The sequence below is a fragment of the Cryptomeria japonica genome, chromosome 7 (genome assembly GCF_030272615.1).
Source record: "Cryptomeria japonica chromosome 7, Sugi_1.0, whole genome shotgun sequence".
Taxonomy (NCBI): Eukaryota; Viridiplantae; Streptophyta; class Pinopsida; order Cupressales; family Cupressaceae; genus Cryptomeria; species Cryptomeria japonica.
Genome location: NC_081411.1, coordinates 336,883,603 through 337,027,781, shown reverse-complemented (window position 1 = coordinate 337,027,781; position 144,179 = coordinate 336,883,603). Strand labels below are relative to the sequence as shown.

At 37.8% G+C, this 144,179-nt stretch overlaps 1 protein-coding gene across 1 annotated transcript; it reads right to left on the bottom strand.

The window, feature by feature from the left end:
• Positions 1-105,808: 105,808 nt before the first annotated feature.
• On the bottom strand, positions 105,809-106,663 carry LOC131856746 (uncharacterized; the record flags this gene model as incomplete). Its single annotated transcript, XM_059208656.1, has 2 exons — positions 105,809-106,449; positions 106,562-106,663. Coding segments are annotated over 2 exons (408 nt in total), but the record flags the coding sequence as incomplete, so codon positions are not given.
• Positions 106,664-144,179: the final 37,516 nt, after the last annotated feature.

The window sequence follows — 144,179 nt, the reverse complement described above, 5'->3', positions numbered from 1 at the left end:
TTGTTTCAACTATGCTAACTCTTTGAAATGAAACTCCACATCCTTCTTATCAAATCTCTCAATCCGCCTCTTAGTAAATCTACATAGGAAGCAATCCTATCATGTCCACTAGTGATCATCCCATGATGCCACCACTAATGTGCAATGCCATCAAGATGTATCACTTCATACTTAATTTCTTTTTCTACTAGCATAGGGTTAAGCTAAAATTAGGTATTCATCTTTTGAACCTAAGCTCTAGTTGTAGTCTTCCCTGAACCATCGTAATAAGGGTCAATTTTCCCACCTTCTTCTATAGATCATAATTTTGTTTCCTATCAATGATGCGGTGCCTATTCTTCATTTTAACATCAATGTAGCTCCTCAATTGTGTAGCATCTTGGAATTCGGGGCCTCTACTCTCCCAATCATGTCTAAATTGATCCTACAAATCTATTATCTGAGGCTCATTATCAATTGGTGCTCATACTCTAGGTGGAAAGGTAGACATAAGAGGCCTCAAATTGATGGTTCTAGTTGGCTATTTTAGAACTCCACCATGTATTGAGTTATATCCTTGGCCATTATTGCCTCCATTATTATTTGCACCAATATTTATTCCTAGTTGATGAGCCATCATTTCTGTTAATAAATCCAAATGTCAATTTTGTTGTTGGGCCCTTTGTTCTATAGCTTGTCCTCTAACCAACACATCCAACATAATTCCAAAACCCTCTCTTCTCCCTGATCTCTTATATTCCTATCACCCATATTTTCAATAGCTTGTACCTTCTATTTCTCTTTGTTTTTTTGTTGCCCTCTATTTTTCTGCAACCAAATTTGTGTTTCACATGTTTATAAGTGTGTTATAATGGTGTGTAAAATGTGGTTGATCAAATTTTGAGACATCACTATTTTTTCATTTTATACCCTCCAGGATGGCAAGATACACTTCTTTGATACCACTGTAATATGTAGCCCTGCTTTTGTTGGCAACAACAATGAAAGAAAACTGAGAGGGGGGGGTGAATCAGTTTTCACCAGATTATTCAAATTAAGCACAATCTTGGATATGATCAACTACAGCAAAAAGAAAGATAACATCAATAATAGCAACACACATAGCACCAATATTTTTGAAGTGGAAAATTGGATCAATAAAAAACCATGGTGGGAACCTACCAACAATAAGATGATACTCTGCAGTAGTATGTGTAAATATTACAATGGGGAATGCACATGCATTCAGGCACACTACCTAGAGCTCACTGCTCAAAATATGATGATCTAGAAGGCTCCAAACCTCAGGGAAGGTTCACTGCCTTATAATAATATTCAAACTACAATCTAGATTACATGAACTGCAAATAGTGTAAGGAAGTTAAGTAGCGGAAACAACTTCCTACGCTAACCTTGAGAGGAGGGTAATGCAAAACTTTTTCAGATCGTTACAATAGTTACAGAAAACAGAAATAGATATAATAGCATTCATACCACAACACAGTGATTTACGTGGGGAAAACCCTTTCGGGAGAAAAACCCCACCCTCCAAAAGCAGCTCAATATTTTATTCAGCAATCAAAAATAGATTACAAAATACTTGCAGAGCAAGCTCTTCGCAGGAGTACCACTAATCAGAGATTCAGAGGCAACTCAATAGCCATAAGACTCTTACACACAACCTCTATCTCACACACCTCATAAATAGGAGATACAATACAAGAAACCATCAAACGGTATTACAAAACCATGGGCTAAAACCACCCAATAAAGTGTAGCCGACCTTATCTCCCTTCTAGATTCCCTATGACATGTTAAAGCACACATCAACACATGTCGCTCCCTTTTACCGCTCATTTATGTATCCGATACAAATTATTTTTCCTATTTCAGGAGTACAAACTTTCGGAGGCCATAACTTGAGAACCGGGTGTCCGATTGACGAACCGTTTGAAGCGCCGGAAAGCTCGCGAAGTGCTCTATCACCCCGTAACCGGCTTCGCCGGTTACGACAACTTTTCAGGGCGTTTCGGAGCCTCTAAAGTCCCCAAAATTAAGTTTAAACATTTTATTGCACCCCTCCAAGACGAAAACTTTAATATCTTCAAAACTAGCTGTGACCTTGCGACACAACTTTACCGGAATGCTTATCTAGCCAACCAGAAGCTTCAGGGAGAGTTTCGCACCATTTCGTGCTCAAATAAAAACTTACTATAAATAGTAACCTCGCATAAATGCAAGGTTGAGACACCATTTTTCCCAACAAATCTCCCACTTGTCGAACACCTTGCATGAGCGAAAGGGAATGTCAACACAATGAATCAATTGCTAGGGGCCATAAGGCCCATAGACTCTGAACACCATCTGAACTTCTCTGTGCTCACAGCCTTAGTTAAAGCATCTGCAACATTCATCAAAGTGTCCACCTTAACCAGCTTCACCCTACCATCTTCGACCATATCTCTAACAAAATGATACTGAACATCAATATGTTTGGTCCGGGCATGAAATGTCGGGTTCTTAGCTAGGCTAATTGCACTCTGACTGTCACAGTAAATTATCACTGTACCTTGTTTTATTCCAATATCCGAACACAGTCTCTTAAGCCAAATGGCCTCTTTACAAGCATGAGTAGCTGCCATATACTCTGCTTCAGTAGTGGATAGAGCAACCACAGCCTGTCGCTTACTCATCCAACTAATTGCACCACCAAACAAAGTAAACACATAAGCACTGGTGGATCTTCTTCTATCAATATCACCTGCCCAATCTGAATCCACATAACCATGGATATCAAGGGAAGTCATGTCTCCAACTGAATTACCATGATAACACAAAGAATACTCTGAAGTACCCTTCAAATATCTGAATACTCTTTTGACTGCATCCCAATGAACTCTACCAGGATTAGACATATATCTAGAAAGTACTCCCACTGCTTGGGCAATGTCTGGTCTAGTACAGACCATAGCATACATCAAGCTTCCAACCGCACTCTGGTAAGGCACTCTGCTCATGTCTTCCATCTCCAATGGGGATGTAGGACAATCTGAAATGGATAGTTTCATTCCAACTGTAAAAGGAACACTCAATGGTCTACAATTCTGCATGTTGAACCTCTGTAACACTGAATTCACATACTTACTCTGGCCTAGCCATAGCTTTCTGTTCACCCTATCTCTTCTAATTTCCATCCCAAGAATGTGCTTTGCTGCACCAAGATCTTTCATTTCAAATTTAGTAGCGAGCTGAGACTTCAGTTCTGAAATCATACCTTTCCCTTTACCAATGAATAACATATCATCAACATACAATGCAATGAATAAGAAATGATCACCATAAGATTTATAATAAACATAGTGATCTGATTTAGAACGTTCAAATCCCAAACTCAACACATATGTATCAAATTTCTGGTACCACATCCTAGGACTTTGTTTGAGGCCATACAAAGATTTCTTCAATTTACAGACCAAATTACTTTTGCCTTTCACCACATAGTGCTCCGGCTGTGTCATATAAATATCTTCCTCCAAATCACCATGAAGGAAAGCAGTTTTCACATCCATTTGCTCAACCTCTAAATCATAAGTAGTAGCAATAGAAAGCAAAAATCTAATAGACGTCATTTTTGCAACAGGAGAAAATATCTCACCGTAATCAACACCCTCAACCTGAGAGTAGCCTTTTGCAACTAACCTTGCTTTATACTTTTCAATGCTTCCATCTGAACCAATCTTTTTCTTGAACACCCATTTACAACCAACAGGTTTTCGTCCTTCAGGCAATGGTACAAGATCCCATGTATCATTCTTTTTCAAAGCTGCCATTTCTTCCTCCATAGCAATCTTCCAGGATTCTGCATCATTCATACCTAATGCCTCTTCTACAGATTTCGGTTCATCCACACTAGTATTCAGAGCAAAAATACATCTCCAATCATCAGGTGAATACCTTTCAGGTGGTTGTCTATGTCTTGTAGACCTTCGAACAAGCTGAGTTGGAGGTTCTTCCTCTTCTTCTGAAGATTCAGAGCTAGACGAGCTCTCCTCAAATTCTTGCCTATCTAGGGGTCTCGATTCAACTCTTTTAGGTGTAGAAGGAAGTTGAATCACATCTTCCTTTTTAGTCTATTCTGGCTGCAGTGTAATAGAAGGAGACTTAATTTCTCTAAAAATAACACTTCTACTGTGAATTACCTTTTGTGCAACAGGGTCCCAAAGCTTGTATCCTTTCACACCATAACTATACCCGATGAAGATACATTTCACAGCCTTGTTCTCCAACTTTGTTCGCTTCTCCTTTGGCACATGTGCATATGCCTCGCAACCAAAAACTCTAAGATGTCTCAATGAAGGCTTGTGACCTGACCATGCTTCCATAGGCATTTTATCAACAAGAGCTGATGTAGGAGACCTGTTAATCAGGTAGCAAGCAGTGGCAACAGCTTCAGCCCAAAACTTTTGTTCGAGACCAGCACCACTCAACATACTCCTAGCCTTCTCCATCAGTGTCCTGTTCATTCTTTCTGCAACTCCATTCTGCTGTGGAGAATACGGAGTTGTCTTATGCCTGTTAATTCCACAGTCTTTACAGAATCTATCAAAATCATTAGAGCAAAACTCACCGCCATTATCAGTTCTCAAACATTTTATTTTCTTTCCAGTCTGCAACTCAACCATTGCTTTAAATTCTTTAAAATGACTAAAAACTTCAGATTTGCTCTTTAGAAAATATACCCATGTCCTTCTACTAAAATCATCAATAAATGAAACATAATATGTGGATTTTCCAATCGAAGAGACATCTACTGGACCAAACACATCATAATGGATAAGATCCAAAACACCACAAGTTTTATGAGAACTCGAGTAAAACTGAACGCGGTTTTGTTTTCCATAAATGCAATGCTCACAGAAATCAAAGTCAAGATTACAATCATTCAAACCTTCAACAAGATTTTTATTTTTCAAGGTCCTTAGACCCTTTTCTCCAATGTGGCCAAGTCTCTGGTGCCATAACATAGTCTTCTCTGCAGGTAACTTTGCTTCAGACGAAAGAGCACCCTTAGGTACCCAAAAACCATTTCCATCTGCTGAAGGTGAAACCTTCAAATCTTCTAGTGAAGTCTCCGCAAATTTGCTTTTTACAGAAGTGCTATTACATTCAACAGTGTATGCTTCAAGCTTATACAAAGTGTCAAACCTGACACCTCTAGCAACTACCATAGCACCCTTAATCATCTTACATCCTGCTTCAGAAAAGACTACTTGCACACCTGCATCTATCAGTTTGCTCACAGATAACAGGTTTCGTTTTAATCCAGGGATATGCAACACACCATTAATCCTTTTTATTCTACCATCAGAAAACCTGATTCTAACTTTACCTCGACCAACAATGTCTAGTTGTGAATCATCACCCAAGTACACCTTACCTCCATTAAATCCTTCATATTCAGAAAACCAATCTCTATTGGAAGTCATATGAAAAGATGCACCTGAGTCAATTAGCCAGGCATCATTACCTGCATGAGTCGCCAAAGCCGCAATAAATGCATCGCCATCTTCCTTGTCGGACTCAGAATCAGAATCGAACTTTTTCTTTTTCTTCTTCTTTTCTTCTTTGCAGTCCTTACGGATGTGACCCGGTTTACCGCAATTCCAGCAAATGACTTTGGACTTTCCAGGAGATTTTGATCTCCCTTTGGATTTGGACTTTCCGCGCTTCTCATTCTTCTTGCCTTTCTCCTTAGGTCTTCCACGAACGGTTAGGGCTTCCTTTGAACTGATGGATACCTTCCTTCGCATCTCTTCACCGAGTAGGGCACCCACCACGTCTTCAGATTTCAAAACAACAGAAGTACTACCGATAGCCATAACAAGAGAATCCCACGAATCAGGCAAAGAACAAAGCAAGATCTGACATTTCTCCTCCTCATCCATCTTAACACCAACGGATACTAATTGAGCCACAATCATATTGAATGCTTCTAGGTGGTCTGCAATTCGTCCACCCTCTTCCATCTTCAAGGAATACAATTTCTTTCTTAAGAAAATTTGATTTAATAAAGATTTCACTTGATACATCTCACCAAGCTTAGTCCATAGCTTCTTTGCAGAGTTTTCTTCATGGACATTGATTAGATCAGAGTCTGCCAGGCACAGTCTGATTAGACCCTTGGCTTTTCGGTCCATAACATCATACTGAGCTGCCGCAGTAGGATCTGAGGGCCTTTGGACATTCGCATCAACAGCATCCCAAAGATCTCGATCTATTAGCAGATCTTCCATCTTCAGCTTCCACATCTCAAAATTATTTCCATTAAATTTCTCCACCTCTATTCTCCCTAACGAACTCGCCATCTGAATATTCCTGCAACAAGATCAAAAAGTGTCTTCTGCACAAGCTCCCACTCAAATCTGGATTAGTTCAAAAAACCCAACTGCCCACAATTGAAACCAAAGGTGATCAGGCTCTGATACCACTTGTAAGGAAGTTAAGTAGTGGAAACAACTTCCTACGCTAACCTTGAGAGGAGGGTAATGCAAAACTTTTTCAGATCGTTACAATAGTTACAGAAAACAGAAATAGATATAATAGCATTCATACCACAACACAGTGATTTACGTGGGGAAAACCCTTTCGGGAGAAAAACCCCACCCTCCAAAAGCAGCTCAATATTTTATTCAGCAATCAAAAATAGATTACAAAATACTTGCAGAGCAAGCTCTTCGCAGGAGTACCACTAATCAGAGATTCAGAGGCAACTCAATAGCCATAAGACTCTTACACACAACCTCTATCTCACACACCTCATAAATAGGAGATACAATACAAGAAACCATCAAACGGTATTACAAAACCATGGGCTAAAACCACCCAATAAAGTGTAGCCGACCTTATCTCCCTTCTAGATTCCCTATGACATGTTAAAGCACACATCAACACATGTCGCTCCCTTTTACCGCTCATTTATGTATCCGATACAAATTATTTTTCCTATTTCAGGAGTACAAACTTTCGGAGGCCATAACTTGAGAACCGGGTGTCCGATTGACGAACCGTTTGAAGCGCCGGAAAGCTCGCGAAGTGCTCTATCACCCCGTAACCGGCTTTGCCGGTTACGACAACTTTTCAGGGCGTTTCGGAGCCTCTAAAGTCCCCAAAATTAAGTTTAAACATTTTATTGCACCCCTCCAAGACGAAAACTTTAATATCTTCAAAACTAGCTGTGACCTTGCGACACAACTTTACCGGAATGCTTATCTAGCCAACCAGAAGCTTCAGGGAGAGTTTCGCACCATTTCGTGCTCAAATAAAAACTTACTATAAATAGTAACCTCGCATAAATGCAAGGTTGAGACACCATTTTTCCCAACAAATAGAACATCTACTAATGCTTGATGACAGTTCTGGTTAAGCACATTTGTCTACCCTACAACAATCTCTACTCAATACACCATACCGAAAGATGAATTCATTTATTTTCACTTACACTGCTCTTTGATAATGTAGACACACCATTGACACCCAAATTACATGAATATAACACATATTTATACAAATCATCAACCTTGACTACAAGGTCGGCCAAACCCTCAACCCTTAATTAAAAAATTACATCACATGATACATAAATCAACCACTAGACCAATACAATGTTATAGATGACATAGCATGGACCTAAATCAACTCCTCAAACATGCACCACCATCGAAGATCTCGCCAAGATCAACTGCAACACCCTACACCATCGAAAATACTGCATAACATGAAGAATATCAACAGACCCATAAGATCTTCAATAATGCGCACAAAGATCAATGCAGACCATAGAAAAAATAGGACATGATCAAGAAACACCAGCAAGCACCTGAGAATCATCTGTAGTAGCTACACCAACACCACTGTAGTGTCGTAAATTGTACACCCTTGCTAGGGTGGTACAAATTCACACTTAGGTTAGCACCCACCTCAGTGTCTTGCATCTTGCATTTCTTATTTCCCTTTAAGAATTTAATTAATTATTTTTAAATATAAATTTATATTTCATCACTTCACACATTATAAAATTGGGCCCTTTACCCTAAGTGTGCCCCTTTTTATTTTATTCCTCCAATAAATCATTTAATCATAAACCCTAATTATGTCCTATTTCAACCTTTAAGGACTGATTTCATGTATCAAAACACCTTGAAATTAGATATAACTTTGGGATTCACTCTAATATCATCATATCTAACGGCCCTGAAAAATTTGGTGAAAAGTTGGTCAGACCATGTGCGTTCCCGCCATGGTCCTCGACTTTTTTCCCAAAATTTTGAGAGCAGAATTCTATGATATTATAATGCTTAAACCCAAAATATTGGTGGGAAATTCAATTCCTAGGTCATCCTAAAGGAGGAATTAAGTCTAAATTAAGATCTAGGGTTTCATACATAAGAGCTCTCTTTCTTCATTTGAAGGGACTAAGAACTGGATGGAGGGATCTTTCTAAGAATCTAAGAGCAAGTTTGTCGAGCATAATGAGCCTTCTATGTAGTGAAACAGAAGCCTATGTGGAGTCTTCAACAACATTCAACAATATTCATCATCAATTAGGAGCCTTGAATACATTGAAGAATAATAGGAGATCTAGTGGCAATATCTCTCCTTTCGGGATTGGTGTGATTTCATGTTATTTTCATGTCTTTGTATGAGCTTCTTTACATCAATTTTCATATTTACATTGATGCTTTATATCACTTTGCATCATTGATTTAGAGCATTTACTTTGTCAATTATAAGCAATTAGGGTTTACTCTTTAGGGTTGCTCTAAATTGTTTACTTTCATTTTAGGATCTTGCATACACACAAGGTTCTAGCACACACATTTTCAATACATTTTCAGCTATTTGTGGAGGTGGAAATCACCAACACGGGGGTTTGACTAATTCAAAACCCCATATAGCCACCCAAACCTTCCCTTTTTAGTTGCAAGTGTAGAAACAGATACGCAGAGGTACTTTCAGCTCAGCAAAAGGCACATGAACCACCCAGAGTCATCAGATCTGCCCTAATCTACCTAGAATAGGGGCATGGAACCTTGGTCCTACCCAAAAAAGTGGCGTGGCTCCATGGTCCTTCTTATTTTTACTAATTTTTAGTAGGTTGCAGCTTCAGGATCTTAGATTTGCAGTGCCTCAGTTGCAGCCTCTTGTTTGCAAAAATAGGACAGTGGTGGGCACCCTAGTCTAGGTCAATTTTGTTCAATTTGAAACATTGATTACACATCCAAAGTCCTCTCCCTTTCATGCTTTCAATATCTCAGTTTCAGATCTATAGGTTTGTTCAATTCTGAGTTCATTTATGCTTCATTCTTTATCTCCTAGTCTAGTTAATCATTCAAACCCTAGTTTTCCTCATCATTTGCAACAAGAGGAATAGAAACTCTAAGAGGTAATCCTTGGCTCTCTCTTTCTCACAAGAATTAGCCAAATTGATCTATCTCCCTAGGCTCCTTCGTATTCCCAATGTGTTGGCAAAAGTAGGATTAGGTCCTAGTCACCCGATCTCGCTTTTCCCGCCACCACATTTTGGTGAACCCGACGTGAATCCAACCTTATTTAATTCTAATTTATGTTCTCAGATCTAAGTGTTTTTCTTCTATTTCAAATTCAAATTTACATTTACAAGTTTCAATTCCTTGCAATTTTCAAAATTTAGAGGTTAATTTTGTTAAAACCCTAATTTTTCAATTCAAAATTGAACTTGTGGATAGCTTAATTTGGATCATTAATTTCAGATCTGATTTTGTAACACATTTCACTCATAAATTTCATTTTCCAAATCAACATTTAAATTTCTTTCATTGGTTAAAATTGAACATATCCTTCTATTTTGCATATGTTATCATTTGAAAGAGGAAAATGTTTGTTATGATGCATTCATTCCCTAAATGTGATAATGGGCTAGCTGCCCTTCTTTCAATTTTATCATCTATTAAATAACCTCTTCCTATATATGAGAAAATTTTAGTACCTAAAAGAGTCCTTCCAATCCCTTCAAAGCTCTCCTATGCTCTAAGGATGAAGATTTGAAGAGTGATCTTGACAATTCTCCTAAAAAGTGCCCTTCTAATCTAGCTATCTTAGAGGAAGATGATGATATCATAAACACCTTTCTTAATGTTACTTTACCTTCCTTAGATTATGCCTCTCTAAGTGAAAATGTATCGATGGACATTGACTTATCTTCTCCTAAATTTGTTCTTACCAGTGGGGGCATGTTAGTACCATAAGAGGTTATGAGCACTTCTTCCTGTAGCGTCCTAAAATTCTGACACTTGCAATTTCGACTGCATTTTGGTCTTCACGATGGTGATGCAACACGGAACCTGAATGGAGACCCCGAAATTTGTTTATGACATCAAAAACTGCATTTTTCAGCACCCTGGCCTGATCCCTCCTTGCACCCTGCTGTCCCGAGAGGTGGGACCATGGTGCCCAGCGCCCTGGTCCTTAAGGACTAGGGCACCCAGCGCCCTAGTCCCCCAGGACCATGGCACCCAACGCCCTGGTCCCTGGCCCTATTTTGGGCCCGGTCTCTTATGGGGCTTCGAGTCTTTAAGTTTGCAAATTGGAAAATATTGTTTCCTGGTCGGCCCCAAGGTCGGGAAAATTAGTCTATCAGCCTAATTGACAAGTATATAAACTACATTTCCTCTCCCATTTGAGGAGGTGGAAAAAGAGAAAGGACATATGTGTACAAGACGCAGAAGCGATATTCAAACATTCAAACATTCAAGCCTTCCTTCACGTAATTGAGCATTCTAAGTCTCCATTCAAGGCTAGGTGTTGCATTCAAGACAACGATTCAACCATTGAAGAGGAGATCACATACAACATACAACATACTACATACATTACACCTTCGCATGTAAGAATACAAACATTCTTACAAGAAGGTATCAGTACTTTTTTACATTACAAACATTTACATTTACAGCATTCTCATTTCTTGGTTAATTCCAAAACCGGGGTTTGACCTAAAGGCAAACCCCTCATCCCTAACCCCCCAATCGTCCTCTCTTTTCTGTGTGTAGGTTGCAGGTATGCGGCTATAATTGAAGATCTGGAATCCTTGTGCAGAGACAATCAGATCCCCCTTCGTTTCGCAGATTTTTCGGAGGACCGTGTGCACGTCGGGCACCATCGTCCCGTCAACTTTCGCTCAAATTTGCAGAACAACTCTGTCTCGACATTTTACTACTAATTCCAGGTCTGCAGCTTCATCCCATATCCCTATCTCTGTTTATAAGTGAATCTTTCCTACTTTACATGCATTCCTAGTTCAATCTTTCTATCTACATTCTTTACAAAAGAGGGTATCCTTGATGTCTTAACCCTTGAAACTCATATAGTATCCAATCTTGCATTGCGTGGGATTGGATCTTGTGGGTTTCAACCCCTCTTTTGAATGTAAAGTCTCCCCTAAGTGAAAACCATCAACCCTAGTGACTCCCCCTTCTCTCTCCTTGGAGTTGGGGAGGGGAGAACGACTAGGGTTCGATTTTTCCGCTTTACATTTTGGTGAACCCGACGTGAACATCCTTATTCTGATTATTCATGGTTAGATCTGAAAATTTTGTTTCCTTAATTACATTTCCATGTTTGATCTTTTGCAAATTTTAGAGGTTGATTGCATAAAAACCCTAAAATTTTCTTTTAAGTAATTAAACTTGTGAAATGTTTAATTGTTAATGCTTGTTTCAGATCTATCCTTCTATTGCAAATTGTCAATTCATATTTGTGCTTTAATTCTGAAAATTAAGTGGTTAAATGTCAAAAACCTAATTTTTAAGACCTTCTTGATTCAACCTTTGACTGATAATTTCACTAATCAAAACACTTCCAAATCGGCTATAACTTTGGATTCCGCAATAAAATCACAATATCTTTCATCCCTGAAAATTTGGAAAAAAGTTGCAAGGACCGTGTGCACCCCGAGCGCCATCGTCCCCGACATTTTTTTCGAAATTTCAGGAGCTAGATCTTACTGTATTTTTTTGCTAAAATCCAGAATTTTGGCTGATTTTATCAATTGTAACACTTTCAAAATTAAAGTCAAAGTTGGTCTAGCGATTGCTTGGATTGAGGCTTCTAATCATTCAAAAACTGTTGAAATTGAAATTTGTATCAAAATTGTGTTTCTTAAAGTCCTAAATCTGAAAAGTGTGTTGGCATTCATTCGAAATTTCAGTGTTTTATTCAAATCTTTACAATTTGTGACTTTTGAAATTAAGTGTTTAATTGCAACAACCTTGATTTCCACTTTCAAATTTGAATTTTGCATCAAATCAGGTCAACTTTCAAATTTCAAAACTTGCATTGCTTTCTGCATTCCTTCTAAAATCATAAAATTCAAAATTTTAGTTTCCCCCTCTTTTCCAAATTTCAAAATTTGCATTTTTCAACAATCTTGGTAGGGTTCAATTTTGAGATTGCAACTTTAATTTGGCCTATCTACAGATCGTAAAATCACTCAATTTTTTTAGATTAGCTTTAAAATCATCATAACTTTCATCCCTGAAAATTTTGAAAAAAGTTGTGAGGACCATGTGCACTCCGTTCGCCACAGTCCCGGACATTTTTTCCGAAATTTCAGGAGATTGTTCTGATTGTATTTAATAGCTTAAATCTAGGATATTGGTTGGTTTTATTGAAATTTGCTGCCTCTAAAATTCAAAATCTTCTCTCTCTCTTTAGTGCATGAGTTTTACAACAATAAGCCCTACTTACACTATTCCCGTTAGACGAAGCCTTAGAATTAAGTCTTTCCAAGGTTTAATTACTGAGGAGATGGAACTTAATTTGAATGGCCTTTTTAACGAGGACATGGGTAATTCCTCTAATCCTCTTAATGATGAAGAAGCTCTCCATGAGGTTTCTGTAGAACAACTTTCAAAATTGGATAACCAATTTGATGATTTTCAACAATGGATGTCTCAAGAATACCCCGATAGTCAAGCTCTTTCATTAATTGAGGGTCTAAAACGTATGGTTCAAAGTGATAAGAATGGAATTGATATTTTGTGTGGTATTGCACACATTGTGGATTCGAATGTGATGCCTATGAAAAGTTGTGCCGAAACCTTAGGTTATACATGACCTCCTACTCAAGTTAATCATTCTATTCCTTTGACAACTCCTATTGCTAGTATACCTACTTTTACATCAAACATAATGACTACTTCAATACAAGACATTCCACCGATGATCACTAGTCATGGGGGCAATCCCTCTTCTTCAATCAACCCTCTTCCTTCATTCAATCCAACTTCTTCATTCATTCCTTCAATGAGTGTTCCTATTATATCACCACAAATGAACATGACGCAAGGGGGCAATTCATTTAACCCTTCCATTCCTCCTTGTAGTGTTCCTCCTTTCCAATCATCTCCTATGACTAACTATCATAGTGTCCCACCACCTTACTCTCTACCTTCTTTCAATAACATAACACGTCCATCACAATCTAACACGTCTAATATGAACTCTTCGACTGAAGCGACCATTAACAATCTTGCACAAACTGTCTCTTCTTTACAGCAACAAATTGCCTCTATGAATCAATCTAAGTTTAGTGTGCCCACATTTGATGTTGCGAGCCCACTTTCTCTTGACATTGTTCGAGCTATCCCCCCTAAACATGTTGAAATTCTGCATTTGGAGCTTTATAATGGTAAGGGTGATCCTCTAACACATGTTAAGACCTTTCAAACAATATGTACTGATTTTGCTTATGACCAAAGGTTGCTTGCAAAACTGTTTACTAGAACATTAAGAGATAAAGCCCTACAATGGTATTGCTCGTTGCCTTCTTATTCTATTACTTCTTTCGAACAACTTGCAAATGCTTTTATTCAACAATTTCAAAACAATATAAGTCCTAAAGTTACTTTGATTGATTTAATGCATTGTAAACAAGGTGTTAAAGAAAAAGTGACTGATTTCATTGGTAGATATAAGCATTTGTATGCTCAAATTTATTTTCCAGTACCTGACAATGATATTCAAAGAATCTTTATTTCTAATTTACAAAAAGACATTAGAGAAAAACTTATGTTTTCTGAGTTTACTTCTTTCCAACAGTTGTGTGCGACTCTTCACAATTATCAACTGACTGTGAGTCAAATGGAACAAGCAAATCCTATGGCTCCGAGTGATAAGGGTGATAGTAGTCAACAACCATTTGGGAAGTTTAAACCAAACAGAGAGTCCATTAAATTCAATGAAAACATCATCAACAACAATGTGAATGCGGCATCAGGTGTGCCTCCTATTTCTAAGTTTTTCAAGAAAGAAAGAAAGTTTACTCCTTTGAATGAATCATTGCATAGTATTATGAATAAGTTATTGGAACAAAATGTGCATACTCTTCCTCCTATAAGGCAAATCGATCCTACAAAGATTAATTCACCCTATTTTGATAACAAATATTTTCGTCAATTTCATCGTCAACCTAGGCATGATACTGAAAAATGTTTTGCTTTAAACAATAAAATTCAAGATTTGATTGATAATAATACTATTTCTGTTTCTGGAGTGAATGATAAAGGCAACACATCTGTAGCTCCTCCTAACCAAAATCTTCAGATTTTTACTGATCCATTGCCTTCTCATACCTCTAATGCGATTGATACTACTAATTCCTCTGTCTCACCTGATGATCTTGTGTCCATGACTCCGAATGTGATTAACTTTGTAGAGCAGCAGAAAATCCCTAAAGAACCTTCCATCACATTTGATTCCAGTGAAACTATCAGGGCACCTGATGGTCCTTTATATATAGTTGCAAAAGTCAAGAATACACCTTGCTGTGGAGTGCTTATTGATCCTTCTTGTATGGTTAATATCATTACTGAAGAATTTCTTTTTACTTTGCAATTGAATCAAGTGATCTATGATGAAACAAATGTGTTTGTGAAACTATTTGATGCATTTTCTTCTCCTGCAATTGGTTCTATTACATTACCTATTGAGGTCCATAACAAATCCCTTGATGTGGACTTTGCTATGATTCCATCATCTGAACAATTTCGTGTGAAGCTAGGCTATCCTTGGATATCTTCCATGAAAGCTATTGCTTCTCCTATTCACAAGTGTTTGAAATTTCCCCATAACGGTGAAGTTGTTACTATCAATCATAGTCTCTTTAAACCAGCTGAAAGAACTTCTAGCATTCCTATTGATTACTTTTGGCCTAAACAACTCCAATCTCTTCCTCCGCGAAGTGATCATCTTTTCAAATCTTATCAAAAGTGGAAAAAAGATATGGTCCTATCTCTAAGTGAACCTAGAACACCCAAACTTGACATTCCTATCATTCTTGAGAAGCAAGTTCTTCCTTTGAAAGATAAAACTAATGTCTTTCCTCAAGAAGATTCCCAACCCATTCCTATGAATGTGACTATGCCTATATCTAATAAACTTCCTAAAAGTAGACCTATACCTCCTCGTCATGATGGACTTGGTCTCCTTCCTAGACCAAATATTCCTCCCTTATATGGAGCAGTTCCTCCTCCTTCCTCTTATGGAGAGAAGAGACCTTCCTCTTCTCCTATTGTTCAACCTAAGAGACCACAACCTAAACACCCAAGTGATAAGGATGAGAACATTCCTCCTCCTCACTCTTCTCAACTTCCTACTAAGACTAGATGAAATCGTTCTACACGTGAACGCCGATGAAAGCGTTGTCTTAGAGCTCAGGCAGCTGCTTCTCAAACTTTGCAATCCCCAAAAACACCTTCAGCCAATATTATTCCATTTTCTCCTCAGCCGATGATTGAGCCGAAATCTCCTAAACATAAGATGCATGATGGTCTTGATCCTATGTGAGTTAAAGATCCTATTTTTATAAACCTTGATGATGACATAGATGAAAATGTTATTCATGATGAAAATGTTACTCTTGTTCATTCTGATAGTGAATATGAATATGTTGATGTTAATAACCATCTATCTAACAAATTTTCTAAAGCACTTATCCTAGCTCCTAGACAAGAACACCATGGCTTTGGGTATGAACATAGCCCTTGTTTGGATCTTGTGATAGCTCCATTTGCTGTGTTGGATGTTCCTCCTCTAGCGTGTTTCCTACCTTCCCGAAGTATTGATCAGCAAGATCGGGGGGTAGATGACTTGCTAGACTAGTTCATTAGCATAGCAGACTCTCTCCTCCTCTCTTTTGTTACTCCTTCTATGTATTATTCCCATTCTTCTATTTGTTGTCCTTAGTGTTGTCTACTTAAGGACGATGCAAAGCATTGAGATCTCTTTTGGTCTCTCTCATGTTGACTCAAAAGACACATGTGTTCCCTTCTTCTAGGTGACCTTTCTTGATTGGGGAATGAAGAACAATTATGCATACATACATATGATATACATGAATTATCATACAGCATACTGACCCCGAGGAAAGCGAAGTCACCTCGTGCTTTGTGTTTTGTGTCTATTATCCTTGGGCTTATCTCAAACTTGGGGGCTAAATCCTTGTGATAACATGCTCCTTTCCTTTCTCATTTCCTATATGTATCACTACCTTAAAGCAATCACCCCCGATGAGGCATGTGCGGTCGCTTTAACGTAGGGGGGCATACACCCCGTTCATATCTCTCCAAGATACTTGAAAATTTCTTGACAAATTTAGCTTTGCCTTGAAAATTTTTTATATCTTTCTTGCATGACTCATAGTGAGGGAACCTTACTACTGACAGTCATAGTTCTCCCTCGCGATCTTCCCTTTTACTTTGTCAATCGAAGTCGTAAGATCCTTAGTCCAGTGGGGGCTTGGTGTATCTTGCCTACTTGACGTGGTGAAAGTCTTTCAATGTTGTTTCCTTGTACTTTACCAGAAGTATGAGCGTACGCTTATACTCCCGCTAAAGTGGGGGCTAAATGTAGCGTCCTAAAATTGTGACACTTGCAATTTCAACTGCATTTTGGTCTTCACGATGGCAATGCAACACGAAACCTGAATGGAGACCCTGTGAAACTTGTTTATGACATCAAAAACTGCATTTTTCAGCACCCTGGCCTGATCCCTCCTTGCACCCTGCTGTCCCGGGAGGTGGGACCATGGCGCCTAGTGCCCTAGTCCTTCAGGACTAGGGCGCCTAGTGCCCTGGTCCCCCAGGACCATGGCACCTAGCGCCCTGGTCCATGGCCCTATTTTGGGCCTGGTCTCTTATGGGGCTTCGGGTCTTTAAGTTTGCAAATTGAAAAATATTGTTTCCTGGTCGGCCCAAGGTTGGGAAAATCAGTCTATCAGCCCTAATTGACAACTATATAAACTACATTTCCTCTCCCATTTGAGGAGGTGGAAAAAGAGAAAGGACATATGTGTACAAGACGCGGAAGCGATATTCAAACATTCAAACATTCAAGCATTCAAGCATTCCTTCAAGCAATTGAGCATTCTAAGTCTCCATTCAAGGCTAGGTGTTGCATTCAAGACAAGGATTCAACCATTGAAGAGGAGATCACATACAACTGTAAAGCGGAAAAAATCGAACCCTAGTTGTTCTCCCCTCCCCAACTCCAAAGAGAGAGAAGGGGGAGTCACTAGGGTTGATGGTTTTCACTTAGGGGAGACTTTACATTCAAAAGAGGGGTTGAAACCCACAAGATCCAATCCCATGCAATGCAAGATTGGATTCTAAATGAGTTTCAAGGGTTATGACATCAAGGATACCCTCTTTTGTAAAGAATGTAGATAGAATGATTGAACTAGGAATGCATGTAAAGTAGGAAAGATTCACTTATAAACAGAGATAGGGATATGGGATGAAGTTGCGGACCTAGAATTAGTAGTAAAATGTTGAGACGGTGTTATTCTGCAAATTTGAGTGAAATTTGACGGGACGATGGCACCCGACGTGCACACGGTCCTCTGAAAAATCCGCGAAACGAAGGGGGATCTGTTCGTCTCTGCACAAGGATTCCAGATCTTCAATTACAGCCGCGTACCTACAACCTACACATAGAAAAGAGAGGACAATTGGGGGGTTAGGGATGAGGGGTTTGCCTTTAGGTCAAACCCCAGTTTTGGAATTAACCAAGAAATGAGAATGTTGTAAATGTAAATGTTTGTAATGTAAACAAGTACTGATACCTTGTTGTAAGAATGTTTGTATTCTTACATACAAAGGTGTAATGTATGTAGAATGTTGTATGTTGTATGTGATCTCCTCTTCAATGGTTAAATCCTTGTCTTGAATGCAACACTTAGCCTTGAATGGAGACTTAGAATGCTCAATTGCTTGAAGGAATGCTTGAATGATTGAATGCTTGAATGCTTGAATGTTTGAATATCGTTTTCGCCCTCTTTTCCCTCTACCAAAATGGGAGAGGAAATGTAGTTTATATACTTATCAATTAGGGTTGATACACTAATTTTCCCGACCTTAGGCCAACCATGAAACATTATTTTCCAATTTGCAAACTTAAAGACCCGAAGCCCCAAAAGAGACCGGGCCTAAAATAGGGCCAGGGACTAGGGCGTTGGGCGCCATGGTCCTGGGGGACCAGGGCACTGGGTGCCATGGTCCTGGGGGACTAGGGCGCTAGGCGCCCTAGTCCTGAAGGACCAGGGTGCTGGATGCCATGGTCCCACCTCCCGGGACAACAGGGTGCAAGGAGGATCAGGCCAGGGTGCTGAAAAATGCAGTTTTTGATGTCATGAACAAGTTTCGAGGTCTCCATTCAGGTTTCGTGCTGCATCGCCATCGTGAAGACCCAAATGCAGTCGAAATTGCAAGTGTCACAATTTTAGGATGCTACATTTAGCCCCCACTTTAGCGGGAGTATAAGCGTACTCTCATACTTCTAGTAAAGTACAAGGAAACAACATTGAAAGACTTTCACCACGTCAAGGAGGAAAGATACACCAAGCCCCCAGTGGACTAAGGATCTTATGACTTCAATTGACAAAGTAAAAGGGAAGATCATGAGGGAGAACCATGACTGTCAGTAGTAAGGTTCCCTCACTATGAGTCATGCAAGAAAGATATCAAAAATTTTCAAGGCAAAGCTAAATTTGTCAAGAAATTTTCAAGTATCTTGAAAAGATATGGACGGGATGTATGCCCCCCTACGTTAAAGCAATCACACATGCCTCAGTGGGGGTGATTGCTTTAAGGTAGTGATACATATAAGAAATGAGAAAGGAGCACGTTATCACAAGGATTTAGCCCCCAAGTGTGAGATAAGCCCAAGGATAATAGACACAAAACACAAAGCACAAGGTGACTTCGCTTTCCTTGGGGTCAGTATGCTGTATGATAATTCATGTATATCATATGTATGTATGCATAATTGTTCTTCATTCCCCAATCAAGGAAGGTCACCTAGAAGAAGGGAAGACATGTGTCTTTTGAGTCAACATGAGAGAGACCAAAAGAGATCTCAATGTTTTGCATCGTCCTCAAGTAGACAACACTAAGGACAACAAATAGAAGAATGAGAAAAACACATAGAAGAAGTAACAAAAGAGAGGAGGAGAGAGTCTGCTATGCTAATGAAACTAGTCTAGCACGTCATCTACCCCCCGATCTTGCTGATCAATATTTCGGGAAGATAGGAAACACGCTAGAGGAGGAACATCCAACACAGCAGATGGAGCTATCACAAGATCCAAACAAGGGCTATGTTCATATCCCACGCCACGGTGTTCTTGTCTAGGAGCTAGGATAAGTGCTTTAGAAAATTCATTAGATAGATGGTTATTAACATCAACATATTCATATTCACTATCAGAATGAACAGGAGTAACATTTTCATCTATATCATCATCAAGATTTTTAAAAATAGGATCTTTAACTCACACAGGATCAAGACCATCATGCATCTTATGTTAAGGAGATTTCGGCTCAATCGTCAGCTGAGGAGAAAATGGAATAATATTGGCTGAAGGTGTTTTTGGGGATTGCAAAGTTTGAGAAGCAACTGCCTGAGCTCTAAGACGACGCTTTCATCGGCGTTCACATGCAGAATGATTTCATCTAGTCTTAGTAGGGAGTTGAGAAGATTGAGGAGGAGGAATGTTCTCATCCTTATCACTTGGGTGTTTAGGTTGTGGTCTCTTAGCTTGAATAATAGGAGAAGAGGAAGGTCCCTTCTCTCCATAAGAGGAAGGAGGCGGAACTGCTCCATATAAGGGAGGAATATTTGGTTTAGGAAGGAGACCAAGTCCATCATGACGAGGAGGTATAGGTCTACTTTTAGGGAGTTTATTAGATATAGGCATAGTCACATTCATAGGAATGGGTTGGGAATATTCTTGAGGAAAGACATTAGTTTTATCTTTCAAAGGAAGAACTTCCTTCTCAAGAATGATAGGAATGTCAAGTTTGGGTGTTCTAGGTTCACTTAGAGATAGGATCCTATCTTTTTTCCACTTTTGATAAGATTTGAAAAGATGATCACTTCGCGGAGGAAGAGATTGGAATTGTTTAGGCCAAAAGTAATCAATAGGAACGCTAGAAGTTCTTTCAGCTGGTTTAAAGAGACTATGATTGACAGTAACAACTTCACCATTATGGGGAAATTTCAAACACTTGTGAATAGGAGAAGCAATAGCTTTCATGGAAGATAGCCAAGGATAGCCTAGCTTCACACGAAATTGTTCAGATGATGGAATAATAGCAAAGTCCACATCAAGGGATTTGTTATGGACCTCAATAGGTAATGTAATAGAACCAATTGCAGGAGAAGAAAATGCATCAAATAGTTTCACAACCACATTTGTTTCATCATAGATCACTTGATTCAATTGCAAAGTAAAAAGAAATTCTTCAGTAATGACATTAACCATGCAAGAAGGATCAATAAGCACTCCACAACAAGGTGTATTCTTGATTTTTGCAACTATATATAAAGGACCATCAGGTGCCCTGATAATTTCACTGGAATCAAAGGTGATGGAAGGTTCTTTAGGGATTTTCTGCTGCTCTACAAAGTTAATCACATTCGGAGTCATGGACACAAGATCATCAGGTGAGACAGGGGAATCAGTAGTATCAATCACATTAGAGGTATGAGAAGGCAATGGATCAGTAAAAATATGAAGATTTTGGTTAGGAGGAGCTACAGATGTGTTGCCTTTATCATTCACGCCAGAAACAGAAATAGTATTATTATCAATCAAATCTTGAATTTTACCCTTTAAAGCAAAACATTTTTCAGTATCATGCCCAGGATGACAATGAAATTGACAAAAAGATTTGTTATCAAAATAGGGTGAATTAATCTTTGCAGGGTCTATTTGCCTTATAGGAGGAAGAGTAATAACATTTTGTTCCAATAACTTATTCATAATACTATGCAATGATTCATTCAAAGGAGTAAACTTTCTTTCTTTCTTGAAAAACATAGCAATAGGAGGCACACCTAATGCCGCATTCACATTGTTGTTGATGATGTGTTCATTGAATTTAATGGACTCTCTGTTCGGTTTAAACTTCCCAAATGGTTGTTGACTACTATCACCCTTATCACTCGGAGCCATAGGATTTGCTTGTTCCATTTGACTCATAGTCAGTTGATAATTGTGAAGAGTCGCACACAACTGTTGGAAAGAAGTAAACTCAGAAAACAGAAGTTTTTCTCTAATATCTTTTTGTAAATTAGAAATAAAGATTCTTTGAATATCATTGTCAGGTACTGGAAAAGAAATTTGAGCATACAAATGCTTATATCTACCAATGAAATCAGTCACTTTTTCTTTAACACCTTGTTTACAATGCATTAAATCAATCAAAGTAACTTTAGGACTTATATTGTTTTGAAATTGTTGAATGAAAGCATTTGCAAGTTGTTCGAAAGAAGTAATAGAATAAGAAGGCAACGAGCAATACCATTGTAGGGCTTTATCTCTTAATGTTCTAGTAAACAGTTTTGCAAGCAACCTTTGGTCATAAGCAAAATCAGTACATATTGTTTGAAAGGTCTTAACATGTGTTAGAGGATCACCCTTACCATTATAAAGCTCCAAATGCGAAATTTCAAAATGTTTAGGGGGAATAGCTCGAACAATGTCAAGAGAAAGTGGGCTCGCAACATCGAATGTGGGCACACTAAACTTAGATTGATTTATAGAGGCAATTTGTTGCTGTAAAGAAGAGACAGTTTGTGCAAGATTGTTAATGGTCGCTTCAGTTGAAGAGTTCATATTAGACGTGTTAGATTGCGATGGAGGTATTATGTTATTGAAAGAAGGTAGAGAGTAAGGTGGTGGGACACTATGATAGTTAGTCATAAGAGATGATTGGAAAGGAGGAACACTACAAGGAGGAATGGAATGGTTAAATGAATTGCCCCCTTGTGTCATGTTCATTTGTGGAGATATAATAGGAACACTCATAGAAGGAATGAATGAAGAAGTCGGATTGAATGAAGGAAGAGGGTTGATTGAAGAAGAGGGATTGCCCCCATGACTGGTGATCGTGGGTGGAATGTCTTGTATAGAAGTAGTCATTATGATTGATGTAAAAGTAGGTATACTAGCAATAGGAGTCATCAAAGGAATAGAATGATTAACTTGAGTAGGAGGTTGTGTATAACCTATCACATTCAAATCCACAATGTGTGAAATACCATGCAAAATATCAATTCCATTCTTATCACTTTGAACCATACGTTTTAGACCCTAAATTAATGAAAGAGCTTGACTATCGGGGTATTCTTGAGGCATCCATTGTCGAAAATCATCAAATTGGTTATCCAATTTCGAAAGTTATTCTACAGAAACCTCATGGAGAGCTTCTTCATCATTAAGAGGATTAGAGGAATTACCCATATCCTCGTTAAAAAGGCTATTCAAATTAGGTTCCATCTCCTCAGTAATTAAACCTTGGAAAGACTTAATTCTAAGGCTTCGTCTAACGGGAATAGTGTAAGTAGGGCTTATTGTTGTAAAACTCATGCACTAAAGAGAGAGAGAGAAGATTTTGAATATTAGAGGTAGCAAATTTCAATAAAATCAGCCAATCTCCTGGATTTAAGCTGTTAAATGCAATCAGGACAATCTCCTTAAATTTCGGAAAAAATGTCCGGGACCGTGGCGAATGGAGTGCACACGGTCCTCGCAACTTTTTTCGAAATTTTTAGGGATGAAAGTTCTGATGATTTTAAAGCTAATCTGAAAAAATTGAGTGATTTTACGATCTGTAGATAGGCCAAATTAAAGTTGCAATCTCAAAATTGAACCCTACCAAGATTGTTGAAAAATGTAAAATTTGAATTTTGAAAAAGAGAGGGAAACTAAAATTTTGAATTTTATGATTTTAGAGGGAATGCTGAAAGCAATGCAAGTTTTGAAATTTAAAAGTTGACTCAATTTCATGCAAAATTTGATTTTGCAAGTGGAAATCAAGGTTATTGCAATTAAACACTTAATTTCAAAAGTCACAAATTGCAAAAATTTGAATAAAGCGCTGAAATTTCGAATGAATGCTAACACACTTTTCAGATTTAGGACAGTAAGAAACACAATTTTGATATGAATTTCAATTTCAACAATTTTTGAATGATTAGAAGCCTCAATCCGAGCAATAGCTAGACCAACTTTGACTTTAATTTTGAAAGTGTTAAAATTGATAAAATCAGCCAAAATTCTGGATTTTAGCAAAAAAATACAGTAAGATCTAGCTCCCGAAATTTCGGAAAAAATGTCGGGGATGAGGGCGCTCGGGGTGCACACGGTCCTCGCAACTTTTTTCCAAATTTTCAGGGATGAAATATATTGTGATTTTATTGCGGAATCCAAAGTTATAGCCGATTTGGAGGTGTTTTGATCAATGAAATTATCAGTCAAAGGTTGAATCAAGAAGGTCTTAAAAATTAGGGTTTTGACATTTAACCACTTAATTTTCAGAATTAAAGCACAAATATGAATTGACAATTTGTAATAGAAGGGTAGATCTGAAACAAGCATTAACAATTAAACATTTCACAAGTTTAATTACTAAAAAGAAAATTTTAGGGTTTTTATGCAATTAGCCTCTAAAATTTGCAAAAGATCGAACATGGAAATGTAATTAAGGAAACAAAATTTTCAGATCTAACCATGAATAATCAGAATGAGGATGTTCACATCGAGTTCACCAAAATGTAAAGCGGAAAAATCGAACCCTAGTTGTTCTCCCCTCCCCAACTCCAAAGAGAGAGAAGGGGGAGTCACTAGGGTTGATGGTTTTCACTTAGGGGAGACTTTACATTCAAAAGAGGGGTTGAAACCCACAAGATCCAATCCCATGCAATGCAAGATTGGATTCTAAATGAGTTTCAAGGGTTGTGACATCAAGGATACCCTCTTTTGTAAAGAATGTAGATAGAATGATTGAACTAGGAATGCATGTAAAGTAGGAAAGATTCGCTTATAAACAGAGATAGGGATATGGGATGAAGTTGCGGACCTGGAATTAGTAGTAAATGTAGCATCGGAATTAGGAATCATCAAAATAAGTAGATCAATCAAAACACAAGACATGCTAGCTCAATCAAAAGAACATTCATTGAAATGAACCTAATTCCAAAGCACATTCAATAGAGGTATGGAAACAAAGCATTCAAGAGTAAAATTATGCAAACCAGATGTAGAGTTGAATACTTCTTCCATGCGGCTCCATTGTTGTTCTTTCCTCTTCAATAGTTTTGTGGATCTCACCTACAAGTGCTCACACAATTGAAAGCAAAAAGGCTCAAGAGTACTAGAAACGAAGGTTCGGTAAATTGATAGAAAATTCAGACCTGGTTTGATTGAAAATCATCCAATTTATAGAGAAATTGGAGAAATGAGAAAATTAGCATGAAAGAGATTTGAATAGAAACTCAAATCAATAATAGCAAAGTTATGACATGTTGCTATGCAAAGAGGCTTGTGACAATTTTATGACAGATTTTATGACAAATTTCCATGTCAAGACAAGTTCTATGACAAATTGCTATGTCAAGACAAGACTCTATGACAAGTTGCTATGTCAAGACAAGACTCTATGACAAGTTGCTATGTCAAGACAAGACTCTATGACAAATTTCTATGTCAAGAGTATGACACATGAAGCACAAAAATAGGGAGAACTAGAGACAAGTTAATTAGGTGGAATTTGAATTAGAAAATTAGAAAATAGGTGTAAATTAGGAATTAGGAAAATAGGAACTTAGTGAATTAATTAATAATTTCTCATTTATCAATTAATTCACAAAGAGGAATAATTAGCCAATTAAATGAATATTTAATTGTAATGAGAAGACTTAGGATAAATAAGTAAATTATTTAACCTAGAGGAAGAAATGACAAACAAGATTGAATGAATAAATCATAAAACCTTGGAAGAAATGCAAGGATGACAATTAGGTCTTGACAAGAGATAATTAATGTCGATTTGATCATGATTTTGAATTGATAAATGATTTGATTGAGATTGGTTGACAAAAATCAATGACAAATTGACCAAATTGACATGATTGAAAAGGACAAGGATCGATGACAAATCAATCGCAATATGACAAGATTGACAAGGACAAAGATCGACCAAAATCATGACTGAAGATTGTTGTCGACAAGACTAAATTCAAAAGTGAGATAGATGAAGAATGTAGAAGAATGACTCGATGCTCGCAAATGATAAAAACCAAGTGCATGACATAGGAGAAATGTTAATGCGACGCAAAAACCTAAAATGAGGCAATGCGCAAATGTTAAAGTATGACTTCGCAAGCGTTGACCATTTTTGGGTGTCTACAGTAAAATGTCGAGACGGTGCTGCTCTACAAATTTGAGTGAAAGTTGACAGGACGATGGCGCCCGGCGTGCACATGGTCCTCCGAAAAATCCGCGAAATGAAGGGGGATATGTTCGTCTCTACACAAGGATTCCAGATCTTCAATTACAGCCGCATACCTGCAACCTACACATAGAAAAGAGAGGACGATTGGGGGGTTAGGGATGAGGGGTTTGCCTTTAGGTCAAACCCCAGTTTTGGAATTAACCAAGAAATGAGAATGTTGTAAATGTAAATGTTTGTAATGTAAACAAGTACTGATACCTTGTTGTAAGAATGTTTGTATTCTTACATGCGAAGGTGTAATGTATGTAGTATGTTGTATGTTGTATGTGATCTCTTCTTCAATGGTTGAATCCTTGTCTTGAATGCAACACTTAGCCTTGAATGGAGACTTAGAATGCTCAATTGCTTGAAGGAATGATTGAATGCTTGAATGCTTGAATGTTTGAATATCGTTTTTGCCCTCTTTTCCCTCTACCAAAATGGGAGAGGAAATGTAGTTTATATACTTATCAATTAGGGTTGATAGACTGATTTTCCCGACCTTAGGCCGACTAGGAAACATTATTTTCCAATTTGCAAATGTAAAAACCTGAAGCCCCAAAAGAGACCGGGCCCAAAATAGGGCCAGGGACCAGGGCGCTAGGCGCCATGGTCCCACCTCCCAGGACAGTAGGGTGCAAGGAGGATCAAGCCAGGGTGCTGAAAAATGCAGTTTTTGATGTCATGAACCAGTTTCGGGGTCTCCATTCAGGTTCCGTGCTGCATCGCCATCGTGAAGACCCAAATGCAGTCAAAATTGCAAGTGTCGCAATTTTAGGATGCTACAACAACATACAACATACTACATACATTACACCTTCGCATGTAAGAATACAAACATTCTTACAACAAGGTATCAATACTTTTTTACATTACAAACATTTACATTTACAACATTCTCATTTCTTGGTTAATTCCAAAACCGGGGTTTGACCTAAAGGCAAACCCCTCATCCCTAACCCCCCAATCGTCCTCTCTTTTCTGTGTGTAGGTTGCAGGTATGCGGTTGTAATTGAAGATCTGGAATCCTTGTGTAGAGACGAACAGATCCCCCTGCGTTTCGCGGATTTTTTGGAGGACCGTGTGCATGTCGGGTGCCATCGTCCGGTCAAATTTCGCTCAAATTTGTAGAACAGCGCCATCTCAACATTTTACTGCTAATTCTAGGTCCGCAGCTTCGTCCCATATCCCTATCTCTTTTTATAAGCGAATCTTTCCTACTTTACATGCATTCCTAGTTCAATCTTTCTATCTACATTCTTTACAAAAGAGGGTATCCTTGATGTCTTAACCCTTGAAACTCATATAGTATCCAATCTTGCATTGTGTGGGATTGGATCTTGTGGGTTTCAACCCCTCTTTTGAATGTAAAGTCTCCCCTAAGTGAAAACCATCAACCCTAGTGACTCCCCCTTCTCTCTCCTTGGAGTTGGGGAGGGGAGAACGACTAGGGTTCGATTTTTCCGCTTTACACTTCCAAAGATCTCCTTCCTAAGCATGAATCTTTGGAGAAAGATGTTCATCTCCCTCCTAAATAATACTCCTTTCATGAGGTTCATTTTGTGAAAGAAGATGGTATTGTCCCTACTTTTCCTAGTGATGGTATTTCCTCTTTTGATTCCAACAAAATTCCCACTAGAGATGATGCATTAATGAGAAATGCTTGCCCTTCTCTTCAAGCTTGTCTTATCCCTAAAGATGCCTTAGAGAAAGAAGATGAAATAATGATCAATTCCCTTAATTCTCTCTCCCCTAAAGATCCTATTGAAGACATTTTGAGGAAAGAGGATTATTTAAATACATGTATTGATTCTCTCCTTCCTAAGGAAGAAGAATTAATGAGCAATGTTATCCCTTCTCCCAAAATTGGCAATAGCAATAAGGATGTCTTTGTGCAAGATATTTCTAATACTTTTTCTAATGACCTCACTATTTGGGATGAACCATTAGAAGAAGGTGTTGATTATTCTCTCCCCCATGAGAGAACCCTAGCCAAAGGGGATGAAGTTATTATTGACAACTCCCTTTGCAGCTTCTCACCTTCCATTAATCTCCATCATTTTTTCTCTAAAGGTAAAGAATCTCCCTCTCCTCAACTTGGTTCTACTCATAAGGACACCCTAGTTCAAGATAATATGGTTAACATCTTTTTCAAAGATCTCCCTCTCAAAGGTGAGACTTTAAGAGTAATGTTGATCCTTCTCCAAGAGATTTTATTCCCCATGTATATCCTTTGATGATAGAGGATGATATGACCTTTCCCACTAATACTCTTCCTTCTAAAACATCAATTCCTACTTCTAGTCTCCCTTTGATATTCCTAAACCATCCTCAATCAATTTAATAGATATGAATGAAACACCTAATAAACCCCTTTTCATAGTTCAAGGTGCTTGTCCTTCTCAAAATTCCCCACATAAGCCTCTCTTAGTGGTTCAAGGTGGTTATGCTAATGATTTTTTTCACTCTTAAGAAACTTATTGTTACTATGCAAGGAGGTTATCCTACTGAGAGCCCTTGTGAGTATGGTAAGAAAATTACAGGAGAGAGTTGTCATACAGTTTCTCATACCTATAACACAAGAAACAATAGGAAACCTAGTCCTCCTCTACGTATCCCAACTTCATTTCCTCCCTCTCAACCTATTCTTCCACAAGCACCTCGCATATCAAATCTTAGCAAGGAGTGTGATCTCATTAAACAGCTTAAGGCCACTCCTGCTAAGATTTCTATTTGGGATTTGGTTCAAACATCACCTTCTTATCATGGGATTTTACAAGATGCTTTGAAAAACTTAGATGTCCCACCTGCAGTGACACCTAATAACATGTCTTCTTTGATTGATCTTACAAACAAATCCAAAGCTCAAATTATATTCACACAAGATGAGTTACCTTCTCCTGAAATCCAAAATCAATATGATCCTCTTATGATTGTGGTCATTATCCATTATAGTGCTATAAAGTGAACCCTTGTGGACAATGTATTTGGCCTTAATGTTTGTGGTGTGGACTTATTGGATAAGATTAAATTGGATCGTGCTCTCATCGAACCTTCTTCTCTTACTATTTGAGGCTTTGATAATGTTGCTAAACAATGTCCAGGTGTCATAATTTTGCCTATTAAGGTAGGTCCTATTGTTTTACCTACACCTATTCATGTTATGCCTGATAATTTGACATATAACCTTCTATTAGAAAGACCTTGGATTCATAGCATGCAAGTTTTCCCCTCAACTTTGCATAGGCAAGTCAAATTCTTTTATAATAATATGACATACACCTTATTAGTTGATACCAAACCTAAAGAAAAATTAAAATCTAGATCTTCTTGTTCATTTGCTTCCCATTCTTCTCCTAATCCTTCTTCTTCTTCAAACACATCTATTTCCATAAATGATTTTGTTCCTTCTAGTACTCCTGATTCTTTTACTTAATTGGAATCTCCTCCAAAAGATATCCTTTCTCCTGAAGGAGTGCTCTCAGATGATTATTCGGGATCTATAGACTTTACCCCTACTTTTATAGGAGAATATAGAGTATCTTGGAAATAATCTAAGACTAAGAAGGAGAAATCTAAAGAGGAACATAAACAACAACCCACTTTGTCTAAGAAACTAAGTAACAACTTTGTGGTTGCTTCTAATTCAAATAATTCTTCAAATCCTTCCTCTAATTCATATATCACTAAGACCAATGGGGCATCACCGTCTTCTTCTAATTTGGCATCCCTTTATGGTCCTGGTTTTCACATTTTAGCTAAGAGTGGCTATGATGGTAATGGTTGTGGCACGAATGAACAAGGAATTGAAGTTCCTTTAGAACATACTACACATGAAACTTCATTTGGACTTGGATATAATCCTTCTAAGCCCACAAAAGCATCTAAAAGATCATCTCTCAATGTGAATGCTATATTTAGTAGTGATGATGACCTCACCTCCATTAAATCATCTTTTACTTCTTTCAACACTCCTCCACCTCATAAGGAAATATTGGTGATGAACAAATCTCTTTATGAATCTCCTCACGAGATTTCTAATCCCACTTATAAGGATTTATTTTCTACTCATTCTAAAATCCCTTCTTCTACGAACAAGGCTCTAATGAATTATACTTATCCCTCTCCTAATATTTTTTGTGTGCAAGAGAAGTATGACTTAGTGGCCTATTCTTCTCCTATAAAATTTTCTCTTTATAAAGACTTTTTAAGCTTCATCATCTTATACATGTTTTTAATCTCACTTATAGTAAATAATTTAACATGTCATATTCAAATACCTCATTCAATCTATCATATCTTTAAATAACATTAATGGCTATTATGTTGCTCATCATTATGTGACATTGGTAGCTCACTTACTGGGGGCTCATTGTCATGCATGATGGTACAATTTCACATGAAATCATACTTTTGGAGGCAACATAATAGCCTATTTGTATCTCATCTCTTCTCCCTATATATATGGGGGCAAGAGTGATTTCAAACATCTCTCCTTCTTAAGATTAAAATTTCTCCTTTGTGAAGTAGTGTCTTCTATAAGGATTTCTTTTTTATTGTAGAGGTGTATTCATACTTGAATTCCTTCTCTCATATTGGAACAAGAATCCCTAATGGGTATCTTAAGTACATATCCTTAATTGGGACCCCCTCCTTGGTGTTGGAATTCTTTGATCATTCATCAAATTCTTTTCTTCATTGAGTAGTATCTTTTATAATAAACTCTTCTATTTTGTGCACGTGCATATCCCTAATGAGGATCTCTTGCCTTCTTTTAGAAGAGTGTTGTTATAAATAATCTCTCTTTGATGTCATCTCAATCCTCTACTCTTTTCAAATATCTTGCATTCATTCATTCTAGAAGATGTTATATTTGTCTTTTGGAAGAAAGAAATCTTCTCCTCTAGGGATCTCCTTTACACTTATATAGAAAGATATCTCTTTTGAACTATCTTATCCTTGCTTGAAGATTATTCTCTCTCTTTCTTGGATTTATGACATCGTTGCATGATGGATATCTTCTTGGTGTCAAAGGTAGGTATCCTTGTTCTACTTGCACACACATGCACGAGGTTGAGTGGAACTAATGGTGTTCTCACTCTCCTCCCTTACATGGATCACCCAAACAAACTCTAGGGGGCTAGTTTTCCATGCCCTTCTCTCCATGGATCACCTAGTTTTAGGGGCGATATGTCCATGGTTCATTTTCTCTTCTCATGAATCACCAAAGTGTGTATTCATGCTTTTCTATCTCTTCCTCCTTCTCTTTGCATTTTTTTTCATTTAAATCTTTCATCTTGTGTTAGAGAGCTCTCAAATACTCACACTATTTGTTGTGTTGGAATTGAGGCTTAATTCTCTTTCTTACCAAATGATTCTCCATTAATTTTTTATCTTGTATCAAATCTTCTTGTGAGCAGTGATCATCAATCTTCTTTCACAATTCAATGTGGTAAACATGATACCCTATTTCAACTCACTAAAGTTAGCAAGCCGAAACAGGGGCAAATATAGCTACCCTCAAATTTTCATCACATTCCTTAAGCATTTAGGTGATTTTGTGATTTTATCTAACATGTATTTTTGTAGGGTGCGGATCCTAACTGTGTATTGTAGATACCGTTGGGGGATTCATCCGACAACTTGTGGATATATCCTTTTTCATGAATGTTTAATTTTCTTTACTTTAGCTTGCATATGCATGTAGTATCATATGACCGCTAATTTGGGGGCTAAATGTAGTGTCATAAATTCTACACCCTTTCTAGGGTGGTACAAATTCACACTTACGTTAGCACCCGCCTCAATGTGTCTTTCATCTTGCATTTCTTATTTCTCTTTAAGAATTTAATTTATTTTATTTTTTAAATCTAAATTCATATTTCATCACTTCATACATTATAAAATTGGGCCCTTTACCCTAAGTGTGCCCCTTTTTATTTTATTCCTCCAATAAATCATTTAATCATAAACCCTAATTATGTCCTATTTCAACCTTTAAGGCTCGATTTCGCATATCAAAACACCCCAAAATCAGTTGTAACTTTAGGATTCTCTCTAATATCATCATATCTAATGACCCTAAAAATTTGGTGAAAAGTTGGTAGGACCATGTGAGTTCCCGCCACAGTCCTCGGCTATTTTCCCAAAATTTCGGGAGCACAATTCTATGATATTATAATGCTTAACCACAAAATATTGGCAGGAAATTCAATTCCTAGGTCTACCTAAAGGCGGAATTAAGTTGAAATTAAGATCTAGGGTTTCATACATAAGAGCTTTGTTTTTTCATTTGAAGGGACTAAGAACTGGATCGAGGGATCTTTCTAAGAATCTAAGAGAAGGTTTTTGGAGCATAAGAAGCCTTCTATGTAGTGAAAGAGAAGCCTATGTGGATTCTTCAACAACATTCAACAACATTGATAATCAATTTGGAGCCTTGAAGACATTGAAGAATAATAGGAGATCTAGTGGCAATATCTCTCCTTTCAGGATTGGTATGATTTCATGTTTTTTTGTTTTTTTTTTGGCAAGGTGGCAATGCCACTTGATATATTTTATTAATAACAAATAATTTTACAATATATTTAAAAATTAGTTCAAACTAAGCTCCCGGAGAAAAGAACCAGCAAGAAAAACTCCGGTCATTTCTCATCAACATGATTATAGAAGAGAAGTAGTGAACAATCCTCTAGTTGGAGCTAGTTACAAAATAGAGATTAGCAAAGGAGCATGCAGGCTCATTTACACATAGGAGCATGTAAGCTCGTTTTATAGAATAGGAGCATGCAAGATTATTTACAAAATAAGTTCTTGGGATATCTTGAAGGTCCTACAACAAAGAACTCCTACAATCAAAATTGACATGCCCCTGCACCAAAAACCAACTGCAACCAAAATATACATATATATATATACTACAGAACGCAGAGAATTTACAAGAAACGCAAGGTTCCAAAACATGACTCACACCAACGACATGAGATCTACAGTCTGCCATTATAGACAAATGCCAAAGGAGAAGAGGTTAATGCGGAAATGCTAGAGAGAAATGAAGCCCAAAATTTTTATGCCATAAATGAAAAGAAAGAGGAGATATATCATAAAAAAACTGACAAACCAAAAGAAGCGGCATACAAAGATAATCATGAAAACAATGCTACGTCAAACTTTAAATGATATATGAAGGATGGATTCCCAATGTGAAAATAAATATCTCCAGATTTCACACCAGATGAGAGTACTAAACATACGAACAACATCAATAACAACCAACTCATCATTAATGAATGCCAAGTGATGATCAAGTAAAGAAAAGTACCTCAAAACAAAACCAAATGGAATTATGAAAAGAAATAGCTCACCAAGAGAAGAGAATATCAACTCGTATAAATGAGCAATCATATAATAAGAAAGATTAAATCCTCAACTCTCTACAGGCTATAGTTAATAGGTTTGGGAAGCTCATCAAATCACCCCCCAATCAAGAGGAATCAATAACAGTTTTGTCACAACCCATATTAGCGAGGCAATCAACCAATGCATTACCTTCACAATAAACATGTGAGATGATGAGGTGCTCAAACGTATCAAGAAGAGTCCATATTTGTTCAAGAATATACCAGAAATGCCAATTATCGGCTTTTCTTGCCTTGCAAGCATTAATGACAATAGTTGATCACCTTCAATATGAAGGTATTTAAAATTCAAATCCTTAGCCATAACAAGACCTTCTAAAAGAGCACAAGCCTCAGCCATATTATTTGTGCCAAGAGAAATTGGCATAGCTTTTAATGCTAATAAAGAACCCAAATGATCATGAAAAACTATCCCTATTCCTGAAACACTAGGATTTCCACGGGAGGATCCATCAAAATTCAATTTACAAAAAGGAGCATTAGTTGGATGCCATTTTATGGAATTTCTGTTTACAGGTGTTTTCCAAATCCTTGGAAAGGCGGGTGATATAGGAAGAATGATACTTTTCGAAGAAGAGATCATAAAATTGTCCCAAGAAGAGAACTCTGAATTCATGTTAAAATATTTCTGGACATTAGCATTAACTTGCTCAGTAATACTTCTTTCCAAAATCCAAAGAACAACCGATAAATCCAATGAGTCACATCTAAAAATGTGCTTGTTTCTTTCCCACCAAATGGCCCATATGACTGAAGAGGGAACTATAAACCACAAACAAGCAAATAGAGAAGATGAATACAAAACTGGCCAAGACTGAAACATGTCCCATAAAGATAAAGGTAAAGGGAATGAAAGAGATAACTTTTGGAGGACAAAATGCCAACAACTACTCGCAAACTCATAATGAAGAAAAAGATGATTGACATCTTCAAGAGCTTTACCACATAAGACACAAGAAAAGGAGGCTGCAATATTGAATTTGACTAAACGATCACTAATCAAAATTCTATTTTGTAGCGCGAGCCAGGAAAAAACACCAGCTTTAGGTAATACTGAATTATTCCAATAGAACAAAAAGGCACGATGAGGAGCATTTTGATTGGCCATTTGTTGAGCAACAAAATATCCTTCTTTAACAGAGTAGTTTCCCAATTTAGAAGGGCACCAAATAAGTTGATCTTTGATGTTAGAAAGGAAAGCCACTCGGTCTTGCAAAATAGATTTTAAATTTTGAATTTCGTGCAAGGACAATGGTAGAGTAGAGGGATCCTTCCATGAGACCTTGTGAGAAAATAGATCAACACTATCTACATAATCAACCAATCTAACTCCCCATGATTGAGAAAGAACAACTGAAACAGAAGCAAGAGAATCATGCTGCGAAAGAGGGGGGAAGTCATTCCAGGAGTCTTTCCAAAAAAGAATATCCTCCCCTAAATGGACCTACCAGGAGAGAAAATTAGAGACCACTTCCCTACATGAGATCATAAAGTTCCAAATAGCAGACCCCTATGGAGGATTAAAAATTGTGAAGATCCTAGCAGGATTCTAGGAATCCAAATACTTAGCCTGCATAATTTGGCACCAAAAAGATTGGGGCTTAGTATACATAGACCAAACTAGTTTTCCCCGAAAAGCCCTATTTCTTTTAGATAAGTCCTGAATCCCAGCACCACCAACTTGCTTGGAAAGAGACATCTTGGTCAAAGAAATCAATGGAATCTTTTTTTCTGTCATGTTGTTTTTCCAAAGAAAAGATCGAATAATCTTTTCAATTTGGGAGATGGTTGATCTGGGAGCTTGAAGAACTGAGATATAGTAATTGGGAATGGCAGATAGTACTGTTTTAATGAGAAGTATCCTACCTGAAAGAGACAACCACCTATCCTTCCAAGCAGAAATACGAGATTTAAGTCTCTCAATAACCGAATTCCAAATAGAAGACTTAGCAGATCCCATAAAGAAAGGAATCCCCAAATAGGTAGAAGGAAGAGAGTCTAATGGGAAACCTAAGATATTCACAAGTCTATTAGCCACCAACTGAGGAGTATTAAAAATGAAGATCTTGGATTTATGGGGGCTAATATGTTGACCAGATCCAGCAGTATAAGTATCCAGAATAAATTTAATATGAGTAGCCTCTTGAATACAAGAAGACCCAAATAAAAGTGTATCATTGGCAAAAAGGTTATGAGTGATTGACATATCAGAGTTAGGAATTAATACCCCTTGCCAAAAGCCCAGATCCCTTTGCTTAATAACCAATCGACTAAAAGCTTCTGCCATAATGATAAATAAGAAAGGAGATAAAGGATCTCCTTGTCTAACACCCTAGGTTGAAGAAAAGTATCCAGAGGGAGCTCCATTAATGATGACAGAAAATGAAGTAGTAGAAATATAACTCTTGTTCCATTTACACCAGCTTTCAGAGAAACCAAATTTTCTCAAAACTTTGAGCAAAAAAGCCCAGCAAAATTTATCATAAGCCTTCATCATATCAAGTTTGACCACAAAAGTTGGGATATTGGATGAATTTATGGAATGTAAAGTTTCATGAGCAACAATTGCTCCCTCACGAGTTTCCCGACCTGGAACAAAACCTCCTTGTTGAGGAGAGATCATATGAGGAAGGAGAATTTTAAGTCTTAAATAAATAGCCTTGGTGAAGATTTTGTAAATAGAGTTGCACAAAGAAATGGGTCTAAATTCAGCAAAAGTTTAGGGATTCTTAGATTTCGGGATAAGGGCAATATAAGTGATGTTAAAAATTTTAAGGATATACCCACCCCTCCTAGACTCTTCCAAAGCCATTAATAAGTCAAAACCAATAAAATCCCAACATTTCTGAATGAACAAGATAGTAAACCCATCAGGACTTGGAGCTTTGTCAGGGGCCATGGAAAAAAATAACATAATGAAGCTCATCTAAAGAAAAATGCCTCATAAAAATTCATTATCCTCATGGGAAACAAGGGAGGGGATAGAATCTAAAAGCAAATCCACATGATGATCCATGGAGGAAGAAGAAAAAGGAGATAACAATTCCTTAAAAAAAGACACCCCCTCCTCTCTAATCTGCTAATCCGAATTAAGGACATAACCAGACTCAGAATCCTTAATACTAAAAGTTGTCGAAGAAGCTCTTTTAAGCTTGGCTTCAGCTTGAAAGAAGGCAATATTCCTGTCACCTTCTTTAAGCCAAACCTCATGACACTTTTGTTGCCAATAGATTTCAACCCGGGAGCAAAGGATCTCCCAGTAAGCATGCAATTTCTTTTGAGCATCATTAGTGGAGGAATTAGTGCCATGTCTAATAATCTCCTCATTAATAACCTTCAAATCATTGGCAACTGCCTCTTTTTCATGAAAATATTCTTAAAGACCAATTTATTCCAAGCCATAATTTGAGATTTCATGAATTTCAGTTTGGAATAAAACTGGAACATCTTAGTACCTTTGCAAAATGGAGCACTTATCCACCATTGCTTTAATAAAGAAAGAAAATGAGGATGAGTGAACCACATTTTCTCAAACTTAAAAGAAGGTCTAACAGAGGGAACATGATCCAATTTATCAAAATTGAGCAAAATTGGGAAATGGTCTGAATCTGAGGAGGTAAGAATCTCAGAAGAAAAAGAAAAGTTGCTCAAACGTAGGTTTAGGGAAATAAGAAATTTGTCAAGGCGAGAGGCAATCTGGCATTTAGATCTCCTATTAGTCCAAGTGAAAGAACCATTAGAAGGGAAAATATCGAATAACGCATTGTTTTGTACAAAGGAAGAAAAGTCATTAATAACCTTCTGAGTTGTAGGATTACCCCCTCTTTTTTCATTCAAGGAAAGGAGAGCATTAAAATCACCCCCAAGCATAATAAAAAAATCATCATATTGTAAAAACAATTCAGATAAGGAATCCCATAAGTCGGTTTTATCATAAGGAGAAGTCGGACCATAAATATTAAACAGAACAAAAGAGACTTCAAACCAATCAACCTTTAACAACCGCCAATGAGAAGCAAAAGATAACATCTCAACTTTGACTGATTTAGGATTCCATAAAGTTAGAAGACCACCAGATGCACCCAAAGAAGGAACATGAACTTTCCAAAGGGACCATTTGGAGATTATGTTATCAAAAGAATCCTAAGAAAGTTTAGACTCTTGCAATAAGATGATGTCCACTTTTGAAGAATCAAGAAATTTCTTGATCATTCCCCTTTTGTCATGGGCATTTAAGCCCCTGACATTCCAAGATAAAATCCTCATTTATCACAAGGAGAGAAACATGCCCTCCTTGTTTTGACATGGGAAGAAAATTTCTCTACAATAGTGGATTGAATACCAGCCGCAATCTCCTCCTTGATTTTAGCCAATTTTGGTTTTCGATCCCTCTTCTTAGGAGTTTTACCAATAGGGGGGAAACAGAAGGAGATTGCTCCAAGGCTAGCTTCTGAGAGAAATCAAATCCATACACATTAGAAATAGTTGAAGAAGTAATATCAATGAGATTCGCATTCACACCTTCAACTAAATTTGCCTAAGAAGAGGAAACATGACAACCATCATGGACAGGCCCCAAAGAGGCAGAAGCAGAAGAAAAGAAAATTTAGGAAATTCCTTTGCAACAATCTCATCAAATAGATCAGAAGATACTGAAAATAAAATATCTGAAGCAATAAGTCGAATCTTCTCTTCATAAATGGAAAGAGAAGAAGGAGACCTTGGAATGGGCAAAAAAGAATCACTATCAAAAATCAAACTATGAACAATTTTGGTATCATCCGCCAGACCCACAAAAGAAGAACGAGGAGAAGAATTAATAGACCAATGATTTGTGCAACCATTCAAAGGTAACACCAATTTTGGAAATGGAACCGAAGGACAAGAAATTTGAAAAAAACTCACAGAGGAGAATAGAAAAGGTTCAAAACAAAATTCAGAAGACCAATAATCCTTGAAAGGACTAGGAAGAAACTTAACAGAACAAAACTGACGGATGGCAGATAGAACAAAGAAGAACACGGCCAGAGAGCAGAGAAAAGTAAAATCCATCAGAGGCACATCACATATTGTATGTCCAGAAAAAGGAACGAAAGATGTAACAGAAAGAGGTAAAGGAACAGAATCCTTAACATTATGATCTGTTAAAGATTGACAATCCTTACTTTTAAAAAGCGAACATTGGTGAAAATCAAATGAAAAATCTGAACAATCTTGTAAAAGTGCATCAGAATCACCACAACATTGAGAGGTGAAATGGCCAAGTAACAGAGCACAAAATTGAATAGCGATCGAATCTTGAATCACCACAGGCTGAATCCATGCACCATTTTTGGAGAAAATAGTAATCTCAAAGGGAATGGGTTTAGACAGATTTAATAACAAACAAACCCTAACTAGAAGATGAGGTCATTCGAAAGGAACTAAATCATGCTTAATAAAAATGCCCAATTTGTTTGCCAAGATTTCAACCATATACATATCACGGTACTCCAAAGGAAGACCCGAGAAAGTTACCCAGAAGGGCATAAACTGTGGCTTCGTTGATTGAATATCAAAATGAGGAGACCAAGCATAGGTAAATAATCCTATCCCAAAACAAAACCACCCTTTAAATCTATGCACACAATCGCTATACTTTTTAGAATCGAAAATCACGGTGAAATATAGAGAATCTTTATCAAATAGAAATAAATCCTTCATACCATCCCAATTAGACTTTGCCCATGTTAACAATTTACCAAAAGAAACCGGAGAAAGAAGCTTATCAATGAGGGCAGTAGAATGCAATAACTTCACAGAGTCCTGAATCATGTAATCGGGGAATATAACCTTATACTGTACAGAAGAATGCGGATTACCCCTTATCGAATTGGAAAATGCAAAGGGAGAGTTATGGGGAAGTGGATTTGGATGGAAGGGAGCTCGTTTAGCAACATGAATGTCATTAGGGGAAGAAAGGAAGTGAGGATTCGAAACCAAAGTGTTATTTGGTCAAGTGACATAAGATGGGAGGGAAGGATTACAATCTTGGGAGGGAGATCCAGAAGCAGCTAATGGGGAAAAACCATCAGGATGCGGGGAGCCATCATAGATGTCGAATGGCAGTTGAGCTGAAACATATCTATGCTTCCTAGGTTTTTTAGAACCAAAAAAGGAATGAAAATGCTTAAAAGGATTCTTTGGGTGATCAATGGGATGAGGACCCAGAATGCCCTAAAATATTAATGCCTTGGGAACAAAAGATTTATAATAAGAATGCGAAGGTTTTGGAACAGAATTACCTATAAATTTATGAAAATATGACGAAGCTGGCAGGAATTTTTCATAAGCCAAGTCACGCTAGTGACCATCCTTGACAACCCATTGAAGAGAATCATCAGAAGTTTGTAATTGAACCAAATCATGATCGTCAAATGGCACATCTACCCATTGCATCTGCTTGTTCACCATTCCTAAGAGTTTCTTCAAATATCCCTGGATGCCATCACCATCCACCATCCTCTGTGTGTCCTTGTGATCTGTATTGGCTGCCTAGTTTCCATTGCTTAAACAATCCATGGCCATTCTAAAGCCTTTTATTTGAGGCACCTCAACTATTTCCTAAAGGTCAAATATTGGCGAAGGAAGTTCCCAAAATCTCCAGATCTTTGCGGCTCCATTGCTACTTCCTTCCCTTTCCCTGTGTTTAGCCTGTGAGACATAGAAGACATGTAGCAACTACCTGGCTTCCAAACTCACACTTCAGAGACACCCATGCAGCCGTGCCCTAGGCTTCCTATAGTCATGCCCTAGGCTTCCCTTCGGCCACCCCTTTTGATGGTTTCTTACCAGCCTTGGGCACCCCGTGTCCCTGCTGTTTATCGCCGCTGTGGTCTTCTTCCGAGAGGTTTGCGTTTGACAGGACCTATCGCCTCCTCTGTTTGCAAACTCAGGTCTTACGACCCCTTTGGATGCTGCCACTATGCTCTTTCTGGTCTTTAATACCACAACAGATTTTTATGAAAATAAATGACAAAGTTGACTATTTGATTTGTGTATGAAAACGACTTCACAAAAAATGCAAAAATGTGCATCCTACTCATATAAATCTACTACGACTCTCTATCCTTTTTCTAAAGTAGTTGTTATTTCTCATTTAGCAAAGGATGGACGATCTGATTAAGGGATTCATTCGCACAAAGTTGCAGCAGGAGGAAACGGAGGATGATAATGTTGTTCCACTATCTACCCGGTATGATTTCATGTTATTTTCATGTCTTTGTATGAGATTCTTTACATCAATTTTCATATTTAAATTGATGCTTTAGATCACTTTGCATCATTGATTTAGAGCATTTACTTTGTCAATTACAAGCAATTAGGGTTTACTCTTTAGGGTTGTTGTAGATTGTTTACTTTCATTTTAGGATCTTGCATACACACAAGGTTCTAACACACACATTTTTTAGTACATTATCAGCTATTTGTGGAGGTGGAAATCACCAACACAGGGGTTTGACTAAGGCAAAACCCCATAGAGCTACCCAAACCTTCCCTTTTCAGTTGTAGGTGCAGAAACAGGTACCTGGAGGCACTTTCAGCTCAACAAAAGGCACAGGAATCACCCAGAATCATCATATCTACCCTAATCTTCTTGCAACAAGGGTGTGGCACCCTGGTCCTACCCAGGATAGTGGTGTGGTTCCATGGTCCCTCTTCTTTTCAGTGATTTTTAGTAGGTTACATCTTCAGGATCTCAAATTTGCAGTGTCTCGGTTGCAGCCTCTTGTTTGCAGAAACAAGACAGTGGCGTGGCACCCTAGTCCAAATTAGTTTTGTTCAATTTGCAACATCAGGTAGACATCCATAATCCTCTCCCTTTCATGCTTTCAATATCTTAGTTTCAGATCTATATGTTTGTTCAATTTTGAGTTCATTTATGCCTCATTCTTTATCTCCTAATCTAGTTGATCATTCAAATCCTAGTTTTTCTCATCATTTTCAATAACAGGAATAGAAACCCTAAGAGGTAATCCCTGTCTCTCTCTTTCTCACAAGAAGTAGCCAAAGTGATCTATCTCCCTAGGCTCTTTTGTATTCCCAATGTGTTGGCGAAGTAGGATTAGGTCCTAGTCACCCAATCTCACTTTTCTCGCCACCACAACCACTTAATCAAATCTTCATCGATCAACACACTAACACTCAACAACACTTTAAGAGAAACAATTTAGACTAAAAAGACAATTTGTAGTTCACCAAATCATAAACCATCTAAATTGAGGATGCACATGAACATCCCAAACACTCTCCCAAATCCACAACCAAAATATGATCATTACCGAAGCACAACGGATCAAATACCAGACTCTGCTAACCACATAACAAAATAATGGTCTTCATACCAAAATCCATAACTCAATCAAATCACCACATAGCATCATGGAATCAATAAAGAATGAAGTAGAGATACTAGAGATATTTTATTACTAAACCAACAATCCTCATTAGCAAACCAAATCAATTCATTGCAAACACTGGATCACCAAACAACTCTCTGCAATACCAAAACTCAAGAATATGTTGACATCAATGACAACAACATATCCTAGCAACAGTGATATCCAACAATCTCCCCCTTTGGCATTGATAAAAACATATGAATGTGAAAAAAAATCAATGCAAAGGAATAAATCAATATCATAAATCTCCAACAAACTCCCCCTAAGATCAAGCACAAAAGATAAGGTAGCTTTTCACATGCTTCTCTCCCCTTTGACAGCAATGCCAAAGATAGAATACAAATCATGCTTCTCTCCCCTTCATCAGATAATCTCTCCCTCTAAGAAGGACAATCTCTCCCCCTTAGGATAAGCTCACAACTCTGAACATCTGGACCATACGTTGACTACTCCGACTGATTAGCAACACCAAATCATCAACCCGGATAAAAGGATGAGACTCTGAAGTCCACCAGATTGATGCATCCTAATGCATTTAGTTCTCATCAGGAGGGGCAGAGACCCCTATCTTATCTCTCAAATAGAGAAATCTATCTACAGACAAATTTTTAGTGAAAATATCTACAATTTGATCCTTTGTAGATACATATTCCATTCTGACTTCTTCATCACTGACTCTCCCCCTTAAGAAATGACACTTAATTGATATATGCTTTATTTTAGAATGTAGTACTAAATTCTTGGAAATATTAATAGTACTTGAATTATTATAATATATAACAACAAGCTCATCATACACAACTCCAATATCTTTCAACTTCTGCTTCATCCAAATTACCTGAGTATAGTTACTAGCAACAACAATGTATTTAGCTTCGGCAATAGATAAAGATATAGCATCTTGTTTCTTTCTAGATCATGAAACAACTTTTTCCCTAGAAATAAAGCTCCATCGGTAGTTCTCTCTTAGTCATCAATATCACCTCCCCAATCACATTAGTATAAGAACATAACAGGAAATCATCAACCTTCGAATACCATGACCCATAATCAAGTCTCCTTCAAGTATCTGAAAATCCTCTTCACAATAGTAATGTGAGTATCTTTCAGATAAGCTTGAAATCTAGCACAAAGAGAAACAACATGCATAATATATAGTCTAGTCTAAGTTAAGTACAACAATCCACCAACCATAGATCTATACAAAGTCTAATTAACTTTTTGTGATTCATCATTCTTAGACAGCTTGCATCCAGTCACCATAGGAGTTCCAACAAGCTTAGAATCATCTAACCCAAACTTTTTCAACAATTCCTTCACATACTTATATTCAAAAAAGAAAATGCCTTTGTCAATTTGTGTAATTTTTAATTCTATGAATAGTTTCATCTGACCTATTATAGACATCTCAAATTCCTTTTGCATATCATCAGCAAACTTCATACTCAAGTCATCATCTCCTCCAAAAATGATATCATCAACAAAGGCTTCAACAATCAAAATGTTATCATTATCAACTTTAAAGTATAAATTACTATTAGTAGTACCTTTACAAAATCCCAACTTCATCAAGTACTTATCTAATCTAGCATACCAAGCTCTAGGGGCTTGCTTCAATCCATATAATGCTTTCTTCCATTTGCATACTATATCTCCTTCATCGGATAAAGAAAATCCATCTGGCTATTCAATATAGACTACCTCTTCAAGATCACCATTCAAAAAGGTTGACTTGACATCCATCTGATATACCTTGAAATTCTTGTAAGCAGTAGTCTAATAGCTTCAATTCTGGCTACTGGAGCAAAAGTATCCTCATAATCAATTCCTTACATCTATGAACACCCTTTACATACCAGTCTTGATTTGTTTCTAACCACTTCACTAGCCTCATCCAGTTTATTCTGGAACACAGACTTAGTCAATTACATTCTTGTCCTTAGGTCTCATAACAAGCTCCCAAGAGTTATTATTCTCAACCTTATTCAACTCTTCTTCCATAGCTTTTATCCAATTCTCATCTTTACATGCTTTTGTAACATCTTTAGGTTCAATATTTGAAATCAAACATATCTCTTCAGCAGAAATCCTTCTCCTAGTCATCACACCTTTATTTTTATCACCAATAATATGATTTTCTAAATGATTCAATCTTACATACCTCAGAGCCTTCTGATTATTTTGATACTTAGGTTCTTAAACTTCTTCACTAACAACATCAATATCCTAATTAATTGTCTCCACCAGATCATTCTGCTTTAAGATCTTACCCCGCACAAGCTTTGAAATAACATCTTCATGATCAAAATATCTGCATGCTCTGATCTGCTTTCCAAGACATTAATCAACCTTCACATTTTTACTCTCTACTATCTTTTTCAACCTCTTATTGTAACACCGATGGGCCTTTCTCTTAATAGAATAACCCAAGAACATTCCTTCATTACATCTTCCATCAAACTTTCTTATATCCTCATCTCTCTTGATATAACATTTACTTCCAAAAACTCTGAAATATCTAACTATAGGATTACGACCAAACCATAGCTCATAAGGAGTCTTACCAAAGTCACCTTTTATATGCACCCGGTTTAATGTGTAAATAGTAGTGCTAACAGCGTCTCTCCAAAAGCTTTGTGCAATATTTTCTTCAATCAACATCATCCTAGCAGCATCCAAAATAGTTGTGTTCTTCCTTTCAACAACTCCATTCTGCTGAGGGGTTCTAGGAGCAGATAATTGTCTTCTAATTCCATTCCTCTCATAGAATGCATTAAAATCTCTAGATATGAATTCTCCTCCTCAATCAGATCTTAGGAACTTCAGCTTCAATCCTATCTCTGTCTCCACTCTGGCTTTTAATATCTTGAATTTCTCCAACACTTCTTATTTCACCCTTAGAAAGGTAACCCACATCATCCTATAATAATCATCAATCAACAACATGAAATATCTGTCACCCTGCAAGCTTCTCACTCTAGTAGGACCACACAAGTCAGTATGCACAAGATCCAACAATCCATTAGATAAATACAACTTACTCTTGAAAAATATTACCTTTAGTCTTTGCTCCTGATGCAATCTGTATACCAGAGGCATTTAGAATATTGCATTTTACCATTCTTGAATTACAAATCATATCCCTTGTCAACCATCTATCCAACACTCAAAAAAAAAAATTTCAAACCTTCAATGTACAAGACATCATTAGTATTATGCTTACCATTGAAAGATATAGAAACTCTACCATGAATCACACAAACTTTATCATATCCAAATCTCATTATACCACCATCATACCTCTCCATACTCACAAATTTGCTTTTATCACTTGTCATATGATGTGAACAACCATTGTCAATTACCCATTCATCTTTCTCTTCAATATTAGTAGCCAAAGATTTTCCCTCAACAATGCATCTTGTAGAATTCACTGGCATCAGATCATCTTCCTTGATAACAATAAATACAAATTCGTCTTCTGAATTCCCATTCTCAGATTCTTCATCTATCACACCTTCATCAGCAACATAATAATATCTCTTCTGATATCTAAACTTCGGGTTAGGCTTATAGGGTTTATCATTATTTTCATGCCTTTCAAATTTGTCATGCTTATCATACCTAGACATTCTAGCAGGACACCTAGAAGAAAAATGTCCTCTCTTATTACAAGATAAATATCTCAAAGGTAACTTTCCATCATACTTATCAACTCCCTTAGGCAATCTTCAAGCAATAAGGGCTTCAAGCTCATCCAATTATCTTTCTTTCTCTTCCATCTCTCTATTTTCTCTTTCATATATAGATTCCCAACATGAGATTTCTCTCAAATCATATTTTGCTTCCTGGATATAGAGGCTCTAAATGAAGTCTCAAATTTTCCATGTGATTCTCTGAATTCACTCAACACAAATGCAACAAGATTTCCAGCTAACATGTCACTGGTCATAGTAGTCACACTCAGGATTTCATCAATAGCATATACTTTATGCTTATAAGCAGGAGGAAAAGTTCTCAACGCCTTAGCAACAATCTCATCTTCTTCAAGAGTTACACTAGCACATCTGATATTTATGACAAGCTCATTCACCTTAGCCATAAAGTATGTTATATTCTCATCTTCTCCCATCTTCAATGCCTCATACTTTCCTTTCAAACTTTGAAACTTAACTACTTTAACTTGTGCATCTCGTTCATACAAGGTCTCTAGCTTATTCCAAATTTCATGTGTAGTCTGCAAACCCATCACATTAGTCATCTCTGAATCGGTCAAGGCACTCAGAAATGATTTCTTAGCTCTTATGTTATTTTCAACATCCTTGATCTCAGCAGCAGTAACTCATCCATTCTTAGGAACATTGTAGACATTCTTTGTAATATTCCAATACTCATCTCCAAGACACTTCAAATTAAATTTCATCTAGTCCTTCCATACAGTGTAATTGCTTCAATCAAATCTCAAACTCTCCTTCTTGAACACATAAGTTGCCATCTCGGATCTCCTCAAGCAACCAAGCTACTTCCAAAGGATCTAGCTCTGATACCCTTGTTGGCAACAAAAATGAAGGAAAACTAAGAGGGGGGTGAATCAGTTTTCATCAAATTATTCAAATTAAGAACAATCTCATATATGATCAACTTTAGCAAAAAAAAGATAAGAACAACAATATCAACACACATAGTACCGAGATTTTTTACGTGGAAAACCCAGTCAAGGGAAAAACCATGGTGGGAACCTACCCACAATAAGATGATACTTTGCAGCAGTATGTGTAAATATTACAATGGGGAATGCACATGCATTTAATCACACTACCTAGAGCTCACTGCTCAAAATATGATGGCCCAGAAGGCCCCAGCCCTCAGGGAAGGTTCACTACCTTACAATAATATTTGGACTACAATCTGGATTACATGAACTACAAAGATAGCATCTACTAATGCCTGATGATAGTTACAATTAAGCACATTTGTTTGTGCTGCAACAATCTTTGCTCAATACACCATACCAAAAGATGAATTTGTTTATTCACACTTACACCACTCTCTGATAATGTAGACACGCCATCAACACCCAGATTACATGAATATAACACCTATTTATATAAATCATCAACCTTGACTACAAGGTCGGCCAAACCCTCAACCCTTAACTATAAAATTACATCACATGATACATAAATCAACCACTAGACCAATACAATGCCATAGACAATATATCAAGGACCTAAATCAACTCCTTAAACATGCATCACCACTGGAGATCTCGCCAAGATAAACTGTAACACGCTACACCACCGAAAATACCGCATAACACGAAGAATATCATCAGACCCATAAGATATTCAATAATGCACACAAAGCTCAGTGCAGACTATCAAAACAAATAGGATATAATTAAGAAACACAAACAATAATTTTAGAATCATCTACAATAATTGCACTAACACCACTTAATTAAATCTTCATCAATCAACACGCTAACACTCATAAACACTTTAACAACAACAATTCGGATTAGAAAGATAACTTGCGAAGGACCAAATCATGAACCATATGAACTGAGGATACACATAAACATCCAAAACACTCTCCCAAATCTAAAACCAAAAATATGATCATATCGAAACACAACAGATCAAATACCAGACTCTACTAACCATAGAATAGAAGAACAGTCTTCATAGCAGAATCCATAACTCGATCAAATCACCACATAGCATCATGTAATCAATAAAGAATGAAGTAGAGATACTAGAGATACTAGAGATACTTTATCACTAAACCACCAATCCTCATCAGCAAAACCGGATCAATTCACTACAAACACCGGACCACCAAATAACTCTCTACAATACTGAAACTCGGGAATATTTTGACATCAATGACAACAACATATCCTAGCAACAACAATATCCAACAAATTTTCCATTGTTTTTTTGTGTGTGTTTTTGAGTTTTGAGTGTTTTTGCAATGGATTCAAGTTGCCAATAAAGTGAAAATAATAAAATACTTTATAATAAATAAACACCTCAAAAAATTAAAGAAACTCATCAATACAAGAAGCTAAAAATTCTAGAATTAATTTATCATCCGATTTTACAAAATCTATCAAATGTAAGAGCAACCTAGATCGTAAAATGATATTACATATCCAATTCCAGTATACTTATTTGCTGATTTGGTGAAATAAAGGTCTGCTATAGAAATGACCAACAAATACAATGTCCAAAAACCTTAAGTAGCTCACCAAATGACTGTAAAATGGTATAGTTGAGTGTTGAACTAATTAGTAAGAGATAATAAACACCAAGAATGCAAGTTTAAACCCTCAAAGACCAATCTTTTTTCCATAAAACCCTCACATCCAAGCTCTTGAAATGTTGCAACCAACATGAGGAAGTATAACCAGCTACAGGACTTCTTGGTGCAAGCTATGGAGTAATGAAGTATTACTCAACTTCTCAAGGTTGGTCCCATGGTTCTCTATCTTACAATGTCCCTCAAACCAATGTTTTTGCTCTCAGATCACTAAGCAAAATGGTTTAGGGATGGCAAATGTAAGAACAAGGGATGCTTTGCTAGAATGCAATAAACTAGATTATAAGATGACAAGGTTAGTATGAATACTATCCTAACATGATATATTAGTCTATGATTGAGCTAAATGATAAAGAAATTATTCTAAACATGCATATTTAGACTAGTTCCTGATTTTAAAAGAGGCTAAAATGATGAGCATAAAATGAGATATGAAAGCTTGAATGTATTTGAGCATAAGTGTGATACTACAAATTTGGAGGATGTTTTAAAATGGAGGAATGAGAGCTCTATTTATAGCAAAAACAGGGCAATGGATGGTCAGGATTGAAAGAGTTGATCAAGGGTTGAGTTTGAAAGTTGGGGATCCATGTTTGCAATTTGCACCAATGAAATGGTGACAAGTGTCAACATAGGGTTGGGTTGAGAGAAGGGGTTGGAGACATTAAATGCCTAAGAAGACCTTAGGATTATCTAGAAGGTAAGGGTCAAGCTTAAATTAGGATTACCCACTGGATTAAGAGTTAAGCCAAGGATAAACCTTTGTGCAAATGATTAAGAGATAATCATGGTCAAAGCATTAAATGTTTGATGAGACCCTTGGGTTGGATGAAGGTTGAGTTAAAAGAAATTCTTTAACCATGTAAGAGGGTTTGAGTTAACCATTAATGGTTATGAAGACTTTGGGGATTTAAGTGGTTGAAGGCTTGAAGCCTTTAATGGTTATCAAAGACTTTGAGGAATTAAGTGGTTGAAGGTTTGAAGCCTTTAATGGTTATCAAAGACTTTGAGGATTTGAGAAGTGACCTTCACTTGCTTATGGATGTGACAAAGTTTAGAAGATGGATTAGGCTAATTAGAAGCGATTAGAAGAGTCTAGAAGGGATTAGAAAGGGGTTTAGGAAGGCAAGTGGGAGATGTAGGAGAATGCAAGTGGGTGGAGGGATAATATGATTTAATTGAATTAAATGATTTAATTCAATTTGGTTGCAATTTGGGGAAATTAAATAAATTAGATTTATTCAATTTAGGATAACTATTTAATTAAATTTGAATTTAATTAAAAGTGGATAGTGGGGGTTTAATTGAATAAAATAATTTATTCATTTAAATGGTATAGTGAATTTAATTTAAATAAATTGAGTAATTTACTTAATTAAATAGAGGAATGTCGATAATTGGAAAATAGAGAAATGAACATAAAATATTCATTTAGGAATATGGTCATTTTTATATGTCTACATTTTGCCCCTCTTTGAAGTGAGGTGTTTGCACATGTTATTCCAAAAAAAATGATGCGTTATCATGATTTATGATCAAATGCAATTTTTGTGTAGCTCTTTTGATTTGCAAGTCGTGCCCTAGATTTGATTTGATGCGTGATGCCCCAGATTCAATATTTTGATGGTGATGCCCCCTCGGGAGATGAATCATTTTTTTTTAAATTGTTTGATTTGATTTGATAAGTTGCTTGGATGTGTAGGATTTCGTCGATGTAAATTGTGTGTAAATTGATTCATCTCCTGATAATGTACAACGTGTAAGGTATAGGGGAGACCGCGACCATATTACAGGTCTATTTGGCTAACCCTAATTTCATTTTCCTCCTATAAAAAGGGGAAAAGAGCTTTGATTTGATTCATTTGTGCCTTGTTGACTTTGGAGAAAGAGAATTTGGTCTGCAGAGAAAATGTCGATTTCGTATGCTAGACACTGTTTCGAGCGCGTTCGAAGGTATCGGAGACCTGCTTCGTATGGACCACCAGTAAGTCAACATTTTTTACCCTCTTTTGATTTTTGATTTGGTCGTTTTTAGTCCTTTTTTTATTTTTAAAACTCGGCTGTACCGTTTTAGCACGTCAAAGTCATAGATTAGCGCATACGAACTCTGAAGTAGCGCATCAAGTCTATTGTAGGGGGTGCGTCCGAAATAAAATAGTGTAGCGCATAGGAAATAGAGGTTAGCGCATAGACGCAGAATAGTGCATGGCGATAGTTGGGTGGCTCATGGGAGGAAAGAGTTAGCGCATAGAGTCAGTCTAGCGCATAGGGTGAATAGATTAGCGCATAGGAAAAACAGCCTAGCGCGTGGGGGAAGTTTAGCGCAATGGAAGTCTGTTTTAGCGCATCTGGAAAATTTATGCAAGATGAGCCGATTTGTAAATTTGTTGTGTCTATCTTGATTTTATGGATTTGTCCAATATGAGTGTCGATATAACTTGTTTTGATTTGCTTTTTTTTGTTCAAGTTATGTATAGATATCAATGTGGTGTTTTGATCAAAATATGATTTGTTTGCGTACCGTGTTTCAAGTTCAATGTGTGAAGCCTGATTTGTGTTACAAGCTGATATGGGTTGGAAACTTGAGTTGTGTTACAAGCTGATACGGGTGGGAAACTTGAGTTGTTTTACAAGTTTATGTGAGTGTGGAGACTTGAGTTGTGTTACAAGTTTTGATATGGTTTTTGATAACTTGAGTTGTTTTACAAGTTGATATGAAATGATAGGATTTTGAACTTGATGTAGATGAGCAAATTGTTTCATGTTGTTGATGTGAGTTTGATTTTGATATCTTTGTTTTGATGTGGAAACTGATATTGGATTTGTTGTGCTTGTTGACAGGAGCGATTGGGTGTGGTGCAGTCGCGAGAGAGATTTCCCAGACCGTAGACATTGATACTGCGGTTGTCTCAGGCCGATCTTGACATTATTGAGAGATGTGGGTTGACCTCGCTTTTGGATATGTCTCGGTTCACTGTGAACCGAGGGCTACTGACAGCTTTGGCAGAGAGGTGGCATAGCGACACCAACACCTTCCATTTTGCCACTGGAGAGATGACAGTCACACCAAAGGACTGTTACAGGATCCTGCGCATTCCTGTAGTAGGTGCACTACTACCATATGAGCAGTCAGAGGAGGGTGGTACAGAGGCACTGCACCGCATTTTCCATGATGATACAATCTGCAGCTATGAGATCCCGTGGCAGGAGTTCCTAGACCTGGATTACGCACCCTTGCCATTTGTACTAGCAGGGTTCATTGGTGGATTCCTTTGTCCTGATCGCAGATCAAAGGGATTTTCTGTGGGATGGGGGTTGGTTTTGGAGGAGATGGTCACACAGGGCCGGAGGTTTTCATGGGGGTCAGCTATGTTGGCCCATCTATACAGGGGCCTGCATGAGGTGGTATACCTCAGTTATGGCAGTTTGTCAGCTGGCATGACATTATTACAGGTATGGTGCTGGGAGCACATTCCAGTGGCGAGGCCACTAGCAAACAGGGATAGGCCCGTGGGATGCGCATATGCGTACGGATATAGGGGTCTAGTTGTCCAGCGTAAGCTAGGCAAACTAGAGCATTGGAGGAGAGTGTTGGATGATATAGATACGGTCACCTGGCGACCGTATACAGGATGCGAGGTGTGGGCAGAGGATGGGCTAGAGAAGCCCTTTGTTTTTATGACCAGATACCTGATCGGGAGGACCCCGTTCGTGATAGAGAGATTTGTGGTGACCCAAGTTTTGAGGCATTTTGGGCGCCAGCAGGGTATTCCACAGGGAGCATGCCTATATGCATGGCGGCGGCAAGATGTAGCGGATTGGGGGCCGACCATTGATAGTGCAGTGGCGGTGGAGGAGTTTGTCAGGTTGGCCGAGCAGATATGGGATTATGCCCCTGAGATTCAAGATGCGGGCATGACTGACGAGTTTGCCCGATTGTTTGCTGTGCGGGCGGTGGCCAGGATATCTGATCCTGATGAGATGAGGCCAGCTTTTGATTCGGATGAGGAGGAGGGAGAGGGAGATGATGATGATGATGATGGAGAGGATGGAGGAGATGGATGAGGGAGAGGAGCTAGAGGGAAGCAGGGAGGTAGAGCTAGGAGAGGAGATAGGGGTGTGGAGAGAGCGGTGAGACAGGGGATGATACATAGGGGGAGAGGTGGATTGGCTATTGGAGCCAGTGGAGAGGGGAGAGTGGGAGAGGTGTTAGTGGTAGTGGGGGGGTTGATGAGGCGAGGCGACCAGCTTAAAGGAGGAGGACAGATGTGCTCCCACCTCCAGCACCGAGGATAGGCTGAGTAGGAGGAGTTGCCCTTGCACAGGTATCGCTACGGGTTCGGATCCCTACACATGTTGAGGATGCACAGATCCGGACCCTACAGGTGACTGTACAGTAGCTGCAGGCACAGATTTTGACATATCAGTGGTAGATTGCTCAGTTGACCACTAAGCGGGACACTAAGATAGAGCGGAGGGGGCGAGTGGAGGAGGTGGTGTCTAGTATGCAGAAAGCAGCGGCAGGTGGTCCTATGAGAGACACCCTGAGAGAGCTAGTGTTGAGAGCTCAGGAGGTGGAGTACTATCGGCGGCACTATGAGGCTGTGGTACCCAGAGACCGGCGAGTACAGAGCTTTACACAGTCGAGATCCAGTCGATCTCGAGATACTGGGTCGTGGTCTAAGAGCCGAGGTGTTACAGGGCCACCGAGACAGGACCCTCCTGGGGATCTAGGGGCGGGCGCATCTGGAGCTAAACCATCTCCGTCAGGGGATAGTCATACTTGAGAGACGTGGTCTCTGTTGTATTTTTTATCATTGTTATTCTTTGTACTGGACACAGTGTTGATACATTCTGTACATTTTGATCATTTTTGAGATATATATATATATATATATATATATATATATATATATATATATATATATACGGCACCATTTTCTTTGATCATGTGGTGTGTTTATATGGATGCATGTGATGTGGGTTATTTCTTCATGATGATGCAATGCTTAAATAGATGATATAATACAGGATGCATGTTTTTATATGCTGTGAGATGTATCTTGAAAATGAGATGTATGATTTGATATGTAACTAAATGTAAAATGATATGCAAATATGTTAAAATGATATGTAACTAATTGTAAAATGATATGCAATTAATTGTAAAATGATATGCAACTAATTGTAAAATGATATGCAAATATGTTAAAATGATATGTAATTAATTGTAAAATGATATGCAACTATGTTTTTGGTAGCATCCTCATTCTGTATTTGCCATCCGATATAGCCATATGTTGTTCGCTTTCTTTCTAGATATCATCATTGAGCATTGATTTGTTTTAGGATATGTTGAAAATTTATACAAGCATAATGGTATAATTGAACCATAATGACCTAAGAAAAATTTGCATGATGTTTAATTTTGCAAGATAGCACAAGCGTCAAGGTATAATTGAACTAGGACAACCTGAGTGCGTATTGCGTAAATAGACAAGATTAGATCATTTGTATGCATGAAGTGGAATCAGGCCTTTAGTGATATTCGACGTATCACGTCTCGAGGCAAGTATTCACATGGTACAAGTGATCGCCTCACAGACAGAAGACTAAGAAAATATTGGAAGTTCCCCATGATCGCTAGCTTTGAAGCTTTTAGTGAGACAAGGAAAAGAATCCAATAATTCAAAAAGTTCAAAATGCAAAACTAGTCAAGATTTATGTGATAATGCAACATCCAGTACTTCAGAAAATCATCCATCCTTGGTGTTTTTGTGAATTGTTTTGTTTTGTTTTGTGATGAAACGTAGTTTTTGGTTTGTTGGATGTCATGCTTTTGAGTTTTGCAAATAGCCTTGATGTCTTGAATGTTTGCAATATTTGAGATGATTTGAATGCCCCTAGCTGAGTGTGCCTCTTGATGTGAATACGTATAGTGATTTCCAAGCCATGGTGGATTTGTGGTAAGAGGATATGTATAGACAAACCAGGATAGTGACTACGCTAAGTATGTCCTAAATGGATATCTGCTAAGTGTCGGGCGATGGCCGATAGTGTTTGTATGGATAAAATGGTATGGATATAGATAGAGGAGCCATTCTTTCACAAGAGCGCCTGTTTACCAGGTTTTCACCATTTGTTTTTATTGTACTTTGTTTTGCTTTTTTTTTAGATTTTTTGATTTTTTTGCTTGTTTTGGCTTTTTCCGTGTACTAGACTACTTAAGTGTAGTATTTCTTTAGATGGATGTTGTTAGTTGGTTCGTTGAGCACATCTCCTTCTGAATTTGTTAGCTGATAGGCACCTGATCCATAGACCGATATGATAACATAGGGACCCAACCAGTTAGGTTCAAATTTCCCTTTCTTTTCTCAATCTTGCTGATTTCTTAGATTTTCTTTGAGGACTAGGTCACCAACCTTGAAGTTGTCGGGGATGACTTTGTGATTGTAGCTCCTGCACATGCATTGTTGATATGCTTTGAGATGAGTATAAGCATGCTGACATCTTTCATCTAATAGTTCAAGTTCTTGCAGTCGGTTAACCTGATACTCTTCATCTGGGATTAAACCTTTCAAAGAGACTCTGAGAGATGGGATTTCTACCTCCAGGGGTAAAATGGCTTCTAATCCATATACCAATGAGTATGGTGTTGCTCCTGTAGGTGTGCAGATGCTGGTTCTATATGCCCAAAGTGCTGGATTGAGTTGTACGTGCCAATCTTTGCCTGCATCATTCACTGTTTTCTTTAGGATTTTTAGTATTGTTTTGTTAGATGCTTCCGCTTGACCATTTCCCTATGGGTAGTATGGTGTAGAGAACCTATGTTGGATTTTGAATTTTTCACATAGTTCTTAGACATCTTGATTTTTGAAAGGTCGTCCATTATCTGTGATAATTGAACTTGGAATACCATATCTACAGATTAGATAATTGAGGATAAAAGAGGCAATGTGTTTCCCTGTCACTGTGGTCATGGGAACCGCTTCTATCCATTTGGTAAAGTATTATGTTGCTATGATAATGAACTTGTGTCCATTTGAAGATGAAGGATGAATTTTGCGTACTAAGTCGAGTCCCCACTGACAAAAGGGCCAAGACGTTGTAAATGGCTACAATTCCTGTGCTGGTGCATGTATCAGATTACCATGGATCTGGCATTTAGGACATTTCTTAGCGAAGTGATATGAGTCTTTCTCCATTGTAGGCCAGTAGTATCCCATCCTTAGAATCTTTTTAGCAAGAGTAGTGCCACTTGAATGTGTGCCACAAATACCTTCGTGAAGCTCGTGTAAAGCAGAATCGGAATCATTACGATCAAGGAAACGAAGAAGAGTACCATCGAGACCTCGACGATACAAAGTATCGGCAGTAAGGGTGTAACGGGCAGCTTGTCAGATAAAGTTACATTTTTTGTTACAGGATTGGTCAATTGGTAAGATATTGTGCTTGAGGTAGCCGTATATCGGTCCATATAACGGAGAATCTGAACCAGTCAAGGCATAGATAACCTGGGATTCAGAGTGGTCATAGGCGGGGGAAAACAGTTGCTCTACCAGGAACTCATAATGACTCTGCTGCTGTAATAATGAAGCGATAGTAGCCATTGCATCGGCTGCTTTGTTGTTCAATCTTGGTATTTGCTCAAAGGTGATATGTACAAAATACTGTTTGAAGTCATCCACCATTCGTTTGTAGGGTAGTAGCTTGTCATCCTTTATCTGATAGTTGTTGTTGATTTGATGGACAACCAGTTGCGAGTCTCCATAGACCTTTAACTCTTTGATTTTCCATTCTACGGCCATTTTGATGCCTATAACCAATGCCTCATATTCAGCCACATTATTTGTGCATGGAAACATAAGCCTATATGATCTTGGTATAGTGTGTCCTTCAGGAGTGATGAATAGAATGTTGGCACCTGAACCATGTTGTGTATAGGATCTGTCAAAATATAGGGTCCATTGTTTAGTAGAAAGAGCAAGAACGTCCCTGTCTGAAAATTCAATCTCCATGGTGTGTTTGCCTGGTAGTGGTGCTTCAGCCAATTGATCTGCAATTGCTTGTCCTTTGATGGCTCATCTTTCTATGTATTGGATGTCAAATTCACTGAGAATCATGACCCATTTAGCCAATCGGCCTGTAAGAGCTACCTTGCTAAGTAGATATTTGAGAGGATCAATTTTTGCGACTAGCTTAATGCTGTGTGCTAGCATATAATGTCGGAACTTCTGAGATGCGAAGACCACTGTTAGGCAAGCCTTTTCAATGAATGTATAGTTGAGTTCATAGCCATTCAATGTCCTACTGATGTAATATATGGCGCATTCCTTTCTTTGTTGATCTTCTTGTGCCAATAGTGCCCCCAGCGATATATCGGTTGTTGAGATGTATAGGATAAGAGGCTTTCCTGTGACTAGTGGTACTAGAACTGGTGGATTCATCAGATACTGTTTGATTTGGTAAAAAGATTCTGCACACTTGGTCTCCTATTTGAAGGGTACATTTTTGTGTAGTAAATGGTTAAATGGTAGACTTTTATCTGCTAGCTGAGCGATGAATCGCCTGATTGATTGAAGTCATCCTTGTAGAGATCTGAGTTGACTGATATTCTTTGGTGGTGGCATGTCCATAATGGCTTGTACCTTTTCTGGATCTACTTCAATACCTTTAACTGAGACAATGTAGCCTAGTAACTTGCCTGATGTAATGCCGAAGACACACTTCTTAGGGTTGAGCCTGACTTGGAATTTCTCCAATTGATCAAAGATCTTTGTTAGGATGCTGAGATGTTCGGCTCTAGTGAAGGATTTAGCAAGTAAATCATCCACATAGTCTTCCATAAATGTGTGCATCATGTCATGGAATATTGTTGTCATTGCTCTTTGATAGGTGGCCCCTACATTCTTTAAGCCAAAAGGCATAACATTCCAACAGTACGTTCCCCAAGGACAGGTGAACACGTTTTATCTTGATCTTCCGGGGCTATTTTGATTTGATTATAGCCTGAGAAACCGTCCATTAGTGAGAGCATTGCATGACCTGCTGTGAGATCTACAATTATGTCGATACTGGGCAGAGGAAAGTCATCCTTTGGACAAGCTTTGTTGACATCTTTGAAGTCAGTGCATATTCTGATACTACCATCTGGTTTTGATATTGGAACGATGTTGGAAATCCACTCTGCATAGTTAATGGGTCGGATGAATCCAATGTCTAATAATTTCTTTAGTTCAGTTTTGACCATGAGTGCCACCTGTGGATTCATTTTTCGTAGCTTTTGCTTGACTAGTTTAACTCATGAAGAGATGGACAAGTGATGCATGATTAAATGTGGATCCACTCCAAGCATATCAGCATATGACCAAGCAAAGTTAACTTGATGTTCTTTAAAGAAAATGATGAATGCTGATCTTTCTTCCTCTGTCAGAGATTCTGCAAGGTGTAGGTTTCTGACTGCTTCCGTGGTACCAATGTTGATTGACTGAGTGGGCTCAATCAATATGGGTGATCACTCATGAAAGTGCTCAGGAAGACTGTCAAGTCTCCCATCGTTAGGTGCCTTAAAAAGGTTTTCACCCTCAGATGCGTCCTTTATTTTTACTTTGTTGTGATCTAGAGCTGCCATGGACTGGTTTTCAGCATCAGATCCTTTATTTGGTTCATTTTTGCGACTGAGAGACTTGGCACTCCCTGGTTTGTAGACATCATTATTTTGTTCATTGGTAGAGCCTGTTTCTGGATTTACGGTACATAGGTAATGGATAATAGATTCATCATCTGGGAAAATTGGTATATCATGGATTTCAGGTTCATCCCAGTCGATGAGGTCAGGAAAGATAAGCGGTAAGGAATCATTAGGTGGATCAAGTTCAGCTACTGTGAGTGTTAGGACAGAGTTTTCATCGTGATTGTTCTTGGTTTTAAAGAAGTTCAGGATTTCATCGAGGTCTTCGATGGTATTATCTTCTACATAGACTTGTTCATAATGTTTTTGTTCGCTTTTCGTGGTGTCATAAATATTCTGCGGTCCAAATTCAAGAGGTCTATCTCTTGTGCTATGTTCTTCTTGAAAAAGAGATATAGAATCAGTATCATTAGGGATATCTGTAGTAGCATTGGAGTAGGTACCCCATTCATATTCATTGGAATCAGTCTCTAAGGCATCATCCCAGATTCTATCAGTGTTGTAAACTGGTATGTTGTATGGTGAAAACAAATCTTTGACGATAGATACCATTTTGATAGTTTTTGTTGATTCTGTGTCAGATCCATCTTCTATTTTTTGTATTTGTTCATAGATTGTGCTTCTTCGAGGAGAAACAAAGGTATCCAGAGATGATTTTATTTGTTCGTGAGATAGTGGTGTCTGAATATGAGCTACTACTGCAGATATGGCCCTTTTGTGTTTTAGAAGCTTTTCTTGATGTAACTTCTGATCCTGACGTTCTCGTGCCTTGCGGATTGTTTTTGCTGATTCAAAGAGTGCTTCCTGCCAGGACTCTTCTTTGTACTTCGTCTTTACTTTCCATTGAGGTTTTGTAGTTCGGTGGGGTGGCCTTTTTAATAGGAAGGTGAGCTCACGACTCAATCCTGCTTTGTTTCTATTGGGTTGTGAAGGAAGATTTATAGGTTCAGTGACTCCTTCTTTACGTTTCCCAATAGGTCCTTTACCGTCATATCCCATTTGTTGCATGATTAAGTATCCTTTTCCATATAGGTGTGTAGGTAGAACAATGTCCAAAGCGGCTGCTCTATTATCTTCTTTCTCATCTTTGTATAACCAGCTAAGAATATCTTTGTCTTCTGATTCATGTGCCAGAGTGCCCAATTGGATGAAGGTACCATCAAATTTGGTGATGGGCTGAGTGACCAGATGTGTTGATGTAGTAGGCAATCCATGAGATCTAGGTGATGTTGGCAATTTGGCCAAACATAAAGGCTCCAACGAGTATTCTCCCATACCTTGGTCTTTGATTTGCATTTTTTGTTTGAAGTCTCCCCATAAGGAGTTGGATTTTGCTATTTGTTGATCTGATGTTGAAGATCGCTACTTTTCTCTATTATGAGGAACCAAACTGTCTTGGGCTGCCCCCATTGTGTTGCAATGTTGAAATGGATTGTGATCAGTAGATATGGATACTATTTGTCCATCATAAGGAAATTTTACACACTGGTGATATGTGGAAGGTACTGCTTGCATTTCATGTATCCAGGGTCACCCTAATAAAATATTGTAGGTAAGGTCTATGTCCAAGACCTCACATACAGTATCCTTTTGTATTGGTCCCACTTGAATAGGTAATATCACAGTTCTTTTAGAGGATCTTTCCTCATCATCATATGCCTTTATGGTGATCTTTTTACAGGGATCAATAGATTCTTCTGAGAAGCCTAATGCACGGATAAGCTTTAAAGTACATATATTAACTTTGGCTCCTCCATCTATTAGGACTCTTTTTACTCGGTGTTTGCAAACAATGACTTCGATATGGAGAGGAGTATTATGTGGATGGATTAAGGAAGCATCATCATGTTCTGAGAAGGTGAGGTTATGAGGTCCAGTCATATGGGCGACCATGGCTTGAAATTTGTCTGTATCCAAATTTTGAGGTACATTGGTTTCCAATAGCGCTTGTTCTAATATGTCTTTGTGTTTTGGTGATAGTTTCAGCAACTCTAGTATAGATATCTGTGCTGGAGTTTTACGTAGTTGGCTAACCAAGTCATATTGGATTTTTGGTGTGGTAGTTGTAGGTGCAGTATGTCCTTTCAAGACATATTTCTGAGTTCGGGTTGTTACATTGACAGATTCATGATCACACCGATCTCTGATGGTGATGACATTTACTTGATGATCTTCAGCTGATATGTGATTTATGGTGTTGTTGTAGATATGGTTGATTCGAGCTCCGCGTGTATTATCCGAGGTTGAAGCTCCATCTTTGTAATTTGGAAGAGGATTTTTAAAGGCTCCATGATCACCATTTTTTTTGAGACCATCTATTGTTAAGTCACCTCGATCAATCATATCTTGCACCACGTGTTTTAACCTCATGCAATCGTTCGTCTGATGACCCTTGTTACGATGGTAATCACAATAGTGTGAATCATTCCACCAAGGTGGTTTGATTTGGGGTTCATAGTTGCTGATTGGAGGCAAAGAAAGAATCTTGTGTGCCAAAAGTTCTCTGAATGCTGATTCTAGTGATTGCCCCAGTGGTGTGAAGATACGCTTTTGGAAATTGTTTGTGTTGTTGCGTGAATTGTTGTTAGGTCCTGGATTCATGTTTTTGCTTTGAGTATCATTGGTGTTGTTTGTGTTGAGTTGTCCTTGATCGGTGTTAGGTGCATATGTGTTAGCATTTGGATTAGCATTTTTAGGATTTTTTGTGTTTTGAGGATTTCCGGATAATGCGAGCACTGGTTGCTTAGATTTGGGATCATATGATTCATTGTTGCCTTCGTTTTTGTTTCGAGTCCAAAATCGAGATTTGTCAAGGTTGGTGTTGTTCTGGTTATTGTAGTTTGATGAGTTTGTTCCTTCCTTGTAAAATTTGAGTGTTCCCTTTTTGACACATACTTCTTCTACTTGAATGCCATTCTCAATTAATTTAGCGAAAGATGGTATGCATTGAAGTTTTAGTCTGTAACTCATTTCACTATTCAAGTTATCGATGAAGATTTCCATTTTCTCCTTCTCAAGAATATCCTAAGGATATTTGGATACCATACGTCGCCAGCGTTGAAGGAATATCATGAATGTTTCATTGTTCTTTTGTTTGGTGTTGCAAACATCTAGCATGGTTATGGCATGTTGGATGTTGTAGGAATATTGGGTTATGAATTTGTTAACCAATTCATCAAATGATCTTAACAGGCGGTGTAATTTTGGATAGTCATTCCATGGTTTTCCCTCCCAAGCTTCTGGGGAATAACCTCATCAAATAGGTGTCATCATGAGCAAATTCAAGGCTCATTGTGCAAAATTCTTGAACATGATCTCCGGGATCACTTTTCCCATCATATTTATCAAATTTGGGAACGTCTGAGTTTGGAGGAAAAGGCACCATGTTCAATCTTCTATCAAATGGATAGGGATAGATTTCGTTCAAAGAGTACCGTACTGTTGTCCCTTGTTCCATATCATGTATTTGCCTTTGCAACATTTGCATTTGTTGAGTAAGGGTTGCCAAAGGTATATTGTCTTGTCGAGGGAAAAGTTCTTCCCTTGTATTTGTTCTCAACTGAAAAGGTGTGGTAAATGGTATATTTTGCTCTAGTGTTTCTAGTTCAGGTATACGCATTTCTAGTATGCGTTGTTCTGGAATGTGTTGCTCAGGTATGTGTTGTTCAAAGTTATGGGTTTCTTCCTCTCTTTGTTGTTCTTGATATGCATATTGTTGAGATCCAGTTTTAAAGATGTTTGGGTCTAAATCTTCGAGAAGTTTAACTCCTTTACTTGTAAGCATGAGCAAATATTTTTCTTTGTCATTTTCCATGAGCTTTTCTACAAGCTTTTGGAATGAAGGGTTTTCCTGACATTCCCGAAGAAGTGCTTCAGTAATTTCAGGTTCTTCTAAGGTGGAACTTCAAAAGGATTTGATAATCTTCAATTCATACTAGACTCAGCGTGTGTCTCGCTTTGTTTGTTTCTTTGAGAGCAAGTAACAGGCATTTTAGTAGAAACTCTCAGTGATGAAAGGGACAAAAGCCTCGTTGATATGTTGTTCGGGGGTGGGTGGTTCTAGTCGAGATGTGTTATAAGTGATACACTCATCGGGCAAGAATGTTGGATTGATTTTTCCGCTGCGATTTATGGTTTGATTAAAAGCAGACTTTTGACAGTATGCTCTTGTCTTCAAGGGTTCTTTGTCAAATTCATTGGATTTGTTTTGGATATAACGTTTGATGTGATGAAGGAATACCCGATGAGATTTGAATAGTTGACGATTGATGTATAAGAATTTGTTTCTTTTGATGAATTTGGAAAAACTAGGTTGTTGTTTCTTCAACGTGATGTTACGATAAAGGTTCTTTCTTCTTAGAATATGAGGATTAGTCATGCATGAGTGATCAATGGTTTCCTTTGATTGGTTTGGATTCAGTTGATCTTGCTTGAAAATTTTCAAATCTTACTCTATCAGAGTGAAGGTTTAGATGCCCCTTCACGACAAAGTGTGTCAAATGATATGGATAAAAGCTTCCCGATATGGAAACTTGATTTGACAATTTGAAAATTTTAAACAAGTGGTTTTTGTGAGATAAAAATCCGTAAGATGGTAAAGGATTCTGTTGATACTGATGATGAGGTTTCCGGATTATGATAAGAGAGACATCTTTTATCGCGCGATTCGTTTAGGATCCTGACAACGTTTGTTCTGACGCAAATTTAGCTCAAGAAATGGTTGTAACAGTTGGTTTTTGTCACTCTGTGTTGATAAAAAATGATGTTGATGAAAAAAAGTTTCTGAAAATGTTTTTGAAAATTTTAAAATTCCTCCTAGTTTTGCCCTCTGTTTTTCTGTTTTTGATCATGCGCTAGAACAAGGACTACATGCGCTACTGAAATGCCTCTATGCGCTAAAATAATAACCACACGCACTAGGCTGCCCCCAGACACGCACTAAAGTTTTGACTGTTTAAAATTGTTTTCTAGCTGTTTGAAAAAGATATGCGCTATTCTGGGCTTGTCACGCGCTAACTGTTGAACTTTATGTGCTAATGTTTGGATTCCACGCGCTAAGTTATTGCTTCCACGTGCTAGACTGTTTTTCTAATGCGCTAAATGTTTCAACATTGATTTGACCTGAGATAAAACGTTGTTGTTTGGAACCGATGTGCTAACTGGATGTTTGGATGCGCTAATAGAAGTACCTTACGCACTAAGAGGTTGCTCTTATGCGCTAATCTGCCCTAATTTTTCCTTTGTTTGATTTTTTTGTGAATTTTAAATTTTTGTTGTGAATTTTTCAAATTTGATGGATGATTTTTTGAAGTAATAAATGCAAGCACGGCACAAAAAGTACAACCATTTTGCCTAATCTAACAAAAAGTGTATGTTCTGCGAGGATGTGTTCAAATCCCCAATGTTTTAACAAGTTTGGATACAGATAAAACACTTCAGAAAGACTCTTTAGTCAAGGGTCATAAATAACATCATAGCCCACTAGTCTCGATACTCCGTCAACTCAAACAGCTGTGTCACCCCCTAGAGGGCGCCTATTTTTTTGCCTTTTGCCAGAAAGTAACTCAAAGTGAATCACTTCACAGTTGAGTAGTTATCTTGGGAGATATATGGTGAGTAATCTTGGGGGCGGATTCTTCCCCACCCTTGCACTATGATGTTATAAATGTTTGGTTACTGACTTAGTTCAAAGCTTCTATTTCTATGGTTCGTAATTAGGCTTCTCGTTCGGTCGTCAGTGATAAACTCCCTCAGGAGGCTTCCCAACCTTTAGAACAAAGGCTTTATGTATCTCAAGGATACTGGGGGAAGGCTAATCGTTGCGCGCAACCGTTGAAAAGGATTTTCGTCACTTTCCACATTTGATTATAGTGGGTTGGAATTCTTGGCGTCAAAGTCATTCCCCACTTAGGTCATTCCCTTCACACCGGCCATAAACGGCTTTAAGAGTTGATTCCAACTCCTCGGGAAGGCAGGCCTGCTAAAGGATGTAAATGCTTGAAGTACAGAAAGCTGTAAGAGTGGTCTGGATTTTTGATCACCCAATTAAGGGAAGAGCATATTTCTTCCACTTTTGAAACAAAGCAATCAAGTTGGTTCTTTTTAGCCTTTCAATTCAGTGATTTGCTAAAATCTATGTGGAGATGTTGCTCCACAAAAACATAGTGTTTATTTTATCCTTTGAAGGCAATGATTTTTTGATCTATGAAAAAGAATTGGTCAACAAAGTAAATTCGATCTTGGTAGTCAACAAAAGAAATCGATAAAAGAAAATTTCTCGCTCCACCTGCAAGAAATTGTCAAAGTCCTACAAAATTTCAATTAAATAGTTAGAAAATCTGGATTTTGGTGAACTTCTACAAGTCTAAATTTTATTTCGGTTACAATTTTAATTTTTTTTTTTTTTTCTGTCTGTGATGCGCTACAGAAAGAACTGTACGCACTACAATATAACCTAGATGCGCTACAATTATGTCTACATGTGCTACACTGTTTTCTTGATGCGCTACTCTGTGCGTCGGAAACGCTGCTCTGTTTTTCTCCCGCACTGAGACATACAAGAAAAGTGATGATTTGATGCAATAAACTAGATTATAAGATGACAAGGTTAGTATGAATACTATCCTAACATGATATATTAGTCTATGATTGAGCTAAATGATAAAGAAATTATTCTAAACATGCATATTTAGACTAGTTCCTGATTTTAAAAGAGGCTAAAATGATGAGCATAAAATGAGATATGAAAGCTTGAATGTATTTGAGCATAAGTGTGATACTACAAATTTGGAGGATGTTTTAAAATGGAGGAATGAGAGCTCTATTTATAGCAAAAATAGGGCAATGGATGGTCAGGATTGAAAGAGTTGATCAAGGGTTGAGTTTGAAAGTTGGGGATCCATGTTTGCAATTTGCACCAATGAAATGGTGATAAGTGTCAACATAGGGTTGGGTTGAGAGAAGGGGTTGGAGACATTAAATGCCTGAGAAGACCTTAGGATTATCTAGAAGGTAAGGGTCAAGCTTAAATTAGGATTACCACTGGATTAAGAGTTAAGCCAAGGATAAACCTTTGTGCAAATGATTAAGAGATAATCATGGTCAAAGCATTAAATGCTTGATGAGACCCTTGGGTTGGATGAAGGTTGAGTTAAAAGAAATTCTTTAACCATGTAAGAGGGTTTGAGTTAACCATTAATGGTTATGAAGACTTTGGGGATTTAAGTGGTTGAAGGCTTGAAGCCTTTAATGGTTATCAAAGACTTTGAGGAATTAAGTGGTTGAAGGTTTGAAGCCTTTATTGGTTATCAAAGACTTTGAGGATTTGAGAAGTGACCTTCACTTGCTTATGGATGTGACAAAGTTTAGAAGATGGGTTAGGCTAATTAGAAGCGATTAGAAGAGTTTAGAAGGGATTAGAAAGGGGTTTAGGAAGGCAAGTGGGAGATGTAGGAGAATGCAAGTGGATGGAGGGATAATATGATTTAATTGAATTAAATGATTTAATTCAATTTGGTTGCAATTTGGGGAAATTAAATAAATTAGATTTATTCAATTTAGGATAACTATTTAATTAAATTTGAATTTAATTAAAAGTGGATAGTGGGGGTTTAATTGAATAAAATGATTTATTCATTTAAATGGTATAGTGAATTTAATTTAAATAAATTGAGTAATTTACTTAATTAAATAGAGGAATGTGGATAATTGGAAAATAGAGAAATGAACATAAAATATTCATTTAGGAATATGGTCATTTTTATATGTCTACACCTGTCATATTTAGACATTCTCTCCGGGCACCTAGAAGCAAAATGTCCTATCTTATTGCAAGAGAAATATTTCAGAGGTAATTTTCCATCATACTTACCAGCCCCCTTGGGTAATCTTCGAGCAATCAATGCTTCAAGATCATCCAATTCCCTTTATTTCTCTTCCATCTCTCTTCACTCTCTTTCATATCTGGATATTTTGCATTCATCATGATCATACTTCTACTTTTTGGACATAGATGCTCTAAATGTTGTCTCAGACTTTCCATGGGATTCACCAAACTTGCTCAGTTCAAATGCAGCAATCTTTCCAACCAAGATACATCTTGTCACAGTAGTCACACTTTGGATATCATCAATAGAAGCTACCTTATGTTTGTAAGTAGGAGGTAATGATCTCAACACCTTAGCAACAATTTCATCTTCTTCAAGGGTTCCACTGGGACATCTAATACCTAGGACAAGGTCATTCACTTTAGCCATAAAAGAGTTTATGTTCTCATCTTCTCCCATCTTCAACATCTCATACTTCCCTTTCAAACTCTAAAACTTAGCAACTTTGACCTGTTTATCTCCTTCATACAAGAACTCAAGCTTCTCCCAGATATCATGTGCAGTCTAAAGTCCCATTACATTAGTCATCTCAGAATCACTCGGGGCGCTAAGAAACGCTTCCTTATCTCTAATGTTATGTTTATCTTCTTTGATCTCATCAGGAGTAACTAGTCCATTCTGAGGAATAGAATAGGCATTCTTTGTAATCTTTCAGTAATCTTCTCCAAGACATCTCAGGTGCACCTCCATCCAGTTCTTCCATATACCATAGTTACTTTCATCAAATCTCAAACTCTTTTTCTTAAAGATAACACCTCCAGTTGCCATCTCAGATCTCCTCAAGTGATTAAGCTTCTTCTAGAGGATCTAGCTCTGATACCAATTGTTGGCAACAACAATGAAGGAAAACTGAGAGGGGGGGTGAATCAGTTTTCACTGGGTCTGCAAACTTAACCACAAATACAGATCTGATAAGTTGTAGTAACAACAAAGATAATCAAATTGGTAGCACAACACACAACACCAAGATTTTGACATGTAAAACCCAGTTAAGGGAAAAGCCACGGTGGGAACCTACCCACAATAAGATGATACTTTGCAGTAGTATATGAAAATAATTACAATGGGGAATGCACCAAAATTCAGGCACACTGCCTAGAGCTCACTGATCAAGATACAATAACCCAAAAGGCTACAACCCTCAAGGAAGTCTTGGTGACTTACAACAAAATTCGGACTACAATCTGAAAGGAATGAACTGCAATAATAGCATCTACTGATGCCTGATGATAGTTCTGGTAATGCACATTTGTCTACTCTACAATACCAATCTCTTCTCAATACACCATACCAAAATATGAATCTTTGTTCATACATACACCACTCTCTGATAATGTAGACACAACCTCAATGACCCAATTACATGAATATGACACCTATTTATACAAATCATCAACCTTGACTACAAAGTCAGCTCAACCCTCAACTCACAGTTACAAAATTACATCACATGATACAAAGATCGACAACTAGACCAATATAATGATATACATGATATAATATGGACCTAAATCAAATTTCCAAATGCTCATCGCCACCGTTAATCATGCCAAGATCAACCACAACACGCTACACCGCCAAGAAAACCACATAACACGAAGAACATCATCGGATCAACAAAGGCACCAAAAACTCTTATAACGATCAATGAGGACCATAAAAACAAATAGGACACAATTAGAAAACACTATCAAGCACATTAGAATCATCAACAACAGTTGCACCAACACCACTTATCAAATTTTCATCGATCAACATCTGAACCTCAAGAACACTCAAACAGCAGCAACTGTCACGAAGAAAGATAACTTATGGAGAACCAAATCATGAACCATCTGAAATGAAGATACACAAGACCATCCCAAACGAACTCCCAAAATCTCATCTCAAGATTTTATCACACCAAAATATATCAGAGGAAATACTAAACTCTGCAAAGCACTGATCAAAAAAATAAACTCCAAACTGGATCATATGAAATGATCAAATAAGCTTTCTGGATGACTAAAACCAATATAAAAATATATAATGATACTATAAATACTCCATATAGAAAACCATGATCCCATTAAACCAATCTGCAATCACCAGAGCAATAAATAATAGGAATATGTTGATATCAATGACAACAACATATCCTAGCAGCAAAAATGTCCAACAAATCCAAGGTCAACACTTTTAAAAGTCTAACTTAGACCTTTTATCATTTGTCAAATCCTCAATTAGTCTTGTACTTGAGAAGGAATCTATCTCAAGTGTATTGTTTAATTGATTCCAATCATTTGGGTTCATCAAAACCCTAATCCTTTGCCCTATTTTTCTTAGGAACAAAGTTTATCCTAAGTAGAAAAGGGATTGATCCAATTTTAATCCAAGGTCTAAGTTTAGCCTAGCTTGGTTGTGACCTCACTTTGTGGACCACATCATTGACCCCTACACCTTATCTATATCATAATCCCAGGGCTAAGATATTATCTAATTCATCTTGTCCTAATACAAGGATTGTCCAATCAAATCCAAATTTGCTATGTCCTCATCATTTTTTCTCACCAAGTCCATATTATTCTAAATTTTATTATTTTCATTTATGAGGTTACCTATGTATGGTCTTGGCTCGCTCCCAAAAAGAAAAAAATGGCCAAAGGCAATGAGATGTATGAATCTAGTCACGTCATTGATCATGATCTCCAACAAAAGAAATAGTTAGTTGACCAACCTAAGCACTCTCCATGTTTGAAAGCCTTCATGGAAGATTCTTACAATCAAGAAATAATAGAAAAATTATTCAAAGTTGAGCTTAATGGGTTGGTCACCCATCTTATTAAACAAGGGGCACGTTTGCCCCCTGACCTTGACCAATCAGTCCTTGACACCCTTGCAGAAGGTGACCTTATAAATTGCCTCATTCTCAATACCATTCTTCATCCACCACCTATGACTTTTATACCTATTAATTCCCTAACTCCTATTTCTATAGCCCCAAGCACTTCTAATCCATCTATCTCCTAAATTCCTAGGTCATTTTAACCCCTTCACAATTTGGCTAACTACATTATAGCTATCTTACCTCTTATCAGTATCAACTCTGCATTGCATCATCTAATCACTTCACAACCCTACCTCATGAAGGAAATCCAAGACATGAAGGTTCTTATCAAAAACCTTAAGGATGGGACTCGCAGGAAACCATACACATTTGAGGACATTTGTCCTTGTCCCTATGATTCTTCTCTTTTGGTACCTTCCTACCCCTAGGTTTTGAGATGCCTAAGTTCAAAAAACACAAAGACAAAGGTGGCCCCGGAGACCATGTCCATGAATTTTACATTTCATGTCAAGAGGTCTCTTATAGTGATGTTTACCTTAGAATTATTTTTTTCCAAAGAGTCTTAGTGGAGATGCCTTCACTTGGTTCTCTTCCCTACCTCATGGCTCCATCAAATGATTCTTAGAACTTGTAGAAAAATTTGTGTCCCACTATGAATACAACATTGAAAATGCTACCTCTATGATGGACCTACGCAACACAAAGCAGAGGCCTAGAGAGACTTTCACTAACTTTTTGCAAATATGGCAACACCTCATCAAGAAATTCCTTTGGGACATACCAGAGTCTAACCAAATCAAGATATTCCTATGCAACTTAGTGCTAGAAATGTCTCGCCCTTTGATTTGTCAATGTCTGGATTCCTTTGAACAAGTTACTAAGAAATGTATAACATTAGAAAGAGTCCTCCTAGAAGAAGGAACTCTCAACCTTATCAAAAAAAATTGCAAGGCCCTTCTTTGTCTAATGACAAGCCTAGGGTTTTTCCCAAAAATAAGAATGTTGCCAATGATAGGGTCATCAACACCAATCGTGTCCAAACTATGACCATCCCTACCAAACCTACAACCACCAATAATCAACTCAACACCCAATCTCTTTCCCACAACCAATCCCAACCTTGCAATAATGTCTCCATCCAAGGTCGACCTCCCCGTTCCAACAAACACTCCCAACATTAGTACACTCCACTTGTTGAACCTGTAGAGGTCATTTTCCAAAATCTTGTCAAAGATGGCACTATTGTCTTCCTTATGACTCGACCTTTTGATGTGTATCAACCAAAACCTAGATGATACAATGAGAATGAATATTATGACTATCACCATGTCCAAGGTCATGAACATGCAAGTGTATGAAACTCAAGAATTATATCCAACACCTTCTTGACAAGGGTGACATTGAGGTTGCAACTGTTAAACCTAGTAATTCAAATGATAAACTTAAAATGTATCAAGGTCCCTTTCAAAAATAATGGTAAGGATAAAGCTTCATCATCTCACCAAGTCCACTATGATTACACCAACCACATCACTGGCTTTGACTCCTTGTTAGGCCACATAGAGCCCATTGATATCCATGTTAATACCATTACAATCCAAGGATCCAACTCCTCATCCACCCCTCACAGGCCCCAAGTAATTATTCAAGGTGCCCCTCCCCCACAGTCATCAAGAAGACCCTCCCAAGCTAAGATAGTCATTCAAGGTGCTTCACCTTCCACATCAAATTCCCAGAATGATTGTAACGTCACCACCCGCAAAGGGAGAGTAACCATTCAGGGAGCTCCTCCTCCTCCTTTGCAAGCTCCCATGTCATCTACCCATCATTATAAAATCATTGATCACCTTAGGAAGATGCTTGCAGAAATCTCCATCCTTGAATTCCTCAAGACCTCACCCGTTCATAAAGAGATCCTTGAACAAACCCTCCTAGAATCCCGTGTTCCAGAAAACATCAGTGCTACCCAATTCCAAGCCTTAATTAGTAACCTTTTTGCACAACACCATCTCATTTTCACATCCAAAGATGCTCCATCTACAGACCCATCCCACAAGATACCCCTTCACATTGTTCAAAAACATAAAATTAAGAGGGTCCTTATTGACGGTGGATCTGGACTAAACCTTTGTACATATAAATTGATCAAACAACTGGGTATCTCTGAGGACTTGGTTGACATATTCAACAAGATCACAATTAAATCCTATGATGATGCAGAAAGAGTCTATGAAGGCACTATAACAATACCTCTTCAAGTGGGTCATGCAACAGTTGAAACTACATGTCAAGTCTTAGACCTTGATCTACCCTATAATATCCTCCTTGGTATTCCATGGATCCACTTTATTTATGTTGTTCCATCCACTTACCATCAATGCCTTAAATTTCCTTACAATGGCAGATAAATCACCAACCCAGCTGATCCACAACCCTTCTAGTACTACAAACTCCTTGAGGGAAATCACCCTTATCATTTCCCACTCAATACACCCATTTTGGCACCTCCATTTGATCCTTAAACGTCGCATCCACCTCCTCCCAACCCGAGATCAAGGTTAAGATAATTGACAATGTTTGTGGAGAATATACACTTCAAAATGCACTCTATGTAGGTCAACTCCCACCCTCTCCTAAGTCATATGGAAGGACTAAGGAAATTGAGATTCAAAAGAAGCCTACCATGAAATGCAAAAAGACCACCTTTGAGTAGTGGGTCCCACTTGATGAAGAGAGCCAAGAAACTAATTTTACTTCTTGGCTCTACTAAGAAGAGGATGAAGCATCAATAAATATCCCCAAGAAAATGTATCCTAAGGCATCTACTACTATAGACAAGATGGGATATAAAGGACATGGTCTCAGACCTCAAGAACAAGGAAGAAAAGCAACCATCTCTCCAATCTCATACAAGAATAATAGGGGCTTGGCTTACTCACTAGTGCCTAAGGTCACTATAATTGGTGCTCCAACAAAACCTCCTTTTGAAATCAAATACTTTGATTAAGAGGAATTTCACGAAGTGCCTTTCGAATAAATTGACAATCACTTTGATCATTCTTACGTTAATACCATTACCCCTTTAAACTTATTCAAACTCCAACTCATCCACTCCAAACTCATTGATTAGGACCAATGAGGACCACCTTCCCTTAACATCTGCACTGATGATAATGCCCTCTTGGCATTACCTAACATGTGATACCTCGATAATCATACATCTGTAAATGCAGTCCAACCCAATAGAGAAACGTACTTTGGTAGTCAGGTCAACTCCCTTAGTTACAAAAATGAAAATCATAAGTCCCCTGGTGAAAACCTCCCTAAGGAACCTTTGGACTTAGAAAAAGTAAATATAAAGGACGTATCTTCCAGTGAAAACCTGGAACATGTGCTAGAAGATGAGGGAGTTGACCTACCTACCATGGCTCCCCCATATCGAGAAAAATCACCATTGTCGATTGAAGAAACTGACACTATCAACATGGGTACAAATGACAATCTGAAGAATGTTCTCATTGAAAATTCCCTTATAGACTAGGAGAAATGAAGCTTCATAATTTTCCTCGATGAGACACAAATCAACTTTTCCTGGTTGCATGCTCATATGATAGGCCTTGGCCCAAAACTAGTAGTACACAACCTCGCTCTCAAACCAGATGCTAAACCAATGAAACATAAGATCTATAAGATGCATCCACAAATTTCCCTATTGGTCAAAGCATAATTATAGAAGATGTTGGATACCGGATTAATTAGGCTCATTCATTATCCTGAGTGGATCTCCAACATTGTACCTATCGGCAAGCTCATTGGGGGCATAAGAATCTGTACGGACTTTAGAGACCTCAACAAAGCATGTCCTAAAGATGATTTCCCCTTACCCAACATGGGCATGATTTTAGACCTAAAAGTTAGCCATGAGATGCTTTCCTTAATGGATGGTTTCTCTGGATACAATCAGATCAAGATTGACAAAGAAGGCCAACACAAGACAGAATTCACCATCACTTGGGGAACCTTTTATTATCAAGTCATCCCTTTGGGTTAAATAATGCAAGTACAACTTATCAAAGAGAAATGACAACCATATTCCATGACCTCTACACAATATAATGGAAGACTATGTGGATGATGTCTTGGGTATGGCTAAAACATGTGAAGAACAACCCCCTATCTTGTGAAGAATCTTTGAAAGACTGGAGAAATATAAGTTATGCCTTAACCCTAAGAAGTATGTTTTCGGGGTCACATCTAGAAAATTGTTGGGATTCATAGTGTCTCACAAAGGAATTGAAGTAATCATTGAAATTCCCCCCTAAGACACTAAGGCATCTTCACAATCTATAGGGTAAGCTTCAATCCATCGATCGGTTTATAGAACAACTTGCAGACAAATGCCATCCTTTTGCACATCTGTTACATAAGGACACCAAGTTTAAGTGGGACTGCCTATGTCAGAAGGCTTTTGATAAACTGAAAGAGTATTTGGCCTCCTCTCCAGTATTGATGCCACCTATACCAAGACAACCACTTCTTTTGTACATATCATCAACTAGAGTGGCTCTGGGGGCATCACTTGCACAAACTAATGACAAAGGAAAAGAGAATGTAATATATTACATTAGCCACACTCTTGTGGAATATGAACTCGATTATACTCCCATAGAACAAGCATGCCTTGCAGTGGTCTTTAGTGCTCAGAACCTTCGACACTACATGCTTAACAACAAGACCAAACTCATAGCAAAAATTGATCTTCTCAATTAATTGTTGTCAAAAGATTCTCTCACGGGGTGCACAACTAAATGGGTCACGCTACTAAGTGAGTTTGACATTGAGTACGCAGACATGAAATCAATAAATGGATAAATCATAGTCGATCAATTGGTTGATGCTGCACTTCAAGGTGATCACCCCCTCATAGTAGAATTCCCTAATAATTTCATCATGTCTATCACACAATCAACCCAATGGTAGTTAAATTATTATGGTTCCTGCACACAACATGGATCACGGGCAGGTATCTTGTTAATTACCCCTCAAGGTGATTGCATTCCTAAGTCCTACAAGATAGCCCTTGCATGCACAAATAACATAGTGGAATATTATCTCTTATTACTAGACTTCGTTTGGCTATCCAATGGAAGATCACAAAACTACAAGTCTTTGGAGATTCCCAACTTGTCATAAAATAAGTCAATGATGAATATCAAACCAAAGATGACAAGTTTCTCCCTTATCACCGCATGGTTGAAGACTTAAAGAAACACTTCACTTTCATCCAATTTGAACAAGTTACTAAGACAAACAACAAAGCTGCCAACATAATGGCTTCAATTCTCTCCTACAGATGCTCACAAATAGTCAGAAATTTGAATTCTTGATCGAGCATCTTTTAGTACCAACCTATAATGTTCCTGAAATAGACATGGTATGTGTCATTGTTGGTCCTGATTATCCATGGTATCAAGAAACCTTCACTTACCTTTGAGATAACACCATCCCCCGTCACCTCACCAAAACCCAACAACAGACATTCATTCGTCGATCCACTCGCTACACTATCCTAGGTGATACCCAATTTTGAAGGCACCTCGATGGAACCCTCTTAAGGTGTTTAGACAAAGAGAAGGTTGAATGAGCACTATGTGAAGTGCTTGAAGGTATATATGGGGCACACTCAAGCAGCCTCACTTTGGCTAAGAATCTCTAGCACACTGGACATTATTGGCCCACAATGGAGGAAGATGCTTACCACTATGTTAAAAAGTGTATCCCTTGTCAGAAACATGATGACAAAATCCATGCGCCTTCTCAAGATCTACAGCCATTCATTACACCATGGCCCTTTTCATAGTGGGGGCTCGATCTCATCAAAAAAATCCATCCTACTTCATCCAACAACCACAAGTTCATAATAACCGCCATTGAATACTTCACATAGTGGGTGGAAGCCACACCACTCACCTTCACCACTGGTAAACAAATTTCCAAGTTTATCCTGAATTATTTAATCTATCATTATAGAATCACTAAAGTTATTATGACAAATAATGATAAAGCCTTCAAAAATTAGGATGTCAAAGAATTATGCCAAAAGTTCTCCATCCAACATCGCTTCTCCACCCCATACTACTCTCAAGGTAATGGTCAAGCTGAGGCTTCAAATAAAACCCTTATCAAAATTCTCAAGAAGATAGTTAATGAAGTTGGTTGTGACTGGCACTCACAACTCCATCTTGCCCTTTGGGCCTATGGCACAAGCATTTGCACCCCCACAAGAGCCACACCATACTCCTTAGTCTTTGGTTTTGAATATGTCCTACCCCTTGAGATCAAGATACCCTCACTGTAAGTATCCCTGCAAAACATCCTCCCTAATGAAGAATATAGAGTGGCACGGTTACTAGAGCTAAAATTGCTAGATGAAAGTCATCTCAAGGCCTTAAATCACCTTTGGATATATCAAAGTCCCTTAGTATGAGATACAATAAGAAATTCATGACCCAATAATTTAACATTGGTGACCTTGTCCTCATGGAAAATAAGAGAAATCTCCAAGACCATGAAAAGAAATTCAAGTTTGAGCCTAATTGTCTTGGACCCTATGTCATCACTGCAAAGTATGGATTAGGTTCCTACCAGTTGGCTACACCTAAAGGAGATCCTTTGGATGATCCCATCAATTTCATGCATCTAAAAAAATTATATGTCTAGTCTTCAAAGATTACCAGTTTTCAAAAAAAATACAAAAAAATACAAAAAAATGAAAAAAGAAAAAAAGTAAAGAAAAATCAATTCCTCCATGAGTAAAAACCACTATGTGGCACTATGGGAAATTACCTTGGTGAAAAATTGTGATCAAGTGTCAAGGTAAAATAAGCCAAATCCATTGTCTCTTTGGAAACTCATCCCACCTACTTGCATTACCCCTCACCGCCCCAACTAGTTTCCATATTTCTTTAGTAATGTAAGCCATTAATTCATCACTCAGCCTATCATGAGCTTCCTTTACCTATACAAGTACTTTTCACCTATATCATTTGCCTTGCTTCCTTACATCCACTTCTACCACACTGAGATTATAAGCTTTCATCCAAGTTGTGAATAAGGATCATCCTAGTGCATTGAGCTTTTATCCCATTACACTGAGTTTTCCCCTACTTTCTAAGCTTGCCCAGTTAAACTAAGTTTCTTCTTGACTTGCTCGTCACCCAAGAACCCATCCACACCGTGCTAATCAAATCTTAGCAATGAAATTACATATCCGCATCAACTTGTACCTCCATCTACTTTATTGCCTAACTCAGTCCTATCAGTCACCTTTGCCCATCGGGATGCATCCTTCCCATGTCTTACATGTTATCACAATCCTAGTCCTATTCTTTGCAAGAGATGTCGATTGGCCATGTGTAATTCATTTTCATGATTTGTCTTGTCATTTTGATTTACATTTTGTGTCCTATGAGTACTCCTATCTAAGGCTACCATGATCATCCTATATATTGGTATGTCTTGGGTTGGTGTATATTGGGGCATCTTTTCTGATTAGACATGTTCGATGGTTTCTCTTGTATGATCCTATAGTCTCGTATTTACATCATCATGGTGTTTGTGATCCTGTGTGCATTGAGATACCTATTGTTTGAGAATCTAGTCCATGCCATGGATATTCACAACATCTTGATTCCTATAATCAATGGTGTAGATAATGTTGGCATTATGTGAACCGTTATGAGGACATAATGACATTGTGTATTGTCTTTGATGTCAATATGATGAAAAGAAGAGAACCAATACAACACTGTGAACCGGCATTTGTGTCAAAGTGAAGCGGTGTGCTTGTTCAAGGTGAACTAGCATATGGTTATGGGAACCAACACATGGAAGCGTTGTATGACTACCGGTTGGTAGTCTCAACTTCAGGGTTTCCGGTTGAAGTGCTTCAAGCCTGTGTGGCTCAACCGGTGACTTTGTAGAATGAGTCAGCATGATAACGAAGAACTAATTGTTCTGCCACATGAAGCCTTGTGTGCGTGAAGGATCTTGCATGAAGGAGATTGTTCCTACCTACCTCGGGAATGTGCGAAGTCTGTAAACGATGATAACGTGTGATGGGTTATCAGCCGCCATGAAATCAGTGGAAAACAAACGATGGAGATTAATGCAGTGTGCTCAACGGTCAGGATTGAACCATTTGAATTCCTTAACCTAATAGGTTTAGGGTTTAGGTTTTATGCTACCGACCTATCTATTTTTCCTATAAGGTCAATGTTGTGACTCTTTCTAGGGTTGTTGGCAAAAGTTGTGTGTGTGTATCCAAGAGAAGAGATACGTGATTCTTTCCAGACCAAAGGAGAGAAGTGATACCTGCAGAGTGTAAGTGCCGAAGGTGAAGAGGAGCTTAAGTGGATCTACATTGGTATTGAGTGTTGTTACCAAATCATTGTAATACCTGTTCATCTCTAACCACTTCAATAGTTGAGAAATCCCTTAACAGGGTAGCTTTAACAGGCTTGTCGTAAATCCTTTAATAGGGTGACTCAAAACCATTGAGTTCTTGAAATCCTCTAACAAGGTAACCTTTAACAGGGTTTAACCCTTAACTGGGTATTCTAGCCATCCCTTAACTGGGTGATCCCTAACAGGATCGGTTCCTAACAGAACCTATTGTATCAGTCTTTAACCGGACAAGGCTCCTAACAAAGCGGACTTCCAAAGAGTTCAAAAACAAGCTTGTGGGTATTCATCCCCACCGTGGTTTTTCCCAGTTGGATTTCCACATGAAAAATATGTGTGTCATGTGTGATGTCTTTTTCATGTGATGCTATATTGTTTTCTGTCAAGCAGTAAATCATGTTGATCTAGTTGCTTATATGTATATCTTTGATGGTAGATTACATGTTCATGCATTAGGGTGAAATGGAAATGAAGTGTTAGATTGTATGAGAAGATAAGTGTCAACCGGTTTATGCTTGTCTCATTTATTTTGGGTTTTGCCGGTTGTACTCTGTTTAAGGACCGGTGTCACTATTTGTCTGTCAATGCACAGTGTCTGCAGACAAACCGGTTCAAGAGTGTGTTTGTGTCTGTACTGATTCACCCCCACCCCCTCTCAGTACCAGTTTGGTACTATTCATTCATCATTGTGTTATCAATTGGTATCAGAGTGTCCTCCAGGTCCTCTCTGTTATAAGCTTAACCGCTTGAGGTAAAGATCCCAGTCTAATGATGAAGAGGGAAGGTCCAAAGTTTAACAGAGAAAATTTTAGTATATGGAAAGACATAATGAAGATATTCATCAGAAGCGTGGGTGCTCAACACTGGAGCTATGTTGAGAATGCCTATGTTGCCCCTACCAGTACTCTCACCGATGATCAGAAGAGAGAGATGCAGGAGAATGGGCAAGTCATGGAAGCCCTAATTAGTAGTTTATCTGACATTGAGTTTATTGATGTCCAAGATAAGGTAAATCCCAAAGAGGTATGGGATACTCTTGAAAATATCTATGGCGATGATGAGCATGTAAAAAAAGCTAAGGAAGAAAGCCTTAGAGGGAAGTTTGAAGACATGTGAATGGTTGAAGGTGAGACCATTCAACAGTATGGAATAAGAATCAAAACCATTGTTGGAGATATCAAGAGTGCAGGTGGTAAAATGGAAGATTCCACTATGGTAAGCAAAGTCCTGAGATCCCTATTGTCAGTCTATGCAATAAGGGTTGCTGCTATTCAGGAGCTGAGATCAATTGACAAGACTAAGGTGTCCCTAGACTCCATCATTGAAAAGTTGACAGCCTATGAGATAAATAGCTTTGATGGCAGTGTTCAAAAGACTGAATCAGCTTTTAAAGCTTCTATTGTACCATCCAGAAAAGGAAAAGAAGCTAGCACTAGTGGTGAACCAAGACAGAGCAGAGAAATGGATGATGAGGAGATTCTGATGGCATTTGAAGCTCTCCTTGCTAGGAAACTTCCTAAAGGAATCGGCAAATACAGAGGTAAGCTTCCTTTGAAATGCTTTTCTTGTAACCGGATAGGACATATTGCTGTAAATTGTCCTAATGGCGACAACAAGGATAAACTGGAAAGGTTCAATAAATTCAAAGGAGGAAACTAGAGAAACTGTTTTATGGTAGTTGATGAAGGTGTCATAGATGAGGAATCAGATGATGAAGAAAATGAAGATATTGTGTTTGTTGCTGTCAAGGAAGATGTGTCAGACAAAAAGGCTCTTGTCTCCCGGTTTGATAGTTCCAATGAGTGGATCATTGACAGTGGCTGTTCTCACCATATGACTGGTGACCAGAGCAAGTTTCTATCCTTGGAAGATTATGATGGTGGTGTGTTTCGCTTTGGTAATGATGCACCATGCATGGTCAAAGGTAGAGGGTCCATCTCTCTAAATGGAAAGAGTAGTGCTGACAATGTGTACTGGGTTGATGGTCTCAGACACAACCTTCTGAGTGTTGCCCAGCTGAATGACAGTGGTCTCACTCTAGAATTCAAAAATGGAGTGTGCAGAATCAAAGGAAAGAATGGAGAATTGGTGGCCACCGGCATGCAGACCAAAGGTAATCTATTTTAGTTGAATGTAAATATAAGTACATGTCTTATGGCTAAATTTGATGATAGTTGGATATGGCATAGGAGACTCTGCCATGTAAACTTTGATAACATTGTGAAGGCTAGTAAGATCAAGGCAGTTAGAGGATTGCCAATGCTAAGCAAACTGGATAATACCCTGTGCAGAGAATGTCAATTGGGGAAAATGTCTTCCTCAACCTTTAAAGGTAAATCTTTCACTGCTAACAATCTGCTTGATCTTGTGCATACTGACTTGTGTGGTCCTATGAAAACAAGGAGTGTGCAGGGTGATAGGTACTTCATGATTCTCACTAATGACTACTCAAGAATGATGTGGGTCACATTCTTGAAAGATAAGTCTGAAGCTTTTGTAAAGTTCAAAGCTTTCAAAACATTAGTGGAGAAGGAAAGCAGTAAAAGGATCAAGTGCCTGAGAACTGATCAAGGAGGGGAATTCACTTCCAGTGAATTCAACAAGTACTATGAAGAACATGGAATCAAGAGGCAACTGCCTGCCCCCCGGACTCCACAGTAGAATGGCCTAGCAGAGAGGAATAACCGGACTGTGGTTGAAGCAACTAGAACCATGTTGATTCAAGGAAAGGTAGCTCACACCTTTTGGAGAGAAGCAGTGAGCATTGCAGTCTATACAATGAACCAGGTACTCATCAAGAAAGGTAAGGATAAAACCCCTTATGAGTATTGTACTGGTAAGACACCTGTGGTTAGCTACTTTAGAGTGTTTGGTAGCAAATGTTACATCAAGAGGAGTGAACACCAGAGCAAATTTGATGCTAAATGTGATGAGGGAATATTCCTAGGGTATTCCGCCAAGAGCAAAGCTCTCAAGTGTTTCAATAATAGGACTCAGAGAATTATGGGAAGCATCAATGTAAGAGTTGATGAAACCTCTGAGAAAACTAAGGAAACCGGCAGTAAGCAAGCAGTAAATGAACTAGTTGCAACCTTCTGGGAACCAGTTGTCAGTCAACCGAGTACCAGTAACAGCGTTCCTATACCGGTAGATGTAGATGCTGATACTGATGGAGATGAGGATGAAGAAGAAAAACAAGAGGAATCCATCAAGACCATTCCTCAGTATGTTAAGCTGAATCATGATCCTAAGTAGATCATAGGAGATAAGGATGCAAGAATCCTTACAAGAAGGTCAGAGAAAACTCATGTATGATCTCTAAATTTGAGCCTAAAACATTCAGAGAGGCACATAAAGATGAAGACTGGATCAAGGCAATGGAAGAGGAACTTGACCAAATAGAGAAAAATGGTACATGGTCTTTGGTACCCAGACCGGAGCATAAAAATGTCATTGGTACCAAATGGGTCTTTAGAAATAAGCCGAATGAGGATGGCACAGTGATTAGGAACAAAGCCAAATTGGTGTGCAAGGATATGCTCAAGAAGAAGGAGAAGACTATGGAGAAACCTTTGCTCCTGTAGCCAGATTGGAAGGAGTTCGTATGCTTCTTGCATATGCAGCTTTTAAAGGTTTCAAAGTATATCAAATGGATGTAAAATCTGCATTCCTAAATGGTGTACTTGAAGAGGAGGTGTATATAGAGCAACCAGATGGGTTTGCCCTATCTGAAGACAGTAAAATGGTATGTAGGCTACATAAAGCCTTATATGGTCTAAAGTAGGCACCTAGAACATGGTATGAATGTCTGCATTCCCATCTTGTGAAGATTGGATTTGAGAGAACAAGTGAAGATAGAAATATCTACTTGAAGTCTAAATGAGATCAGATCTTGATCTGTGAGGTATTTGTTGATGACATTATCTTTGGTGGAGATGACAAGATGAGTCATGAGTTTGCAGATGAGATGAAGAAAGAGTTTGAGATGTCACTCATAGGGGAGATTAAGTTCTTCATTGGACTGCAGATCTAGCAGATGAAAGATGGAATCTTTATCACTCAGTCCAAGTATGTCAAAGAGGTGTTGAAGACCTTTGGCATGGAAGATAGAAAACCGGTTGGTACACCGATAGCGACCAGTTGTAAACTATCCAAAGAGGATAACTCAGCATTAGTTGATGAGAAGGAATATCAGTCAATGATTGGTAAGTTGCATTATGTAGTGCATAGCAGACCAGATATTGCACATGTAGTAGGCATTACTGCAAGGTTCCAGAAAAGCCCAAGAGAATCCCACTTGGTTGCAGTCAAGTGGATTCTTAGGTATCTGAAGGGAACTGTTGATTTTGGATTGTGGTATCCATATAGCAAGGATTTCAACTTAAAAGTATACACAGATGTTGATTGGGCAGGTGATGTAGATGACCGGAAAAGAACAACCGGTGGTGCATTCTTTCTTGGTGGTAGACTGGTCTCATGGATGAGTAAGAAGTAGAGTTGTATCTCTCAGTCTACAGCAGAAGCAGAGTATGTTGCAGCTTTCATGAACTGCACTCAGACAATTTGGATGAAGCATGTATTAAATGGCTTCAAAGTTCTTGTATCTAAACCGGTAAGTATATTTTGTGAAAAAACTAGTGCAATTAATATATCCAAGAATCGGGTTCTACATTCTAGAACCAAGTACTTTGAGCTTAAGTATCATTTCTTAAGGGAAAAGGTTCAGAACAAAGAGATTACACTGGAACATGTTTCCAGTAAGGAGCAGTTAGCATAGATATTCACCAAGCCTCTCCCAAAGGCTACATTTATGTACTTAAGAGGTGAATTAGGGGTGTTTCCCCTTTGGGAGGTAAACTAAAGGAATATGCTCCGCATCAGTCAGGTATTGCATAGTCAGATTTTTTTTGGATTGATGTGATGAAGCATGCTACTCCTCAGGGGGAGCAGCATAATGGAACAGGGAAGCTTGTGCCTCCACTTTGGCATTGTTGTCAAAGGGGGAGAAGATGTGAAGCGGAGAAGATATCTGTCAAAATTGGGGGAGAAGATCTGAAGTGGGAAGATATCTTTGTATATTGCCATCAATGCCAAAGGGGGAGATTGTTGGCATTATGTGAACCGGTTTGAGGACATAATGACATTGTGTATTGTCATTGATGTCAATATGATGAAAAGAAGAGAACCGGTACAACACTGTGAACCGGCATTTGTGTCAAAGTGAAGCGGTGTGCTTGTTCAAGGTGAACCGGCATATGGTTATGGGAACCAGCACATGGAAGCGTTGTATGACTACCAGTTGGTAGTCTCAACTTCAGGGTTTTCGGTTGAAGTGCTTCAAGCCTGTGTGTCTCAACCGGTGACTTTGTATGATGAGTCAACATGATAATGAAGAACTAATCGTGTTGCCACGTGAAGCCTTGTGTGCGTGAAGGATCTTGCATGAAGGAGATTGTTCCTACCTACCTCGGGAATGTGCGAAGTCTGTAAACGATGATAACGTGTGATGGGTTATCAGCCGCCATGAAATCGGTGGAAAATGAACGATGGAGATCAATGCAGTGTGCTCAATGGTTAGGATTGAACCGTTTGAATTCCTTAACCTAATAGGTTTAGGGTTTAGGGTTTATGCTACTGACCTATCTGTTTTTCCTATAAGGTCGATGTTGTGACTCTTTATAGGGTTGTTGGTAAAAGTTGTGTGTGTGTATCCAAGACAAGAGATACGTGATTCTTGCCAAACCAAAGGAGAGAAGTGATACCTACAGAGTGTAAGTGCAGAAGGTGAAGAGGAGCTTAAACGAATCTGCATTGGCATTGAGTGTTGTTACCAGATCATTGTAATACCTATTGATCTCTAACCACTTCAATAGTTGATAAATCCCTTAACAGGGTAGCTTTAATAGGCTTGTTGTAAATCCTTTAACAGGGTGACTCAAAACCATTGAGTTCTTGAAATCCTCTAACAAGGTAACCTTTAACAGGGTTTAACCCTTAACCGGGTATTCTAGCCATCCCTTAACCGGGTGATCCCTAACAGGATCGGTTCCTAACAGAACCTATTGTATCAGTCTTTAACCGGACAAGGCTCCTAACAAAGCGGACTTCCAAAGAGTTCAAAAACAAGCTTGTGGGTATTCATCCCCACCGTGGTTTTTCCCAATTGGGTTTCCCCGTGAAAAATATGTGTGTCATGTGTGATGTCTTTCATGTGATGCTATATTGTTTTCTGTCAAGCAGTGAATCATGTTGATCTAGTTGCTTATATGTATATCTTTGATGGTAGATTACTTGTTCATGCATTAGGGTGAAATGGAAATGAAGTATTAGATTGTATGAGAAGATAAGTGTCAACCGGTTTATGCTTGTCTCAGTTATTCTGGGTTTTGTCGGTTGTACTCTGTTTATGGACCGGTGTCACTGTTTGTCTATCAATGCACAATGTCTGTAGACAAACCGGTTCAAGAGTGTGTTTGTGTCTGTACTGATTCACCCCCCCCTCTCTCAGTATCAGTTTGGTACTATTCATTCATCATTGTGTTATCAGATAATCCTAATATCAAACTAGGTTTTCTCTCCACATCTACACAACAAGAAATCCACCCCCCATTCATTCGTCCCCTTTCTTCATCCATCGTAGAGACTCCAATTTATTCATTTCTCTTCCTTGCTCTCATCCATCTTGTCATGTTCATTGTATTATGGTTGGCTCATTACAAAAAAATGTCCCTCCCTGTTCCGCTTCATTTTCATGTGCATTCATATTATCGTTGCATGGTATATCAATATTCATCTTTGCATTATGTCATTTCATGCATTCTAGATGTTCATTATCATTTAGTTGCATATTGCATGATACACTAAATTCTTTTGCATTAGGGGTCATTACATATCATATATTCATAAGGTTCATTTTAGGATTAGTGGTTATAATATGTATGTACATCTCATTTGGGTGTGCTTTACATTGAATTTAATGCATTAAGATTCATTACAGATTATTTAGGAAACATTAGTATCAGTCATCTCATTTTGCATATCACTATAGTGTTGCATACATTTACCTGCCACATCATAATAAACATAGTCATTGCATATTATTTCACCTCATTGCATTCATTAAGTATCCATCTCATATCATAATTGCATACGCACATAGATCATATATAAATCCATCATCCCAACATTATGCACCCATATTACATCTTGCATACATCATAAGTTAATAATAATCATTATAGCATTTGCGCCACACACATCACATAGGCATAATACATCCATCCTACATCCATAGCATGTTAGAAAACATGGCATATAAAATCATAAAACAACCAAAATAAGTGCATACATCATATAGACATACATGCATCCTACATCATGCATCATCGTAAGCATAAATCATCCATCATAATCATCAATCATCACATAAAACCAAATTCCATAATAAAAGTCATCGATAAGAGTACATCATATAGCTCACCACCAAAAATCACGACTCATCTCATATATATCTCAAAAAATAATGTGTCCAGTCATAATACAATGGACAATGACCCCTCCTTAGGCCCAATGTGACTTATATGGGCCCTTCTTTCTCCCTTTTGTCACTCTTTCTTCGTCCCCTCTTTCTCTTTTCTCCAAAATTTCTTCTTGCCTACCCTTTTCTCTGTCTTTCTCATCTTGTTCCTATTGTTTCCTTCTTTTTTGAGAATTTTCTTGAAAAAATTTAAATTTTTCAATTAAATTTTTGAGGGGGCCTACCTCACCCACAACTTCACACTGCGACATCTTTCTTTTCTTTTACCCACCACTAATTTTGTCACTACATAAAAGAGGGGTAAAATGTAGACGTCTAAAATTCATTAAATTGATATTTTAATTTAAGCCTTTCTACATAATTAATTAATTTAATTTTGTTGATCTGCTTACTCTTAGGATTAGTTAAATCAAATTTAATTAATCTTATCACTATAGTCCAATAATTAATTTATCAATAAATTAATTATTTTCCTATTCTTCTAAAGTCTTTTCAATCATTATTTCTTTTAAACCTCTAATTAGTTAATTAATTTCAATTAAATAAACTAACCATGTGATTCCTACAAATCGCCTTTTCTAATCCTATTATGTAACCTAATTTATCATCCCCTAATCATGCTTATCATTATCCCCCAATTTTATTATTCCTCCATTCATTATCTCTCCTCATGTCATGTCTTCCTAACTTTCCCACTTGCACTCTAACCCTCATTAACCCACCTAACCACTCCTAATCGTTTGCACATCCTTAATCGTTTTGATTAGGGATGGGCCAGCTCTTTTCCATAAGTGGTTTTCCCATCTCACCCTCCAAACCTTAAATGCACCGACTTTGGTCATTTCAAGGAATTTCAAATCCCTTGAGTCTCCCCATGCCTCCTCTCCCCAAGTAATTTTCAATTCCTTTATCCCTTTATTCTTCCCACACAATATATTAGTTAGGAATTTTTAATTCCTTTGTCCTCTCCCAAGGAATTTTTAATTCCTTTTTATTCTTCCAATGTACTTGGGGAACTCTTCCCTGTGTACTTGAGGAGTAGAGACAAGAAATGCCTTTATGACAAATCTTTTGAATCCCACACTTTGTCCTCTCCCACTTTATCTCAATCTCAACATTTTAATCCAAATCAATCTTGGCCCTCCATTTTGGCCTCCTCCAATCTATAAATTCGAGTCTCCTTCCTTTATAAATCATCCAACTTTTGAGTAAATTTATGATATTAGTTTCAGAGCCAAAATCCATCCAAAGTGTCCATAGTATGTCCAAATCTCACCACACATAGTCAACTCCATCCATCACAATCATCCTCTTAATTAATCTCTTGTTGTGTAGTGGAGAGAAATCCACATTCCATCCAAAGGAGCAAATCAAATTAAGTGGATCAAGGGTGCATCTCCACTTCATCACCTAGCTCAATCAGAGGATGGAGCACAAGATTTAGGTATAATGGTGATAGTTGTGTTCATTTGAATGATTTTGATGTTTTTTATTATTTATACAACTAAACATGTTAACATAGATTTTTGTCACATTTAGTAAGTGTGGGAGAATTAATTCAAAAAGCCTTCAGAAAAAAGTTTCAGAAAAAAATGTTATGCTCATCCCATTGTCAAAATACAAAATCATGCCTAATACTGCCTCCAAGATTATGTAGCCCTAATTATTAGCCCACCTAATAACTCCACCATGTTGAATTGAATTAGGAGGGGGACATTACAACCTCCAATAAAATAATAAACCAAATTGTGTTTGGACATGTATGACCTCCAATATTCTCCCAAATAATTTCTTATTTATCCCATGAATGTTCTACATAAAATAAGTGTTCCACATAGAGAATATTACTTATCCAATAAAAGTAATATAGAGACACCATCATTAAATAAATCCAAGTTCCCTTACGTATAATTATGTCATCTCCATCCCTCGAAACACATCAAAGATTGGCCAATCAGTCTAATTATATCTTCCCTGAACATGGGAGTTTCACAAGTTAGAATATGCATCTCTAATTTTATGTATCCCTTAGTTGGAATCCAATCAAAGAAATCTTCAATTTGGAAATAGATTCCTCAATCTCATTAGTGTTTTTGTAGTCGTTATCACAATCATTGTTCTTAAATCTAGAAAATATGTGATCCTTGGCTTCCTTATCAATTCTCTTACAAACAATCATCGAAAATTATTTCTAATACTATTCACAATGTGTGTTGCTAAATTCAATTTAACCTTTATGGGTTATTCGATTTATACATATGAGATTTAAATTCAAATTAGGAACACTGTAATTATTTGATCTTTCTATCCTCTAGCAAAATGTGATGTCTACCAATAATGAAAACAATAGAATGGTTCCTTGCATAAGCCTTATCATTGTCCACATTGTCAATCCTTTGAAGCAAACTTCCATCCTTGGTCGTATGATAAATACAAATAGAATATACAATAAACTCACACATTGAACTATGTACATAAAAATCATGACCAGTAGAAGCCAATTTCATTACAATCAAGATTGGCTAGCTTGTCATTCAATTAGAAGATCTTTGCTTCATGAATTGTTCAAAAAAAAATTCTCATCTAATAACATATTCTTTGGATTTTTTGTTGTTTTTGATGAAAATATAATTCAAGTGCAATATGGTTCAATTCAATGCTACCAACCTAATCAACTCCATTGTACAAGGAGTTCTCTCTTATTTCTTTAGTAAATAGGATTATTCATCCCTTCAAGGTATCCATCGTAGCCCCTTGATCCTCAAAGTGATCTCAATAGAAGATATCCACAATCAAAACTTGTACCCTAAAAAGCAGTGAGATCCCTAGAATAGATTCCTTCATTTTATGAGACATCAAGATCTTGAAAATGGTTGTCAAATCATGCAATACTATGTAGAGCTTGGAACTAGGTTTCCAACACTTCAAAAATGGAGTCCATATGCAAAATTAATCACCTCTGGAAGATCAAGGAATCAAGTATAAGTAAATGATGTTCACTGGTTGTCAAATTTAAGCTTGTAAAGAAAATAATTAAAAAAAAGATAAGATAATTGCTAAAACCTTGTCTACACCATATGGCATTCACAAATATTGTTGGATGGATGGTTACTATGTTTTTATTTGATTGTTGCTACCAACTAGAATGCTTTATTGACTACACATTATCTAGATGTTACACCAATCATGCACTGCCAAGACTGATGATTGGATGTTAACTAGGCAATCAATCAAGAGCAAAAATGTAGACAAAGACACTCAAACACAAGTAGGCCAACTCAACCCAAATTTTGGGATTTTTTTCAGTCCGCTATGGACTGTTCATAATGTGCCATAGGGAGCCTAAAATGTTGACATCATCAAATTCCAAAACCAATGAAGTTACTCACATGAATAGAACACACATCTGCAAATGTAACGCCTTAACCAAGTGGGAATGATTAGTTGAGTTGTAACTACCTCCATGATCCTAAAAAGGCCATTGCCAATTTATGCAATTTGTTATTGCATTGTTTCTATCAAGTGCTATGATTTGTACCCTACATTGCATGTGTGACGATTTCCCTAGCCCCAAAGGGTTAGAATTTGAGATTATTTATGAACAATTTTGAATGTGAATATTAAGGAATTTTTCATTGAATAAAAAATTGACCCTTGACAATGTTTTGCAAGGAATCAAAAAATGTAAATAGATTTTGAAATGTCATACCCATAAAATTTCACCAAATGTTTGCACTATTTTCCCACTGATAATTCAAAAAACAAATTGCATTCGTGAGGGTATATATGTTTAACATGTTTGAATCTGATTTCTGAATATATTGTAAGCATAATACATTGCAATGCATACATTCATAGGGATGTAAATGGGAATTTTTGATGTGTGTTTCATGCACAATGGAACACAGAATAAAGTATTGAATACTCTATCCTCTCTTGAGCAAAAACTTCTCAAATGTTGAACAGGAAAGGATCACTTGAGATGACTCCAAGGTTGACAATGTCAAGCCTTGACATGTTGGATAGATTCAATGGTTTGATGTATTTTGTTTCTCCTCCAAGGGGGCTTACGTAATTGGTCTTTAAAGATGGAAATCTTTATCGTAAGGAATTGTTGTTTTTACGAATGATGTTACAATTTAACTCTTTCCTACTACTACTACTAATGATCTTGATAAAAAGGTGATAACTCTTTCCTACTACTACTACTAATGATCTTGATAAAAAAGGTGAAAAAGAGGTAAGGTTTAAGAATGCTAAACTAACACTAAGAATGCACAAGAACAATGGACAACTTTGAGTGAGCTTAACTAAGATTTTCTTTGGCATGCAATGAACATCTTCACAAGGCAAATGTGATCTTCTAGAGATATCTAATGATTTTTAAAATCACTACTACAAACATAGATACCATCAAGATGAAGAATATCAATGAAAGAATAGTAATTGAAGTCAAGATTGGCTAGAATGAGTTCAATTGATTACGCAAGATACTTTGCCATCGATGAAATATTAGTAGTATGAACAATGAGAGTTTCACTATCAATAATACACATGAGTCTTTCATTAATCTAAATACTTAAGCAAATTCTATTCTATCTTCTTTTTTGTCTTTTAGATTTTAAGTTCTCTCATAAAAGGATAAAGAAACAAGAAAATGCTCAAAAACACAATAATTCACCAACACCTCAATGACTTTATTATTTTTGGCAGCATCAAAGCAACAATTCTTCAAAACTCTCCTAATTGACTCTTTATAAATGAAATGAGTGGGGCTTATATAGTGCTCCCAAATACAATGAATGGCCAAGATTAAATCAAAATCATGGGCCAAGATCTTGCCACCTAAACCCTAATTAGGGTTTGTTGCATCAAAACCTAATATTATTGCAAATTATTTAATATCAGCCAATGGGAATCTGACATACATCTAGCACAAACATCGAGTAAATGAGAAAAATGACACCACATGGGATCATAACAAACTATCTTCTAGAATTTTGTTTTCCTCACCCTTTTCTTTTGTTGAAAATTCAACGAATCTAGACACCATGAATTCAATTTCAGTTATTGGAGCAACAAGTACGTTCTTCAATTGATCTTCCATGAAGATCACCTCGTCCAAGGCAAAAGAAAAGGTTTTCTCCCATCCTGGCCTGAAATATTTAGTCTTGCTAGTGATTACTATGAATGAGGGTATGTCTTCCAACTACTTCTCTGAAGGCGATCATGTTGTCCCAAAGAATATGACTTTCACTCTCTCAATCAGATGATCAATATCTATGTGAATCCCTTCATTTATTTCCTTCTCGAGTTTGATTTCGACTACCTCCACAATCTTATTGTGTATCACATTTATTGCACTGTCTACTTGAGTGCAACCATTTCTTATATCCTCAAAGATGACCTTCCTCATTCGGAGCAAGTTACACCACTGCTAGAAATCAAGAGATTGTCCATCTTTCAACACTCCTCCATTTATCATAGTCTTCTTGGGTGAATTCTTCATTGCTTGCAATCTTAACATGGTATGATCTCTGGTGAAAGTGAAAACATCATAGGCCACCATGAGGGTTTGATTTCTTCCAAGAACACAAGACTTTATCAAATATCCTTCCTAGCTCCTTTATAAATACATTTTCCATCTTGGAAGATTTATTTATCCAATTCTCCATCAACTGAGTTGAGGTTCTCATTTTTTACTAAATTATCAACTAAGTCTAGAGGAAGCAGCGGCGGCAGCGTGCTTGAAGGATCATGTTGCCTTAGCAGTTACTTGAACTATTGCACGTAGCTTCTCAACGCATTCACTTAGTTTATTGTTCTTCTCTACTTCTAACTTCAACATGTCATGGACTGTTTTCACTGTATAATTCAAGTCTTACATCACCTCCAAATCATAATCTTCTACTAGGATCTCATTTTCAGGCTCATCTACTCTCGGAGTGGTAATTTGTATCACTCAAGATCTTATACTTTCCTTTTGTTATCTTTGACATCTTAGTGGCCTTATTCTTTTCAAATGTCTCTTCATATTTGTTTAGGAAACTATTTAAATCATCCAGATGATCTTCTTCTATCTCTATGACTTCCTTTGCCAATCTCTCCTTGAGACATGCTAGGATAGCAATTTTTTCTTCTCCTACTTGCACCTCCTTGAGTTGTTGATCTTCTCAGGGTGGAGATGTTACTTCTTCATCTTCATTCTCTATATCTGCATACACGTCTTCACCTACTTTGTTATTAGCTTGCTCATGTGGCCCTGATTTATCTTGAAATTGGGGTTATTTCCCTTTGCCTGTCTTCTCACATCTGCTATTCTAGATTGTATAATCCATGGATTAATTCACTCCATGATATATGCTTCCTCTAGGTGGTTGACTCTCCTTATCAACTGCTTGATTCATCTCCAAATCATATATGGAAGAAGTACTAGTAGAAGACGGCCTAATTTTGATTTATGCTTCTTCTGTGATGGTCCTTCTTTATGACTTTCCTTCCTCTTTGAGCCTCTGGAGTGAACTGACTAGGTGGCACTTCCACTCACACTCATCATTTCTGGTATTCTTTATTGGATGAGTCTATCTCGCCCATCAATTTGAATGTCATTTGTGCATCTTGGCTCTTCAACTTCTAGTTTTGGATGTCTACCCATCGTCATGTATATGCTAAGACTAGCTTCATCAAGTCATTCAAATTGATGATCTACACATCAATGTGATTGACCTCTACCTTCTTGTCTTTCTCTTACTCGTACACCGGTTGGAGGCATTTCCCGCTATCTTGTGATTGATTTGGGATGTCAAAAACTTTACACATCCTAACGATGTCAATCGGTAGCCTTGAGCACACCTTTCTTCCTATTTCTAAATAAGCTTGGGCATTCATCTAGCAGTCTTCCAATTGTAGCTTGTGTTTGTGTCTTCTTCTATTAGCTCTTATCATATTGTTGTAAGGATCAAATTTCTCTCTAGAGATGTATGGGATAAGGAAGTGGGATCTCAACTCTTCTTCTGATTTCTTCACTACTTGTAGGGATGGACACACTTCTAATGATTGCCCGGCCGAGATGGGAAAAGCAATCCTTGTCTAATGTCTATTCTTTTGCACTTTACCACATATGGTCAACTATCTCAGCAACTCAAGAAATATTATCTTGTTGGTAGGATAGTGTGGTAGCATGTAGGGCGAACAAGAGCATCCTTGAATTCTTATGTAGATGAACTTGGTAAATTGGATTACCAAGCACCAAATTTCTTTACTAACTCTTTTCCCTCTGGGGATAGTCTTTGATCGATGTCGCCTTGCAATGTTCCTGTCAATTGCATGGTGAAAGCATCGTTCACCCTCCTATAATATGCTTTGCTAGGGTAGTGTATTTGGGTGTAGGATTCACATGATCTCATCTCTCCAATTCCCATTCCAAGTGGACCTCTATACATTAGTCTATCATATTCATGAGCTTTGACTAGTGAATATATGAGGTGTGAACTCAGGTAAAATGTCTTGGTGCATTGAAGCCTCTTCAAATGTATGTCAAGGTTGTTCTTATGATTCTTGACCTGTTTATCTTTTCTCTTCCAGTTGACATTGTTTCTATAAAGTAGAACATCCGGTTCTCAAATTGATATGCTTGAGGACTTCCTATAACTCGGTTGAGTAGAGTGATCAAATCACCAAACTCTTCCTTCAAATCAATTTTGTGCAACTTGCAAGGTACCTTTGATAGGTTGGGGTTGGTCTTCAATACCCAATACTTATTGATCATGCCTAGGCATCTGTCAGGATCATCTTCATAAACTGTTGCACTTCTTTGCTTTTGTAGACCATGCCTTTGTGATCCTAGATGTGGAAGGCTTCACCGATGGTTATCTCAGATAGGTAGGCAAGTACTCTACCATCAAGTGCCACTATTGTTCTAGTGTTGGCATCGTAATGTCTAGCACACTCGACTATCAGTTCATTGTACTGGATGGCTAGAAGGAAACCCATTGTATTCACTATCTCGTTCTTGATCATCTTCTTTAAGAATCTGAATGGCTTGCTTGTGTATAAGGGACCTCGAAACTTCTTCATGTCAATTTGACCAAGATTGGTGTCTCCTATATTGCTCCAAAATGATGTGATCTTCAATGATGTCAATTTGACCAAGATTGGTAATTTACTTCTAATTGAAGATATTTATTATTTAACAATAAAGTTTAAGTTATAAAATTAAATTAAAATATTTAACTTTATCATTATTTAATAACTTCAGTGGGACCATAAAGTTAAGTGTTAAAAGTATTAAATGTCCCCTTTTTTTAAAGTACATGGGTGACCTAATGAGGAGATTATTATATTAAATTGAAAAGTGATTTATATTATCCCATATTGTCTGTGAGTTGGGTCGACTTCCTTGGAGAGTGAATAAATAGAAGTTTTGAGAGCTTTTTCAACACACTTGGGTGAGAAGATAATTTGGTTTAGGTTTGGAGGAGATAATCTTCCTAGGGCTTTAAGGATGAAATCCCTCTCAGCTATCAATCTCCACACTATTGAAACACACAGCCTGGAGGTTAAACACTTTCAACCAAGTGGATATTATTGTGCTTGCAATTCATAATCTAGTCCAATATTGAAGAACAAATTGCATATGTTAAGGGCATTGAAGGCGTCTCGGAGAGCTTGACAAATCTATTGTTATTGTTGGGCATTCATATTTAGTGTCATACTGCAATTGTTGGGTTGTATTTTCAATGTTGGTTTGTACTACTGTATACCTAGGTCATACTATCAGTGTTGGGATTGTACTTTTTGTTGTAGGGATATCTTCATTGTTTTGGTTGGGACTTGTAGGAGAGGTGATTGGGTCTGCATGTTTGATTACTGCGGATTGGAGATTAATAGTGTTGTAGATTGAGACTTCATACAACAATACATGTACTGGTCCATGAGGGTTGCACCTAGGGTTTGAACTTACAAACACTTACTATTTTAAGGTTTGAAACATTATTCCATCTTAACAGTTTAAATGGGTATGTCATCAAGTGATTTGCAATCTATTTCCCTTTCTAAGTGCCCGGACTGAAAATGAAATTAGCATTTCCAAATTATAATAAATTATCAAGAGACATTTAGTGTTCTTTACTAGAATTTATTGAATTTCTTAGAATTTAGAAGTTGTAATATTGTTCCTATATTTGAATTATATTTATGAATGAAATGATCCGCATTAAGCATTGCACATGAGGATTCAAAAAAACAAAACAAAATCAGATCAAACAAACTACAAACTGGGAGATATAAGGGTGCATATTATAGTGGTATCAGAGCAAAAAAATCTGTCATCCTGAAGGGTTAAACATGAACAAACAGTAACATGATTGATTGGAATGTACAACCATTATCTCATCACTATAACACATGGAGAAATAGGGCTTTGCTTAATATTGGACTTGAAGAACATGGGACTATAGAAGATTAGAATATTAACAATATGGATGAAAGAAGGGATCCGGGTGAGGAGAGATTCTTCAATATGATGGAACAATTCATGCAGGGGCAGCAATAGGTAGATCAAAGCACAGGAACAAAACCAATGAATGGACTTGATGTTATAGATGATGGCTAGGAAATTGGGTATTAATGTCAATGCTAATATTGGAGGTGGAAACAATGGTGGGAACAATGCAGGTAATAATGGTGGACAAAATGGAAATGGGTGTAACGAAGGAGGAAATGTGGATGACAACTTTGGACATGTAGCTCAACCCACAAGAATGGTGAGCTCTAGACCTCTTCTACCTACCTTCCCACCTAGGGCACTAGCACAACCTACAAATGAGCCTCAACCATTGATTTACAGGATCAGTTCAAAAGAGATTGGGAAAGTGGAGGACCAAATTTCCAAGTAGATATGTCCCCACAGGATTACATTGATATGAGGATGAGACATATGCCTCATGTTGAATATAAGAATCAAAATTTCGAATTATGAAAGAAAGTAGGGAAGTTGACTCTACCATATTTTGATGCTTCAGGAAACACTACAACACAAGCTTGGGTTCAAAAGGTGGACACATATCTTCAGCTTAACCCTATGCACAAAGAAGAATTCATCAAATACATGGCTATACACCTTGACAACATTGCACAAGAGTGGTGGCACCATTACATGGTTACTATGGGGCATGACCAAATTACCTCTTATGTAGAATTTACTAAGAGATTGATAGAGAAATTTAACAAAAAGGACCTAGAATTGCACTTCAACGAACTAGCTTAGCTCAAACAATGGGCACCACCGGAGACTTATATTTCAAAATTTCAAAGACTCTCAGTGTTAGTTATCAATATATCATAGAGGAGGCTCATGGTGTTGTTTATGGATTATCTAGCTAATCAGTTGATGGGATGGATTAAGGCTTTCAACCCACCTACATTGCAAAAGCCACTAAGAAGGCTAGGGACATGGAAGCTTCTAGTTTGAGGAACGGGTTTCACAGAAAGGGTTACCCAAAAAACAAAGACAAATAAAAGAAGCGTAGCCAAAGTGATTCTCACCCACCTTTAAATGATTCGGGAAAACTTGTTAGTGGCCAGTTGAATGAGCTCAGAAGGAAGAAACTTTGGTTTCACTATAGAGAATTGTGGGACCCTTCACATAAGTGTACTATAAAAGCAAAGGTAAAACGGATTGAGTACTTTTTTGTTGAAGAATCAACTTCAGAAAAGATGAAACAACAATCTGATTCAGAAAGTAGTGATGAAGATAATATATCAGAAGGAGAGACTGGAGATGAAAAGACCATTGCACGATTAATAGGTGCTCAAAAGGCAATCACCTTCAAGTGTGGGGTACAATACAGGGCCAATGAGTAATTTCACTAATAGACACAGGGGCTACACATAATTTCATTGATGCACAACTGGTGCCAAAGGGTTTGCAGACAGAGGAGCGTGATGGATTCAAAGTGATGGTAGCTAAAGGGCACAAGCTTCTCTACACACAAAACATCACTGGAATTTGCATATGCAATTGGGTGATTATGAGTTGGTAGATGATTTCTATGTGGTAGACATGGGTGATTATGATGTGATATTGGGTATGACTTGGATGACATCTTTAGTTGAGTTTACTTTTAACCTGGAAAAATTAGAGATGAGATTTGAGCACCAAGGAAAGTGGTGCTTCAGGGACTTTTAGATGGAGGACTTGGAGTAGTCTCACTTAAAAGGATGGAACGATTGTTTAGGCACGATCAAGTAGAGTGGGCAACAAAATGTCTTGTTGTGCCTATAGCTACTGAGTAGTAAGTGAAAAGTTACCATCCATATATTCAGAAGATAATATCTAGGCACGCTAAGGTTTTTGACAGCATACCTCATCGAGTTCCTCCTAAGAGAGAAATAGAACATGTGATAGAATTAGAGGGAGTGAAACTTGTTATCACTACTCCCTATTGTCATCCCAAGAAGCATAAGGATGAGAGCAAAAAGGTGATTAAGGAGTTGTTGGAGATGGGTCACATTAGGCCCAGTAAGAGTCCCTTTACATCAACAGTTGCATTAGTGAAGAAGAAAGAAGGGATGATGCGGATGTGCATTGACTACAGGGCATTGAACAAAAAGACTATAAAAAATAGGTACCCTAGATAAATGAGTTGATTGATTAGTTGCATGGAGCTTGTTATTTCTCAAAGATAGAATTGAGGTCAAGGTACCATCAGATTAGGATGAGAGTAGAGGACATTGAGAAGATAGCTTTTAGGTGCCATTAAGATCACTTTGAGTTTTTGGTTATGCCCTTTGGGCTAACCAACACTCCTGCCACATTCCAAAGTTGCATGAACCAAATTTTTAGGAGACAGATGAGGAAATTCATGCTAATCTTCTTTGATGATATTTAGTAAAATTTGGGAGGAGCATTTGTAGCACTTGGAGGAGGTCCTGAGTATCTTGGAGGGTGAGTCGCTTTATGCCAAGGAGTCAAAATGTAAGTTCGGCATGATAGAGCTCTTATACCTTCGCCACATCATTAGTGCAAACGGGGAAGAGTGAACCCAGAGAAATCAAAGCTACCATTGAATGGCCTAACCCGACTAACCTTACTCAGCTTAAGGGCTTTTGTGGGTTGTGCAGTTTCTACAAGAGTTTTGTGAAGGGGTTTTCACAGATAGCATCTCCATAGACAGATCTCACAAAAAAGGGTGTTTTTGAGTGGTCAAAATCAGCACAACAGTGTTTTGATCATTTTAAGCAGTTGATGTCATCTTGCCCAGTGTTAGCTCTTCCATACTTCACTAAACCATTTGAGCTACATTGTGATGCTTCAAGGGATGGAATTCATGTAGTGTTGATGCAAGAAAAACACCCCATAGCATATGAGAGCAGGAAATTGAGGGGGTTGGAGAAGAGTTATTCCATCTATGACTAGGAGATGTCGGCCAACATGCATGCATTGGCCAAATTCAGATCTTATCTTGCAGGAGGTAGATTTGTGATTAAAAAAAATCATAACAGCATTAAGTACTTTATGAACCAGAGAGATCTTAATGATAGGCAGCGGAAATGGGTTACTAAGTTGCAAGCCTATGACTTTGATATTGAATATGTCAAAGGTAAGAAAAATTTAGTAGCAAATGCACTCTCAGAGAGACCTCATATATGCTCTTTAGTGGAGATATCTACAGATTGGAAGGAGAAATTGGTAGCAGAGTATGTGAAAGATTCAAGGCAACAAGATTGATAGAAGGCACTATTCAAGATGACAGGTATATAGTGCTAGACGATTTGATCTTCTACGAGGATAGTATTTATTTGGTGCCTTCCTCACGTCTTAAGGAACTGATCTTGAGGACATTTCAGGATTGACCATTGGTTGGTCACCCCGAGTTCTTCAAGGCATACAAACAAATTTGGGAGAGGTTCACATGGAAAGGACTCAAGAATGAAGTCTTGAAATGTGTTAGGGAGTGCTCAGTTTGCCAGTAAAACAAAAATGAGAACACCTTTCCAGTTGGTTTACTACAACCCTTATCGATTCCAGAACAAAAATGGGAAATTTTATCGATGGACTTTATTACAAGGCTCCCTAAGGTTCAAGGTAAGGACTATATCTTCATGGTAGTGGATAGATTGAAGAAATTTACTCACTTCTTTGCTATTGCAGCGACCTACATAGCAGCACAAGTGGCTGCCTTGTTCATTAGGGAGGTATTCAAGTTACATGGGTTGCCCAGATACATTGTGAGTGACAAGGATGGCAAGTTCCTAAGTTTATTTTGGTGGGAGCTCTTCAAGTTGAGCAACATTGAGCTTACTCCCACTACCAGCTATTACCCATAGACAGATGGCCAAACTGAGATAGTGAACAAATGGCTTTAGGGCTACCTGCGAAATTATGTGTTAGCACAACAAAAGGCTTGGGTCAAATGGTTGCATATAGGAGAGTACTACTACAACACCACATACCACATGACTATTAGGATGACTCTGTTTATGGCAATATTTGGATATGAGGCTCACTTCATGGATTTACTATTGGGAGACAACAAGGTTCCTAAGGCTAAGGAATTGCTACAAGACAGTCGGGATATCCTGAGATCATTGAAAGAAAACATCTGGCAGGCACAAAATCAGCAGAAGCTATATGTTGACTAGCATAGAGTGGAGAAAAGTTTTTAGGTTGGGGATATGGTCTACCTAAGACTCCAGCCCTATAGGCAGTCTACACTCAAAAAGAGTGGAGCAAAGAAGTTAAAACCTAGATTTTATGGGTCGTTCAAACTCGCTCGTCGCATTGGCGAGGTGGCATATGAGATGGAGTTACCAGCAAGCAACAGGGTGCATATTGTGTTCCATGTCTCCAAACTTAAGAAAACCCTTGGTTGTAATGTTGAACCTTCTGCAAAGTTAACCCATCTGAATAAAGAGGGAAAGTTTATATTGGTTCCTGAAGCTATCATTGATGCCGAGGAGAGAACACTTAGGAGAAGAGTCGTCAAGGGGTACTTGGTTAAGAGGAGGAATATGCCAATGGAGGATGCTACTTGGGAGAATGAACAGGGTGCGGCATCGTGAGCTGAAATTGCTTGAGGACAAGCAATGTTGGGAAGGGCAGACTCTAATGTCCTCTTTCTAGCCAGTTAATTGGTGATTCGTTGTTAGCCTATTTCTCCATTATCTTGTGGGCTAACTTGGGCGTTGAAAGGATCCAGAGGATATTTGGCCTAAGCATTTCCTATTTCAAGCCAAACCGAGTTGTTTTGATGCAATTTGGGGGTACTTACTATGTTTAGTAAGTCAGCTAGCCAAGGCAATGACTGAACATTTTTAGTGCATTCTTGAATGGCAACATTGTTGGTGATGATAGTTGAACGCCGACTACTTCTAATCGGAGATATTTATTTAACGATTATAAAGTTAAATTAAAATATTTAACTTTATCGTTATTTATTAACTTTGGTGGGACCATAAAGTTAAGTGTTAAAAGTATTAAATGTCCCCTTTTTTTAAAAGGTACATGGGCACCCTAATGAGGAGATTATAATATTAAAATAAAAAGTGATTTCTATTATCCCACATTGCCTATGAGTTGGGTCAACTTCCTTGGAAAGTAAAAAAATAGAAGTTTTAAGAGCTCTTTAAGCATGCTTGGGTGAAAAGATAATTTGGTTTAGGTTTGGAGGAGATAATCTTCCTGGGGCTTTGAGGACAAAATCCCTCTCAATTATCAATCTCCATACTATTGAAACACACAGCCTGGAGGTTAAACACTTTCAACATTCAAGAGGATGTTATTGCGTTTCCAATTCATAATCAAGTCCTATAGTGAAGAGCAAATTGTAGATGTTAAGGGCGGGCATTAAAGGCGTCTAAGAGAGCTTGGCAAATTTATTGTTATTGCAAGGCATTCATATTCAAGGTCGTACAATAGTTGTTGGGTTGTATTTCCAGTGTCGGGTCATACTACTGCATACCTAGGTCATACTATCACTGTTGGGATTGTACTTTTTATTGTAGGTATATCTTCATTGTTTTGGTTGGGACTTGGAGGAGAGACGGTTGGTCTGCATGTCTGATTACTGCGGATTGGAGATTAATAATGTTGCAGATTGAGACTTCATACAGCCATACGTGTATCGGGCCATGAGGGTTGCACCTAGGGTTTGAACTTACAAACACTTACTATTTTAAGGTCTGAAACACTATTCCATCTTAGCAAAATTAATGGGTATGTCATCAAGTGATTTGTAATCTATTTCCCTTTGTAAGTGCCCAGACTGAAAATGAAATTAGCACTTCCAGATTATAATAAATTATGAAGAGACATTAAGTGTTTGTTATCAGAATTTAAGAACAATTTAATGAATTTCTTAGAATTTAAAAGTTGCAATACCGTTCCTATATTTTCATTATATTTATGAATGAAATGATCCGCATTAAGCACTACATATGAGGATTCAAAAAAACACAAAAAAATTATATCAAACAAACTACAAACTGGGAGATATAAGGGCGCATATTACAAATCTCTTTAAAATCACAAACCTGAAGTTGTACTAGCACTAAATTAAGGTGTGATTTTAATAAAAATGATCAAGTATAACCTAATTCAAACCTGCACACAAGTTCTAAACAGCCTGGTAACTTCAAAATTGTCTTTAATTTGGCAAAATTGCGCTTGTGTCAATGAGCTTTCCCTGTATTTGATGCTTCAGCTGATTATTGATGATGACTTCACTTTTTGTCAATGTAGAATCGTTGATCTGCAATAATGAATCTGCTAACCCTTGAAGATGAATTCGTTTTTTTCTCAGCCTTGAAGGTGAATTCGTTTTTTCTCAAATGGATGCAAGATCACTGCTACTTGATTTATTCACTATCCTTTGGATGGTAATTTGCTTGGCAAATGGAGGATTCAATTATTCTTGGATGATGTAAGATCGCCTTGCTTGAATGGGATTGTTGCACATAAAGCATAGAATCGTTGATTTATAAAATGGAATGATCAATCCTACCTTTATAGAGATGTAAGGGTGCGTCTCTTGATTATATTAGTCTGACTTGATCTTTTTATTTAATGTTTTGCAATTGAAAATTTCAAGACAAAAGCCAACTTGAATTCATAATTCAAATTTGAATTTAAAACGTTTATTTCCTAGGCAGGCCCCTCCTTGATCACAAGTGTTCTAACATACCTCTTCATCACGATTTTCATAAGCACAAAAAAGGTTGGACTTTCACTTGGGCATTGACTGGGAAAGATCAAACTTTGGAGACGGCATTGACTGAGACACAAAAAGGAACAGACTTTTTGGGGGTCATCAACTGAGATGGAAAAAAGATCGGACTTCTTGGGGAGCACTAATTGTGCCTTCAAACTTGTTGATGATCTGCCTTTATCTCTCCCTTGTCATTCTTAACACCCTGAATTGATCTTCCCTTCACCATTAACATGATCTTCTTCAATCCTTGGGTGGAGATCTTACCTAGCACCGCCAGTCACAATATGAGGTCGTGGATTTGATAGAGCACTGACTGAGAAAGGTTGAGCTTTTGATAGGGCAATGATTGTACACCAAAGATGTTAGCCTTGCTTACTCAATTACTTCAGTTTCATCAAACATCACGCATTTACTCTTAAAAATGTTTATCTTGCTAGGTAAAGGGCTTCTTCATCATAGATCGAACTTTCAAGGGGTCATTGACTGAGCAAGAAAGAGATTGAACTTTTCCTACCACTTTTGAGGGGTCACTAACTGGAAAAGTTCAAACTTTTGAGGAGGCACTGACTGTCAGCTAAGGCAAGGCGAGGTTTTGGGGGTTCACTGACTGTGACTCAACCTTGTCAAATCTTGTGAGAAGTAGCACTCACCTTGCCAACTCAGAGGGTCCTTCATTGACATCAAAGCTTTCTCATGCAGTTTAAGCCTTCATCTTGCATCTATCATCTTGATCTATGATGATTGATCTTCATACTCGCATTCATTGTCTCTATCTCTGATGAAGATGATCATATGAATGATCATCATATGTCGTTTGAAATAGCCCCCTTAGTTTTTTCCGTTTTGAACACAACACTAGCACCCATTAGCGTTAGCAATAAGCAAAGTAAACCATATCGACCACTTGTGCAATGGGAGGATAAGATATAATATGGAAAGAGAACTACATTTGGCGGTATGACCAGCCACTTCCACTTATTCAGTGGGGATTACAAAGATTAACTGAAGGCTTACTGAAAGCAAGACTTGGCAGTGTAACCAGCCACTTCCGCTTCTCAGCGGGCAAAAAAAAACTAAACTCAACCACTTATTCAACGAGAGCGCTAATAACAAATGTTGGACAATAATAAAATAAGAAATTGACAGTGAACCAACCACTTCCGCTTGTTCAGTGGGTAACAATATTAGCTTCAAATCCTAAAAAATTAAAGAACGTTGTTTAGTAATACTAAATCAACGAATTACAATAAGGCTAACACTGAAGCTTCATGAGTAAACATTGCTACTATGATTCAAGAAGTTAGAGAAACAAATCCAAACTCAATGCTGATAAATTATGATGATAAACAAGATTTTAGAACAACAATATCCAATCTGATATGCAACAGTTGCAAACTGATTTTTTCAACCACCAATCCAAGAAAGCTTCAAATAATTGTATCTCTCAATTCTTCTTCGAAATAGCTCAAACTAAAAGCAAAGACACCATAAAGGCTAGGCGTCCAACCTCCATCCAATCCCAAGTTCCAACTAACAACTATGGAGATGGCATGAATCCCAATGCAGCCTAGTCAAGATGGTACGACCAATAACAAAAATCATGAAACCTCGGTCATAGGAGTGTCCAGATCTTTGAAAAAGAATGAGCCACTACCCACAAAAATCGAACCAAACCTCCAAACAACATGAATACAAACTTGAATCAACGACTAGGGTTTTTACACTCCAAAAACAAACACCACTCGCACACCAACTAGAAAACATCAAATCCACTCAAAACTGAAATCTCCATTGGAATACCCTGGCAACCTCTAGATGAAGTTGCACCACAATCAACTAGGAGGCACACAACCCTGAAGCAAGAGTTTGAAAATATTTCAGCAGCACTTCGTTATCAAAATAATAGCATTCCCAAATGAGCCTCTCAAACTTTCTTTTATAACTTTTCTCAAGGAATCAACCTCTTCTCTAGGCCATGCGGGATTAAAAGTTTTAATTTTATTTTATTTCTCTTTTCATGTGTACCAATAACTTAATAAAAATTATTAATAATTTCCAACTTGGAGGACCACATGTTTTTAAAAACAACTTAAAGTCATTGAGCCTAGGCGTGGGGCTCAAAAAGCAACTTGGAATTATAAAATCTTTTTAGAAATTACCTTCCAAAATGGACTCCAAGAGAACCGAATGAGCCACCCCTCAAACCGAACTGCCAAAAATAGAAACCAAGTGCTATATTGTATTGCTAAAAATAGTACTTACTAAAAGTAGCATACTGCTAAAACTAGTAAGTGACTCCAAACAACTTTTAAGAACAATCCGGGCAGTCGTCAAAATTTACTAAAAATAGTAAGTCCAAAAATCTCTTCTGATGGAAATACATGTCATACCAATCTGAAGCTCTCGAGAAACCCTAAAAAATCTAAAAGGCAAACTTCCAACAAACTGCAAACACCCCTCTAAAATCCACCCGGAAGATGGAAACCTTAATTTAGTCTCTGATTAGCCTACAGGTTTCCAGAATAGGTTAAAGATCCATCTAACAGTCTAGAGTTGAGAAGGGGACATTACATCGTTCATAGCCAAGGTGTTGAAGAGCAGATCAAGTCAACCTCATCTCATCTAAAGGATCTGACTACTGCCAAACCTATCTAAAACGTAAAAATAAAGCAAAAGAGGAGGTTCTCATTTATGATGGGGCGACATGTGAAATGGTCACAATAGGAACCATTCTTCATAATTAAGATCCCTTACTGATGTTTCAACAACTTTTACACTCCCAATGAGCATATCGTCAAACAGCTACAAGAATATGAATATAATAGTTTTCTGTTTGTAAGTTTATATGTTGCTGGATTGAGTAATATTTTCATAAATCTTTCACAATGTTTGGTATATTCAATCATTTCTGCACTAACAGATATAAATGAAAAATAACAGAGATCTGTCCAGCAACGTTTGGTTCCCTGTTTATTAATATGCTATTCAATGACAGTTACAGGAAACAGAAAACTTAGTACGCTGCCCTCTAAACAGCAGTGTAGGAGGAAGCTGAATACACAGGTAATCAATGCACCAATTTTCTGAGCAACAGCAAACTGAACTAAGACTCAAGCGTTCCCACACTGAAACTTAACTCCTCAAAGTGCCTCACATCTGCCAGGAAATGCTCCTCAAAATCACCAAACTAAATCACCCTCAATGAAAGGTTTCACAAAGACAAAGTGATGCAGCGCTACCAAGTCTGAAACCTAACATCCCTTAACCAGGAAGACAGCCACACCTCATCACAGAGTTATTCATGCCAACAATGGGAATATCCCACACCCAGCAAACACACGTATCTCACTCCTTGTAACACTTCATACCATGTCAACTGTCTTTATTGCTCAGCAATGAAATAGCATGGTATGACGTCCAAGTTTGTGCAAGCCATCTCTCTTCAATATTCGAAACTCACATCTCACTACAACAATGATATCGCCCAGTTATGTATATGTTAACTCCTACATTGGAGCAATAAAATCCATGCTCTTATTGCAGTTCCATTTGCCCAGCCAAGAGAAAGTATCACATCTAGCAAGAAAAAGGATGCCTATACCAACGCTTGATATCAAACTCTAATATTTGGCATCCAAAACTCTATCTATAATCCTTGCAAATATCAAACATATTATATTGCTTGCAAGACTTCGCAATTTAGTTTTCAATCAAACCTGCAAAATCCTTTCCTTTCAACTTGTACCTGAGTGAACCACACCTTATTAACCAGGGAGGATCTTTCACCACCATGATTAATCTTTTTCAAGAGGGTTTTCGTCCTCATGAAGGCTAAGATGAACCAAAGTTTAATCCCACAAAACCACGAGGGTTTTAAAAGAGAGAATGAATAATCTGCATAATACCAAATGAGCTCCCTGAACCTCGTCTTATACTTTTTCCCACTGAATTGAGACATTTTAAAATTCAATTTTAATTAACACCTTTTTGGCTCCATAAGACCTTTTAGAAAAATAATAAATACATTTGATGTGCAAGGTCCCATTTTCAAGTGTCCATGATTTAAAACTTCTAATTCCCTTTCCAATGAGCTATTACATTAAGGAGCATTTTAAATTATTTTATAAAATTAAGCAACCTTAGTGAAATAATTAAATTAAAACTCAATTATATACCTGAGTTGCAGAAACTGCTGAAAAGCATTGAATCAAAATCTGACTGCACTAAAATGATACTAATAATGAATAATGAAAATTGGCTTAGACCAGGTAACTTTTTATAAATAGATGTTATCTCCAAGAATCTTGGAGAACACACCAAAAGTTGGGATTCACTTGGGAAAGTGTCATAGGAATCCTCAAGACCAACTGATCTCATTGCCAACATCAAACAGCCCCTTTGACAAGGTTGGTGCACACCAAGAAAGCCAGAGCTAACTACAATGCTGGTGTGACAAAAATGGGGATAGTCTTTTGTTTGGTCCAACAGATTGCAATCAATATCAATCTAAAGGAGATATAGAGTCATATCGGTCACAAAGTACCACGAAAAAATTACACAAAGCATATCCTTTTCTTAAAAAATTGCCTGAAGCTCATCCCTTTCTTAAATGTATGCATTACAGAACACATCAACTGCAAAAAGTGTTTTTTGGGGTACAAATCTCCAACTAAGTTGGTAAATAGGTAAATATATTTTGCCTGCCTAGATCAAATCCACACCTAGGGGCATACCCTATAATATTCTTTGAATTATTTCCCTGCAGAATGTAAACTGAGAAAAAACGAACTCAATCAAGAAACATGAATTAAAACCGTGGAGCCAAAAGAGCAATTTAGTTGTTGGCTTAAAACCTTTTCAGATTTTTGAAATTCCAAGTGTGGATTGCATTCATGAAATCTTGCTAAAAAGTGCAAGCCACCAATGGCTGTTGCTGTTTAATTTTCCTATTTTAAGCCTTGTAAGTTGTATGTTCTTTTATGAATATATGTGCAAACAAATTGAAGCCCAAGAAAATAGTATTTATACATTTTAAGATGCATTGAAAACAAACAATATGAAAAGTAAAATAAACAAATAAATCAATAAAATGGATGTACAGAAAACCTATTTTCACTAATTTGATTGCATCAAAAAAGCTCACAAATCTTCCACAAAATGTGAACACTGAAATGCAATCTTCATTATCAAACTCGTTTTGTTTCACTGTACCAGTTAATAAAATTAAGGATATGCATACAAATAATCACATTAATTGTGATTTTATCCTATCATGGGAGATGGTCAATCTCTATGGACACATGGACTGCTTCAGAAACATTAGTGAAGACGAATATCCATCAATCATCAGACACTCTACAAAATCTGTATGAAAAAATCTTTTAAACTCAATGTGGAGCAGACTGAACCCTTACAGTGAGAAACCTCAAGAATGAATTTACAAGACTTGTGAAATGGAAAACTAATCCTTATCATTGGCACTGACTTCGATGCTCCTAAAGGTGGTCTATTGGTGTAAATGCCACAGTTTTTCCTTTCTTAATTGACCAAGCAATAAAAAGGGAGATGCCAAAAGCTGCAAGTGATAAAACGAATGAAAAAACATTCAGTGGATTGAAATCCCCGCTTGAGGAGAGTGTTGAGGAGGGTACATGCAATTCCTTTTCTGCTTGAATGATCTCCAAGGTTACCCAATCACAGTTCACGGAATAATGACCACTTCCAGTCCAAGGATTCCCATTTACAGGGTACCAAAATGCTGCCGAAAACTTGTATGACTCTCCTATAACAAATTGGACATCCTTCATTCACCAAAAAAATGGTATCAGTTTCTAATGTTGCTTTCTAATATGTCTGAAAGTAACTAATAAGAACTAGGACACTGTGTTTTAGTCAACACAATAACATTAGTACCTGGTTAAGACGATCTAATGTGCGCAGGGGCCTGGAAAACTCGAAAGTGTAAACCCCATCATTACCGGATGAATATGGACTTGCACTCTCCAAAAGACCTGAAATTTTTCAAAAAACATATTGAAATTATGCAACAACAAATAATAACTCTAGATTACATAAATAAAAGCTTCACCTTGTGACCAGTGCATAGGAAAATTGGAGATTCATGAAATGAATGATTATTCTTTGAAAATTTAGGAGATTCATAGTAATTGAGTACAAGTAGGTTGAAAACATGTATCCAGCATAATCCCAACGGTTTTTGTGCAACTATGTATAAACAATCCAAAAATTGCAAATTTTCTTTCATAACGGATTTTTTGCTGTGAGGTCAAGAGCATATCCATTATTTCATTTACCTTCTATATCTAGCCATTTGTTTGGTAATGGTGGTCACTACTAAAATTTGATTGTATTCCAAGTTTCTGAAGTGGTCTTTCAGAATACTGATGGCAAACTTGGAGCCCATCAAGTCTACAATGTTTCTAGACATGTTATCATGGAAATCGATCAAGAACATTTTCAGGCATGTGTGAGATTCTATCCACTCTGCTATGAGAGGTAATATCTTTTGATCTGTGTCTACACAAATAATTTTAATTGAGCAGAAACAAAACTTGTACACAATTTTTACAGCATATAATCTGACACAAAATGATTACCAGTATTTTAAGATGTTTTAAAGGAATTCTTCAGCTAAAAACAAAGAACTGGAAACAGAATAGAAATAACTGGAAATTCATAACAGCATCAACCATCATTAAAATGTGGCATAGAAATGAATAATAAACGTGATGTTTATGATTCTATGACAAAGACAACCTAAATACCACACGGTACAACAAGAATATGAAGAAGAATGCAACTGCAATAATATCTGTATTACCAAAGCATCAAAAATATATAGTCAGACACAAAGTCTTTACTTAGAAAGCAAAAATTCACCTGATTATCTTCTTTGATTCTCTAGAAAATAAAATGCAATTGTCATTGAGCTAAACCAATCCCTTTGATTAAAAAGTCACATACAATCTTTTCATATAATATGTACTTTATAAAATCAGTTTTCTCAAAACTGTTATCTGTTACTCAATTAGGGAACTAACTGGCTAGCTTTTCCATCTGTCCTAGAGTGAGCAAGAAGCTGCTACTGAATTGGAGGTTAAAAATCTCTTCAATTTGGTCATAACCAGGCCTGTCACACCAAGATTCATGTGTGCATTTTTCTCATCTTCAATGCTTCAAGGAAACTCCTACCAAACTTGATCAAGTTCTGGAATGCTCACTGGTATAATTGAATAGATTAAGTCTCAAGCCCACCTACATAACATCATGCCTCAGTTGCCTCCTATCAGGTTTGTATCATAAAGAATCTCAAATCTTTCAAGGGGTTCAAATTTCTACTATCACTAAAAACAGATTTTGACCCTAAGAACAAACAGCATCCAAATCACCATCAAGCATTTCTATCAGAAAAGAAACTCTCGTGGTTTACGACGTGCTCAAGCATAAGGCATCAAGGATATTCAAAATCCTAAACAATACTCTTCACTCTTATAGCCATCAGATGGACAACTTTCTACAAATGGCCCTCAAAAATAAAGCTCCTCGACACCATTGCTGTGGATATCTCAAAACAAAAGTTTTTTCTACATCATGAATCACAATAAACACCGATATGGTTTCTAGCAGGTAGCATTCACGCCAGGAAAATCTCAAGAGGATAAGAGACATAAAAATATCCAGCAAAAGCAATTTCATACAATGATCTTCTCAGTTACCTGCGTGCCAGTTCAGCCCAGTGAAAATAACTTTTTCATTTATACAAATCCACAATGCTCCCCTAATTTTCCTCTGTAATGAAAACTCTCCTGCTAAGCCCAGTCAAGCAAAACATTAGAGGCTCACCAGCAGAATAAAAAACATTTCAATAATTTTCTTACTTCCATTTTGTACCCAAATCACACACTTTATATATACATAATGTGTCCCAGATTAAAGAGATCTTTGACTGATTTGCACTCATTAAGTACCCAGATGCCATAGTGTTGTGACGTTTTCACACATCGCCCCATCGCAAATGGGGACCCCCTCTTTTTGCTCGTTTTTTTCCTTGCCTTTTGCTTTCGTTTTTAGGATTTTGTTAGTCGGTTAGTCGTCTGGATTTAGGGTCAAGCCTTAGGGTTCTAATTACCGTCTTTTCGGACCAAAATCCAGTCAGTTTTGAGAGCTTTTTTGAATTTCCTTTTCTAGAATGCAAATTTTGAATGCAATGAATTTGCCAGAATGGTCTAATTTTCAATTGGAATGTTGATGCAGAGCTTAAATTTGTCTAAGTGTTGAAGATGAAATGTGAATTTTTGTCCAATTGAATATTTTTGACCAAATTTTGACTTTTTTGATATTTGATCCTGGGCATTGGAAATGATTTGTTTTCGCCTTGTGAAGTGTTAAAATGTGTAAAATCATGATATTTTGGCCTGTAGGAGCAAAATCGCTCCTGTCCCTCAGTGAAGGACGGGAGCTCGTTTTCAAATATCTTACTATTCTTGTAGGGTCAAGATGAATTACGAATTGGAAGTGATGGAGAAAGGCGAGATCTTTCCATTGAATATAAATTGAAGATTTTCATGAGCACAAAAATGCCTCCAGGGGAAAAATCGCTCCTGTCCCTAAGTGGAGGACCGGAGCTACAAATCCAATTTTGCTTTGTCCTTGCAGGATTTTAAACGTCTTGACGATGTGAAAAGGTCCAGAGAGGTGCATTTTATCAAATGAATATAACTTGAAGCGTCGCCCAGGGGATCACATAGGATAGCAAGTCCGGCCTGAGTGAGGTCCTGATCCTGAAATTTGGCTAAGTCTGGAATGCCCTGATCCTGAATTTGACTAACTCTGGAAACTGAAAAAACCTCCAAAAACTAGATTTTGCAATATAACTCCTGGAGGTCTGAAACCACTCTCAAACATCCTGAAAGTATATATGGAATATAACTTTCACTTATACTTAAATGTTATATTCCATTAAAATTGTCCTGATTGAGAGTGCGAAAAGTCAAATTTCGCTCGTGTCCTTCTCCAAGGGTCCAGAGCGAAAAGCGCTCCTGTCCCTCTCCAAGGGACCAAGGCGAATCGCTCGTGTCCCTCACCAAGGGACCAGAGCGAAAATGCTTAGTTGAGCCATTCCTGACCTTGTTTGGACGAATCGAGACATCAAAGGCATGGTGAAGGACGAAATGAGCATGATAGAGCATCCAGACTTGATCGAAAACAATGAAATGATGAAGTTTTTGCCTAGAGGGTCAAATTCGCTCCTGTCCCTCACCAAGGGACCAGAGCGAAATTCTTCATAAGGTACGATCTGGGCAAAGACCAAGCAAACTTTATGTTCGAAGGCAAGAAAGGAGGTCAATCGAACCCGTTGAAGACAAATTGAAGATTATCAAACGTCAACAAAGGACCAAAATGCTTAAGTTCGCTCCTGTCCCTCAGGAAGGGACCAGAGCGATTTTTGTTGTAGATGATTTTCTCGCCAAATTTCAACCGATCTCAAGGCATGAATGAATGAAAGGAGGCATTGCGAATCCGTTGAATATAATTTTCGAAGGTGATGAAGTGAAATGAGGCCCACAAGAGCAAATTCGCTCCTGTCCCTCTCCAAGGGACCAGGGCGATATGATGATTATATTGCCGTCCCTCCAAGATCAGGACACTCCAAGGCGAAGAACAAGGTACCAAGGACGTTTCGAAGCATCTCCATCAAGCACAAAGTTACAAGGATCGCCACATTGAGGGATTTGCTCTAAAATATCCTAATTCGCTCCTGTCCCTCAGGAAGGGACCAAAGCGAAATTTCCATAAAGACCAAGATTTTGAAAGTTTAACAAGTATCAAGCCACCAAGAGGAATCAAGGGACGTCATTTCACGCATTGAAGGTAATGGCAAGTTGAAGAACGCAAGGACAAGCTTAAAAACTTGAAGTTCGCTCCTGTCCCTCAGGAAGGGACCAGAGCGATATTGATTATATTGGCCAAGTCTCTCAAAATTTACGTTAAGCCAAGGTTTTGCAAGATGGTAAAAGGTCTAAGGCGTCTTTTGAAGGTGATATACCAAAGTGTTGAACGTTAAAATGCTACCAATTTGCACAAAGAGCCTATATCGCTCCTGTCCTTTGGACAAGGACCAAAGCGATTTTTACTAAAATACTCATGTTCCGTCAAAACCAAGACAAGGCAAAGATAGGCATGGTCAAGGACGTCCTTTGGAAGACAATGAATGAAGAACAAAGATCAAAAGTTTGCAAATTTGAGCCAGGACACTAGGATCGCTCCTGTCCCTCAGGAAGGGACCAGGGCGATATTACATCCAAAGGCACTCATTCACACATGCAAGTCAATCTAACTCAAAGGACCCAGCTAAAATGGTGATTTGGACGTAAGGATGAAGACCTTGGACGTAAAAATTGCAAGAATCATGACCAAATTGATGGATCGCTCCTGTCCCTCAGTCAGGGACCAAGGCGATGAGGTACGTATCTTCTTACTTTTTCATTTTGGCGCTTAAAACACATTTTTTAAATTTATTTAAATGCTAACAAAATCGATATTTTATTAAAAATAGCATTTAAATATTGCGCTTAATGTTAATTAATTATTTTGCCTTGTAAAAATCGAATTTGTCAATTTAAATGATAAAGGCATTTAATTAATTATTTATTAATTAATAAAAATCAAGAGGAGCGCTTAGATAGGGAGGTCGGCCTTTATTATTTAATTAAAATCGTTTAAAAATTGCTTTATTTCACAAAAGTCGGCCTTAGGGTGGATGATGAGAGGCGCTTATATAAGGGAGGTGAAAGATTTTTATTTTCACATTATCATTTTTTATCATCTCAAGTGCGATTTAAGGAAGACAAAGGGAGAAGTGCGAAGTTGTGTTCAAGGTGGTGCGAATTTCATTTCAAGCTAGGAGGTGCGAATTTATATCCAAAGGAAGGCGTTAGTACTATCCAAGGAAGTGCGAACTTGTCCAAGGCATTGGAGATCACGTCAAGGATATACTAAAGGTGGCGAAATTGCTATTTTGAAGAGGAGATCACGTTGAAGACCATCTTACGTCAATTTTGCCTAGGCAATTTTATTCATTTTGCATTCTAGAGTTAGCTCTCTCCTGAGGTATGGCGATATTGGTTTTATTGTCTTGATTTTGAATTGTTCATCGTCATTTCCTTAATTTTGTATTTTGGAATTTTGTTTTGCCTTAGCTCAGTCTTTTTTAGGAAATGATTAATAAAGGACTTATCATTAAGTTTCCTAAAATTTGCTCTCTAATTTATGTTATTCATTGCAAAATCACGTTTCTAATTTTGAAATGTTGTGTAGGCATCAAATGGAGATCTCTTCAATGAAAATCAAGCCGGATCAAGGACGGTCTTCGCCAGGACGGTCTTCGCCAGGACGGTCTTCGCCAGGACGGTCTTCGCCGGGACGATCAAGCCAGGACAAGGGTGACCTTTTTCAATCCAATGTTCCAAGGCGAGGTACATCATCTTCCTGCACATCAAGGACGCAAGGAGTTAGAACAAGGGCTCGTTGAAGAAGCAAAATAGTTCCAGATGAATTAGTTAAAGCAAGCTTCTCAACAACATCAAGTTGAATATCTACCAAGTTCCAAGTGTCAAATGAGGTGGCGTCCTAGTCATCATTTCTCCAATCAGTGAGGTCCATCTCAGCATGTCCAGATTCAATGTACTTAACTCATGGAAGGTGGCACAAACTTCGATGTACCTACCCCGGCTATCCATTGGTCGATTTTTCTAGAAGGGACATGTGTCCAAGCAATACAATTTTATCATTGGTCAAGCATTAAATGTTATGTAATGGTTGTAACAAACCCTAATTAGGGTTTTCATTGTAAAATCTTGGCCATTGATCTTGAATTGATCTAAGCCATCAAATTGTATTGTGGGCACTATATAAGCCCAGGCATTTCATTTTGTAAAGGTGAATTTTAGATAGAATTAGAGAGAGTTGTAAATAGTTGAAAGTAGTTAGAGAGTAGAATAGGAGGACAAGGCAAGAAATTGTTGCCATTGATTGTAAACAAACTCCATTTTCATTGAAGTAATGGTGAAATATGTCGTTTTTCTTGCAATTTGCATGGTTTCTTGTTGAGTCTTCAATCTTAGATGGTAGATGATTAAATGAATGGAGGGAATGTGATTGATTGATGGTGGAATTCGTACATCCATACTACTAGCAGTTTGTTGATTGCAAACTTGCCTTGTGTAGTCGACTGGAATCGTTCAGCTTAAGCTCAATTTCAATTTGTCGCCTCTTCATTGATATGCATCAACTTGGATGGTATCTATGCCTGCGGTGATGATTTGAACATCATAAAGCTCCCTTAGAAGATCGCACTAGTCTTGTGTAGATGTTCCATTGATGTCAAAACAAGATCTAGTTAGAGTTTTGTCAAAGATCAATCATTGCTCCTACATTCTTAGTATTAGGATTAGATCCTCTCTTCGCCCTTATCCTTTTTCCATTTTTTTCAAATCTAAGTTAGTAAGAGCCTGTGTCCAGCAAAGCAGATCGGAAGTTCAATGTAAGTCCCCTTGTGATTCCAGCAAATCACATCATACCACGAAGAGCTTGTCCACACGTGGAGACCCCACTAAAAGAACCTTGGAGTCTACCTAACTGATCCTTTACGCAAATCTTCAGCAGTTAGAGACTATTTTCTCAAGAGAGGATAAGATGCCTTGTAGGTATTTTATTCTGTGTATGATTGTGTACAAAATACACGTCAACACATAGGTAAACCGTAAGACGGTAAGAAGAAGCTATCGGTTGCTGACAGAGATTATGCATGTGACATTCAGTTCCACAAGTGAGATTACCTAAATGATAGCAATTCTCTGCTGAAGACTTACACGTAGAAACAGGAATTTCAGAGCTACTGCAATGGAAAGATGTTAGAATTCTTTCTCTTCTTCCATTTCATCTTATAATTATTATCACTCTGACAGCCAGTAACCTCATCAATTTGGACAATGATAGTCCCAGCTCCCATACATTAACAACTATAGAAAAACAAAGGCAGTCCTGTCGAATCTGCATTCACTACAGTCTCAAACTGTCCCTAGGTTTCAAATATGTCTTTTGTGCAGCTGATTTGTTCAAAGGACCCCACCTCCAAGCTCTTCAAAGACCTTTCCCTTGACCATGCCAAGTGTCCATATTACTAATTAATAGTCTTGAAATATTCTAGGAGGTGCTTCAAAATATCATTACATTTAAACTTAAGATCTTTCAAGAATGATCTAGTCTGACAAGGAAAATGATTTCTCATCTAGATATCCCTTATTCTTTGTTCCTACAGCTCTAAATGTTGAGCCATTTCAAAGAACAATTTCAGATTCTCTTATAGGAATGCTCCAAAATTCTCCATTTGAATCTAAATCTGACCTCAAACTAAATTAGCTTTATCACTATCACATTTGACTATATCTTCCCATCAGACCTTTACACATTGGTAATGCATTGTTTTATGCTTCTTGGATGTGACCTCCCATGAATTTCCAAGATAAGATTAAATCCTATACCCAGAGAGGGATTTTCCTACTTTACCCTCTTCAGAAAGATACTCTATAAAGACAGGAGCTAAAGGGCAATAAGTAAGAGTATGACCAAAAACAAATACTAGTAGCCTAGGTTTTTTTCTTGGTTACCTAAAGCTGAATCATTATTTTTTATATATTGCTGGAGTTTATTGTGCTCAGTGTATCAGCAAGACCTGGCTGTCTTACTCTTCATTCCTCTTGTGACGTTTTCACACATCACCCCAGTGCAAATGGGGAACCCCTACTTTTTAGGCCCTTCCGGTCTTTTGGCTTTGTTTTTTGGGTCTTTTCGCAGCAGTCTCGTCAGTCTCTCTACTTTGCGAGTGTTTGGGGGTCATATTGGTTAAATCTGCTTTTCGTTTGAGCAAATTTGGTTAAGTCTAGGACTCGTTTTGTTAATTTTAGGGTTTCTACCTTCAATCCTAGATTTTAGGGGTTAGGGTTTTGGAAAAACTGAATTTAGAACTGGAATCGGGACCCTTCAAGGAACCTCCCAGTAAAATTTGAGCGAATTTTGAGCACTTACTATTTTTAGTAAGTTTCACTGCCTCCCAGATTGGTCTAATCTTGCCCAAAAAACAAACTTACTATTTTTAATAAGTGCTTTTCTGACCTATTTTGTCCAAACCCCAACATTTTGAAACACTTACTATTTGGGAAAATCTATTTTTGGCAGGTTCTTCACAGGAAAACGCTGAAAACTGAATATCCCTGAAGACGCTGAAGACTGAACATTCCTGAAGATCATTTCTAAATCCGGAAGAGTCAGAAGGCAGAAAAGTTGGATCAAAAAATGGTTTAGTATGGAACACCTATTCTAGAAGAGGAAAGCATGCAAAATCATATAAGTCTAGAAATTCACATCAATCCACCAATGTCATCTTGCTCCGGAAATGGCCTGAAATTTGACTATCTCTGGAAATTTGAAAGATCTTCTAAAATCCAGAATTTGCATTATAATTCCTAGGGACCTGAAACCACTCTCAAACAGATTCCTGCCAATATATATGAAATATAACTTAAAAGTATTTATACTTAAATGTTATATTTCATATATATATATATATATATATATATATGCCCTGAATTGGTAGAAAACATCAAAGATTCCTCCTTCATGGCCAAAATCCGCCCAAGTAATCAAGAAGGCGCCAAATTTGAAGTATCATGGAAGGAAGAAAAAATAGTGAATTCCTCCCCACCATCAACAATCCGCCCAACACTTGGGGAGGGCGCTAAAGAGGGGTAGTGAAGGAAAATCCTCTAAATCGTGAATTCCTCCCCTATGAAGAAATTCCACCATGAGACAAGGGCACCAAAATGAGCTGTGCATAGAGAGATGGAAAAAGAATGAATTCCATGGCAAGTACAAAATTGTGCCCTATGTTGGAGGAAGATGAAATGCTCATGGATGTTAAGTTTAATTAAATTTTGTGATCAAGAGGCTAAAACAGATGAAAGGTATAGTCTGGAATTTACTTCAAACTGCAGTAGTGTGAATGAAGGAAGCACAACACTTATAAATTTTCGGTATTGTCCTCCTCCCCGTTGTATGCGTGTATTGGATCCGGCTCCTTGTATTGTTATTGTTGTTTCATCCTCCCCACCGGTTATCTCGGTAGCCTCCCGATGTTGCATTGTCGTTCGCCTAGGAGCTGTCGGTACCGCCCAATATAGTTGGTTGTTCCTGCGTAAGCAATACTTGTTGGTTTCGTGTTTTCATGTTGTAGGGGCATTCCTTGGTGGGATGCCCCATCAACTGGCATATATCACAATAGGCCTTCTTTGGGCAGGAGCCTTTTGTGTGGCCGTCCGTCTTACATTCTATGCACCAAAGCTCCCCTTCGTCAGTCTTGCTCGGACCTCCCTTCATAACCTTCATCTCTTTCATCATCCTCAGCATGTCCTTCTACAGGGCTTGCACCTTTTTGCCGAACTCGCCATCGCTGTTGCTTCCCTCGGAAGAGTCATCATCCTCGGACGAGCTATCCTTCTTCTTTTTCTTCTTGGATGTCTTGGTCTCACTCTTGCGATCCATCGCTCTATTATATGCATCGTCGTACGAGGTTGGTGAACAATTTTTATCTTCTTCCAGAGGGAGCGTTTCAATCCCTCCACGAACCATCTCTTTTTCAAACCATCCCCTGGTTGACTCTCCATTTTCCCCAACAGTTCCTTGAGCCGTCGACTATAGGCTCGGACCGTCTTGTTCTTGTTCTGCTTTGTGCCATAGATTTCGGCTACTATTTCATTGTCGTCTCAAAGTAGGCGGAACTCCTTCTCGAAGGCTTTCCACAGCGTGTCCCATGTGGCCACTGTAGTTTTATCAATATCCGAGTACCAATCGATGGCAACTCCCCGCAATGTCGCTGAGAATTGTGTCATCCATTCGTCCTGGTTCGTGACACCATTGGCCGCCCATATGGTTTCGCAAGTTCTGCAGTGCCTAACGTGATCCTCCTTCCTGTCGCCGATGAATTTCGGCAGCTTCTGCCTATTGGCCATTGATGGGGGTTGTGTCCCCGGAGGTGGCTGTGTCTGTCGTGCACTCGCGCCACTCCCTCCCGCGTCGGTGGTGTTTCCTGCTTGAGTGGCTAGGGGTACAGTATTTTGTTTGTCGTGTGTTTGAGGCTCCTCCACACCTACGGTTGTACGATTGCCCTCACCTCCGTTCTCACCCGCGTCCGCTGCTGGCTCCCTTCGGTGGTCCTCACTATGCGGCGTAAGGGATAAGTTCTAGAACTGATCCCGGGTCTCTTTGACCAAATTCCTTCGTAGCCTTGTTTCCTCCAAAAACTCTTTGTGGCTTCTCACCCTACGGTGTTCTAGCGATGCATAGAAATTTTCTTCAGCTTCTGCACCCTCCGTGACACCTCCTTGGTTCCCTTCGGCCAACCCTTCGGTAGGTCTTCCTTCGGCAAGTTGCCTCAACCTCCGTCTATGTTCTACTTGTTGTTCCAGAATCAAGGCCCTCTGTGCGGCTTCCCACTCCTCACTTTTTGCCTTCTTATTTCTATCTTTGTTTAATAGGTTGGGCGTTAATTCCCTTACATCTCCATAAATGACAACAACACATAAAAATATAACACTTCTTTATTAATTCATCATGTCGGATACAATTTGTGTCAATAGTAAGACACCATTATTATAGAATGTTCTTTATTTCTCCTGGAGGTTCAGGGTTCAATTTCTCCTTGGCCTCGTGCCATCACGCTCCACTTCCCAGCGACGACTGTTTTCTTCGTATTGTTGGAGGACTTGTTGGCATCGCTCCTCACATGCAATCTCCTTCAGGCGAGTTCGTTGTGCCAGTGATGCCTGTGCAAGCAACCGGGGGAGGTGGTTCATCAACCGATTCGCTGCGGGGCTAACTTCCAGTGCGGTCCACACTGCACTTGTTGGGACGTCAGCCTCCGTGGCCACCTAAAGAAGGATTGAGAATTCCCTCGTTGCAGTGTCTTCTCCATCGTAGAGCTCTGTTTGTGCGTCGTCGGCCTCTGGGTTAATCTCACCAACAGGTAGGCCCATCGTGTCCGTGCGCCATCCGCTCCTTCCTTTCCCGAGTATGTCTAGGCAACGGCGCCAAATGTTTGCCACATACAGGTAAACGATTAAATGCGGAAAGTAAATGCACAGAACATAATGTAAATATATTAAAGAACCAGTTTCTGTATAAATTCAACAGTCCATGTACATCAAGTGTTTATAACATTACACCTAGATACGACTATGATGATGCCACTACAAAGGGAAGGTATGCAATATATAATACCCGAAGGGGTGCAACCAACTGTCGCGTCCAACTGCCCTTCTGGACCACTAACTAACTGATTGTCGTAACTCATAATATGACAACATAACATAATGATTATTCCCGGCAACAACCATCCCTGGCAACGGCACCAAAAATGACTAATCTTCTCAATAGTTCAACAACTAAACTTTGAAGTCATACCTTAGGGATTGGACATCCAACTAAGTAGTTATCTTTCATCATGAAGGTTCATTTAGTTATCAACCCGGGGCGTGTACTTGAAATGGGTTTGCAAAGTATATGCACTTGAAAGACTAAAACAGTGACCTTTTCTATTGCTGGAAATGAAATTTTGTTGAAGGAAGATGCTGAAAGCAAGTAACTGAAATGCTTGAATGGGAAACTAACTAACTTCTAAGCATCAACTAGGAAAGACAAGAATTTATCCATGATCAACAAACAGGGTTCTACTCAATTTGCAGTGGCTGTAGGAACAGTTACAGTAAATATTCCAGTGGCTGCAAGAACAGTCTATGATCAAGATAATACTGAGTACAGAATGAAAAGTAACTGATAAAAGAAATCAAGGGAATACTCACTAAGTAGGCCCCCTTAGTAAGCATCCAAACAACTGAATCAAATGCCTAGAACTTAAAGTATCATCTTTATTAATCCAAAAGTACTTGATAACATAACAACATATTGTTGGAAGTTTGTCTCTTCAACTAAATCAGAATTGTATTACAAACTCTTAAACTATTCTTTTTCTCAACCACCGTACAAGAGAAGGTAGGAGATTATTTAAAGCATGAAATTCCTAACTATCTAGCATACCACTCCCAAAGTTCCAAGAGGACGCTTTTATTGAACAAGGAGAAAAAGAAGGTAAAGTTACAAGCATTGAGAATCAGTCAAAGTCTATTGGAACAACAAAGAGAATCTAGCGTAACTCCTAACCTAAATTTACTCCTATGGCAAAGGAAATCATTTAAGTCTTCAGATAAGTCATAATGAACCAGCTTCAACCACTAGTTGACTCTTTCAATGACAATCCTCGCTATCTCTTTTACCGGCCAGCAACTCCATGATCTTTATTGCTGAACATCTTGGATTGGTTCAACATTCTTCTTTAGTCCTACATGAAATTGTTAATGTGCACAAATATAGGCCTAATTATCCCTATTAGAGTAACATTCAAAATCTACATGCAACATTACCATGGATACTCTTCATAGCATAATTACCTATTATATTGCATCAAAAAGGAACATATATCAAACAAGTTCATGCCATATGACCACACCATCAAAACATATAAAGTCTTATCACTTAGCAAAGGTTTTGAACTCAAAAGACATATCTAGACTCCTAATGTCCCAGTAATGACACATAAACATAGATAAAATAGAGCCATTCTTTTGGCTCATCAAGTTGATCAAAAACGACTGTCTGGAATTCCTTCCTGAAATAGAAGAAGCACGAAAAATCTTCTAAGGCAAGAGAAATTCACTTCATTCCAAAAGTTGCATCCCAATTTGGAAAGATGAAAAATGGCTAAGTCAAGGAAGAAAATCAAGAAAAATCCTTTACCTTGGCAAAAATGGGTTCCAATCGTGAATGGGCACCAAGATGGGGTCATGGAGGAAAATTTCTTCCACTCCAAAAATCCTCCACATGGTTTTAGTGCCAAAGCAAGGTGGATGGGCACCAAGATGGGGTCATGGAGGAAAATGTCTTCAACTCCAAAAATCCTCCACATGGTTTTAGTGCCCAAGCAAGGTGGATGGGCACAAAATAGGGGTTGTGGAGGAATTTTCCTCCCAACCCCAAATTCCTGCAATATATGATTTCAGCACCCAGGACAAGGTGTAGACCACCAAAATGGCCTTGTGGAGTATTTTTCCTCCAAGGCAAGGATTCTTGCACAGTGTCAAAATTGTGCCCAAATCTAGAGTAAAGTGCCAAAACGGGGTAAGGAAGGATTTATCCTTCCAAGGCCAAATTCCTTAACCTACTGCAATCCACACCCAAGTCAGAAGCATTGCACCAAAACAAAATGGAGGAAAATCCAAAAAATGTCGAAAATCCTGCATGCTAGCCAATTAGCACTCCAAGTGAGACATGGGCGTTGGATCAATGGGAAGGAGGAATTTTCCTCCAGAATAGAAAATCCTCCACATAGTCAAATTTGCACCCAAGATGAAAGATAGAATGCCAAAATGCTCTCAAGGAGGAATTCCTTCCTTGGGCAAAATCCTTCCTCACATAAAAAAATTCGTCCAGACAGAGAGGTAGAGCACCAAAATGATGGTGGGAAGGAATTTTCCTCCAAACACACTTTTCCTGCACAAGGTGGATTTGGCACCCAATCTGGAGGTAGAGCGCTAGATTGAGGTGTAGGAGGAATTTTTCCTCCATGGCAAAATCCTCCATAGCATGAGATTGGCGCCCAAGGATAAAGTTGGGAAGGAAATTCAAAGCAAGGAAGAAATTCAAAATTTCCTTCTCAAGAAGAAAATTCACCAAAGTTGCTGAGGAAATTTCAAGGCAAGGAAAAATTGGCCAAGAGACAATTTTCTCTCCCCTGAATTTTGGAGCTCAAAATGGAAAAAATTCCTAAAAAATAGGAAAAGTGTTTGGTTGATAAAAAATCTCCCTTAGAACAAGATGAACTCAAAAACACAAAAAAATTCTTCGAGGATAAAAAACTCTCTCCAAGAATTTTCTCTCTCCATAAATTCAAACGAACAGGATTCCTTTCCAAGTGGACAGGATTTGTTAAAATTCTTCCAAGGCAAGAAAATCTTCCAAAATGTCTTTTGTTAGCCCGAAATGGAAAAATTCTTGTAAAGGATGAGTTGGCGACATGCAAAGAGGAAATTTTGTAATAATGAGGCACAACCAGGAAAATTATAAATGACGGCAGGGTCCATTTGCATGGCGAGAATCTACTGAGTACATGAAGGCATAGTGGCACATTCATTGCAAGAATATTTGACCAAGTGGTTGTTGAGTCAATGCATGGTGAGACAATGGAGCATTTATTGCATGTCGTCGATTTTGAAGATGGTGGAGCATTCAAGGCACAATGGGCGATTTTTGCATAATGGAGCATTTATTATACATTGGGTGAATTTGAAAGAAGTGCATTTAATGCACGATGGACGCCATTTTTGGCAAGAATGTAATTAATTGATAATGGACATGATGGGTTATTAATGTTTATTCCCACCTTGTTGCATCATGTGTGTGGAATCTTTTGGGTCAAACCCTAATTAGGGTTTCAATGTAAACAAGGTTGGAGACCTATATAAAAGGGTGATCCCCTCATTTGTAAAAGGAGGGAGATTTGTATGAAATTGTTGCATTAAGTTATTGAGATAATAACAGTGATGCATTGTTCTCTGATGGTGTTCACTTAAGTTATTTTTCAAAACTTGCATTATTTCACCTTCCTCACTTAGAGTAGAAATTTATTTTCAAACATTTAGATGAACAAGATTGATTGCAATGTTTTAAGGTGAAGATTGAATGCTCACACCTTTTGTTGATAGATGATTTTTATCAACAGTGCAAAGTTGGACAAAGCTATTTTTATGTGTATGCTTAACCTGAATTGTCGGATAAACATTGTTCTCTAATGGTGTTTATCAGCGATTTAGAATCTTTCGAACACAGCCTTTGAAGATTGCACCCGTTTTATATAGTTGTCTACTAGTGGCGAAGTAAAGCATGGTAGATCTCATCTGAAGCATTATCATCTATTGAGTTCTTAGTCTTAGCTTAGTTTTCCTAAACCCTTTCCCTTTTAATTCTAGTCAATTCCAATTCAGTCAATTCGAAGTAGAAGGATCACAAAATTGCCATATCCAATGATGAAACCAGCCACAACAAAGAAGTGAAAGAACGATACAAATGTAAGTCCCCTTGGATTACCAACAAACATCAAGCCAAACGAGCCTATATCCATCATAAAGTCGCTAGAACGCAGTTGGAACCTTGGAGTCAATGTATGATCTTCCTGCAATCTCAAGATACAATTGAACTTTGATCAAGAGAGGATAAGGTGACCCTTGTGAAACTTTATTCTGTGTTGGTGTGGTCACAAAAAGCCCGTCAACAAGTTCATGGAATCCAACAACTTTGATCAGCATCTCTATCAACAAATTTTGCCTTCTACTTAAGGCATTTGCAGCCCTATTAGACTTTCCACTCCTATGCTTCGAAGCAAAAGTGTAACTTTGCAAAAAATCAACCCATTTCAAATGTCTTTGATTCAATTTTCCCTAACTATTCAAATATTGTAAAGCTTGATGATCAGTAAGTAATACAAACTGTTTAGGCAAAAGATAGTGTCTCCACTTTCTCAATGCCTGAACTATAGCATAAAAATCCTGATCATAAACAAAATATTTTCTTTTGGCATCATTCAACTTTTCACTAAAATAAGCCATGGGTTTTCCTTCCTGGCTCAAAACAGCTCCAATGGTATTGCCACTAGCATCACAATCTACTTGAAATACCTTGTTAAAATTTGAAAGTGCTAAAACAAGTTGCTCAATAACTTTCAATAGATCAAAACTCTTTGCTACTTCCGCAGTCCACTTAAACTCTTTTATATCCCCTCATTGTTTCGGTTAGGGGTCCACAGATACTACTAAAAATTTTGATAAACTTTCTGTAAAAACTAGCCAAACCATGAAAAGATCTCACCTCAGTAGCACTCCTTGGAGTAGGCCATCCAAGGATAGCCTTCACTTTCTTTGGGTCCATTTTAAGACCATCTACTGAGACAACAAATCCCAAGTATACTAATTCCTTCTTCACAAAACTGCACTTCTTTAGGTTAATCAATAACTTTTCTTCTCTTAACTTCTCAAAGACCCTATGAATATGCATTATATGCGTCTCCAATGTTTTACTAAAAATCATAATATCATCCAAGTAAACAATAACAAACTTATGCAGAGATTCTTTTAATACCTCATTCATAAGCCGCATGAATGTGCTTGGTGCATTGGTTAGCCCAAAAGACATGACTAACCACTCATACAAGCGCTCCTTTGTTTTGAAGGCTATCTTCCATTCATATCCTTCTCTAATCCGAATTTGGCGATAACCACTCTTCAAATGTATCTTTGTGAAGTATTCAGCCCCACTCAAACAATCCATGATGTCACCCATCCTCGGCAACAAAAATCTATACTTGATAGTAATCTTATTCATAGCTCGAGTCTGTACACATCCTCTATTCTCCATTTTTCTTTGGTGCTAGTACTGCAAGTACTGCACGTGGACTCAAACTCTCTCGAATCAACCCTTTTTGTAACAACTCTTGCACTTGCCTGCTCAACTCTTCACTCTCTGTTAGAGTCATTCTATGGGCTGCCTTATTCAGCAAACTAGCTACAGGAATCAGGTCCATCTGATGACTAATCTTTCTCATTGGTGGTAATCCATCAAGTACATTATCAAATACAATATCATGAAACTCATCCAACAAATCTGCAACTTCCACAGGTACATCTTCTACTTCCTCTTTATCAACTTTTCGAATTAAAGCAAAACACATATGGTCATGCTTCATGCCTTCTAGAAACTTTCTTCCATAAACTAAACATATTCTTGCATTATTGCATACCTTTTCCTCTGTCTCATTCAATGGCTTCAGCTTGTGTCAGACTCCATCCTTCGTCAAAGAATAGGTATTTGAATACCCATCATGTATAGCATGACGATCAAACTGCCATGGTCTCCCTAACAACATATGACAAACATCCATAGGCATAATACCACATAATACCTCATCATGATAGTTTCCAATCTTGAACTTTACCAAACATTGTTCATTGACCAAAGCCTTATGGTCCTTCTGCAACCAAGCAATCCGATAGGGATTCAGGTGCCTTCTTCTTTCTAACTTCAATTTACTAACCATTTCCTCAAAAACAAGGTTATCAGTACTACCACCATCTATAATGACATTGCCAACTTTACCATTACACTTACATCTTATGCAAAACAAATTCTTCCTTTGGGCTAGCTCCTTCTCATCATTCAGCAAGGCTCTTCTAGTAACAAGAACCTCTCCTCTCTCTGCATTTTCAGAATGCGCAGACTCAAAATCTTCATCGACATGTGCAACTTGTACATTACCCTCAGGTCTTCTATTTGTCCTCCCTTGATGTTGGGGACACTTGTAAAGTTATTTCAATTTCAATTAAAGAACAAGTTATGAACTATGTATGCTATATATGGATATGAGGAATTATGTCAATGTCTAATAATTCTGATTTTTATCTGCAGGTCTGAAGGAGAGAGATCATTTAATATTTTCTATGTCTTCTCCAAATGAGTTCAATTGGCATATATATCATTTAGGCAACCGGTCAATTGGTGTATTGACCGGTCATGCCTTTTAGGCATGACCGATCAATGCACCCATTGATCGGTGCCTTTACATTTATACCGTTAACACAATGCTGATTATCGGTTCAAAAACCCCCGATAGCATATTGTAATATCATAATATAATGACTGATCTATTTAATGAATCGTTTCAGATAAACATTGATGATTCAAAGTGCACGATGAATATAATCCAACCGGTGCATTTGTTAACCAATGTTTAATGCCAAATAAAGCGGTGTATTCATTAAACCCGATAACAAATATGCTCGATATAATTAAGCCCGATAACAGATGTGAATCGGTGCCAATGTTTATGCATCCGATAGCATGTATCGGCTAATTTAACCCGATAACTTAATGATAAGCAATGTTTGTACAATCCGATAATCATATGTAATATAAATCAGACATGAAGCATGTAGATGAATAACAGAACAGGAAGGTTAGGAAGATCTTATCTTGCATAAGCTACCATGCATTAACACTCCCTCTTAGCTTTGGAAGATAGATAAGGCAACCTGCATCACATTTCCTTTTCATAACTAAGATAATGTCAGTCAGCAAAAATCATTTATACATGAGAAGTACTATCAGGACATATGATACAAAATAGAAGAACATCACTTGAGCATGTGACATAAAGTATTATTTTAACATGTGATAAAAGTAAGAGAATCATCACCTGATCATGTGAGAAATCACAAAAAACATGTGATCTGTAAGATTCATCAAGATATCACCTAACACATGATATCAGTATTGCCTAACACGCAATACTTAAGGATAAGTCTATGAGAAAGGTTAGTTTCTCATCATATCCAAGTTGTGATAAGTACAATAACATTTATAAATGTTTATCACAACATAGTCATGGCACATCCATGACTTACCAGAGATCCAACTGTGTAGGAGAAAAAGTGACACTAAGCAAACATGCCCTAATCCTACCTTTTGACACACATTGTGGAATACGAAAGAGCCTAGAGGTATCACACAATTGGCTACTTCTTTTTGTGGAAGAGAGAGCCACGGGCTACCTATTAGGATTTCTATTCCTTTGTTGTAATTGAAAGATAGAATGATGCAAGTTCAATTCCTAACTCCAAAGTGCAAGTATAAACCAATAATGAGATTGCAGAATTGAGATTACACAATGGAAAGCTCTAAACACAAGGACAAGATAAGAATGCAAATGTGTAACCGGAGTTAAAATCTGAGTGAAAATGTTCGGGACGAGGGCGTGGGCACCACTGTCCTGATTCTGCCCCTGAAACTGCTCCTGAAACTGTTGTTCTGCAACTTGAAAAGCTGTCCGACAGAGGGACCAGGGCGCCCAGCGCCCCTATCCTGGCAGGACCAGGGCGCCCCATGCCCCTGTCCTGGTCTTCTGGGTTGGAATTTGGTGTGAAGTTCTGTCTTGGTCCGCTCCCGTCGGATCTGCAACTTGCGGCATCCTTCGAATTCGGAAATCTGCACTTATATCTGAAAAGGGTTATAGGTGGCTATATAGGGTTTTGCCTTAGTCAAACCCCCGCTTTGGTGATTTCCACCTCCACGAATAGCCAAGTTGTATTGTAAAAGTAGTGTGTGTGCAGACCTTGTGTGTGTGCAAGATCCTAAAATGCAAGTAAGCAACTAGAGCAACCTAGAAAGTAAACCCTAATTGCTTGTAAATGATAATGTAAATGCTCCAAATCAAGATGCAAAGTGATCTAAAGCATGAATACAAATGATACAATGAGGCTTATGCAAAGACATGAAAACAACATGAAATCATACCCAACCCCAAGGGAGGGGTACAAGCCAATCTTCAGTCGGTAATCCCCTATTGCTCTTCAATGTCTTCAAAGTCCTAAATGGATGAATGAAATTGATGAATGCTTGATGGGTGGATGTTGAATGTTGTTGAAGTCTTCAAAGATCTGCTCTTTCGCTGCATAGAAGGTCCCTTAAACCAAAATCCGGATCCTTTCAAATGAAAAAAGAGAGCTCTTATATATGAAACCCTAGGTCTTAATTTCAACTTTTAGCCGACCTAGAGATTGAATCTCCCGCCAATATCTTGGGGTTAAGCTTTATTTTATGATTGGATTGCGCTCCTAAAATTTCGGGAATAATGTCCGGGACCATGTGCACGCCGGGCGCCATGGTCCTGACAACTTTTCACCAAATTTCCAGGGCTGTCGGATATGATGATTTTAGAGCGAATCCCGAAGTTACAGGTGATTTCGAGATGTTTTGGCCCCCGAAATCAAGCCCCCAGGTTCAAAATAGGACCTAATTAGGGTATTAGATTAAATGATGTATTGGAAGAATAAAATGAAATGGGCACACTTTAATGAAAAGGGCCCAACTTTATGATATGGGAGATGATAAAATAGAACCTTAGACCTAATTAATTTAATTAATTAAGTGCTAAAGGGGAAATGCAATGCAAAATGCAAAATGTGCCAAGGCGGGTGCTAAACTAGGTGTGAAATTGTACTACCCTAGCAAGTGCGTACAATTTACGACGCTACACCAACATGATCAATGGTTGAGATATCACCTACACGTGATATCAGCATTGCCTAACATGCAACACAAGGATAACCATATGAGAAGTGCTAAGTTCTCATCATATCCAAGTTGTGATAATGCAATAACATTTGTACAAATGTTGTATCACAACATAATCATGGCACATCCATGACTTACCAGTGATCCAACATGATTACTGGTTTGACTATCATAAGATCATCACCTTATGATGTCTACATACAAGTGTTTAGTATCTGAGAGATTGTCACCTCTTAGATATGAACACAGGTGGCAAGAAGCCAAGAGATAGTCCAAATATGACAAAGAAGTTTACACCTTAAACATCTTAAATATATGTAAGTATAGATTACAAAGCAGATTATCTTTCTATCATACCTAAACCCTTTCTGAAGTGATCAACCTTCACTCTGGAAAGTGGTTTGGTCAGAATATCTGCAGTCTGATCTCCTGTACACACATATTCTAACTTTATCACATTCCTGTCAACCATATCTCGTACATAGTGATATGGAATCTCAATATGTTTGGACCTGTCATGAAATACTAGATTTACAGAAAGTTTTATACAGCTTTGATTATCACACTGAATGACTGTAGGTTTCATAGGTTCTCCAAATAATCCCACGAGCAATTTCCTTAGCCATACTGCTTCTCGGGCAGCCATTGAAGCTGCAATATATTTAGCCTCTGTGGAACTCTAAGCTATTGAAGATTGTTTTCTGCTGATCCAGGATATCATGGCTGACCCTAAACTGAAGCAACACCCTGAAGTGCTCTTTCTGTCAGTCACACTGCCAGCCCAATCTAAATCTGTAAATCCATGTAGATCTATGTCAACCTTTTCATATTTGAGACCAAGCTTTAGGGTACCTTGTAGATATCTCATTATATGCTTTACTGCAACCAGGTGTATCTCCTTAGGTTCACACATGAACTGACTTAAGGCATTAACAGCATAGCAGATATCTGGCCTTTTATTTACTAGATACATCAGGGACCCAATCATCTGCCTGTATTGAGTGGGGTCAGTAGGTCTTGATTCTGCTGCTGCTTCTTTAAGTTTATGGAAGTTGGTTTCCATAGGAGAGGTCATGGGTCTGCAGTTTAGCATTCCAAATCTTGTCAATATGTCCAAGGTGTACTTCCCTTGGTTCAGTACAATATTATCAGAATTCTACCATACTTCCAATCCTAGGAAGTAATGAAGAAGCCCCAAGTCTTTCATATCAAATTCTGTGGATAGATCTTTCTTGCATTGATCTATTAGGTGATCATCTCCTGTAATTAATAAGTCATCAACATATAAAATTAATATTAACATATCACCTTTATTTCTTTTGAGGTAGAGATTAGGATCTGCATCATTCTTAGAGAAACCCAGCTTTGAGAGATAGGTGTCAATTCTTTCATACCACACTCTGGGAGCCTGTTTGAGCCCATAAAGAGCTTTCTTGAGTCTACACACATGAGACTTTGCATCATGAATTTCAAACCCTTCAGGTTGCTCTAAGTAGACTTCTTCCACGATCTTGCCATTTAGGAATGTTGTCTTAACATCCATCTGATGTACCTTCCACCCCTTTGTTGCTGCAATGGCTAGGACAGCTCTTACTGATGTGTACCTAGCAACAGGTGCAAATGTTTCTTCGTAATCTATTCCTTCCTTCTGTGAGAACCCTCTAGCTACAAATCTGGCCTTGTGTTTTTCAATACTGCCATCTGCAGCATGCTTGATTTTAAACAACCATTTAGAAGACACGACAGACTTCTTGGTTGGCCTAGGAACAATCTCCCAAACATCATTCTTCATAATGGACTGATATTCTTCAGTCATGGCATCTATCCATACTTGATGTTTGAGTGCATTTGAAACATTGTTAGGTTCAGCTTTAGAGAGATCATTCATAAGTGCAACATAGTTGATGAATTTATTAGGCCTCTTGCTTTCCCTGAAAGTTCCTGAAGGAGCAGCGAACTTCTGAGCTTCTGCTATAGTTTTGGTGGCCCATAGTGGTCTTTTCTTGCGATTATCTATAGGTGGGTCTTGTGTTTCACTTATAGTTTCCTCAAGATACTCCCTCTGAAGCTCAGGAGTAGGTTCTTCTTCTAGGTTAGGAGTAGGATTATGAATTTCAGGTTCTATTGTATTTTGGGCCCTTTTGAAGGCTAAGTCTTCTTCGAAGATTACATCCCTATTGAGTTCAATATTTCTCTGCCCTTGTACATAGATTATGTAGGCTTTAGAAGTTTCACTGTATCCTACAAGTATTCCCCTTTTTCCAGAGGGTTCTTGTTTTAGTCTTTTCTCTTTAGGTACATGAATATAGACCGGACACCCAAATATCCTAAGATGGTTGATATCTGGTTTTGTCTTGGTAAAGACTTCCTCAGGAGTTTTATCTTCAAGGTGTGAATGAGGACATCTATTTTGTATGTACACAGCAGTGTTAGTTGCTTCTGCCCAAAGGTTCAAGTTTAGATTTTGATCTAGTATCATGGCTTTGGCAGCTTCTACTATGGTCCTATTTTTCCTTTCAGCTACTCCATTTTGTTGTGGATTATAAGGTATTGTCAACTCCCTCTTAATCCCAGAATTTCTACAAAAGTCTTTAAATAGTTCTGATGTGTATTCCCCCCCATTGTCAGTTCTTAAGGTTTTAATTTTGTTTTCAGAGAGATTTTCTGTTAATGTTTTAAACTCTTTGAACCTACTTAGGATCTCTTCTGATTCTTTACATTTCAGAAAGTAGATCCACGTCTTCCTAGAGTAGTCATCAACAAAAATTGCATAGTACAAAAATCCCCCTAGCGAGGGTACGGACATAGGTCCACATACATCAGAATGAATTAACTCCAAAACTTTGCTAGTTTTCCTAGTACTATTCTGAAATGCATTTTTGGTATTTTTACCTAAGGCACACCCTTTGCATGCCTCTGAATGATATTGCTTCAACTTAGGTAGACCTGTGACAAGGTTTCCCATGGTTGACAAAGCTCTATAATTCAGATGGCCTAATCTCCTGTGCCATACTTCATTTGCATTAGTTGCTTCATGGATCAATGCTAGATTGGGCTCTGTACATAGCTCATACAAATAGCCTTGTCTTCAACCAATGACCTTAGCGTCTTTGATGGAGGATCTCTTTGGCCAAGCCAACACCTTGTTTTCCATGAAGGTCACTCTATATCCCTGATCTTCTAGTGCTGATATGGAGATTAGATTTCTTTTGATGCCTGGAACATATAGTACTTCTTCAAGTCGTAGTGACATGCCTAACTTCAGTTTGATGGTGCAGGTTCCAATTCCTCTGACTGGATGTGAAGAATCGTCTCCGATGGTTAATTCCTCATCATCTTTCTTATCATGGAGTCTAGTATTTCTCTAAAGCCGGTGATGTGTCTGGATGAACCACTGTCGATCACCCATGAGTTAGATTTGTTTGAAGTATGGCTTGTAAGTGCTGAGTAGAGGACATAGTTCTCGAAGTCATTTTCTTTTCTAGATTTCTTCACTTTTGCAAATGTGGCTTGCTTCCCTTTCTCCGGACAGTTTGCAACATAGTGTCCGAATTTGTCACACCTATAACATTGAACATGTGATAGGTCTTTCTTAGAAGTGTTCTTGCCTTGTTTAGCTTTTCTTTTCCTGAATTGCTTCTTTTTGTACTTTTTATTGATGTTTGTATTTAGGACTTGCAAGTCTTCATCTATATTCTTATGTTTTATTCCTACCTTGTTCAATCGGGATTCTTCTTGTAGACAGTCGTCTCTTAGTCTTTCAAACTTAGGATATTTGGACCTTGCACTGATGCCTTGGACGAATGTGCTCCATCCACTAGGCAACCCATCTAAAGCAATGAGTGTTAGTTCTTTGCCTCAGATCTCGTAGTCCAGAGTTGCAAGTTCATCTTTTAGAACTGATATCCGCATGAAGTAGGCATTGATTGTCTCCCCTTTGTTCATGGTGATATGATTTATTTCTCGTTTTAGTGCTAGAGTACGACTTGCATTTGATATCTCAAATGTCTTTTCAAGTGCCTTGAACATTTTATAAGCCGTCTCCTGCTTTCTAATGATGGGGCATTATATTATTTCTTACCCCATCCACTATTATTTTAATAGCCTTATCATTTCCCTCGATCCATGTGGATTTCTCGGTTTCATCTTCTGGTTGTGCACTTTCAGTTTGGACATATGAATCAACTTTGTTTTCTCTTAAAATCATTTTGATTCTAAACTTCCAAGCTGAAAAATCTTCGCTACCTCCGAGTCTATCTTCGAATCTGATAGCGTTGGCCATTATGGAAATGTGATGTAGTTTGTAACTTAGTCCTTGAATTTTATCAAAATTGAATAGCCTAAGGTTCGATTACCTTGGCTCTGATACCATGTAAAGTTATTTCAATTTCAATTAAAGAACAAGTTATGAACTATGTATGCTATATATGGATATGAGGAATTATGTCAATGTCTAATAATTCTGATTTTTATCTGCAGGTCTGAAGGAGAGAGATCATTTAATATTTTCTCTGTCTTCTCCAAATGAGTTCAATTGGCATATATATCATTTAGGCAACCGGTCAATTGGTGTATTGACCGGTCATGCCTTTTAGGCATGACCAATCAATGCACCCATTGATCGGTGCCTTTACATTTATACCATTAACACAATGCTGATTATCGGTTCAAAAAACCCCCGATAGCATATTGTAATATCATAATATAATGACTGATCTATTTAATGAATCGTTTCAGATAAACATCGATGATTCAAAGTGCACGATGAATATAATCCAGCCGGTGCATTTGTTAACCAATGTTTAATGCCAAATGAAGCGGTGTATTCATTAAACCCGATAACAAATATGCTCGATATAATTAAGCCAGATAACAAATGTGAATCGGTGCCAATGTTTATGCATCTGATAGCAAGTATGTATCGGCTAATTTAACCCGATAACTTAATGATAAGCAATGTTTGTACAATCCGATAATCATATGTAATATAAATCAGACATGAAGCATGTAGATGAATAACAGAACAGGAAGGTTAGGAAGATCTTATCTTGCATAAGCTACCATGCATTAACAACACTCATAGGCTCTGTGTCCTTCTTCCCCATATTGGAAACATGTTTCACGAAAGCCTCTTGTTCCCGTTCCTCTTCCTCTTCCTCTTTGATCTCCATTATTTTGATCGAGTGAACGATAGGAATTATTTCCCCTCTGATTTTGATTGCTACTAGAGTCATCATTCTTCTTTTGGTCTTCATTTCGGCCTCCATAAGACCATCCATTAGTCTTTCCACCTCAACCTCTTCCATTTTGCTTGCTCTCAAATCTTCTTTTTAGCTTCTCTTCTACCTTCAAAGCAAATTGATATGCATCTTCAATGGTAGACATTCTTACTAGACTCAACTCTTCTTGGATACTTGGCTTCAACCCATTTATGTAATGAGCAAATTTCTCCTTGTTGGCCTCATAATGGCTTGTTCTAATCAGGACTCGATAGAACTCTTCTGTATACTCCTTGACGGAATTTCTTGCTTGCTTCACCCTTGCATCTTTTTTAGAAAATCAAGCTCATAGTCAACGAAAATGAATTGTCTCTTCAGTTTGTCCACCATTTGATCCCATCTTGTTATTTCTCTTTTCCTCTTCTATTTCTCTCTAATTGAACTTCTTTCCACCAAATACTCGCATGACTCTTCAGTTTGGTCTTTGCAAACTTGATCCTTTTAGGATCACCCACTTCTTCATACTCAATGTTTCTCCAAATCATTGATCCAATCGATCAAGTCTTCTGGATTAAGATTTTCAAATATGTGCAAACTTCAATCTTTAGCCTTTGTCCAATCTTAGAAACGGCCCTCAAGAACCTAGCCTCATAACTACTTCCTATTCTTCTTCGAACTGGTCTTCTTCTTCATCCTCACTTTCATCTCTTGCCCTAATATCGACTCCTCTATGCAGCTCCTCTTGCAGTGTTTGAACTTGTCTCTGTAAGGCTCTAAAACCCTCTTCCATCAAACCAACATTTCTTCCACCATGGTTCCTTCGTGGAGGCATTTTCTCACTTTTCTCACAAACCCACAATCACAATCTTGGTGCAAACTACCTCACATTAGGCGATCTATTTACACACTCAGGTACTTCTACTCCGATACCACTTGATGAAGGGTACTCCCCTTATAAACCCAAACACATAACAACAATATACAAATAAACTGAAAATGCAACAACCACATGGGCATTCCCATTACAATAATCTACAAACCAGAGCCACAATCTGCACTACAAGAATTGTCCTTTGAAACCCTCATTCACCCCTTTATATAGCATTTATAACCGTCTTAGTTCTAGAATGTTCCATCCCACTTGTGCCCTAATTGTTTATCTGTTGTGTTTACACAATGTTATATGTGCACCCTAGTTGATCTATGATATACTTGCAAGATGTTTAAGTGTGCCCTAGATGTTTCATGTTTTTAACTGATTAAGCATGCCCTAGATGTTCATGTTTAAATTGAAAGAATGTGCCTTGGATGTATATGCATAATTGAATGATGCTAATTGTGCTTAGAATAATGAATGGATGACTCATAATTGTTAAATTGATGACTTGATAGTTAACATTATGACATGATGTTTCACTTTTGTTAATGATATTTGAAATGTTAGAAAAGGACAAGATTTTGATCTCACTGGTTGAACTGTGTAAAATTCCCTAACTAAGATTTTGATACCATTCAATTCTTGTTACCAGGAAATTGCAGGAGGAAGGTGTTCGTGTATTACAGTCAATGTTGGTAGATTCCTCTAATACAATATCTCCTTATTAGGTGTCTTGCTTGTATTGAGTCTAGTTTAATCTAAATAGTAACTAGTAAATAAACAACTAGAATAGCCTCTGTAAAATATAGAAGCAAATTATACTTTCAAGAATAGGGATAATGTTTGTATCTTAATGCACCTGGTTAGCCTTCTGGAGATTAATCTTCGCATCACTCCTCATTATATGCATTGTCTATGAGTAGGGTCGAACTGGTACTCCGCATTTCATCACGCTATCTCTTCCGTATTGATTTTACACTCTGCGATACATTTCGTTCCCTCTGCGATACTTCCCGACTTCGGATTTGCTGGTAATCCACTGTGTGTTCCCCGCAAAAGTCAAGTAATGGTTTTCGTGAAGTGTAATATCTACCAACACTTCCGTCGTGGCCACCTTGGTTCACGCCGACTATAATAGACTTTAGCCGCGATTCTGCTTGTTCCTACATGTCGTGCCTCTGAGACTCCCGTCACTGCGTTAGGTATATTACACGTCGTTGCCTCTGTGATCCCTGTCAACTACATTAGACGTGACAAACTCCGTTGCCTCTGTGTCTCCTGTCAACCGCGATGTAATGGAAGTCTTCATTTTCATACACTCGTGGCAGCCTGGAACCTCAACGAAGGCCTCTTCCGACTAACAATTTGATTCTCTTGCTGAATCGTGGATCCAATAGGTCAGTTGGAGACTGACGAAAGGTCCGATACTTCTGAGTGTCATAAAACAGATTCAAAACATTTTTCTTACGCTATTGATTTTAATCAAAAAACTCCCTTGCCCTCCTCCTATCGTGGGCCCATTCTTATTTGGCCAGAGTTGGTTGCATTCTCGTAAGCGTTACGGTTCAACTATGACTTATTAGTTTAAATATAATTGCAACGTATGGTATATAAATATTAATTATTTATATAAGTGAATGGAACTTAATATAAGATAATTAATATTCCATATATTCATAATCACTTATTGAAATTTAGGGGACATGACAGTCTCCCCTGCCTCGTGTTGCTTGCCCTCAAGCAACTCCAAAACTTTTTCATTTTCCCAAGTGGCATCATCTTGAGGCAAATTCTTCCATTTGATGAGATATTCCCTGATGGTCCTGTTCCGCAGTTTCCTGTCCCGCGTCTCCAAAATTACTTCTGGTATCATTTCAAGTTTCCCTTTGTCAGTCAAAGGAGGTAAGTCATCGGACACTGACACCTGCTGCCCCAGAGCTTTCTTGAGACAAAATACATGAAATACATTATGTATTTTGCTATCTACCGGTAAATCAAGTTCATACGCAACTGAGCCAACCTTCCGTAATACTTGATAGGGACCATAAAATCGAGGCTTAAGTTTTTTAGATCCACTGTGTTTGAGAGAAGATTGCCGATAAGGTTGCAACCTGAGAAATACCAAATCTCCCACTTCGAAATGGCGTTCAATTCGCTTTCTATCCGCATAGACTTTCTGTTGATTCTGAGCAACTTGCAGATTCTCCTTAAGAGCTGACAGAATGTCTTGACTTTCTTGAAGCCAATCACGAGTTCTAGGTACATTGCTCTGCTCAAAAGCAAGGTCAAGAAAAGAGAGTACATCATAGCCATATAATGATTTGAAAGGAGACATACCAATTGACATGTGAAAGGTAGTATTATAACAATATTCACCCAAATATAACCAACGAACCCAAGCTTTTTGATGACCGGCTACATAGTTACGAAGATAACCTTCAATCCACTTGTTCACTATTTCTGTCTGCCCATCGGTTTGCGGATGATAACTGGTGCTATGATTCAACTCGGTACCTGCCAATCTGAAAAGCTCCCCCCAAAATATACTCAAAAATCTGCTATCTCTATCACTGATTATAGTCTTTGGTAAACCATGTAATCTAAAGACCTCTCTGAAGAATAACTCTGCAATCTGAACCGCTGTAAATTCTGTAGTGATAGAAAATAAGTGTGCAAATTTAGTTAATCTATCAACCACGACAAATATACAATCTTTACCTTGGGATTTCGGTAAACCTGTGATGAAATCCATGGATATACTTTCCCATTTCTAAACTGGTATAGGTAATGGTTGTAGTAAACCAGCAGGGTACGTTTGTTCTGCCTTATTTTGCTGACAGGTGGTGCATTCCTTGACATAGCGTAGGACATCATTTTTTAAGCCTTTCCAAGTGAACCTTTCTCTTACCTGACGATACGTTTTGAAGTATCCGGGATGCCCTGCTAGAGGAATGTCCTGCAAAGATTGAAGGATTTTTTCTTTTAACTTTGATCCTGGAGTTAAATAAATCTTGTCCTTGAAATAGATAACATCATTAACAATTTTATATTTATCATCCTGTATATTACCATCTAGCAAATCACACGCAAAAGAATCCTTTGAATACTCGACCGCCAATAAAGATTTCCAATCAGCTGTTACAACAAATAAAGCATTGATTTCAGGCCGTCTAGATAAAGCATCGGCAACCACATTATTTTTACCTTTTACGTATTCAATCTCAAAGTCATAAGCTTGAATTTTACTGATCCACTTATGTTGCCTGTCATTTAAATCTTTTTGACCCAAAAAATATCTCAAACTATTATGGTCAGTTTTCACCACAAATCTGCTACCAACCAAATACTGTCTAAATTTTGTCAATGCATGCATGATAGCCAACATTTCTTTATCATAAATGGAAAATAATTTCTCAAGTTTATTAAGTTTCCTGCTTTCATAAACTATAAGATGTTTGTTTTGCATTAAAACTACCCCTATTCCATCACCGGAAGCATCACATTCCAACACAAAAGGCTGATTAAAATCTGGAAGAGCAAGTACTGGACAAGAACTCATTACCTCTTTAAGTTTCTCAAATACCTGTTGAGCTTCCTCAGTCCATCTAAATGCCCCCTTTTTGGTAAGATCTGTCAATGGTGCCCCAAGCTGTGAAAAACCTTTGACAAATCTCCTATAATAACTGCATAAACCAAAGAATCCCTTTAACTTTGTAAGGTTCCGTGGTGGTGGCCACTCCAAAATGGCTCTTATCTTCTCTTGATGAACCTGTACCCCTATTGCACTGATCATATGCCCTAAATATAGAATTTCAGTCATTCCAAATTCACATTTAGATGCCTTTGCATACAATGATTGTGATTCCATAATTTCAAGAACTATGTCAATATGTTTCAAATGCTCTTCCCAAGTTTTGCTATAAATCAATATATCATCAAAGAATACTAGCAAAAATTTCCTTAACTGTTTGTTAAAAATATGATTCATACAGGACTGAAATGTTGCCGAAGCATTTGTTAGACCAAACGGCATAAGCAAGAATTCATAATGACCATAATGACAACGGAAAGCGGTTTTATGAATGTCTCGTTCTCTTAATTTAATCTAGTGATACCCTGATCTCAAATCAATTTTAGAAAAATAAACGGCTCCATGCAATTCATCTAACAATTCATCGATTCGAGGAATTGGATACCTGTTTTTGATTGTTTTCTTGTTAAGAGCTCTGTAATCAATACACATTCGAAGAGTTCCATCCTTCTTTTTTACCAATACTACAGATGAAGCAAAAGGACTAGAACTAGGTCTGATATGTCCCATGTCCAATAACTCCTTAATGGCCTTTTCTATTTCATCCCTGAATGCTTTAGGGTGTCTATAAGGGGTGGTAATTACTGGTTTAGCAGCTTCTTCTAAATCAATAGTATGTTCAAAACCTCTATCAAGTGGGACTCCTGGGGGAATATCATTAAAAACCAAATGATGTGAATCTAATACTGTTAACAAATCAGCTTGATAAGATTTAGATTCAAATCCTGATACCTTGTTGGAGATTAAACACTGTACTGACCATGCCACATCTCCATGTCTGAAAATATCTTCCATTCTTTTCGCACTGACGATCCTGGGGCCACTAATAGACATACCTCGAAGGACGACCTTCTTATCATCAATTTTAAAAGAGAATTCCATTATTTTAAAGCTCTATGTATATTCATCTAATGTTTCCATCCATTGTATGCCCAAAACAACATTAGTGTCGGCCAAATCAATCACATAGAAATCATCAGTAACCGTATAATTGCCAAGAGTAATATTCAAGTTAGGGACTTTATGAGTGCTAAACAAATTAGTTCCACCTGCTACTCTAACATCAAATCCGTCATGTTTTCAGTCTGCAAACCACGTTTTTCCACGAGTGTTGCATCTATAAAATTATGTGTCGAACCACTATCAAGCATAACAATTACCCGCTGTCCATTCAAAACTCCTCTAAATCTGAAAATATTATAGTGTGGGGTTCCTAACATGGATGCTATTAATCGTTCTCTTTGTTTGGTACTTGTTTCTGATTCAGTGTTCGATGGTGCTCATTCTATGTTAGGATTATCATTCTCTTCATCCTCACTATCAGACATAACCTCAATATAATGAATTTTCCCCTTCCCTAAACATCTGTGTCCAGGCTGCCATGCTTCCCTACAACTGAAACATAGTTTTTTCCTTCGGAGCTCTTCTCTTTCCTCTTTATCTAACCTGGTTTTAGGGAAATCATCTTTGTTGAAAGGTTGTTTGTCTTTTTCCGGTTTAAGAGGTGGTCCTTTGTTAAAAAAATTTCCTTTAGAAGATGGTTCCAATTCTCTAGCCCTTTTGACAACTGTTTGTAAAGTAGGGGGGTTTAAGGATTTAACCCACCCTTTGAGGGAATCAGACAACCCATCTATAAATATCACAATCTTGTGCCTTTCAGAGATTTCAATGACTAAGACTGCCAATTTTTCAAATTCAGAAATATATTGTTCAACGGTTCCAGTTTGCTTAAGTTGAGTTAGATCCTTAAGGTGTAATTCAAGATCCTTAGAGTCAAACCTATCAATAAGTTTTTCAGTGAACTCAACATAAGTGCCTATCAAATTATGACCTAAGGTTATTTGTCCGTGATGCCACCATTCATGTGCTACACCGTCAAGATGTAATGCAGCATATTTAATTGCCTCTTCTTCCAACATAGGATTTAATTGAAAGTATGTATCTAATTTTTGCACCCAAGCCCGAGCAGTTGTCTTACCTGAACCATCAAAGTAAGGAATGAACATTTTTCCAATTTTTCTTTGTAATTCACTGTTATTTCCCCGATGTCCTCTTGGCCTATGTTTCATTCTGACATCTAAATATTCTCTAAATGTCATTGTTGATCGGAAATCTTCACCGGAATCTAACCAATCCTAATGTATTTTTGCCTGTATTTCTCTTATTGTTGGTTCATTTTCTAGTGGTTGGTTTCTAGCAATAAAAGTGGGCATAAATGGTCTAGTTGTTCCTGTTCTTTCTGGCTGTTCATCTCTACCCCCATTATTTTGATGTTGGTTATTCTGCCTTCCATTATTCTGGTGCTGATTTATATTATTGGCCATAAATTGGGTTATCAAATTGGTCATTTTGTTAACATTATCTTGCATATCTTGCTGACTTCTGATTAATGCAGCCAACAGATTCCTATTGTTATCTGGGTCTCCCATGTTGGTTTCAAAGATAATTTCTTCGTCAGTTTCTGTGTGGCTATTCTCAATTTCAAACGGAATAGACGTACTACTCTGTACTAAAGGAAAGTTTGTGAATCTGTTTTGACGGGCCCTAGTACTTCGGAAATTATAATTTCCTTGGTGCATACTCAGTTGTGCATTAAATTTTTCTGAAAGTTTGCATTAAATTTTTCTGAAGATACCCTACAGGCTAGCAGGATATTTTGCTCTGATACCACTATAAAATTCCCTAATTGAGATTTTGATACCATTCAATTCTTGTTACCAGGAAATTGCAGGAGGAAGGTGTTTGTGTATTACGGTCAATGTTGGTAGATTCCTCTAATACAATATCTCCTTATTAGGTGTCTTGCTTGTATTGAGTCTAGTTTAATCTAAATAGTAACTGGTAAATAAACAACTAGAAAAGCCTCTGTAAAATATAGAAGCAAATTATACTTTCAAGAACAGGGATAATGTTTGTATCTTAATGCACCTGGTTAGCCTTCTGGAGATTAATCTTCGCATCACTCCTCATTATATGCAATGTCTATGAGTAGGGTTGAACTAGTACTCCACATTTCATCACGCTATCTCTTCCGTATTGATTTTACACTCTGCGATACATTTTGTTCCCTCTACGATACTTCCCGACTTCGGATTTGCTGGTAATCCACCGTGTGTTCCCCACAAAAGTCAAGTAATGGTTTCCATGAAGTGTAATATCTACCAACACTTCCGTCGTGGCCACCTTGGTTCACGCCGACTGTAATAGACTTTAGCCGTGATTCTACTTGTTCCTACACGCCGTGCCTCTGAGACTACTGTCACTACGTTAGGTATATTACACGTCGTTGCCTCTGTGATCCCCGTCAACTACATTAGACGTGACAAACTCTGTTGCCTCTGTGTCTCCCGTCAACCGCGATGTAATGGAAGTCTTCGTTTCATACACTCGTGGCAACCTAGAACCTCGACGAAGGCCTCTTCTGACTAACAATTTGATTCTCTTGCTGAATCGTGGATCCAATAGGTCAGTTGGAGACTAATGAAAGGTTCGATACTTCCGAGTGTCATACACACAAATTCAAAACATTCTTCTTACGCTGCTGATTTTAATCAAAAAACTCCCTTGCCCTCCTTCTATCGTGGGCCCATTCTTATTTGGCCAGAGTTGGTTGCATTCCCGTAATCGTTACGGTTCAACTATGACTTATTAGTTTAAATATAATTGCAACGTATGGTATATAAATATTAATTATTTATATAAGTGAATGGAACTTAATATAAGATAATTAATATTCCATATATTCATAATCACTTATTGAAATTTAGGGGACATGACAAACTGGCCAAGTGTGTGCAAGAGATCATTGTCCTCCACGAAGGGAGGGGAAGTATCATCAGATCGGGAGGTAAGGGGAGGAAAGAACTTATGCCATCTGAAACCCTAACCCTGAGTCAGGTAACTTCATGTTGACCCTAGTTATTTACATCAGTCCTCGCATAAGGTAACCCTAGCTGGTCTATATAGAGGTTTTAGGGTTTCACAACCCTAAATTATGGATTGGTTTCCAAGTTAATTTGTTACTATTATTATTCATTAATTATTTTATTAATAATTAAATTAAAATTTGCAATGGCTCATGTTTTATTGTGTGTGTGTGTGTACTGTGTATATATATATATCTTATGCAAATACATTGATATGAGAGTATGTATACACGAACATATACATGCTCCCATAGTCATGTATACATACATAAGATGTAAAGATTCATATATATAAATATATGAATATATTATATTAATTTTCTTGGAAAGGTAAGGTTCATTTTTAAAATACCTTCAGCCAGCTCTATTTGGCAATTTTAACATAGATAAGTGTGCAAAGGAGGGGACCTTGTTATTTAAATTAAGCATTCCTTAAGCCGCTAAGTGTATTAAGTGGCACAAAGAAAGGAATTGGATTAAAACATCAATCTTATCCTTAAAAACAATTCATATTAATAAAAGTTAAATACAATGTCTTTGAAAGGCATTATCAGACATAATAGGGAATAATATGTACAAATAAACATTTGCGCCATGTATTCTCATCCTTTTTTCTCATTAAGCGATCCCTTTAAAAGTTTGAATTGGAGACTATTGGCATGATCTATTGCTTCTTCTGAAAGACAAAGATTCCGGAGGGCTGGGAAAATCTTTTTGGCATGATCTCTACCATTCTCGTGAAGGAATCGCACATGCTTTGGGCATCATTTTTAGGGCAAAGGAAAGGAAAACCTAATGGGAATGCATATAGGCGGATTTTTGGAGGAGTAGAGGGAGATTATTCTTCTTCTCTTGGACACTAGAAGAAACATTTGGCTCTGCAACTTAAGAACATGGGTTCTCTTCAACAGGAAGACTAGAGAGAGTTCATTGAGAAAGGCTCTGTGTATCAGTTGCTAAGCCCTCATTGTTCAGGTTATGTGATATTTGCGAAACCTGGTAGCATGTTATTTCTTTCATTCCTTCCTTTAAGTTTGAATCCTTGGTTGAATTTAATGGGAAAGAAGAAAGTGCAAAAATATTTACTGTTATACACAATTTGACTGTGTTGGGCATTCTTAAATAGAAATAATGAAAATTTTGAAAATCTTCTGTTCTATTTTGATTTTTCTAAGATTTGCACAACCTGGAACAAGAATAATGTAGTTGCTCTTATATGTTGAATAGGGTTGAATATTCTGCAGTTTATAAGAAAATATACATACTGTTTCTGCTAGACATCTGCTATTAGACTCTTTCTTAACAGCAGATTCTCAGTTTCATTGTGTTGTAGATAACAGTATATATATATATATATATATATATATTAACATATATACCGTATGTGCATGTGAGTATGGGTTATAACTGAAAATTGGTAGAACATAGCTGATTTAAGACAAAAAAAATGATCACTCGGGATAAAGGGTGTGCAGATCCAAAAAACTTGTAATGTGAAGAATTTACCTCTTTATTTGAGCTGTCTCTAAATTGTCTAAGTCTGTAAAATCATAACAGTAGTATGGATGATCTATCTATTTGAGATTTACCCTATCTAGCACATGTTGAAAAATTAAGACCCTAGTTTAGGAAAGGAAACGAGGTAAGAGAAAACAGCAGAGTCCTCAATGTGGTTAGCATTTAAAATACGAAAGAAAATAAGCACAAAAAATGCATTGACAGCATTGACATGTCATTGAAGGAAGTTGTTCCAAAATTTAAACTCATATGAACGGCTGGCTGGTGGCTCTTAGGTCGTTAACCTCTCCTAACCTAGGGGTTTAGTCTTATAATCTGATAACTTATGCATTGGTTCATGAGAAAGGTTGGTCTAGCCTATGTAGTGTATTTGTGATAATAAATAAATAAGAAATTAATGTCTAACTATGGTAAAGTCAAGAGTCTCTTGAGAGTTCAAGATGGTCCAATATGAACCCAACCTACTCGTTTATAAACCTATGCCGAGAAGGGTGGTGATTATTGATAGCACGTTTAATCGTGCTTGCAATGTTTAAACCTTGGCCAAGGTGGTGCTGCATAATGCAAGCTACCGTCAAATCACTAGAACCATATAAACCTCTAATCAGGAGTGTCATACTAGTTGTGTGTTACCCATAGTGTATGACCGACTAGGTTGTGTAGGTCCTAAACACCAAGTCTCAAATGGCATGAGTTCCACTTCCCGTTACCTCCCAACGAAGGGTCGGGCCAATCCAATCGGATATGGCACAAGGGACTAATAAATCTATGGTTGGGCGGAAAAACACCCTGATGATACTTTCCCTTCTCATTTGTTTATTGATAAAGTTATGGAAGTTCAGAATGTTAGCATTAAAGAAATGTAATTTCTAAACCCCTTTCTCCTTCATTTAAAATGAAATGTTTTAAATTACTTTCATATCTATTGCTCCTTCTTACAGCATAGATTTTCTTTTTATGTAGCTCTCAGTTATATCTAGTTTTATTTCAGTTATTGTAAATCAAAAAAAAATAATGGTGTTCTTTCCTTTCTGTTAAACTGCTAAGTTGTTGTTCTAAAAGCTCTATTTCATTATAAGCATGTTTCATAGAATTGTTTCGTTTCAGCATGTTACATAGAAGTGAAACTTTTCCCCTTTTGGCACCCAATGGTCCATCAGTTCATTTTTCCCACCCAAGTGGAATTTCATTGAAACTTGAGTTTTGGTGGCACAACTTTCGAGAGCCATAACTTTTGACTCGACCATCTGATTTGCTATTATAATATATCGTTGGAAAGCTTGTGAAGAGACCTACAACAACAAATATATCAAAAGTTGTCAAGGTTTTGAACCTTTTTAGGGCCTCTAAGGTTTTCAATTTTGAGTTTTAAGCTTCATTGGAGAAATTGCTCGGGACAAAAACTTATCTTTCAAACCATTCAAGATATTGAGGTGATTCTTTCACCAATCATCTTATTTTTCAATTTCGCTCCTTTGGATCAGTTTTCACATCCATATGACTAAAAACGAGCAAAAGTCTTGAAAATAGCGCGTGATTATTTTTGGCTATTTTTAGCTTCTACACGTCTTATATGCAGCCAACCTAATGGGTCCCACAGAAGTAACAAGAAACCACAAAACAAAGACAAATACAACATTTCTTTTTTTGGGTGATGCAAGATTGCTCCTACATCATTGTCAATTTGACATGGAAAGTTGTCAAGTGTCATGATTATCCTTTTGTCATTTTCACACATTATAGGTTAAGTCCATCTTTCTAGGAACATATTGGTTGCTTTGTAAAGTTGATGGATGTGTATAGAGTCTAGAAGCCAAGAACTAACGCAAAAAGGTTGTCGAAGGTATGTGAAAATGACTAAATATCAAAAAGGGAA